This window comes from Vigna unguiculata, chromosome 3 (genome assembly GCF_037176805.1).
Source record: "Vigna unguiculata cultivar grain cowpea cultivar isolate G323 ecotype 2 chromosome 3, ASM3717680v1, whole genome shotgun sequence".
Taxonomy (NCBI): domain Eukaryota; kingdom Viridiplantae; phylum Streptophyta; class Magnoliopsida; order Fabales; family Fabaceae; genus Vigna; species Vigna unguiculata.
In genome coordinates this window covers 17,537,264-17,681,442 of record NC_140794.1, presented here as the reverse complement: position 1 = coordinate 17,681,442, position 144,179 = coordinate 17,537,264, and the positions used below count along the sequence as shown (strand labels likewise).

Below are 144,179 nucleotides of genomic sequence, written 5' to 3'. Positions count from 1 at the left end.
CCATCTTACTTGAACCAAGGATAACTATAATATTATTGAATCAACATCTAAAGAATTTATGCAAGATAAGAACCTAACAAAGAGTATGATTCTCAAGACATAAACTCTCATAAAACTTTAATTTCATTCAAATTCAATTGTGTTCTATACATTACAAAAACCCTATAGACTTAGAAAGCATGCTTAAGAAGTTTCTAATATATGAGTAAAAGAAACAAAGTGAACTAATTGAGATAAGCCTTTAATGATTGAAAATGAAGCTTATAATGGAGAAGAAAAGTTGCAACTTCTTCATTAATAAAATAGTTAATGTCATGCACTAGTATTTAAAATTAGTTTTTATATCTTTTTACTCTATTTATAAAAAAAAAACTAGATAATATTTTTTTTATAAAATATTCTCAATATATTTAACACAAAATTTATCTGTGTTTAGAAAAGATGTTGTGTTTCTAATCTTTTGTCTAAATTCTCAATTGTTTTCATTTAATGTCTTCTAGGCCCTTTGCATTTTATTTTCTCTTTTTATCATATTTACGATAAGGACATTTTAGGTCACTCTCCTCCTTTCTGACCTTCAAAATCTATTTGGAAAATTTCTTTTTCTTTTCGGCCTTATCAATTATAAAACTTAAGTAAATATCTATTTTTTGGTATTGGTATAAATGTTGAAAGATCTAAATTGATTTATCTTTCCCTTGATTTGAACACTAATTTGGTTGGGTAAATTAAAAGCATAAGAAGTACATGTTTATAACATCGTCTATTGTAAGGAAACATGCATGAATAAAATAAATGGTCCATGTGCATCTTAGATAACTGCGAATTATAAAAATATATTATTGCATCCTACTTTCCCAACAATCATATCTTGTATTCACATGATTAGATCTTATTATTTGTATCATGTAAAGCTTATTGCTTATTACGTTAATTTGTTTGTTTTGAATCCTTTTGATGCATATATTGCTGTTATTTATGTAACCGAACATGCTCCCCGATAGCTTTGTTGCCAAAGAAGCACTATAAAATATTGTCGTACAAATCATTGAATTATTTCTTAGGTCATGTTAAAAAAAAAAAAAAAACTAGTTTTTGAAGCTGAAGAAGTGAATTGTAATTGAAAGCTAGCTGAGTGTTGAAAGTAATTAAGTTAATTTTAAGCATTTAATGAAATTATCGAAGTAACTAATAAGTGTATAAGACAATTACTAAAAGAGAAAAAGGTGATGATACATGGACACCCTTATTTGTATTCTACACCCGTAAAACATTAATAAAACTCTGTTTTTATTTTAAAATATAAAATAGTTAAAAATAATTAAATACAAAAAATAAAAGTATTAGCTTTAATTAGGTGTCAAATATGTCCATCTTTTTATAAACTTTTAGTAGTTCAAAGTTAATTATAATATTACAATAAACATATGTTATATAATAAGTTTGTCACATAGTAAGTTTTTATTTATTTTTTTATAATTTTTTTTTACGACTTTGTCATCAATTTTGATGGAATTAGTTGTTTTTTTTTAACTTAGTTAAACTCATACTAATATGTTTGGATATTTTGTTTTACGTTCTTAAATTTTGAGTATTTTTGTTGAGTTAGTCTTTGATTGAAATTGGAGGGAAGTGAATTAAGGATAAAACCGAAGTATCCTAAAGTCCATCTAACCCTATCTAGACTATTGCTTACTGCACGCCCTCAAATTTCAAGCTGCACCCCCATGAAATATATGAAATGTCAAAAGTGAGCTTATGGATATTTTAATCTAAACCTGCCTTCGTCTTCTTCTCCAACTCACCCACTGTCACATTTGCGATGCAGGATGCCATTCATGCACTCACCATGGAGGTTGCCACAACACTATTACAAACTAAATGAAAGGATAAGCTAGAGTTTACCTTAATTGCGTGCATACACTAAAAATGCATGATAAATTAACTTTTTTTTTTTATTAAAGTATATTTACTAATTCCTTTTAATGCATCACCAGTATTAATTTAATAATAAAAATATTACTTTTTAATAGCTGCTTCGGGAAAATTCTTTACTTCGGTGAAAATTAGAAATACTTCCTTCTCAAAATTTTAGACTAATTTAATTTTTTATCTTTGAAAATGTGTGTATTTAGTCATTTTAATCAAATTTTATTAAATTTTTTTGACATTTTAAATGTATTTCATGATAATATTTGAGTTGTTTATATCGTTAAACTCATTTTCGTTTTTATGTTTATTTAAAAACGCGTTTAAAAAGTCAAATAAACCTAATAAAATTTGATTAAAATAATTAAATTCACCTATTTATTAAAAATAAAAGATTAAATTGATTTAAAATTAAAAAAAAACTAATTTTAAATTTCAGTAAAAATTAAAGAAAAAAAACATACTTAACCCAAAATTCTTTAACAATCCAGAAGCAAAAACATTCTGATATTAATACATGTCAGTTTGGAAGTTACAAAATTTAATTTCATTTACAGTGTGAAAAGCCTGAGTACTTCAAAAGTGAAAAAGTATCAGTCTACTGTATAGAATACAGGTCCAGAAAGTATTTCATTTTTTTTTTATTTTACTTTACTTTATTTTAGACGTGCCTCGGATCCCAAAATCAGCTCAGTAAAATAGAATTTGCATTCATTATATACAATAATCCCGCTACATCCATAAAGAATGTGGGATCTCCAAAATATTTTAGATGCCCTTTTCTTATATATATTTGAATGGGTTATGAAAAAAAAACAGTTTAAAAAAGAAATATAATTGTTTACTAAAAAGTTAATGTATGATAGAACTTATAATAAATAAATAACTAAAAATATAATTTATATTATAATATAATTAAAATTTTTAATAAATAAATAGTTTTGAACACATAATTCTGTTTTAGTTTTATTAAAAAAATTATATTGTAATACAAGACTTTTTTTCGGTTATTGACTATTTTGAAGATATATGTTTGGCTTTATTCTAAAAAATTTACATTTTCAATTGAATTTTTATTAACTTTTATTTATTTATTTAGTTTTTCATAATATTGAATTGAATATTTATCGTTTAATTATTTTTATTATTCACAAAATCTTGCATCTTTTAATAAAAAGACAAAAATAGGACCTAAAACTAAAACTTAATTAAACTGGTACCAATATATACCCTAAAGGTATCCAATGTTCTAAAAATTCATAGGTATGTAATACTAACTATCCAGATTTCATAACTTTTGTAGTGTGTAACAGAAGAATGTATGAATAAATAGAAGAAAAACAAAATTGTAGCATAAGAATATATACTTTAGAAGCCGCTAGAGTTGGCTTATGCCCAAAGTTTGTTCTTCATTCAAAATTCCAAAACCAAATGATCAAGCAATTCCCTCTTTTCTCAACTTTATGAAAAGGAAACTCTATAAGACTGAACCACAGCAGAACGACACGATGTGAGAACAACCAAAAAATTGTGTTATAAATTTACACCAACTTTCACTCACTCTCTCCTTCCATTATCTCCCAACATGAATTCATACGGTACCACAATTTTCGCACACTTATTTGGCCTTCTCGCTCTCATCCTCTTACTTGTTTGGTTGCTGCATTATCGTGAGGGCATTCAATATGATTCCGACGATCCATATCGCGTTTTCAATGTAACACTTTGTGTGTTTTTGTTCTTTCTTTAACCACAAAATTCACATTCTACTCTAAGTCTTCTTTTTTTTTTTCTTTTTCCATCTTGCAGGTTCATCCTTTCATGATGTTCTTCGGGTTCATTTTCCTTGTTGGTCAAGGTATCTTTCTCCTGCACCATGCCCTAATTTACCATATTTCATTTACTTTCACTACTTAAGGAATCTGTGTTGTTCAATGATCGATTGAGTTGGTGTGAAATTTGAGCAGCAATGCTTGCATATCAAACGGTGCCAGGAACGCATGAAACGCAGAAGATCGTTCACTTGACACTGCATCTGATTGCTATAATTCTCGGGATTGTTGGTTTGTGCGCCGTTTTTAAGTTCCATGATATGATGAACCTGGTAGACGTATACAGCCTCCATTCATGGATTGGCATTGGCACCTTTTGTTTGTTTGGCTTGCAGGTATATATACACCCTCTGTCATATCATATTTGTTATTTAATCTCACATCGTTCGTTTAGTATCGTGAAATGGTTCTCAACTTTTTCTTAACCAAGAAGAAAATTGTTAGCAAAATTTGATAATTGTGATATGTGATGACTTTGTGGGTGAAGTGGCTTTTGGGGTTGGGGTTCATGCTTCAAGGATCTGCACAATCAAGGGCTGCGATGGCTCCATGGCACGTAGCAGGTGGCAGAGCACTGTTTTTCATGGCAATTTGTGCTGCACTAACAGGGTTGATGGATAAGTACACTTCTATGAAATTAATGGCACACCAGAGAGAATCTCATTTGATCAACTTCACTGGTCTAGCAATTCTCTTGTTTGGAGTTTTTGTCGATATGGCTGTGGGTTTGGCTCGTTTTCCCTGAATTGCTTTGTTTCATTCACCATTTCTATTTTTGATTTTGTAATTCTGTTCTTCGATCTCTGCAAATGGCTTGTGTAATTTCTCTTGACGTGATTCTTGTGGAATATAATTTTACCGATTGAGGTGGTTTGGTTTCATGCTAAAATAGTATAGTGTTATGAATTGGTATAGCAGACAACATATTTCAAACAATGTTTTGTCTCAACATATTGGGTATACCTATGCGTTCTTAAAGAAGATGTCTGCAGTTAATCCATTTTCTTCTTAGTCACACTTTATATAATACAATGAAATAAGGACAAATATTTATTAAGTGATATTTGAAGTAAGTTTTAATCAATAATAAAATAATAAATACTCTATTGAAATCAGTGTGTCTCATACATACTCTAATAAATACTCTATTGACAAAAAAAATTAATTATTTATTATCACAAAAAATATTATTAAAAAACTATTGACCAATACAGGGACCAAACTAAACCATACATACAAAATACAAAAAATTCCTTCAACATAAACTAAAAACATATGTAGTTTATACCATTATGAAAAGAGCAGTGATACACGTACAACTTCATTTTATTTATAACTATACTAATTTGTTTTTTACTTTCTATCTTTCTCTTCTTATCACATCATATAACCTATAAACCTATCATTTTTACTCTCTCTCTCTCTCTCTCGGTGTATGTATATTAAGTATTGATGCACCTTTTGGTGTTCATGAATCAATTATAATAAATTTTAGGCTTAAATAGCAGTATGTTATTAGTTTTCGTTTGATTTTTTCAATGTGGTTCAATTTGGTCTTAATATTGGTAAAACTTTTTCAATTTGATCCTTTTCGCTAACACAGTTAAAATAGTTAACGGATGTGAAGAGTAACTGTCACGTGTCATTTTATGATTTTTTTGATTTTTCTTAATTTTTTTAAATTTTTTTTAATTTAAAAAAAATGTACACGTGTCAAGCCTATATCATGCCACATGTCATTTTTATGATTTTTTATTTTTTTTTAATTTTTAAATTTTTTTAATTAAAAAAATCCATGTGTCAAGCTAATATCATGTCACGTGTCAGAATTAGATTTTTATATTCAATTTGGTCCCAAATACTCGTTATTTGTTTTCAATTTGGTCCTAATTTTTTTTAATTTAATATTTTTGTTCCTCTCCAAAAGACAAAATATAAGTTGTATATAAATGTTATATGGATATTCTTATTAAAATACATATTTTTATTAAATATTTTTAATTTAAAATTAGAGTTATTTTAAAATTAAATATTTTTAACCTCTTAAAATTTTAAATTAATGGTGTTATTGCTTTTTTTCGTTTTAATTTTAAACTAACTCTAATTCTAAATTAAAAATATTTAACAAAAATATGCATTTTAATATATACAAATTAAATTTTGTCTCAATTTGGAGAGGAACAAAAATGTTAAATTTTAAAAAAAAAATAGGACCAAATTGAAAACAATTAACAAATATTAAGACCAAATTGAATATAAAAAACTGACTCTGACACGTGGCATGATATTAGCTTGACACGTGGATTTTTTTAAATTAAAAAAATTAAATTTAAAAAAAAAATTCAAAAAAAATTCAAAAAAATTAAAAAAATTAAAAAATTAAAAAAATTAAAAAAATTAAAAAAATTAAAATTCACAAAAATGACACGTGGCATGATATGGGCTTGACACGTGTACATTTTTTAAAAAATTAAAAAAATTAAAAAAAATTAAAAAGATATCAAAAAATATCACAAAATGACACGTAGCGGTTACTGTTCACATCCGTTAACTATTTTAACGGTATTAGCGAATTGGGCCAAATTGAAAAAAATTTACCAATATTAAGACCAAATTGAAAAAAAAAATCAACAGTAGGACCACATTGAAAAAACCGAATGAAAACTAGGACTAAAGTACTATTTAAGCCTAAATTTTATTTTCTAAATCCAAAGCCTTTATAACTCAAACTCAAAGCAATCCTATGATATAGTATCATACTATTTACAATTTTATCTTTTAATCCTAAAGAAGCCAACTTATCTATATTTTGATTTCTCTTCCTAAATATATGAGAACACTTAAATTACAATTTTTTTACATATCTCTTCATCTCCCTCTAAGAGAGTAAAGAACAATTTGAGAAACATCACAAAACTTACATAAGAGTACATAATCACTTTCCAACCAATCATGTCTACAACCAAATGTTCAATAGAAAAAATAACACTCATAATTTCATCACGTAAAGAATTTGGAAACTCTGAGTCCTTTGCACAACAACTTTGAGTCCTTCACCACAATACTAAGAGGAGAGGAAATACTTATGAAGCCCGGATACGGACACGGACACAGACACGGATACAGAGATACGGCTAAATTGAAAAACATAGGACACATGACACGATATGCATATGCATATTAGTTTCAAACTTTTAACTAACAAATTGTCAACTAACACAAAAATAACTCTAATTTATCAATCTAATATCCAAAAAAGTGAAAAGTAATGATCATATAATACTTTTTCCTTATTTTTATAATCATAATAGAAACTTATGTGATAAATTTACAAATTTATAGATTTTTTTGAAAAATCATTAAATTTGTGGTTATTAATATTGTGTTGGAGTTATGTCAAAATCATGTTAAAGACAAAAAATATCTTTTAAATTGAATATTTCATTAATACATGTGGTATGAATGTCAGTGTCCGATACATGTCAGACACGAGACGCACAATTGATTAGACGTGTACGGGCTTCATAGAGAAATACCCCCAACAACACCCATCTCCCATTTGAAGCATACAGGTTTCACACAAGGACGTAGTAAGAAGCTTCACGAGGGTACAACTCCAATATTCTCGTAATAACCACTTCCCCCCATCTCAAACCCATAATGAAGCCAACAACCATGGAGAAAAGCTCTGAACACACTAACACTAGGTTTAACAGACATTTTCTCAATAAGATGAGACGCATCTTCAAGGTTCACAGTGCATGCCAACATGTCAACCATACATGCATAGTGCTTCATGGAAGGAACAAAATTCAACTCCTCATAAGTCAAATTAAATAACCTAGACCATTTTCCAACCGTTCCCGAATGACTACAAGCCGCTGATATAGTTGTAAACATCGTGTCATTTGGCTCAATCTCTTATGAGAGATCTGGGGTTTGAAGGTCGCAATAAATGAATGAAAACAGAACGAAGAAACACAATTGAATGAATTTAAATAGATAAATTACACCATCCAGAATGTACCATTGATTCAAATATATTTGGGATTGTGTAATTTAGATATGTGATTTTGGATTTGAAGATATATTTTGAATTATACCATTTAAAATGTATACATTTTTAAAATGTATTTCAGATTATGCAGTTTATAACGTGTTTCAAAATATTTTATTAAGAATAAAATGGTCATTTCACCAAATTATCTATCTATATTGAGGTACAAAAAGAAAACATGGGTGCAGAAAGAAATTACCCGATCATAAGACAATTTCTTTGAATACCTTCACAACTCCAGTAGAGGAATAAGGGAAAAGGGTAAGGAAATTGTTATCATTTCGCACAAGCACCAATAACGAAATAACATCGCTAGGTCGATTACTCAATCTGAGGTATTGTCCCCTTTATAATTTGGAACAATTTTGTCTTCAAAAAGTAACTTGACCAATGGAAAGAGAGTGAGATTATTGGGTTTAATGGAATACCGTCCAATCTAGAATTATATATCAATATCTCAAATTCTATAATTTAAAATATATTTTTACATTTACAAATATATTTTTAATTATATAATCAAAAATATGTTTTTAGTTTATGTAATTTAAGAATGCATTCTAAACTGTTTAATTAAAATAATTTGTATTGTATAGTTTCAAATAAATTTTAATAAAATTATGTAATTCATAAATTTAAAATATATTTATAGATTTAAAAAGTGTATTTTAAATTATACCATCTCTAATAGAATTATGAATTATCCAATTTAAACGATATTATTAAATTTCAAAAATTATGTTAAACTGTACAAATTAAAATATATTTATAAATTGCATAATTTAAAAATTTAATAATAGATAATTTAGACTTTTTTTAATATCTGATAAAAGAAAGTATGCAGAAAGCAATGAGGTGAAGGAAACAAAAGAGCTCATAATGTTGTGGCTCCCATTCAATTCTGTTGTGGCTTTTGCTTTCTGCACCCCAATTATTTCTTTGCGCAGCTCCCAAAATTTTTTATTTTATTTTCAAATTATATTTCTGGATACCTTCTGGAATAAGTTTTCTAAAAATCTTTGAAATAAGATTAAATTTTAGAATAGGATTTCTTGAACGTATGAAATGTACTCTGAAACAAGCTTTATAGACTTTTCAAAACAAGCTTTTTGAACATATATAATACAGTTTAAAACAAGCTTTTCTGCATTTTGAAAAATCTTTCCGGAATGAGCTTTTCTGCATTCTCTCTTCTATTTCTTTCTTTATAGCGTTTTTTCTCTTTTCTTCTTAATCTGCAGTTGCAACAATGATGAAAGTGATAACGATGATAACAACAATTATATGATTTAGTGAGGAAGAATGTTTTAGTATTCTTTTTTTTAGTATGGGAGTGCTTTTAGGAATTCTGGGTATGCAGGAAGCAATAACTTCCAATAATTTCCTATCACAAATCAAAAAAAGAAACGTTGTTTAGTAATGTTTGACATTGGGCGTAACGACATCCAGTGTCTTATATATATATATAATTTTTATTTTTTTTTATTATAAATGTCGACATCCTTAATAAGCGGATTTGTAATGAAAAAAAATAAATTTAACGAGATCAAACATCAGATGTTAATATTTTTAGATGAAAAAAGAATACATAATACCGGATATTCACATTTGTTGTTAAAAAACTTGGGAATGTATTAGTTAGAGACAGTAAAAGTATAGTTACTTTTAACTTAGAGGTAAAGTGAAAATCTAAAATTTTTGTGAGATACAGGAAAATTGTTTGGAGGAGAAGCTCCCATTTAATTCATATTACAACTCCCAATGGACTCAAATCTAAACAATCCTTTATAGTAAGGGAGTTCTTCCTGTACTCTTTCTTCTTGCACCCCGCGTAAGTTATATTTCCATTTTACTCTTTATTAAAAAATTATCAAAAGTTCGAAAATCCTAATTTGACATTATCTTTTTCCTTCCTTGCATCGCGGATTCCCCTTCACACTTGATGAATTCAATTCAAGGAGTGCAAGAATAAAGGAAGAAAAAAGTATCATGCGAGACCCAAATTGAACCTCAATGAAGAGGTTAAATTTTCGGTCGAAGAAAGGTCAACAATGCAAGGAAAACATGTTTAAAAGAGCCATAAAAAGCATGTGCAAGTATGGAATGCAACTGCATATTTTCGCCAACTTCTAAAGATACCATTGAATTTCTTTTTGAATTTTGAATTTTCAAATCTCTCCATTTTTTGCTTTCAATTGTCAACCTACTCTTACTATGTTTTAGAAGTCACATTTACATGTTATTAGAGGTGAACTTAGATTAAATTTAGGTTAACAAATTTGTTTGCTAGGAAAAGCTTATAAAGAACCATAATCACCTTTTGCAAATAATTTTGGATACAAATAACAATTCTACATAGAAATTATCATGAAAATGAAGTTTTTTTCATCTTGTTCTTCAATTATCTTATAATTCTATTTCTATCTCATCTTCTTATTTTCTATCCACCATTTTCTCTATATTAAGCCATTCTTTAATTCACTTACAAGGTTATATGTTTATCTTGAATATAAATGTTCACACCAGATTTTTTTTTTTTCAAAAAGCACCGTTCACTACTTTTTTTACTTAAATAATATACTCTACTTTAAATTTACATGGATAGCACAATTTTTATTTTAGTTGGGAATTAGGTTCTCTGCGAGCCGAATTCCATCCTGCGATGTTTTATTTTATTTTTTCTATTTCAAGTTAGAATTCGTTTCCCAGGGACCCGAATTCTGAACTTGGTTTTTTATTTTTTTTTTCCGTCTTTTTTTAAATAAATTAGAATTAATGTTTTTTAAATTTTTTAATAAAATAGATATAAGATTTATTTTTTATTTTCTTTTTGTAAAAAATGTTACATTAAAGGTTAAATATATATTTAAAAAAAATAGATCTAGTATTGTGTTTTTAGTTATTTTAGGTATTATTTGAAAGAAAAAAATAATAAATAATATTTTTTTCTTTTTGAATTTGTTGATTTAAAAATAGATTTTGTTCTATGTAGTAAGTTATTTTATGTGCAATTTGAAAATATAATAGTCAATTTAATTTAATTTTTTTTATAATTTGTGTAATATTAATTATTTTTAATAGATGCTTATAAATATTGAAATTAAAATTATCTTTTAATTTTTTATAATTTTAAAAAATGTATATTATAAACTTTGAAATTTTGTAAAAAATACTTTAAAAATGATGGAAATAACTAAAATAATTTAAAAGCATTTCATTATTGTATTTTAAATAATTTTGTTATTTGTTTTTGGTTTATGTAAAATAAGTAATAATAATAGATAATAAAAAAAGATGTACCATTGAATTGAATCAAGTACAAAATTATTGAATATAATTAAAAGTACAACATAAACTAAGTGATTTGATGTGGATCATCTAAGTGTAGGGTTATTAGGACAATGATTTCTTGCGTATCCTTCAGTTCTATAATAGGAACACTTTTTTGATTGTCTTCCTTCCTTAATGTTCATCTCAGTCCTAATTCTACTTGATTTAGGACGACCCCTCTCGTTCCTTTTTGTGGCAGGATGAGGCCAAACCTGTAAGACCCGAGATGGGATGTTACAAAACATGTGCCCTTGGTATGGTGGCCAATATTCTTCATGTCTTAACTCGCCAAATAAATTGTCATATACTTTCATGATGACATCCAGCCTATAATGGGGACTTATGTAGATGCTGAAGTCGTGATGTGCATGCTTGCAAGCTACAATAACATGTGAACATGGTAGATGTATTTTTTTAAACTTTCCACAATCGCACCACCTTTCATCTAATCTGACTACAAATTTTCTTGCAGGACGTACTTCTCTGGGATTGACCATCTCTTCCACTCTGAATCTTGTGATATTTCTATCAAATTCAACGACGTGGTGCGTGTTTGACTTGGAGTCTGCGTCTTGTAGGAAGTTGGTCGCATATTTAGAGTACACATGACCAGCACTAACCATTGCATTTATTTGCCTACCTCTTTTTGTGAAGTATGTATTGCACCTGGTGTATGTAGCCAATACTATGGATGAAATTGGCAAATTCCTTGTCTTCTTTAAGACAAAATTTATTACTTCAGCCAGATTCGTTGTTACGTGACCCCACCTTCTTCCTTGATCATATGCAAGACACCACTGCTCCCTTGGAATTTGGTCTACCCAAGCTGCTGCTTCTGGGTTGTCTTCTCTAATGATGTTGTAGTAGTAGTTATAGCGTGACTCCGTCAATGCGTACGCTACAAATATAATTATAAGAAGAATTTATTTTCTAATAATGGGTGTGAAAAATTAACAGCCAAAAAAATGAAAAAGACAAATTTACATGTAATAACTTACCCATGTTGATGAGGTCCTTTTTCAGAGTTGTATTTTTGAATCTTTTTGTAAAATTTTGTGCAATGTGTCGAATACAAAACACTTGCACGCAGTTCCCTTTAGTCCAGTCACTACTGGGTCTGTTGAATGTTGCACTGATTGAATTGTGACGGTCTGAAATTAAGCATAAATTTTGTTGAGGCGTAACGTGTGTCCTTAGGTTTTTAAGGAAAAAAACCAAACTTCGGCAATTTCACCCTTTATTATAGCAAATGTAATGGGGAAAATGTTATTTCTCTTATCTTGTGCAACAACTACTAGAAGGGTGCCCCTATACCTTCCGTAAAGGAAGGTTTCATCCACTTGCACTATTGGTTTGCAAAATGGGAAGCCATCAATGCATGGTTTGAATGTCCAGAACACTCTTCGAAAGTGTTGTTGGTTTTCTAGGACCTCCTCCCCATTTGTAATTGGACTAGTTTTCAACTTGTATGCAAACTCAGACAAATAAGTTTGCATGGCTTGTAGTAGGCACGACAATCGGTTGTAAGACTGTTCCCAATTTTCGTACACATCTTCAATTGCCTGCTGTGTCGCCAACCATGCCTTTCTGTAGGTTGTGTTATATCCCATAGAGGTCTGAATGGAAGAAATTATTGTTGCAATTGATGTGGATGAGTCTGACTCCACCATTTGTCTTACATGTTGGGATATTATTCTTGAGCCTAGGTGCCTGTGGTTTTGTGTGTAAAATTGTTCTAAATGAATGACTAACATTTTCAATTATTGTTGTAGTTTATTTGGGTTCCTTATGAGGGTTTGGGCTCTATTATTGATGTTGAAGCATATCGGGACCAAGCAATATGGACGTCATGCACAACTTTAATTTGTTTTGCCATTGTGGAGTGGCACCAGTCAGATAGGGTGAAGTTAAAATTTTGGCTATTACAAGAGATCCCTGAAGAACCCAACAACCTTGATCATCTACATAAATTAGACATGAGGGGGAGACAAGATGAGAATTGGGTTACTAGACATGCGCAATGGATAGAGGTTTGGAATAACCGGCATGACCTAACGTTGAATGGATTACCGATGCTTGGGCCACTTCAACACACAATGGAGTACATGTCATGATACATTTCAAACTCATTTTTGTATTTGTCAGTTCCACAAATGTTAAATGATCCTAGAATGCATCGTGCATCGACATCAGCAAATGTCCCTCCACCACGACAAACTAGGCATGACTTCAACACTCCACCTCCACCACCAGGTATGGAGGGAACAAGGAATTCAATTTCTTCAAACTCGGAACTAGGCATACAAAGTATGTTTGCAACTTATGATGAAACACCACCTTCTGCACAACCCTGGTTGCGTACATATCCCCAAAGTCCAAATTTCTTAGAAGGATTGGATCAACCTCAACAAGACTCAGTTTACTACGTCCACAATCCATATACATAAGCACCATCATCTACTGCACATGATGATCATCAACCTGAGGAGGAACACGAACTACAACCTTCATACGTAGAAGAACCTATACCTGAAGTGCGTAAGAGGAACCCCACCAGAAATAGGCGTTGACCACGGTGTGGAATTAGACACCACTACGGTGATTAAAAGGACAAAGATGTAGTTTAATATTTTATTACATATGAAATAGGTCGTGTTTATGTGTTTGTAAGAGTTTACCGTGTTTAACAAAATTTCGAAGATCAGCAATGAAAAAACTTAATCATTCCAAATGCTTCATTGCTAAATAGCGAACAACAATTTCTTTAGATAAACTCAATAAGTTCAATGATCTTAAAGAACAATGTTAAAACATACAAAAAAAAAACTAAATAGGTACAAAGTTGTCACACTTCTCAACTTTCATGAAGTTAACATAAAAAGATATTATCGCCGTAGGGACCATCATTGAGTGCCATTGAATGGCATGTTGAAGATCTTCGTCATTCCTTACAAAAAGGAAGTCATCGAGGCCTTCCACAACAAATTCAAGAGGGAAATGGTATCACATATAGCTTATGATGATGCGCATATGGTTAAGAGTAACCTTATTTGGAAGTCTACTTAAGGAGAACCTTCCATCTTCAAAATCAATAGCAACATTAAAGGAATTATATGCATTCAACTCCTCAAATAAAACCATTTTTACTTGTTATACTAGAGCACTCCACAACTTTCAAACTAAGGAACCACAACCTTAAATAGAACTGATTATCTTCACCTGGATAGCGTGCCAAGAAAGATATTTACTCTCACCACTGTAAAAGCTGGCACATCTTTGAAATAAAGGGCCTCAATTGCACCTTCTAATTATGACAATACTTATCAACTTTATTGGGAGGTGCCAAAGCTAATTTATTATATTACTCTTCTAAAAGGCAATAGATACTTCAATTGGGATAACGTGTCAATTCAGAAATTTACTCTCACCACTGTAAAAGTTGCCGCATCTTTGAAATAAATGGCCTCACTTGCACCTTGTAATTATGACAAGACTTGTCAACTTTATTAGGAGGTGCCAAAGCTGATTTATTATATCACTATTGTAAAAGATGACAAATACTTTAATTAGGATAACGTGCCAATTAAGAAATTTAATTTGACCACTGTAAAAGCTGGCGCATATTTGAAATAAATGGCCTCACTTGCACCTTCTAATTATGACAAGAATTGTCAACTTTATTGGGATGTGCCAAGGCTGATATTTAATTCAGAAATTTATTCTCACCCTGCAATTTGGACAAGACTTGTCAATGCTATTAGGATAGTGTGCGAATAAAGATACATAATTTGACCACTTGAAAAGCTGACAAATATTTCAAAACATGGCCGTACACAGTGAATTCATTAATGGTATCACATGCAACCTGACACTATGATAAGATGTGTTCACTTTTTTGGGATACCAGGTCATGTCAGCCTTATTTGAATCCATAGCAAGACCAATAACTACTTGCCTTATAAATAGATTTTATATTTATTTATGTCAATTATGGTACTTGTAATGTCTTTCATTAAATAAACATAATTTCTATTGAATTATGCTTTATAAATTTCAATTAAAATACACAAATATTACTAAAACAAAATTTCAAGTTACAAGAAATCAAGAAAAATAATTAATTTCAACCAAATTTTTAGTCCTTTATTTATTAGGATATTTGAAAAATATAAATTCTAACTTTATATTTAAACGTAATACCTACTATAAATTCTAAAAAATAAATTTTACATTATTTATTTGTGTGAAAAAATAAAAATTTTATCAATAAAAATCTTATAAAGAAATCAAAGTATAAAAATATAAATAAAAAGTAAATTCGTATTTCCACCATATTTTTTAATTTTAAATATTTAATAAACATAAAAAAAATAATACAACACCATCTCAAACATTATACATTAATTGTTTTTACTTTAGTTACCTCTATTATAATTCATAATTTTTTTTCCAAAATCACCATTATAAAAAGAAAATTAATCAACAAAGTAAAAAAATTTAAATTAAATTGACTTTTATATTTTTAAATTGCACATAAAAAAACTTACTACACAATACAAAATCTATTTTTAAATCAACAAATTCAAAAAGAAAAAAAAATTTATTCTTTAAAATAATACCTAAAATAACTAATTCACAATACTAGATCTTTTTTAAAAAAAAATATATATTTAACCTTTAATGTAACATTTTGTACAAAAAGAAAACAAAAAATAACTCATATATATTTTATTAAAAAATTAAAAAAATATTAATTCTAATTTATTTAAAAAAATGAAAAAAAAAACAAGTTCAGAATTCGAGTCCCAAGAGACCGAATTCTTACTTGGAATAGAAAAAAAAAAAACATCACAGGTTGGGATTCCGCTCCCGGAGGACCGAATTCCCAACTAAAATAAAAATTGTGCTATCCATGTAAATTTAAAGCACATAATGATATTTAAGTAAAAAAAGTGGTGAAGAGTGTTTTCTAATTGATGTATGGAAACAAACTTTCTTAAAAGTCTTAAAAACTTAAGACGAATATTGTATCAAACACATTCAATTTTTTTTTCAAATATGATAAGTTTTGTGACTTGGTGGTCTTAGTAATAGAAGAGACATTTGCCGATAAACATGTGCTTATTTGGAAAGATCATCATAAGTAATTAAAGTGTGACGTTCACAGTATATAAAATAAAATATTCAGCTAAAGTTCCTCCTCTATATGAGGCGAGGTATTATAATGTAGCTAGAGAATCCGTTGTTTCAGCTACTATAATAGTGTATTCAATCACACCTCGATCTTGTAAGATAGTCACCACTTAAATCAAGAAGATGTTTTTTTACCAACATCTACATAAATACTATTAAAAGTCCTTGATAGAAGTATCTTGTACATATAAGAGTCGAATCTTAATTAAATATAACTAAGCATCCCATTAACTAACTTGTTCCACTTAATAAAAAAATAAAAATAAAAAACTAGTTCCACTAGGAAATAGAAGTATCTAACTTCTTAGTTGTTATTTCAATTTGAGATGGTATCAATCAAAGAGTATGATGATTACATTTCTCAAGCATGATATAAATTCGATTCTGCCTTATAATATCATAGAACTTGAAAGTGTGTAGACCTCATAAATAAAATAAACAGATAAGAATAAAAGGAAATCAGATTGGTTGGATTGGATGTCACTTACTGATATAAATGAAACTATGAATGTATTCAGATTCCCTTTCATTGTCACCTTAGTGAACTAGTTCCAATACTGAGAGCTGCAAAACACACCATAAACATAAACAGATGCATATTTTGGTGGAAGAAACCGCAATCAACGGTGACAAAATAAAAGAACCACATAACATAGCCAAAGTGCTTTTTAGCATTTTCCTCTCCTTTATGCTCCATCCACCGAGATTAACAAAACTAATCATGTCAACCTTTTCTCTCTCCTGCTTAGTGGAGGATATTTCTATAATAACACGCTTCACAACTTTCTTTTAATGAAATTACACGTATTCTTTATTATTAGCAGCAAAACTTTCTCATAATATGTAACACAGTTTTATGGGAAAATTTGGATTTAAGACTACTTATAGGACACCAATTTCTTAAAGGCAATGTTAAAATGAACAATGACATAAATCTATGTGCAACAATGGTATGTGATTAATACAAAATTTACAAGTTTTAGCCACACAAGTCTCGTACAAACAGTAACAGAAAGTGCAAAGCTTTTCACACATTTGTGCTCTCTCCATTAATGAAGGAAACAAGAACAAAGATTAAATAAACACCAAAAACTTGAATTTATCAATTGAAAGCCATCCATTCTGGGAACAACCAGAATACCAAGACAGGGAATATCAATAAGTTACACACATTTGAGCAGAATTCTGAGGAAGAAAAAACATCAAAAAGGGTATAAACTAAACCCATTGCTGCTTTGTTGCCTCCATTCTCCGCAACAAACCATCAATCTCTTCTTGCATTCTCTTTTTCATTTTATAGTAATCAAAATAGGAATTTTCCAAGACTTTGAGTTCATCCATTTTCTTCCTCTGTGTTTCCTCAGTCTCGTGCAAGCAGAGTTTGGAAAGCTTTTCAGCATACTCCTCTTCCATCTGGGCAGTCTTCGTCCTGATCATTCTCTGGAACCCTTCTGCCTCTCTTCTTGCTTCATCTGCCTTGGTTTGGAACATTCTGGCTTCTGCCTCCTTTATCCTCACAATGCTTCCCAAACTTTCAAGTCCACCTTTTCTTAATAAGGCCCCCAAATGGAAATCAGCCTCATTTTTCAGTTCACTCAACATGGAAGCTTTGAGGTCTTTCTGAACTACTTCCCTTGACATGGCATCAGGATGTGACCTAGAATAGCCCATCTCATACCCATAATTTGGTAATAGAGGGTTAGGTTTTGAAAGAGATGGTATATCCTTTGTAAGGTTAGTTTGAGAGGCTGCCAAATCCTTTGAAGAAACACCAGCAGAAGCAGGAAAATCTGGCATGCTATCTGCGTCTGTTTATCAGAAGAATCATCTGAGTTAGATATTATTGTAGTAATTTAATCTAAGCTAAATAAGGACATTTCATACGAGAATCACAGGGTCACATGTAATTTGATCTATTTCATCAAACACATTCAACAATGTCAAAGAGGTAAATGCAACAGTACCATAAAAGCAACTTATGTTTATAAACCACTGTCATTCCAATGAAGCTAATGACATTCCATTCTTTCACATCTCATTGAAGTACTTCAGTACCAAATGCAATGATAAGATGTAAATATTTCAACAGGAAGTGAAGAAGATGCCAAAATGCTTAAAACTAAGCATGTATGGTGTTTTAGGTATGGATGTTCAATGTAGCACATAATATATTATTCATTTCATGAAAATTGTGTATCAGAAGACAATAACCGGTTGGAGTTTAGTAAGTTCAGTGTTAAAAATAACATTCCTCCTCCTTTATTTATTCAATATATGATAAGAGAAACTTATTGAACTTCATCAAATGTAATATTAAGCTCAACAGACTTAAAGACTACAAGATGATTCCAATGATATATATAAATCATGGATTTGCTGGGATATCAAATGCTTGCAATATTGTTCTTAACATAGAGCTACACATAGGAAACAACAGCCCGGGATGGGAAGTAAATATCCAAATTGAATGGTGAAAGCGAATTGGATGTGGTAAATAAACAAGCCTGATTTGACTGATACAGAAATACTTTAAGCAGATACAAATCTAGCAGTTTTAAATCACTTTATAAATGACATTGAAATCCTCTATTTAGTGTGTTCTTGGATTAACATTTTTGTTTTAAGAGATACACATAATCAAAATTTTCAGCAGACAGATTTTGGGATATTTTTCTTTTATTTGGATTTAGGGTAAAATAATGATAACCAAGCTAGCTAGCTTATGTTTTAAAAACACTAACAAAGTTATGGTTCTCAATTCTCATTCTTAATGTCCAAAATCATTTCCAACTTGCCCTGAATTTTCACCCTCATCGTTGCCAGAAAACTGTGGTTGTCCTTCCTCATTTTTATTTTATTTTTCGGCCTTGGACAGGCAAAAACAGTAAGGAGTGTCATAATAATGTTTCGTAAGTAATTTGTAAGAGAGAATAATTTTTTAGTATCTCCTTTTTTATCAATCCGTGTATCTCTATCTGTCAGAAGCACAATAATTTTTATCAACAGTAATGCTTTACCTACACCACAGCATACACACTTAAACCTCCCTTATTCACAATCCCACCAAATCACAGAAAAGAACCACTGGTTCTTACTCATCTCCAATAAATAATGGTACTACAAGCAAACCATTCATATCATGTGAAAATGTCTTCATGCAACTACAACACTAGAATATACCCTATTAAGAGCTGAAAAGTTAACAGATGAAATGATTTTTTAACTCAATCCCATCAAACAGGATGGATTGATCATTTACTCCTCAGCGAGGCCAAGCAAATCATTATGCAGTCATAGTGCATCCATGGCACTTAAATACTGTATCTATGATTGTCCCCTTAGCACTTATTTAAGAAGCAATTTTTTTTTATCTCTAAATCCAAACAAATTTAAATATGAATACGAAAGACCCAAGTTCAGACGCTTACAGTTGAAAAATTGTACGATGTAATTGCAAGCGTCCAAAGGAGATACCATTTTAGTTTGAAGCTTTAATAGCAAGTCATCAGTTTTAACATGCAATTCCTTCCCTTTGCGATCTTCACTTGCCCTGAAGATCCTCCTTACACAGTCAAGCTCCTTCATCAAGGTTTCAAGACCCCAATCCTTTGCACAACACAGAAACACGTCTTTTACAAAACCAAACATTTCCGAGGCATGTCCACATCCGAGACAATGAAACTGAACCTCTGAGGTCCCTGAAGGCCCCTTCAAGCTAGGTCCAGGCTTGATAAGATTTCTCTGAATGCCACAGGTAGCATGGCACCAATGAGAACAAACATCACATCCTATCCAACTACAAGTGCTATTTGCACAATCAAAGTTCAAACAGACAGGACACATGCAAGAACTACAAAAGCCCTTATTTCCTGAACAAATCTTGCAGTCACAATCATCAACAGGAAGCAAACTCATGCAGGTTACATTCCTACACCTCTTATACAAGAAAATCTCTACCATCTCAGACAACTGAACTTTGCTAGATAGGAAGCTGGCAAGCCCCATCTTGAGAGCCACCAAAACCTCTAACTGTACTTTGTGGCACTTTGAAAGACTCTCCTTTGTTAGGTCAGATCTTCTATCAAGCCGGTTCTGAAGGCTTACCAGTTCCTCTTTCTTCTCAGGCTTCTCAATGAGATTCTTTAAGTATTCCTTAGTTGATGCTATGACATCATCAGTAAGCTCCTGAATTGTCAATGCCATGACAGTGATAGACTCTGAAACAATCTCCCTAACAATTCTCTCTGGTCTGGAATGTTTCCTTACCTTCCCATCATCCAAGCCATCCAAGATTCTCAGATTCTCAGAGTTCCTACCCCTTGAGTCCCCCGACTGAGCCTCAAGCCTTGGCCTGGCAGGCAACTCTGAAGGGAAAAAAGAATGGTTATCTGAACTAGTAGTTTTATACTGACTATTACCTTGCATAAAGGAACTAATACCAGCACCATGGCTGGTCAAAGCAACCCCATCTCCTATTGGCTTGAACCTACTGTGCACAGACCCATTGGTCCCCTCCCCACAGTTCCAAATTTGGTCATCTTTGCTCACAGAGTACTCAAAATTATCGGTTGAATTGCGGGTCAGTGAGCAGCTTGGGTTGTGGGAGAAGGGGTGGGAATAGGAGTAAGACAAAGAAGCTGCTGTGTAGTCATTGGAATATGAAGTGTGAGTAGTGGATGGCCTACAAGGTTTATTCCTAACTAGTTGATCACCATTTTGCAAGGCGTTTGAAGCTGTGAGGGAAAGAGCAACATCAGGCAAAGCAAGAGAGAGATTGAGGGTCTCCAGTTTTTGCTTCTTCTCCTTATTACTCTCCCTCTCAACAACTTCCTCAAGGGATCTCTTTGAAGAATCCTCTCGTGGCTCACTCAAGCTGAGGAAATCTCTTTCCACCCATTTCCCATCCTGATTTGAGTTCTCACAAACCACAACCTCTTTCCCTTTGTGGCTTATTCTCTCAAAGGAACTCAGCAAGCTTTTACCAGGATTCTCTTTCTCGGAAAAACTGAGTTTTGGGTTGTCACAAAGGTAGCTGAGGGTCAACTCTTGGAACCCCGAGCTCCCAACAACAACCTCGGTGGGTTTTGGACGAAGAACCCCATCAACACCTCCACCACCACCACCACCACAACCCACCTGTGAATCTCTCAGAAATAAAACACCTTTCTCATCTGGGTACTCCTTGTTTGCCCCAAAATAGTGTCTTGAAAGCTTGCTCCTAGAGTTCTCACCCTCCGATTCAGCAACACGATCTTTACTTCCAATCATGGCCAGAGGAATGAACGAGGGAAGGGAAGGTTTACGAGAAAGAGAAGATTCACGGGGCAATTCAGAAAATAAAGGGAGAATGAAAGTTTATTTTCTTTTTCTATTACTCAGCCAGCAACGGCAGGAATTTCATGTTTTTCTTGTAGTGTTCACACTGGGTTTAATAAAAGACGGCGATGCTTTTGCGCGTGTGGTAGATTACAGTCTTAACCCTTGAAAGCGGAGAGAATTACTCTCAGTTGGACCACTTTTTTTTTTTTTCTTCTTTTTTTTTTTACTGCAACTGTACTTTTCCTCTTACAGCAGAAGCACACACCTCTTATCTCACCACCATGCATGACCAATTCAACACACTTGCCTCTTCGACTTCGCATCACTTTCTTTTAAACGTATTTAATATATTCATAATGATTCCATAAAAGTTTCTCTTCTGAATGTTTTCAATTGAGCTATTGTTAATGAACTCTGATCTTCAATGTTTGAGTTTATTTATAATTAATAATGAATGATGAATAATGGAAAATAATGATCCAAATAATAATTCAGAATTTGGAACTCTTTTATTTAAAAACGAAAGAAAAGGATCTATAATTAAGGTTTAAAAAATAATTAATTAAAAACATTTGCTAGAAAAATAATTTTTTTAAAAATTTACAAAAATATATAATTTAAAAAATAAAAAAATACGTAGTCAAATTTTATTCACAAAATTATAATTTATAATTTTGAAATAAATTGTTTTATAAATTTATTGCATATGATATCAATTCTATCGTTTGGACGAGATATGCTCAGTTACGATCGTTATACTTTCAAGTCAAAAGTATCAACTACAAGTTTTCTTTACCTACCAATAAAAGTTCAAACCAATCTCTTCTGGTTTTCAAAATTTTATAGAAAGGAAAAAAAACATAACTTTTTATTTTCGTTCATTTAAATTAATAATATTTACTCATTAATTTGATTCTAATTTTTATTAATTTTATTTAATTTAGTTATTTTTATTAATGTAATTTAAATAATTAACAGATCGTGAATTATATTTGTCGATTCATGCTTTTTTATATTTTTTATGTCTTTTAATTTATGTTTTTTTTTAATTTTAAAATAATGATGTGTTAAGTCATAATTATATCGATGTTTTATATTTAATTTGACCTCTACATGTGTTATTTTTGTTCAATTTAGTTTTAATTATTTTTAAAATAAAAAAATTTATTCCTTTTTAAATTAAGATCAAATTTAATTTTTAAATAAATATTATATTAATATTTTATTGAGATTTGCATTTTTATTAAATATTTTTAATTTATGGTTAAAGTTGATTTGAAATTGAATAAAATTTTCAAAAGTTGAGAGTAACACCTTTAGTTTAAAATCGTAAGATGTTAAAAATCACATAATTTTTTAAATTTTAAGAGGTTAAAAAATGAAAGTAACCTTATTACTTGATATGATTTTTAATACTTTTTGTTTAGGGCTACAAATTAATTTAAAAATGTAACCTTAAACAAAAAAAATTCATAAAAATGTGAATTTTAATAAAAATATAAGTATAACATTTATATAAAAAATTAATTTGGTTTTAATTTGAAGAGGGACAAAATTGTTTTATTCTTTCCAAGATTAGAACTAAATTGAACAAAAATAACGAATATAGAAACCAAATTGAATATAACACAATGTAATATGTAACGTCCCATTTTAGTATCTCAAAACTAATAAAATAGGATGCTTCATTATAATATTCAAAACAGGTAATCTAGTGTATAAAGTATATTAGTATAGTCTTACAATAGAAAAGACTATGAAAATATATCATTTATGCACTTAAACTAAACAAAAAGAAGAAGAACCATATACAAAACTAACAAATCACTAAAACTCATCTAGACCTTCCACTACTCTAATTGATAGCTCATCATCCACTAGATGTGCCTCTACACCTACAACTTCATCTGCTCCCACCAAATAGGTGATCATCGCAAAAGAATAGACGAACAATACAGGAAAACACAAAACACATGTATTTATATTATGTCAAAAACCTACAAACATGGTATATGACATATCTATATCTATAATCACACAAAGTTGACACTAAATTCAATTATCCGGATACATGCACTTGACATCAGACTCACTAGTGTTGTGCACCTGTAGTGGTTCCCAAACTCTGCAGAGTTTGGCCTCAAGGGGTTATCACCCAACCACTTACAAGGTAAATCCCATTCGCACCTAAAACTTGATCGAATCCAGTGACTAAGACCTCTTTCGTCTATTCACGACATAATCTACTCTACTATACTTGAGTGTGAGTAGTTATTAGAGAAATGATACCTCCATATTGAATCCTCACGTCAATGCATACACTAAAATACTGCCACTTAGAATTTCTCCTTGAAATTCTTTCATCAACAACACAATTTGTGCTCATAACCATATATTTAATTGAATTTATAGTAATAAGGACTATAAAATCCAGTTTAAGTATACCCAGAACATCTAAAGTAACAAAAACAGGAAAATAGGGCAAATGGTGTTATACATAAAATACATCAAAATGGTGAAAATCATTTCTCTAACCATAGACTTCAAAACAAAGATTCCACCACTCAAAATGAAGACTCATGTGTTTAGAATCAGTTATCAAAATTTCAGCTAGATCTGACGGTTAACAAAGCGGGAATATTCATTTTACCAAAAGAACGTAGACCAAAAAATATAGGGTGGCACTCGACATTAGAAAAGTGGCACCCGATGCCCAGCCCTTGGAAAACAATGATTTCTAACACCTGACGGTCTAAAAGTGGCACCCGACGCACTATAATGGCGCCCGACACTCTATCAAAAACAACAATTTGGGAAAAAAATGATCCTATGCAATTGATTGATTAGGCACATTTCCTTTAGTGTTTTTGATTCCAAATGGTTTAGAGAGTTAAAGAAACTGATACCTAATCACTCAAAACACAAATTCAAACATTTCCCCTAAATCAAGACCAAACACAAATCAAATATCAAACAGTTCAATATACAACTCATCAATCCAACAAATCACGTCAAACAATTCAACATACAACTCATAAATTCAACAAATCACATTACAAATAACTATCAAGATTATCAGTTCACACCAAAATTTAACAGAAAACTAGCTTCCCCTACCTGACAAAGCGGTTCAATCAACCCAAACAGCTCAATAGACTCAAGGAACACCAAAACACCCTTAGCTCCACAAGATGCTCTATCTATACCTAAGAACAATACAAAACGATTAGGATCTACTGTTAGTATCACTAACCAACAAAGACTCATATTGATGATTAAAACATCACATGGAACCAAAACAGAGTCACATGCAAGCTAGAATAGAGAAGACGACCCATAAGAAAACGAGTAGAAGTTCAATTTACATGGTTAAAGAAACTGATCGGATAAAAAGGAAGAGCTTGTCAAGAAGATCACCCTAGCAGTCTTTGATCTTCAAACAAATAAATGAATAAAAGATGAAAACTTCTAGAGAGAAGTTAGAGAACTCTAGAAAAGTGATTTCTAGAGAGATAGTGTGTTTTAAAATAATGAAACTCGTTTATAACAAAATTATTTATATAAAATCTTTTTAATAGTAAAATAATCGAGTCTCACTATTTTTAAATCAGTATAACTTTTAAAACAATATTTTTTAGGGTTTTACATAATGACACGTGGAACAATGTTGGTTGAACAATGTTGGCTTAACATGTGATTTTTTATTAAATTAAAAAATAAAATAAAATAAAAATAAAAATAAAAGTAATATAAAAAAAAACGAAGTACAAAACGTGTGTTATTTTGGACTGTGATGTAATTACCAATTGTTCATGTTTACTCATTCACTTGTTGAGTTCGAAAGAAAATTAAAAGTGAATAGCGGCTTGCATGTTGATGTTTTTACTTATTTTTATTGTTTATTGTTTATTGTTTTTTTTTTGTTTTTTGTTTTTTATATGATGTTTAATTCTTTTTATCCAATGTAGTACTTAAAGTCACTAAACCATAGAGAAATATATTATATAGATGTGATTTGAATTCAATTTACATAAAGAATTAACACTATTTTTAAGTTAAAATTTTGAGATATTATTTTATGAATTTTTTTCTTATATAGTATTTAATCGGGTAATCTGTATTTATTTAGTGTGGAATTTAAGCTCACTATAATTCTTCTACGTATGTACTATATATGGTTGTATATATTTCTAACAATTTTTCCTCAAATTTTTTTAAATTGGAACACCTTTGTCTCTAATACTTAGCTTAGGAATGAAGTTGTATAGATGTAGGTGATTGTTTTTTCTTACAACGTTTAATACAAATAACTTTAAATTTTAAGATTTTTTACTTATTTTATACGGTATGAACCATCCCTAGATCAACCATGTATAAAGTTTTTGTAAGAGGAGATATTGATACTTTTGACATCAATAAGCAAGCCCAAAATAATATTATTCAACACAAAACCTTATCCAATGTAACTGTGGTTTCTTCTGATTTTACTCATTTTTTAACCATCGTGAAACTTTCAAGGTTGAATTCCTTACATTTATTGTAACTCTGAAATTTCAATCAGTGATTCATGATATTTTTTTATGAATCCGAGCGTGAAACGTGAAATGAATATGGTGATTACGTGAAGTCATTTCTTTCGCAAGAATTGTGGTTCTGTTGGGTACTTTTAACGTAAACAAATTTCTCGGGAACGCGAAACAACTCAATGCGATTACTTTGCTTGAAGCATTTCACGGCTTTCAGTGCCTTTGATATTCATTGTGGAGTCAATGTTGGATGACTCTCTTCTATCAATTTAGTAGACGCATTGTTGTTCGGTGGTTCGTGCATTTTATATTTGACTTTGAGCTGGCAATTTCAATTTAACTGATCGTAATTTCATTCGGTGCCATTAATTGAAGGTTCAACTTAATTTCTTTCAAAATAATTGTTTGATCGAAGCAGGTGCTATGCTTATTTGAAATTCGGGAATCCAAGCGCTTGTTCGGTGCAATCATTCAATTATTGGCAAGCGGTAGATTTGTGCAGCTGGATTGTTGAAGCTGCAGGCAAGGTGTTTGAACAATTGTTGCTGTAATTATCAGACAGCTGGGGCAGCAAGAGAGTTGTGGTTCATTCCGTGGCAATTGATTAGGAGCTGACATGCAAGTAACTTGATTCATTTGCGGTGCCTTTTAAATTTGAAAGCTGTATGATTTTGTCGGTGAAGTTAATCCAATTCGAGAGCTCATTCCACATTTTGATTACAACACTTTTGTGAAATCAGTGGCTTTTGTTTGAATAGCATTTCATCAAACATTTTGATACGCTGTATTAAACTTGATCTGTGACGCTGACAAATTTATTCATTGCCGTGTTGTTGGTTGGCAGCACAAATTATCAAACACTTAGGTGGCTTTTGGATACAAGATTTACGTGGCAATTTATAACGTAAAATTGCAAGCAAGAACGTCAATTCATTGTTCATTTGTTCTCAATTCTGCCGTTGATTAAAAGTAGAAGGAGCAGCTCTGGTTTAAATGAAATCTAGCATTTGCTAAAAGAGAATCTGCTGCAGTCATACAAATATTTGGAAGCAGGGGCAAGCGGTGAATGTTGTCGGTGCAATTTTTATAACCTTGTGCCACTGCAGTGCTGATTTGATTTATGTTGGTCTGGTTTAGAAACAAATTTCTACCTTTGATTTGACTCATTTATTAGTCTATTTAATTCTTAATTTTCTTGATTTTTAACTGTCAGACATACTAGTGCTAGATGGACAGATGTATCAATTTGACCATTGCTCATGGTTCAATCTTAACTCATATTTTATTAAGTCCCTTTTAAGGGACTTTCATACGAGAGAAAAAAAAAAGTTCGAGTTCTCAGAACTCTTATAAATGAGTTAGGGTCAAAATTAAGGTCGAAATGATATTAATATAGACACTCCTTGTTGAGAGTAATTTTACGGAATGAAATATTTACAAAGTAAATATTCCTTGCTGAAAATATGAACATGCCTATATTTTATTATTGTCGCGCTTTGTTATAACAAATAAAGTTATTGAAAGGTCATAGCGAAAACTCGTGCAATTTACGTCATAATTCTACGTAAAATTGTTAGTTAGTTTAACATGATAAGATATCTATTAAGATCGTTAAGACTTATGAGTGATTTTTTTTCCCTCTATTAGAGTTATAGTAAAAGTTGATGCACTCAACTTCTTATATAATACCTTCCGTCACTTGCAGACCTTCTACGTGACGCACATCACGGTTTTCAAAGTTTTCTCATTTTATTTTTTTCATATATATTTTAAAATTATATTTATATATTAGTATATTATATATATTAACTTTAGAAAAGTTATCTTAAAATTTTATAAGATTACGTGTAACCTTCGCTCTTTTTTTTTCTTTATCTTGAATTTATCTTTTTTCCACATCTTCTTTTTATCATAATTTTCAATTTTAATTTATCATTTTTTTCAAAATCAAATTACACTTTTATGAAATTGAAGAATTAAGAAATATTTTAAATTGATCAATTTTTTTTTATAATAGATTAATTTTTTATCTTTTCTTAAACTCTTTGTTTTTCTCTGTATATGATAAATTTGGTTACTAAATACATCCGATGATAATAAATATATCATTTTTTAAATAGGTGAGAGATAATAAAATTATATTAAAAAAATTATAATAAAAATAAAAGAATCAACTCTTTCTTCAAAAGAAATATTTATGATAAAAATAAAAAAATACATCTATGTCAATTAAATTTGGGAAATAATTTATATGTAAAAAGTCTAATTTCTCACTTCTGAAATTTTTTGTCCTTATAATGGGAATCCTTTCTAGTGATCACCAAAATTTAACATAAAAGGTGGTCTCCTTTGTCAAAAGTTTTTTGTTGAAATGTGCGAGTCAACTATTAATGACCTTGGTCTAACACTTTCTTCTACATGTTTTGCGTATTCTCATCATTCTTTTTTTTTTTTCACATTTTCTAATTGAGTTTTATAATTACTAAAAGTTGATGACCCATCGATCTCACTACTTATCAAATTTGAAGAGGATTCGTTTCTCGTCAAAACTATTAATTTATGCGGTCTAGAAAAAATCGTCACACCTTGTAGTACACTAAATATTGTTAGCAATTTTTGCCTCTTATCAAGTTGTTGAAGATCACAGCTTTTGAATTCTTCGAATTTAACACCACTGAAGAAATATTTCTGAGATTATAAAATGAAATAACAAAAAATAGGTCCACCTAGAAGTCTGCACTCAAGCCGATAAAAATATTATATATATAACCAACAAAAAGGTGTAAGAAATAGTTGTTTTGTTTATTCTCTTTATGACTTTAATTATTTTCTTGTAATCTTTCTCTCAAATAACATTTGAATATCTCTGATACGAATAAATACACTTTATTCATATACGGTTGTCATTACTGCCTCTGTTGCTGGTTAAAAAAAATGTTTTTTGTTGAAATATATGTTTTAAAAAATATAATAACTATTTAAGTTTTTAATATTAAAATAAAAGCAAATAATTATGTTTTGTAAAAGTTACAGGGTAAAATCACGTTTAATTTGAAAACAAAACCACCCTTGTGAGAATTATCTTTGTTCCATTGAATGTTTGATTCCTTTCACCACCTGTGCCATTTGAAGTCCACTAGAACATGAATGAAAATCTTCAACCACAAGGAGTCGACTTTGCCGAAAAATTAGTATTTTCTGCGCAAAGATCCGTGAAATAAAGTCCAACATTGCAAATTGGTTCTCTTATAATTTTTTATATCAAAGTTATGCTCAAGACGCTCCCTTTCAAATGACATGGACTTCACAAACAACTTTAACACGCGAAGTCAACATGGACGGAAAAAAAAATCTTTTGTGTTATATATATATATATATATATATATATATATATATATATATATATATATATATATATATATATATATATATATATATATATATATATGCTTGGACAACTTTTGAAGGTTATTTTTCCTTAAATATACTTTTCAAAGGTAGCGTTTATATGACTTAACTGATTCCTTATTTTGGAGGTAAAAAGCTATTACTATTATTAATCATCACTTTTTTAGATTCTATTCTTCTTTTTCCGCTGAATGTGAGTCCTCTTTAAACTATGATGTAATAGTTTTTAACGAGGTGGTGTGATAACATGGCCATGATCATACGTGTTTCTATTAAGATTGGAACTCCTGCATGCAAAATCCACCAACTATTGAATCACATTCATACTCATATTTCTATCAAACAGCACTTAGATGTTAAACATTTACTCCAGAATCATCAATAATGAGGTAAAGTACAGACGAGAAGAAGCCATTGATAATGTGAGATTAAATAAGGTAAAATGGCCATTGGAAATAAACATCTCACTGTACAGTGCACGCCTATTAATTAATATTTAACTTCGGAAGAGAATCAAATACTAAAAACTCTTAGAGAAGTGATGCATACACACATACATAAAACTCTGATAATTAAACCCCTCACAATGAAAATGAGTGGTTGAGAAATGTGATTGTAAAGCAATGGATGATGAGTCACTTCTTAGCCACTTATTTATTACTCTGTGAGGCCTTTGTTTGTGTATGTATCATTCTGAGGTCAATTCAAAGCTTCAATGTGAGATCAGGAGATGCAGAAGCTTGTGGTGGAGGAGGCACAATTGGAACAAGACTGGGATTTGAGCTCTGAACATGTCCTTCAGTAACACCAGCTCCCTGGTCTACCTGTCTGAAACTTCCAGGCCAAAACAATCCAACATCATCATCTTCCACGAAAACCAGTGATCCAAAATGGTTTCTCTCAAATCTTGCAGCGGCTCTCATATCAGGAGTTCTCAGTGAGGATGAGACGTGTCTTTGGTGCATTGCAGAATGAGCTTCAAGACCAAGAGACCTAAAAGGTGAACCATGAAGAGGTAGAGATGCCAAACTTGTGTACCTCTCAGTGAACATTCCCATTCTCAATGCACGCTTAGCCATTGTCCTCTCCCTTTTGTGAGCATTTTGATGGCCCCCTAATGCCTGCGAACTATAGAACTTCCTCCTGCAGTAGTTACAAGAAAAAACCCTGGGAGTTGCTGTTGCTGATGCTGAAGCAGGAGGTTCAGCTCCCACTTCACTGCTAGCATCACTAGAACCTTTCAACTCACTATCACTGGAATTGAAGTTGAGTGTCAAGTCAAGGGTAACAGAACCTGGATCAGTTTCATCCTTTGTGAGACAGGAGGAAGTGGTGGTGCTGCCCTTTGTAAGATCATAAGATGCTTCATGCAAGGATACATTCGATGCCACCTGGCTACTTCCTTCTGAATGATTTTCAGGTTCCAAGTTCAAGTTTGGAGTCATCATGTTGTATGGACCTGTTAAGAGTTAACTTTTTTCCCAGAAGGCACTTGGGTGGAACAAATCCGTTACTCAGCTTACCATGATACCATTGTCTGCATTTTATCAAACACATTATATGTAAGGTTCAGAGTTTTGTTTGTGTTTGCAAAATGGAAGATACAAAATTCTGGCATTAATATGAAGTGGCAATAATATGCAATCGAAGTAGAGCAAACCCTGCCAATCCAATCATATAACATATCTAGCCTCGCATCAACTGCATGGTCCTATACATAGGCAACTGCATGGTTTCTATTGTGTTTATCCATCGTGCGTGCAAAAAATATAACTACTCTAATCACCAAAGTAAAAATATCATTGCAGAAACATAAGAAGATATAGAGCAAGTGTTACTGATGATAATTATGTGGAATATTCCTTCCACAAAACAAAGGAAAATCAGATACATATTAAGATGCTTACACAGTCAACATAATGCGAGTGATGTTATTCAAGTGTTGCTAACAGAGTACAAAGTGTTATCATTGCTGAAATATAGAGCAATAACCCAAAAGTAACAGTTGGCATATGAATTTCATCAAGAGAAAACACAGTTCACACCACATGTAACAGTTCATTTACAGTAGTGCCACTTTAAAGAAAATATCTCCTCACCAGAAAAATAGTTACCAAATTTTCTTGTTGTCTAACATGCCTATTTTTGTCTTTCTTCATAGGGACCTATCATGAATGGTAGAAAGAGAATAATGCCCAAGAGATTAGAAATTCAAACCACAAAAAATTCCTACCAATGGATTTTTCAGTTATGCAGTTTCTCAAACAGTCCCTTAGAATCCATAACATTTGTCTAATGTAAAATACTATATTATAAACGAATATATTTCTCCATTATGACCAAGATGAAGAGAATACATATAAGAGTTAGGGAATGAATATTGAAAAAATAAGAGGACATAAGAATAAGTGATGTAGTAACATGTATAGAAGTAACAGAAACAAAATTTGGCCTTATTTCTCACACAAATATGATTTCTTCTTGTTGCAGAGACCCTATTTCTCAGACAGATTTCTAGAATTATGTTATGCATTGTCACGTTATCCACATACCATTCTGCTATGCCAATCTCTATTAGTTAGTTTATCACCCACTAACTCAAGGAATTGAAGCTACAACAAAAAAAATTTGGTTCTTCCCCTTAAAAACAGAGTCCTTAAATGAACTCAAGTGTTAATTGAGGCATCCATACCAAGGCAATGTAAGAAGACTATGCAAATTGAAGGACGTATGAAGAATCAGAGGGACTTTCTTCTTTCATATCTTTTAAGCTTTTCATAACAACAATTTAGCGAAAATGTTTTCAGATGAATGTGTACTAATGCAAGAATAAACACCCAAGAAGAATAACTAGACAGAAATAGATTTTTTTTGCTATCTTTTTATTTATTTATTTCGTACAACAATGGAAACATACGTTGGATACAAGATAAGACTTAAATACAAAATGTACCTTGTGGGTCCTTACGACAGGAGATTTGGTGCAAAATGTACCTCATGTTCCTTATCCCTTGATGATACTTAAATGAGCATTATTATGTTATGTATTTCATATCTTTTCTTTTACTTAGTAGAATCTAGTTCGTCTAATGATGTTTAGCACATTTTATTTTAAGTAAAATACTAGAATAAGACAACCTCGGTGGCTATTTAGTTGGTCATAGCACAGTTCATTCCCTTTCTTCAAGACACTGCAGATTCCCACTAAAGTTTTCTCTCATTGATGCTAATTCAAGCAGAAAAATAAGTGATTCTATGGTGCACTAATTTAAGCAAAAGTATAAAAGTAGCATTTTTTTGTTGTCGGTTGTTGTGACCTATAACAGTTGTTCCGATCAATAGTAAATTGTGGAATTGTCCTCCAATCATGAGTCTACAAGGTATTTACCATGCCAAATTTTACAGCTATTAATCCTTCATTTGCTGGCAAAAGCAAATGGTATTTTCAAATATACTGAGATGAAAAGGGTCATGTCAGAAATTTGGTGGAGTTGCAAAATTGTATTCTTTAAATCAGATAGGTTTAACAGAACACTCGAGAGGGTTATTAACATAAACTTGAGAAATCTAATAAACTCCAGAGATTAGCCAGATAATTCTATAATCAACTAATTAACCACCCAAAAGCAGTTCTAAAACATGGAAATCGAACAGGTAATTATCACCTTGAATGGTCATAGGAGAAAAGAAGATGAAGAACAGTAGGAATTAAGATTTTAAGAAAATCACTAAACAATAGAACACAAGAAAAGAAAAGAGAAGTTATTCACATAAACTCTGGTGCTTCTGCTTGAACTTTACAACATAGATCTAAAATTTTGATACTCAACTAGTAGGCATAATCCTTTTCTTTTCTCAGTAAACTGACAAAACTGTAATTACCCATCACAGAAATGGTTATCACATAAACCAGACACAAAACCCTCAACATTAGCATAAAAACTTTTCATTTCTTGCAAGCCAAAGTGGACCTTCATGAAAACACAATAGGAGAAAAGCAGCAGAGCAATCAAAGGAAAAGTGAAACGAAAGAAAGAGAGTGAAGAAGGAGAAAAAAAAAGCAGCAGAAGAATGGGTTAAAATGCAGGGAGGAATTAGAAGAAAGTGCATAACCAAAAACAAATCTTTTTTTTTTTTGAGTGATTAGATGGGTGAAAAAGAGGAACTTACATAAGAAACCATAGTACAGTACGAAAAATCCGCAGGCTCCTTCCCTCACATGCTGTTTCTAGGCACCTAGTTGTGAGTATGAGGAGTATGAGCAACAACCAACAATAGAGGGTACCATGTTTTTTAGCATGAAGCAGTGTAAAAGGGTGAGTGAATAATTAAAAGGAGAGATAGATAAGATGACAGACAGAGAAAAAGAGAGAAAGAAAAAGAGTTATGTTATGGGAAAGCAAATAAGAGAGAGAGATAACATAAAGACATGAACCACGTCTTTTGTCGAATTTGAGGTTGTATTTGCCACTGCTTAACTTTAACTGATAAGGGCTAATTATCAGTAAGTGTGAACGTGTCTGTGTCTGTCCCTCTGTCTCTCTGAGATGTTAAAAATGACCAAACCAAACATCATAGACAAGAAAAGCAATCACTACTTTACCTGCCAAGACCCACCAGCTAGAACTCAACCAGACGCATGCTTCTGCACAAAACGTGAAACAACTAATAAAATCAAAATGTGGCTAATAATTTTAGCTATGTTTTATCTTCATAAATTCTCATCATGGTCCCACTCACTGTGCTAGAGCATGAATAATAAATATGCATCGGTTTTTTTCGTTTATAATTCAAATAAAATAGAATTTCCTTAATGGTCGTTTTGCGTCCACTACAAAAAAGAAAGTGGTCCCCTTCTGTTCATATTTAACGTTAGCTTTATGTCTTTTGGTGATATAAATTTTTTTCTATTATTATATCTGATTCAACTATAGAGGATATTTTTCTTTACCATTGATTGACCCAGCCACCTTTGTCATATTCATTCATATGGACTCCCATAACTTCCCCATCTTTTCCAACCTGCACATTGCATCATGCTCTTTCTTTCTCTTTCCTTTTCTTTTCTCCTCTTTTCTCATTAGCCACTAAAACACCCCCGCACTTATCATTACCACCGTTTTATTTGTTTATAAAACTATAACATAATGGAGATGAGCTTATTATAGTTTTTCCTTGCACTACTAACCTAACTCAAAGATACGACATAATGATAGTTAAGGATTCGTTCGTTTAGAAATAATATGGTTACTATTTATATCACTTCCAGTAATTTCACATCGAAGTCAATATCCTTTCTTCTTTTATATTTTAAGATGTTTTTTAAAGACAAAACCGTGACAGAACACACACTCCAAAATAGACAATGTCTGGGATACATGGTGATTGACAATAATTCTATCATTAGACTCCCTTAAGTCCTCTATTGAGATGATTTGTCATTCTCCTTAGACTTCTACGGGAAGACTTAGGTTCTTACTACACTTAATAGTCTCACATTACAGACTGTTTAAAAACTCCTTGTATCCTCTGAGGCTAAATTTTGAGTTGCAGATATAGTGAATTGTTTGACTCATATCTCATTAGTGTTAAATTTAAAACTTTGAGTTTGATCTATATGATCCATGAACCGGCCTCAATCAACCTTAAAACAAGTCTCCTTTTATTACTCCACCAAATAAATGACTTAAAAACGTCTCAACCTAGAAAGTGACCACATAAAGTGGATCAGGGTCAAGATCAATTCTTTCACAACAAAAATTCAATTAAATCCTATAAATACTTTTTAAAATTAAATGTTTTTTTAAAATATTTTACATTGCAAATTGATCAATTAATATTTTAAATCAATTTTAAACTAATTTGACTAAGCTCGATGTGTGCTTCACTTGACGTGAGTTCAACTTGATTCAACTCGACATAATTAGTCCAATTTCGGTTAGCTTAACATGGGTCTTACTTGACTCGGGTGCGTCCAACTTGACTCAACCCAAAGTGTATTTGACCAAATTTGTTTAAGATTTACCTAACTTGACTTGGTCTAAGGTGAGCCTAACTTTATTCCACCTGCTAGTTGTTTGATTTGACTTAACATAATACGGTTTTGACTCAACTCGGTCCAATGTGGGCTCAATTCAAATCAACACGTCTTGGACACAATCAACTTTGGCTTAACTTAGACCCTACCTTAACTTGTGTCCAACCTACCCAACATATTTGACCTAAGCCTGACCCAACCCCACCCATCTTGACCAGGAACTGACCCAAACAAACTTAGTCTCTTCCTAAACCAATCCAACTTGACTCGATATGAGTCATCTTAGTCTGAATTGACTTGCCTGAAAATAGATTAAGTATAACCTAATTTTGTTCAAACTAAGTTTGGATTAGAATTGAACAAATGTTTTTCATTTGCATAAAAAAATTAGGTAATTTTTTTCTTTGCATTAAATATATTTTGGGTTAAATATAATTTTGGTCCCTTCAGTGAAAATTTGAATTAACTTTTCCTCGGAACTTTAGATCAATTTAGTCATTCATTTTTAGAAATACATGGATTTAAACTTTTTAACCAAATTTTGTTAAGTTTATTTGATGTTTTAAACGTGTTTTCTCAATTAATATCAAAGAAAAAATGTGTCAAACCGTGTGAACAAACTCAAATATATCATGAAATGCGTTTGAAATGTCAAATAAATTTAATAAAATTTGGTTAAAATAACTAAATTCACGCATTTCTAAACTTAAAAGTCTAAATTAGGTTAAAGTTTAAAAAAAAGGAACTAATTTCAATTTTCATAAAAAGTTAAAGGATTAAAAACATATTTAACTCATATATTTTTCGTTTGCAAACTAAGATAAAAAATTATTTTTGGTTCCTAAACTAAATATAGACCTATTATGGGTCTCTGTTTTATGAAATTCAAGTAAAATGTTATCTCCAGCAAGCTACACATGGGAGTTTTTATCCTGCAACAAAAACAGAGTCTCATAATGAACTATAATATAACCTCCACATATCATTTATTGGGAATAATATTCCACATTTCTTTCATAGCAAAGGAAAGAAACAAAATAGAGATATATTTAGGTTAAGGATAAAACACAATTCTTTAAAATAACTGGAGATGAAAATTGTAATTAACCTTCTAATTTTGTATTTCTATTCTAATTAAAGGGTTCATAGTTACATCAGTTAAAACATTCAAAGTGTCTTATCTTCACCTTCATCGAAATCCTTCTTTATATTTATCTTTGTGACTCCTCGGATTCTCCTCCTGTTCAATGTTCATTAAATTTTTTCATTTAATTCATGTTTTTGTCATGTTTTAAATAATTACTAAGTTATGAACTTTAACCTCCTCTTTTACTGTCTCATACTTCTAATATAGTGATATCCAAATATTAAATCTAACAACTAAATCGGCCTTTTTGCACTCACCGGTACTGAACCTGATGTCAAGTCGGCTTTTGACCTCGTTGATATTAGGGTTAACACTATAATTTCCAAATGGATTTTAAACTATAACGAATGTACTAGAAGATAGGAGTGCCGTGGCTAGAAGACTTTTATTGTGTTTTATTCCTAAGAACTTTTCTTAGACGAGGATTTACCCTTATAAGCGTTCTAAACGCTGACCCACGTAGATAATCTCTGACCTGGACTAAATTGCTATATCTATTGAATTTCCCTCTCTAAATTGTTCCTTCTAAAAGACTTCTAGTATGTTTTGGATATGTGTTTCGTGACATGTGACTTCCGGATTTCCAAAACCCATATACATAGTTTCTGTGTTTTTTTAATTGATCTGAAAATCAACAAAAACGCAAGTACTATCAAACATTTACTTCCTTATATACCAAACAAAATAAAACAGCTCAAATAACTGATACGTTTTTCTGTTAATTGATATAAAGATCAAATCTAGAAGACTTGATTTGTGTTTGTTTATAATTATAAAAAAATATTTTTCTAAATAGAAGTTTTTATTGTTTAGGTATAAATAATCTATAACCATTTTTTTTTCTGCAAAAAATAATTCATTTACTGATAAACACTTTTAAAGTAACATCATTGTCTTTCCTAAATATTACAATTGCAATGTTAATGCAATTAAATATATTTAGAAAAGTCAGCATTGTGATAGTCACATGTAAAGTAACTATCACCGATGAAGTCAATAATATTGTCATGTGTCATTGTTATCTCACATGTGTTATATTCAATTCAGTCTTAATTTTTGTTAGTTTTATTCAATTTTCGTACATTTTTAGTTAACTTTAGTGGATTTAGTCCCAATTTTGTTCCTTTACCAAATTTGATTTTTATATAAATGTTATACATTGTTTTTATTAAAATTCACATTTATATTAAATATTTCTTTCATTATTTTTATACCAAACTTAACTATACTTTTGGAAGGAAATTATTAGATTTATGTTAGATTTTTGCTACATGTAAAACATAGGGTTAGAGTTAGTTTAAAATTATAAGAAAAACTCTTCATTCTTTTTAAAATTAAAAGGACAACTTTACGTTATTTTTTAAAAGTTAGAAGGAAAATTCTTCATTATTTTTAAAATGATAAGTAAAGTTCTTCATTAGTTTTAAAATTAGAAGGAAAGTTCTTCATTACTTTTAAAATTACAAGGGGAGTTCTTCATTATTTTTAAAATTAGTAAGAAAATTTTTCATTATTTTTAATATTAGTAGAAAAATTCTTCATTATTTTTAAACCAACTCTAAACTTATTTTTTACATGTGGTAAACATCAAACATAAACCTATAATTTCTTTCCAATAATATAGTTATGATTGGTTTAAAAATAATGAAAGAAATATTTAACGTAAATTTAAATTTTAATAAAAAATTTAATATAAAAATTAAAGTTGATCAATTTGGAGAGAGACAAAATTGAGACAGAATTGAACAAAATTAACAAAAAATTGGACTAAATTAAACAAAATTGGGACTAAATTGAACAAAATTAACGAAAATTGAGACTGAATAGAATAATATAAGGCATGTGACACTAACACGTAGCAATGACACTGACTTGACACGTGACAATGACACTGACTTAATATGTGGCAGTAAAAAAATTCAAAAAGTTAAAAAAATTAAAAAATTTATGAAGTGACACACGACAATCACTTTTCACCTTCTGTTAACAATCTAAATGCTATCTTAAAAAAGGACCAAATTAACCACAATTTACAAAAACTATGACTTTTTTTTAACATTTTAAAAAAATGAGGCCCAAATTAAACAAAGTAGACGAAATTTGGGACAAATAATGTATTTAAGTTAAAGACTTTTTTCATCTGAACTTTCAAAGGAAGTAAGAAAAGCATATTGAAGATATTGAGAATATATTCAGATGAATATACATCAACGATCAAAATACACAACGTCATTATGAATACCAAGACCTAGATGAAAAGAAAGAGAATAAAAGTGAGAAAATAGAGAAATGGTGAAAGAATGGAGAACAACAAAAAATGTCAAATACTTAAAGAAGATTCAAAGGGAAAAGACATTATGAGCTTAGAGTCAAATCCAAATTGTTAAGTGATATTGAATTGAGTGATAAGCCATTGTAATATCCTTCACACTATACCCTATGATCTTTATTATACTCCCTTATTTGAGAGATTGTTATTTGTTATATCAATTGAGAGTTCCTGATTTTAGAGGGATATTGAGAAGGGTACCTGGAGAGGTTTATACTCGTTATAACTTGAAGAGGTTAATACTTGTTGTACTCTGAAAATGTTGATACTCATTATAATCTGAAGAGTTTGATACCCATTGTTACTTGGAGAGGTTGATACTCATACTAGTCAAAGGATTTGATTAGTGAAATATTTTAAGCAAGTTGTTTAAGAGATTGAACATGACTTCAACGTTTTGAGATGAACCCATATAGATATATATGTGTGCAATCTTTTTTCTCATGCTCTTATTTTGATTTGTTAATTACTATACAAAACATTTTAAAATATCTACAACTTTATTCATCCACATCTCTAGAACCACTTTGCACCAACAATAATTTCTTAAAATAGAAATTGTTGTATTAATAAATATGTTTTCAAATGAAGTTTTTACTTTGTGAATTTTAGGCCTACAAGAATAAAAGGACGATTTGAAATTAATAACAAGTTCTAACTTTACAAGAGAAGAAAATTATAATGTATGGTTGTCCTTATTTTGAGATTTTACTTTTATTCCTTTATTGCTTTCAAATAAATAAATAAATATATATATATATATATATATATATATATATATATATATATATATATAAAATGAGGAGAATGAGAAATGCAACATATACTTATTCATGTTGTGACGTTTTATGCTGTTTTATGCTTTATTCTCTTCCCTGTTTATTTCTATCATACCCTATAAGTGGGTTTATTAACGAGAAGAGAATAGAGAAAATTGAAATGCAATATGTTCTTCATGAAACACGCGTTTACAGAAAATGTAGTTTATTTCATGAGAGAGAAACAAAATTAACCTAATTATTATTAATTAATATATTTGAGACTAAATAAAAGGTTTAAATTAAAAGTCATTCTTTCTATTTAAAATTAAAATAACATATATAATTAAATTGATTGATTTATAAATAAAAAGTTATAAAAAATTAAAATTAGCGTATGTACTTGCTACAATTTTGTATTAGTTATTATCTACTTCAAATATTTTTTTCATACATTACAATAGGATAAGCAAATTTAACGACTTTATGTTATGAGCTACCAACTTTAAGCTAATTTTTAAATTTTCAACTATCTTCGCTGAGCGTAACTTAAATCGAATTACGAGGCTTAAAACATAACAATATCTTGAATTTAATACCAACATTTGAATGCATCAAAACCAACCTTGAATTGCATGGATTAAGTCATGTTACCCAAAATGAATAATGAATTTATATAAGGGATGGTGCAGCTCTCGTGAATGTAGACTTGAAATTCATTTGCAATGACCACAGTACAAGAACATTTAACGAGGTCATATTTGTGATGATCTCAGTGTACAAGATTTTGGACAAAATTAAGAAACATGATTCTTATGATTTGGTTACAAAACATGATTGCTTCTTTTCATGATTTTCAATTTAGCATTCTTCATCCCCAAAAGCAAGCCCCTTGCATAAATGCTTTATAAAATTCGCTATTATTCCTAAGCTTATTGCAACAAAAAATAAGTTAAAAAAATATAAAATGTGTCACATGCTACTTTTATAAATTTTGTAAAGCGTTTTAATTATTAAATTAAATATTTAATAACAATTAAAATCAATGGTGATAGAAAATATGATTATTATTATTATTATTGGATAATTTTTCACACATAAAATAGATGAGTTGACTTACGAATATAAAAGATAGAAATAGGTCGATGGAAAGAAAGACATAGGTAAGAAGTAGTGGAGTGTGAGAGGGAATAATTGAATCACTATCAACCTTTGTACCTTAACCATAACCTAAACCTTAATCTCAACCTCAATCTGTTGGTCTTCCCTTCTATCCATGTGCACTTTGACTTCACCAATATTGTTGTCCGATGTGTTTCTTTCGCACTAGTCCCTAACTTTGTGTTTTTCTTTTTCCTATGCCTTATTATGCCTCAAATATACAATAAGCCAATCATTACATCATTAAATAGATAGGTGTAATGGCCCCTACTAATTTCAAACAACTGAAAAATAGTGCATTTATTTTTTGTTATTATTGTTTTACTTTTATTACAAAAAATATAGGCTTCGTAGTCGATTACCATTTTTCTGTATCTCAAAAACATTAAAATACATATCATAATTAATTATATTCTACTTAAGGTCATTCATCATAATTTAGTAAAGAAAGTCTTTATTGACATGATTTTAAGTGTTTTGAGAGTTCTCGAAATGATAATTAATTACACTATTTTATTAAAAAAATTTAATTACCGATAAATTTTTATTGACAAAAATAAATTTGTTGGTAAACACAAACTTATCTATAGATTTTTAAATTTAAACTACTAACAAATACTTTTGTCGGTAGTAATCGATCTGTTAATAATATTCATTTCCCTACAAGAAAATTCTTAAGTATTGACAAATTTTAGTAAAAAATAATAATTAATCATCGTAGTAATTAATTTAGATACCACTTTATAAACTAAAAATTACTGGTAATTAAAATAGTTTCTAAATTGGTCACTAACATTAACTATAACAAGGTTTTGATTACCAAAGAAATTGAATTGGTAACCAAAACTTTGATAATTAATGTTAGTGATTAATTTAGAGACCAATTCATTATAATGATCAATTTAGAAACTATTTTAGTTACCAATAATTTTTAGTTTATATATTGGTATATAAATTTGTAACGTCCCATTTAATTTATACACGCAATTAAAGGAAACGCCACACATAAGATAGTATAACAACGCAGTCCCGGGGTTCTCAACATCACCCCTACAAAACTAGGCACACCACGATGCCAACAAAAGCAGGATAACGGTTTAACTAAAAGTTTACAATCTAATAACCACGAATACAGGGGTCATGGCCCTAAAAAAAGCATGAAGGAAAGAAGTATAAGATCCAGCCCAGATGGCTAAGTAGCGGAATCGCCATTCCCTTGTTGACCATGAGAACCTCGCCCATATGCTCCCATCAACCAAGTTGATGATCATCGTAAGGAAGAACAACCACATACAACACAACCATGCAACAAAATGGGTAAGCTAGAGCCAACAACATATTCATCATACAGTCAAATATATTTTCATCATCTCATATCCATATAACAACCAAACATGTTATGACTCTTCATTCAATACACTACGACTCAACTCGACTCATCCGGATACGTATAACTTGGTCGGATTCAGCGGATGCTTGCACTTGTGGTGGATACCTCTACCGACCCTAAGCTGCTCGATCATGAGCTATGTGTTACAAATGTTACGATGAATCAAATTTCTCTCACCACAAGGTTAGCCCTTAATGGATTTCAAGCCTCCTGCTACCCTCACCACAGGAGTCAGTCCGCTCTAGGTGAGACTAACTGGCTCCTCACAGTGTCAGGATGCAACCTTACCTTGAATCCTTACCTAGTTATACAGATGGGGCATCACCATGGACACCCACTAACAGGGGCCATGAGATTACGTCCCGACCACTGAAGCGTAGCCCCGGAGGTCTCACCTAGAGACCCCAAGGAATTACATGCTGACACGGACCAACATTCATAAAACAGCAGTAGGAGAACATCAAAATCATGTTTACAATTCCATACCCATCCATGAGATTTATTCCTCATACGCATCACATTTTGAATCCATACATCTGATCATCACCATCCCATGAGTCTAGGGTCTCATCTCATGTCAATACCATGTTCCTTTAGTTTCAAACCACATATTCATTTCACATGCCAAGTTTCCCCTAACACCCATCATTCATCATTTATGAATCATGTCACACATATATAGCAACCATTAGGCATATATCCATACACTTGTACATGCATCTCATCATGGCAGTCATACCCAAACAATTTCAATCATAAGTGAGTAAATACACAACCCACACCACACTGTCTCGCCCAAATCCCTCGCTCAGGCTGAAGGGTCTCGCTCAGGCGAGTCCCCTTCACCTAGGCGAGGGCTCAAAAAGAGCTTTAGGAAGCAATGCGGGATCTCGCTTAGGCGAGACCCCTCTCGCCTGGGCGAGATGCTCGCTCGCTCAAAATAAAAAGTGGGTCGCCTGGGCGACCACTCGCGTAAGCTGGTCTAGGCGAGCCCCTGTTTGTCTCACCTAGGCAAGACTGGCCCGCCTGAGCGAGATTAACAGGTCTCGCCACTGTTTCACCTGTAGCAGCCATGTTCTCCACCCAAACAATTCATGCAATATACTCTCACGCATCAGGACGAAATATCACACCATAAAATCAGCACCTAACTCATACACGGTTCAGAAGGATGACTCAAAACTAAAAACTCTAACTTCCCGTACCTGGAAGAGGGCTAACGGAGCTTCGACACGGGACCTCGGGGTGCACCAACTCAAGGATGGCTCACAGAACTGGCAGGACAGCGAAAAAGAACCAGGGAAACTGAGTCAACAGAGGCTTTTAACTGAAAATATGAAACAAGATAGCGAAAAGGGAATCAGTACGGCTGGGAGAGGCACTTACATGGAGTAGAAGTCCCTTTAGCTTACGTGACAGTCGAACGAAACCCTAGCGGAGGGGGTGACGGCAGCAGCTCAAGGCAAGGGCAAAGTTTTTCTGAAAATGGTAAGGTACGTTAAGTTTAGGGCAGACCTAAGGACTTTATACGTTGGGCCGGCCTTAGGCCCACTTACAAGGGCAGCCCACTAACTTTAGGGCAGAAATAAAATGGGGGTCGTACAAAATTAGTCACTATAATGACTAATTATTTTTTGTCATTAAAATTGGTCAATATTTAGGAATTTTCTCGTAGTGTTGGTAAGATTGATTGGTAAATTATAGTTTGCATTACCGATGGATATTTTTGCCGATAATGTATCTGATGATTTGTTTTGTTGGTAAACTCAAATTAATGATGAATTTTTGCTATTATGCAATTTTCTTATAGTGTTTTGTAATCAATTACACGCGTTTTCAACAATGAATAAAGAGCATATTTAATCATTTAGAAGAAAAGTGATATAGACCTCTCAACCTGCACCTAGAAATTGAGAAAAATGTTTTTTGAATTCTTCTAATGATCTAATAGAAAATGAAGAATTCAACAACAACAAAAAAACTATAACATATATTTTCATGTTTAGACATAGGATTGCACAAAATTGTAGGACTAATTTTAAGGAATTATGAACATGTAAAGGACTAAAAAAAGACTTTAAACATACCTGAAAGATTTAGAAAAATAAAGTAAGCAATGACAATGAAAGACAAATTCAAACTACACAAAAACATGCAATAGAATTCCTAGACATAACATTGATTCAAGGCAATTGGAACAAGAATTTGAACCAACTAAGAAGGAAACTAAACATGGATTAAGCAAGGAAATTAAACTAACCTAAACACCAAGGAAGCATGCCAAAAAAGAAGGAAATTTAAATAAGAAGGAAATGATAGAACTTTGATACCAAAATGATAGAAGGCTTTCCGAGGCTCCAATGCGATGAAATTTTTTTTTAAGAGAAACATAAAACTCTTCCCAAGTTTCAAGTGTGAAACTCGACACTAAACTCGACACTAAAGGCCCTCACTTTCAAGGAAGGATCCTTGGTAGTGAGCCTAACAAAAAAACTCTAAAATTAAGTGACTTCAAAGAACTAGAAAACTGACACACAATTCAAGGGATGTGGGACTAAAAGACTCAAGTGCAACTGAATAAAAAAGAACTCAATGCCTTCTCTTAGCAAGTCTCACATCTACAAAACTTGTTCTTTTTAAGCCTTTATAAGTGCTTTATCTTGGATGCTTTTTATGTAGTCGAGTGGGTGTGTACGGTGGTTGTGTATCAATTAGGATTTTGACTTCTCTAATGAAGAGGGCTAATGTGACTAAAATCACAAATCCTTCAACTGCACTATCAGTTTAGCGTCTCCTCTTGGAAATGTCCTACATCAAGCAAATCTTGCAAAGCTTTCGTGTTTATTAGCATAAGCCATTGTAGATGAGATGTGGCCTTGTGAGGAGTGCCCTTGGTTGTGTGGAGAGTAGTTTTTGTCGTAGCTGACCATATGATTTTGGATCATACCACTCAATCTAGATGAGACCCAATTATAAGCCCACTTATGTTTCTATAAATTTTACAAAGAGAAAAGTATACATATACAAGTGTCTACCTTTTTTAAATAATACTAAGAAAGAAAACTCTTATACATTTATTTACAAGGCTAAGAAGAAGGAAGAAAAATCCTTGTATTTTATTCAAATGTAGAGTCTTTCCTCATGAGGGTTCATCTTCTTTTATCTTCTTAATCAATGTTTTTGTGACTGAATGGTTTCCATTAAGAATTATCACTAAAGAAAATTATTTGAATTTGACATGAATCCTTATGTAAAAAATCCTTATATATAGACCTTGTACTCATGAACTCCTATACTACTAAGGTCTATCATATAAACCTCTTAAAAGTTGGAGTCTAAAAGTCTCTAATTACAAGAAATATAAGACCTAACATAAATAAGTAGAAAAAATTATATGATCCAAACAAAAAATAACAACAAAATAAATAAATAACTAAATTGTGTTCTAGCTTCAAATATCCTTTATGATCCCCCGAGAGGTTTCATCCATGATATCATCATTTTTAGAAGTATTTCAAATTGACCATGCACTTTGATCTTTTTTTTAGCCAACCTTTTGAACATTTTAAATGCAACTATATTTTCCTTCTTAGTTGTAATATTGTATTACATTTTCATACACTTTTTATTACACCTTTTATTAAATTTTTTTAGGTTACCATACTTTCTAATTAAACAATTAGATTTTTCTTATCAATGATGAATACTATATTTTGTTAATCAAATGCCTGTTCATTTAATTCTATAGTTTTAGTCTATTTTATTTTTATATATTTTTCAAAATAATAGACTATGTTAAGTAAAGACAATTGTCATATATTGAAATTGAAATTTCAATTCAAAATTTTAGTAGGTGATATGTTGGAATTCTATTTTGAATTACATAATAATTTCATTTGGATTTGATAAAATTGATTGGGAAGTGCTATATTCAAATTGCAATTCATAAGCATGTGGTATATATTGAATTGTGTTTCACTTTGGAATTTAAATTTCATTTGAAATTGAAATTGATTAGCAAGTGCTACATTGAAATTGGAATTTGATCTGCAATTTGGAAATGAAATACATCAAAGAAAAATTCCTTCTTGACCATCGTCAAGTTTAGGCTAGATGAATGCAAATACACCCTAAATCCAAAATAATATCTCATTTAACATAGTCTAGATCAAGACTAACTATCTTAAATTATTAATTTTATGAATCATAGGGTCAACCTAATAACAACGACTTTAGCATCATTTAAGCATGTGATGTAATGTTCAAGCTTATGTAAGACCATTTCCAACAATCTTCACTAAACAATTAACAAAACACAAAATGTGGAAGATATCAAATGTAAGAAAAAACTCCAATCCACTCTTACATGGACGTAATACCAATATTAAACACAACTTAGTATCGACTTAGTTATTTACATAAGATTATGATTGACCCTAAAATTAACTTTTATTTAACGATAAGATATTGAGTATTATTTATTTTAATTTGTGGTTTTTCTATTTATAGTCTAAAAGTTGAAAATTTTAATTTTTTTTCTAGTTTTGTATGAAAGAAATTGATTGTATGTAAATTATTTAATGAAAGTTATTTTATAAATGAGGAGGATCCTCATCCCCAACAACAAGCAACAGTTCCAAAACAATACATGAGGTGAAGATGAAGAAGAGATGAGCATGCGAATTAGTATTTGTTCCAACATATAATGGTTAAGTCCTTGCAAGATTATGAAATCAATCACGTTGTTTGTTCTCTATAACTACACGCCTTTTCATCGATCTTCTTTCATCTTTGAAAATATGATTGATGGTCTTCTTGGCTGCTTTTGATCAAACGTTAGTGGATGATGGAAAATGCACTACATTGCTTTCACCTTTCATTCTTCTCCACTATGTAAAATCCACTTTAGGGTTTGATATTGACCATGACAATTACAATAGTAACAATACTTATCATAGGATAAAATTGTTTCAATACATTCATTTTATTGGTATTGTACTTCAGTGGGTCTCTTTCTTCACAACTTTATCGTAGAATGTCCTTTTATTCAACAAAAAATGGATTTAACTATTCTCTATTATTATCTATCACATACAAGAGAATTCCACATTCACTTGCATTATTTTGAAAGCTTTTGTTAGGCAGCACGTATATATTCTAAAGCATCACACATTTTTATTCTTTAGGTATAATTTTTAAGAAAAATGTTGTTAACTTATAATTCTATAAAATGATATTTTAATTTGTATATAAAAAAAAGTAAAATATTATAAAATAACCAAGGTTTTAAAGTTGGAAAATTTTGAAAATAAAAAATGTTAAACGAGAGAAAGGGGACACATAGATTTTAGATTAGGTAGAGGAAAATAGGTTGATGAAGACAAGTTTTGTTAGTGGTGGAGACTGTAGTAGAGACGACTATACGTGAGATATGTCAAAATCTTTTGACACTAATTTTGAATCCCTTTTCCCGTGAAAACAACTCCACTGCCATAATTTGTTAGACCAAATATCAATATATATTAACGTAAGATAATAACTTATATAAAACTTTTTATTTATCTTAGTATCAAAACTATAATCCATCATTATTTTTAGTCTAAAGTAAGCTTATATAAAAACGATGAGTTAACATATATATATATATATATATATATATATATATATATATATATATATATAATATCATTAAAAAAACTTTTAGATAGTGACTAATTTTAGTGACTAATAATTATCAGTAATTATAGTGATTAATTTAGATATTAATTTACAAAACTAAAAATTATTAATTACTAAAATAGTAACTATTATAAATAAAAAATTATAATTAATTAGTAAATTAGTCTTTAAAATTAGCTATCATGATTTTGACTACCAAAAGAAATTATTCACTAAAAATTAGTTACCTAGGTTTTAGTTATCAAAATATATTACTTTTTAAATTAGTCTCTAATTAATTAATAACCAACTATAAATTTTTATTTAAAATAGTGAGCATTTTAATAATAAATAATTTTTAATTTTTTAAATTGATATCTAAATTGATGATTATAGTCACTAAATATTTTTTATTTTTAGAATTGGTTTCTAAGCGAAGATTTTTCTTAATGTATAATGTCCGAAAGAATAAAAGATTATTCCTCTTTATTTTTCTTAATATTTTAATTTATGTGTATTTAGGAATTTTTTCATATGATAAATCCAAGATGGAACTAAGTGATCCTATGAATAAAAAAGAATATTGTGATCATGGAAAGTGTGGCAGAACACACTTTGGTTTGACTCCAATACAGAACCTCCACTGTGATGAGTTGTGATAATTAGTATAAGTACAATAATTCAATCAAAATTAATATAGTATCCAATCCACAAAATTGAACATGCTCCTTCGTATTATTTTACCTTATATTTAAATTTAGAAAGATTTGATTAAGTGGATGAAGAGAATAAGATGCGAGGGCAAGAATAAGGGAGAAGAAAACAAATTGATAAAAAGAGATAAATCGACTTTACGAAGAATAAGTATTCCATCAATCAGAGAAGATTACAAGAGAGATGAAACATCAGAAAACGTAGTCTTTGACTTCTTATCGTCAGATTTAATCCTCATGCTAAATGGTACAGGGTAGAGATGGTAAATAAATCTGTCCTCGTGAATATTACCCTTAACAGAAAATCTCCGCATTAATTGGATATGTGTATGGGTATACGTATGGAAAATTCCCGACTTTTTAATTGGATATGGGATGGATATGAGGATGTACATACCCCCGCCATAATACCCGTTCTCGTTTAAATTATAAAAATATTCACAATTAATTAAGTAACCATATATATATATATATTATTTTTTTTTTCTTCTCATTATTTGGTTTGTCATGAAACTCTTTGCATCTCAATTATATTTTCCATCTTATCATAATTTTTATGTAATTATGTTAAAAAGATGTATGCCTATTATTTTTAATATTTTTATTTATTGTATATTTTCTTTTTATATGAGAATATTTAATACTCTCAATGTAAGTATTTAATAGCATAAACCTTTCGTTTACTAGGTAATATAAAAAAATCTTTTAATTATTATTATTAGTTTTTGTTTCATTTGAATAACTCTTTTGTTTAGTTAAAATATTCATTTTTTGTTATTTCTCAACCATTGAATATATATGTTGATATTTAAAAAGTTTTCTTAGATTTCTAAGATATTTTTCAACTTAAGATACCCTTAATTATACATTTATTTTCCTTTGTGAGATTTCTTTCAATAGTCTCTCAAATTGTTTCTAAACATTTGTTAATTTTTTAATATTTTTATTTGTTGTTTATTTTCATTATGTAGAATATTATTTCGATATATTTTATCTAATTATTTTTTATTTTCTAACTCATTATCAATCATACTGTAATTTTTTCACTATAATTGTATAAATAACTTTTATTTACTACGATATAAAAATTTATTGTAATTGTCATGAATATTTCTTTTATCACCATCCAACATAATTGAAGTTCAAAAGATACAAGATCTATGTTAAAATTTTATTATTATGATTACTATTTGTTCTTTGTATCATTTTGATCAAGTGATGTATTATAACTTTTATTAGTGTATAAAAAAGAGATTCATTAGAATTTAAAAGATTGAAGTAAACAAACATTTAAAACATATTTTAATTTGAATATTTTTTTCCTTTTATATTTTTTAAAAAATATTTTTAAATTTTATCAACTAGGTTTCATTAATGTTTGCAAATTTAATAAATGTGTTGGTTCTCATGAAATTTTATTTGGTATTATAATCTAAAATGTAAAAAATTATAATTTATTTTAAAGTATTTGATATCGAAGAAATAATCATCCTTCTAATATTGAATATTTGATAATATTATGTTTCCTTTACTATAATTTTTTTATTATTTTATAAAAATTAATTAAAATTAATATTGAAGTAATAAAAAAATGGATATGAATATGAGATTATATCCATTATCCGATAAAAATGAGGATGAGACAAAAGATTAATATCCATTGAGTTTGAATATAAAAATAAAAATAAAACTTGTGTCAGCCCGTCCGTTGTCATCTCTACACATAAGCATAAGGCAGTTATATACTCATTCACGGTAAACATTTATAAAAAGAACATGGGATTTTTTATTTATTTGAAGAGATATTCATTCAGTCGTTTTATCATCTTATCAAATATGATAGAAAGACTAATCATTGTCCCTTTAACGGTGACGTGATAATATTTTTAGAGTAAATTACACTCTTCATCTTTAATAGATCAGAACATTCTATTTTTCTCCGATCTCGTGTCTTCCCACTAGAGATTTAGTTTGACTTTTATCATTATCTATTTGATCTTTAATAGATCAGAACATTCTATATGTCTTGTTTTCAACTTTTCAAGTATCTTTTAATAATTATAAATTAAAATTATTTTACTTTTGGATTTTTAATTTATACAATATTTACTTACTGTTTTGAGTATATTTTTTTTTTGGTAATTATTTTTTTTTTATCATTCTAGTTATATTAGATTGTAAATTTTCATAACTTCAGAATGGATATATATTTTAGATATGGAGTCCTTTATTATTTCTGATGAAATTTAGAAGTTGAGAAATTTTGTAAAAACCCTTTCATTAGCTTTGTGTGCACTATTATCTTAAACTTTTGTAATTGATCTTGTAGACCACATTTTCAAAGTTCAAAGTTTGTATAAGGCTTAAATACGCTAAAAACAAGCATACAAAAATCATTGGCCAAAAAACAAAGATTTTGATTTTCTCCTTTTCTCTCTTTTCTGATTTTATCTTTTCATATTCTTTTGTTTTGTGTTTTTTTTTTCTTAACAATGAGGGACTAAATCTCTGAAAATCAATTTACATAATAAAGATCAAACAAGTGAAATTGACTTTTGCATCAATCTTTCTTTACTATGATTTTGTTATTCTTTTATCTAATTTCAGTGTTACTCTTTGTGATATCAAATTGTGTTTTTGAGATTAGAATTCAAATTAGGAATCAATTGAATCTTGATTTGCTAACTGAATAGGTTGAAATTGAGATTTAATTTGTATTATCAATTTAGTTGATTAATTTAATTGGTTAATTGTTTAAACTTGGATCTAAATCTTTACCTTGTGTTTGGATGAAGCATTTCAACAATGCTGAGAAATTGAAATGCATTATATTTGAATTGTTTGCAATTAATTCCCTTCATTTTCTAAATAACTTGTTTGGATAAAGAAATTTAAATATCTTACATTTCAATTTCTTGTTTGGATAAAATAATTGAATTTCTTGTGAGATAAAATTTCATTTTATCAATATTTATTTTAGGCTTAATTATGCTTTGAGTTCATGATAAATTTGAAAACGGGCCAGTCAGGTTTGTTAGGTCAACGAGTCCGTCTAGGTCATTGAGCATGCCCGACATGTCTGGGTCGTCAAGCCTACTTGGGCGGTGTGGGTTGTCGGGCTTGACCAACCTGTTTGAGTTATCAAGTTCGTCCGACCCATATGTGTCATCAAGTCACTCTGTTTGTCAGGGGTCGTCGGACTCGCCTGATCTGTCTGGATCGTCGGGCCCGCTCGACCCGTTTGTGTTGTCAGGTTGGTCTAATATGTCTGGATCGTCTAGCCAGCCCAACCTATCATGGTTGTCGAGTTTGTTGGGTCCGTTTGGGGTTGAGTCTAGAGTGTGAGGTTGAGTGAGAAGAATTTCAAATTTCACATTTTTTTAGGGTATTTGAATTTCTTCTAATTTAGCTAATTGAAATACTTCAAAAAAATGCATGCATTTTAAATGCTTTTTAATTTTTCTATCCAAACAAAGCATTTCATTGCAAAGAATTTCAAATACTCCAAATAAATGAATTACCCTCTTGAATTGCCTCATCCAAACACACTAGAGAACTATGATAAGAGGATTGTTTACTTCTTGAGTTTGTGAATTGATCTAATTTGATTTTCTTAATTTTTGCATTTGATTTATGTTTTGTTTTCTTCAATTTGGATTTAACTTTTCCAATCCCTAAACTACCAATTTAATTTGTACATGAAGAGTACATTAAATACAATTAGCATGTGTGCTTTGAGATTCGACCTAGGTTATATTGCAAAATTTAGAGAGCCTCAATATCTTTTATTTCATGAATAGTGAAAATCAATATACATATGACACCTCATTTCTATTAAGCTTGCAATGTTTTAAATTATATTTAAATTATGATTATTTTTATATTTAAAGTTTTTCGTATCCTACAAATATAACTATTTAATTAGAGAGATAATAGATGGAAATGGAATTTGGAGTGGAGGGGAACATGGTTTGTGATGTGGGTTCATCTTATAGTTTTAGATTGTAGGGTGTTTATGCTTATGAGATTAAGAAAGTCACAAGAAAGATTCCTAATGGATATGAAGATAATCCCTTAGGTTATAAGTGTGGGGGTTCACTTTACAAGAACTCAAATAGGAAGAATAAAGTATTCAATTAGAAAAATGAAATAAATACAAGAACAAGAAGATAAGCATAAATGGTGGGAACAATGGAGTATAAGAACATAAACTTAAAGTAACAAGAAGTAAAGGATGAAGAGATAAGAAAAAGATAAGGAGTAGGAAGGGGGCACGCCACTTAGGGGGATGGTCCAACCCAGAATGAGTGGTAGTTGTTGCCACTTGAACCAAGGTTCCAGAAAAGAGAAGCACACTTGTACGACCATTATAAGAAAAATTCTCAAAGTATTTAACCTTTTACAAGTGGTAGCGAGGTAGTGAGGTTCTCGTATATAGGCATGGGTATGTGTTAGCACTCCATTTTTCAGTATTTTTCCTTTCTAAAACTCTCTTTTTAGATTAAATAAATATTAGTTTGTCTTTAATTGATTAGTTTTTGTTGAGTGTTTAGAAAAATAGGGTTATTTATAAAAATGTGATAAAAAGGTTATTTTAGTAAAATAATTTAGTTTTGCCAGGATGCCTTTCAATTTTACTATGTTAGTTCTCTACCCTTTAGATAACTTTGTGTTATTACAGAAAAGTCCATGTTGGACCAGCCTTTGAGAAACCAAAACTATTTGACTAAAAGTGTGGTTGACCCATAATTAGCTTTGGTGAAAGGAGGCATAAGAAGCAAAAACATGCATCGTAACTCTGCACCACTGTAACGAACGAGCAAAATGGAGGATCTGTTACGCGAATCTAACATGCAAAATCAAACCCAAAAGGAAGCGCGAGCTGATGCGTGGATTCCATCCAAGGGAGTTGATTCGAGCTAATGCGTGATCAAGATGTTGAGAGAGATCGTGGCAGATCTGTGGTGAACGAACAAGGAGAAACCAAGGTTGATCCAAGGGCGTAATGAAAATGGATGCGAGATCCACGATTTAGGTTCAGATTCGGGTTGAGGAAGCAAGATGGGTTAGGTTTTATGCATTTCTGATTTGCATCTGTGAGGGGTTTAAAAGGGCAACTTTTAGGTTTTGTTAGGCGCCCTTAGTAGTGCGAGAACAAGAGAAATTTTGAGCTAGGGTTCAAGGTCCTTACGCGAGGGAGAGAGAGTGCACTATAAGAGGGTTTTCCATATTTGATGAGCATAAAGTGGGATTCAGATATTGAATTGTCCCTTAGTGTGTGAGTAGTTCAATTTGGTTGATCACGGGCACAAAGTGGCCGGGATTGCTAAGTGATCTCCCTTTCACCATTTTAATTTTTAGCATTTCTCTTAAACTCGTGTAACCCTCTTCTGATTTTGACAACAAAATACAATGTTCCTCTTAGCAAAAAGGATATCACCACTACCTTTTTAAAAGCTAAAGATTTTGATGGATACTTAAGCAAAAATACTACAAGATTAAGGAAAGCTCAAAACAAAGATATAGAGTATTTAGGGTATCACGTCACTCTGGATAAAAAGGAAGCATAAGAGGAATTTTAAGCCAAATCAACTCTCTTCGCAAGTAAAATCATTTTTTCACTCATATAATCAATTAAGGTTAAAACATAATTAAATTATGTTTCTACAATTTTTCAAAAATAAAAATATCTTTTGAATTGAAATTGTTTTTTAAAATCAAGTATTCTCGAACTATATCTTCTCCCTAAAAATCATCTTTTCTACAAAGAATAAAAATTGATTTTTTGAATTTATTTGGTTTTATTTTTGAATTAATTGAATTATTTTTTTAAAGAAAACTCAAGTAAAACTCTTTAAATAACCCAATTTGAGAACAAGAAAAAACACACCACACTACTTGATGGAGACACTCCGTCACGGGTTTCGCCGGACGTCCACTCCAAGGTTTATAGTTAAGAGTCTTTAATGAAAGACTTGATATATTTGATACATGGGAGATAATACTTATTTGTCAATCACGTGATCAATTATTTCCATAGATGTGGTCCATTTGTCAATCAATTTATAATTATTGCATAAATTTTGATATGGTAATCTCATATAATTGACAATAATTTATTACTGTTATTACTATGTGATGGGCATAGCTCTATAAACTTCACATGTGATTTGTGCTTTTGGTCATCAAATTTGCTATCTTCTACATTATATTATACCATCAAATTTTAGAAAGTAAGGATTTGAACTAAAAAACACATTAAAGGATTCTATCATAACCGTGACAATGACTAAATGTTAGTCCTTATTCTTTTTTCCGCAATAATTTTATCAATTTGATTAATCACAAAAGCCAAATCCATATTAAAAAAAATCAAAAAGAAAAGAAAGAAAAAAATTACAAAATTCGTTAAGTGAACTAGACTGTGAATCTCATAATTTTATGGGCTTCCTTGACCTAATACTCCATCCTAAACTAGTGTAGGGAGAAACTCTCCGAGACACAAGATCTCCTATGAAGAACTCTAAAAGTCTTTTCATTTATGCATACAAGTTTTGCTTCTCAAAGAGGTATTCTATATTTCATGTATTAACTTAATCTTCTTTGTAATCTATTATATAAACTCACATCTAATTCAAGATTTCTCCATCTACCAACACCAAGGTATTCTACATTTTTTGTCATAAAGAGCATATTGTGGTATCATACCAATCTATGATGCTCCGACACAACGTTTGGAGCACGCTTCCCACTCCCGAAGCGGACATGGACGCGGAGGCGAGGCGAACACCTACACAACACGGTGTCAGGAGCTTTTCCATAGGTTAGACACGACCCAGCTGTGCGACACGTGCAGGAGGACACCTCCTTGTATTTGGACACGGGAATCTGATACGCATTTTGGAAAAATATTTTTGAATCCAAAATTTTAGAGAAAAGATTGGTATTTCTCACAAAATAAAGGGAAACCCAAAAAATTTAAAATAAAAAAGGAAATCAGGATAAAAATAATCTTACATATCTTTTATTAAAATAAAATAAAATCAAGATGAAGAACAAAAATAAAATCAACAAGAACAAATTGTTCTATAAATTAGAGTAACATGAGACACTACAATCACAAGTAACAAAAAACAGAAGAAAGAATCGGGATTGAGAGCTCTTTAGTTGAGAGGAAACACAATTGGAAAACCTGTTGCAGTTGTAGAACGAAGGGAATGAGAAAGAACATCTGAAAAAGTGGAGAAAAGGTTATGAAAAAGTAACTTTATAAACTTTACTTTTTATAATTTAAATAAATATCCTTCATATTTTTTTATGTAAAAATAACTTACTGTAGTTTTTCTTATACGGTGTACATTTGCATTTGTGAATGATTTTTTTTATTAACATTGTTAGTATTTAATGTTTTATTGTATTTTATCATTTATTTATTATATTAAATTTAAAATTATGTAATTAATTGTATAATTGCACCTTAAATAGAACAATATATTTATTGTTGAAATTTATCAGATCAAATTAACTAGAAGAAAAATAACATTGTTTTCAAGCTTTTTATTGCTATGTTTTTTTTATTTAAAACACCTTTTTATATAATGTTAAGATATAAATTCAAATGAAAAAAACAAGTTTAAAGTAAAACGGAAATAAAAATAAATAGCAAAATATCAACGTGTTTATATTTAAATTTTTTTTATTTGAATTATATGTTTTTTAATATTTGTCCCATTTAAATTAAAATATTAGTTTTTTATAATAATATAATTATTGTTATATTGTATGTCCTTTTATTTGAATTATATAATTTCTTTTTAATTTGTGATATTATTACTTTTTATATTCAAATAAATTAATCTAATAGAAAATTTATTTTATTATAGGAAATTAAGATGAGTATACCTAGTCAAGCCATAAAAAAAGAAGATGAAACAAAACTTTGTGGAGATAAGTTATAAAGTTAAGAAAAGTTCCTAGTGGTGGAAATAATATGATTAAATGCAGTTTATATGATTTATCATTCAATGGATCTTATACTCAAGTAAGATCTCAATTGCTAAAAACTACGAGAGTAGGAGTTAGAATTTGTCCAAACGTGACTATGTTAAAACTTGTTGAGTTTAGAAGATTAGACAATGAAGCAACATTAAAAATAGAAAATTCAAAGACGAAAAAGGTCTCTCTACCCTCTGTATGTAATGAAGGAAAGCAGATGAATAACAGTGTTAATCCAAAACACATAGGTCCTTTAGAAGCTTCTTTCAATATTCAAGTTACAGATACTCTTGATTGTGAAATTGCAAGGATGTTTTATTCTTCAGGACTATCATTTCATCTAGCAAAAAATCCTCACTACAGGAGTGCATTTTCTTATGTTGCCAATACTTCTAAGTGGATATGTACCACCAACATATAATAAATTGAGAGGTCTTTTACTTTCAAAAGAAAGAAGTCACGTAGAAAATCTTCTACAACCCATAAGAGATTCATGGAATGATAAAGGTGTGATAATTGTTAGTGATGGGTGGACTAATCCTCAAAGAAAACCACTTATAAATTTATGGTTGTCAATGAGCGTGGTCCAATGTTTTTTAGGTCAATAGATTGATCTGGTGAGATAAAGGACAACGATTTTATTGGTAAACACATGAGAAATGCAATTATGGAGGTTGGACAAAAAAATGTGGTACAAATTATAACTGATAATGCATCTGTATGTAAGGTAGCAAGTATGCTTATAGAAGCAGAATTTCCTTCAATCCAATGGACTTCTTGTATAGTGCATACATTGAATCTTGCATTGAAAAATATTTGTGCAGCAAAACATTGTGAAAGAAATAGTGATACTTATGAATAATGTTCTTGGATCACACAAATTGTTGATGATGCTCCATTTATTAAAAAATTTATTATGAGTCACTCTATGAGATTGTCAATGTTCAATACCTTCAACTCATTGAAGTTGCTTTCTATTGCTTCAACAAGATTTGGTTCCACCATTATCATGCTCAAAAGGTTTCAACGTTTGAAGAAAGGACTCCAAGAGATGGTTATTAGTGATTATTGGTCTTCTTATAATGAGGACAATGTGAACAGTGCACAATTTCTGAAAGAAATTTTATTGACTGGTAATTGGTGGATGAAGGTTGATTACATACTTGCTTTTATTGTTCCTATTTATGATGTTCTCAGAAAAATAGATACAAATACGGCTACTCTTCACTTGGTATATGAAATATGGGAATCAATGATTGAAAATGTTAGAAAGATCATATACTAACATAAAAGGAAGACAGAAGTTGAAGATTCATCCTTTTTTGAGGTAGTAAATTCAATATTGATTGATCGTTTGACTAAGAGTAACACATCTCTTCATTGCCTTGCTCATTCTTTAAATCCAAGGTAATTATGTAGTTAAATTACTTTATGACTATATTTTATTAAAATTTATAATATTATGTTAATATATCTTTATGTATTTTTAATATTACAGATATTATAGTCCTAAATGGTTAAGTGAAGACTCACAAAGATGTGTTCATGTCAACACCCAATTTCGTCCGGCTAAATAAATAATAATAATTTGTTTTTTTTTTCAAAAAAAAAGGTAAAAAATATAAAATATAAAAAAATAAAAAAATAAAAAAGCTTTCTCTTTGGTTTTTTTTCCTTTGTCTAAATAATAATAATAATAGCATAATAATAATAATAAATAAATAAAAAGAAAAAATTTTGTTTAAATCTTCTATGTATTTTCTTTTGAGACTTTGTTTCTATTTTAGCCCAAAATACTCTGTACACCCACACCGTTTTTTCTTGTAACTAATGGCAGCCCAATTTTATTTTCGCACCTCCAGTCTATGCTTTGTCGTTTCTGCTCCAGATTAAGAAGTTAGTCTAATAATTAGAAATAGAATATGTTCTAATATTTAGAATTATTTACTCTGATTTTGTGCTCTGATTTTATGCCACCTCCTTTTCCAGATGAGGAAAATATTAATATGTTTCTCAAGAATATCTTTTTTGTAATTATAATTAATCTGTCCTGATCACGTTTGATTTTGTGCTCTGATTTTATGACACCTCTTTTTTCCAGATAGAGGAAGTAGTAATATAATTCAAAACAATATCTCTTTCACTAATTAGAATCAATTTTGCTGATCACGTTTGATTTTTTGCTTTGTGTTTTTCTATGATTTGATTCCCATATTGTAATAATATTAAGACCAGTTCTTGCCTTTTAAAACTTGTTGTAATTAAGGCAGACCTTTATTACGAGATTACATTAGATTTATAATGTTGTGTATATAAACCCATCAGAAAAAGAAGAAAAACGATTAATTTTTTCTCTCTCAAAAATTTCTAGAGACCTCTCTCACCCTAAGCACACATTCTCTTTTAACCCTCGCACATAAAAAATCCACTCACCTTCAATCGCCACCCCACGTGCTCCTTCAGTGGCGGAACTTGAACACAAATTTTAGGGGGCCCAAATTATATTTGTTATATATAAATTATTTTTTTAAATTAAAAAATTTCAGTTTTTTAGATTTTTTTTTATTCAAAACAAACACTCATGATAATAGAATCCAAACAATATGACAATAAATATATATGAAAGAGTAATATAAAATTTATCATCAACAATAATATATTAAAAAAGAGTTACCTTATATGTATTACCAAATTGGAAGACGTGACCACGTTCTAAAGCATTTTCAAATTCTTTATATGTAACTTTAGGAACCTTAGAGAGTTGTTTTTCGTTTTCTTTAAGTTTTGGATTCTCATAAAGTTTCTCAATTTTAGATAATGTAGATGCATTTTTTTCATCTTCATCACTACTCTTTCTCTTGAAAAAAAAAAGAATCAATTCTTCTACTCTTTGCCATAATTTTTTTAATATAAATTTGTCACCTCTCTGACCTATTTACAAAAAGATAAAATTATGAATATCCCAAATTAAATCTTAAAAGCAAGACTTAATATTTTAAGAAAACTAATAATTGATTAGCTTCCCTTACCTAGAGTACTAATCTTGCTCTCCATTACACAACTTCAAAGTCTAAAATAACTTTAGCTACATAAATAAGAGTTTGATAAACAATTAGAGCATGATTTTATGATCTCTAAGAGATTGAGATATGCCTAGAGTATAGAAAAGTCTCATATAAGAAGAAAATATATTGCTTCGAAAAAAAAAGGATAAAAAATGAATTTACTCAAAAGAAGAAATTGTTCGACCCAAAATGTTCCTTAACTTCTTAATCTTGCCGTAGTACAATTTGATTTTGAAAATAATAAAGAATTGATGGTAAAAATTGAGATGGAAATAAGAAAAGAAAAAGAGATGGAGACATAAAAAAGATAGAAGCCAAATGAAAAAATATAAAAAAATATAATAGAGAGAAAAAACGTGATTTTTAAATTTTAAAAAAACTTTTTCAAACTAAATTAATATAAATAAAGTAATAATATATAAATATATTTTTTCAAAATATATAAAAAATAAAATAAAATAAAAATCATTAAAATTAATATAAATATAATATAAATATATAAATATTATTTTTTTAAATATGTAAAAAATAAAGTCAAAAAAAATCAATGGCGGAGCCATGGCTCCCCTCTGTCATGTTTATGTTCCGCCAGTGTGCTCCTTAACGTTCCAACGCAACTATTGTAAGTACGATCTCCCGTTCATGTTCGCAAATTTTTTTATTGTGTTATGCAATATTTCTCGATATGTGTTTTTGATGTTGGTTGAATTTAATGTTTTCACTATGTCTTTTTTTATATGGAAAAAAACATTACTGTCATGCTTTTTTGGGTTCATTAGTTTTATAATTAATGTTTTGTTGATTGCTTTGGGTTGTGACATTGTATGAATATGTTGTGCCATATTTTTTTTTTCATGTTAAGGGTTGTAAAACTTTTTCATATTAAAATAATATGTTTAATCCTAAACGTTATTTCCTAATCTTTTATTTATTTATTTTTCTAATGTTTTCATAAATTGTGGATATATAATAGTCACATTTTGTTGGGTATCAATGTCTTATTTCGGAAGTTTTTTTAAAGGAAGTAATAACAAATAAATAATTTAAATACCCTTTTAACTTTTATAATGTATAAGTTCTCGTGTGACCGCTCGCGTCATCTTAGTACTTAATACCCTCTCTTTTCTATAAGATTACTAAAAAAAATACAAAATTTTCAAATATTAAAAAAAGTGATATCAACCTCTTCGAACAGATTGTTTTTTCAAATTTTTTTTTCATAAAGAACTACGTGACCCTAATTCTCCATTATGAATGGAGGTACGTAGGAACAAGGAGTAATCCTTGTCGGGCCCAAAAAACAAAAAAAAAAATTTTGTTTCCTTTGTTTTTCTTTGTCATCTTTATTTATTTTTATTTATTTATTTATTTTTATTAATTTATTAATTTATTTTATTTTATTTACTTATATTTATTTATTTATTTATTTATTTTATTTTTTTAAAATAAATATTTAAAGGAGACCACATCAATTTGTATTTTTATTAAAGGTACCGTCTTAGGATGGGCGTTGTAGGGTGCTAACACTTTCCCTACGCGTAATTAACCCCGTACCCCCAATCTCTTTTTTCGTAGACCTTGCTCCTTTTTTTGGTTTTCCATAGTTTCCTATAATAACTATGGTGGCGACTCCAAAATCTCTTTTTACAAATTTTATTTTTTGGTTCGTCATCCCGTCACGATTTCGGTTGTGACAGTCCCACATAAAGATTTGGAACTTACTCAAGAAAGGAAAAAATGTTTTAAGGGATAGTTTGATGATGCTGATGTGAGGAGAGAAGTGAATCTAGAGTTTGCAAACTTTTCAGGTAAATTGGGAGATTTTGCAGATGAGGACTCTTTAAGGGATAGAGGCAAAATGGATGCAAAGTCATGATGGATCTCATACACCAATACTTCAAAATATAGCTCTTAAGCTACTTGGACAAGCATGTCCTTCTTCTTGTTGTGAAAGAAATTGGAGCCCCTACTCTTTTATACATTATTTAAAAAGAAATAAGATGACACCTAAAAGGGCAGAAAATTTAGTATTTATCCATAGTAATCTTCATTTTCTTTCAAGAAACTCCTCAAAATCTATAACTATATATAAAGGGGATTCCCTCTTTTGTGTCCACATTTCATAATTCCAACTTTACCCTTTATAATTTAATTATTTATTAAATTTTTAAAAATTAGCGGTTACTTTTACAAGTTTTTATAAAATTATTTACTTATCTCCTTTTTCTTTTTTTCTCTTACTATTCATCAACAGTTATTTTTCTCTTATTTTCTCCGTACATTTTATTTTATTTTTTATAAATATACTTTTATTTTGTTTATTAAATTAATAACATTACAATATCATCAATTATTAATATAATTCAAAAAATGCGTACACACAGGCGCGATAGCGCCTGTGTTTACACTAGTATAAGGAAAAGGAAATTAGCCTATGAGATATTGCTAGGGATGACTTTTCATTGGATAACAATGAAATTCTTGATATTGCTAACCTATCTCTCGATGAATCAGAATTAGAAGTTATATTTTTTGATGAAAATTAACATATATAAGACTCATACATTATGATATTTTAAATATTTCTTTTATTTTTCTTATTATAAAATATAATTATTAGATTTTAATATATATATATATATATATATATATATCCATATTCATGTATGTATGGACATCATAGATATCAATAATCGTTTGATATAGTGGTTGTAAGTGATATCCTAAAGTCTTTTGTAACAATTCTCAAAGTTTAAAAGAACAGCGCGTTCTAAAGGTGGGACGACATAACTTGGACTGAAAAAAAAAAAAACATTAATCATTTCTTTACAACACACCAATGATCTTGGACAACTTCTTAACAAGTTTTACTACTTTTATATAATTCATTTCTTTCCCATATAAACTTTGGTAGTTTTAGTCTACACAAAACCCTTAGGACACATTTTGGGGAACACTCTATCACAAAGAGGAAGAAAAAATATGTGATTCGTTCTTTAACCCCTGAGATATCAAAACATGTCCCCATAAGCATAAAAGAATAGCAATAAAAAATATTATTGGGAGTAAACCTTGATAACAAAATGAATCAGCTCTATCATTCTATGTACACCAGCTAATGTAAATCATGGACTAGTCAACTATACTACAGTTTGGAAATTTGAATCAGGTGAAGGAGGAGGAGGTTCATTCTTGAGCAAAGCAGCATGATCTTCTGATATATCAAGCACCTCATGCTTGCTCTTATACTTCCCATCACTTCTTATATCCTCAAGTCTATCCAACACTTCTGCCATAGAGGGCCTCACATTGGAACTCTGCAAGCACTGAAACGCCAACTCAGCCACTGCATTGATCATTTTCCTCACCTTGAAATCCGACTCAAACCCTAAACTTGGATCCACAATCTCATGCAACGCACCACTTTGGATCTTCTTGATGGCCATGTTGGACAAGTGGATCTCGTGCCTACGCCTTGAGATATCAACCGCATGCATGGAAGATATGAGCTCAATCAGCACCACCCCGAAGCTATAAACATCACTCTTATCGGTGAGTTGGTAGTACTCGTGATACTCTGGATCCACATAACCAGGAGTTCCTTGTGGGGCGGTGGAAACGTGTGAGGCATGGATTGGGAAGGGGCGTGAGAGGCCAAAATCGGCTACTTTCACACTGAAGTGGTTGTCGAGGAGAATGTTGCTGGTTTTTACGTCTCTGTGGATGATATCAGAAGCGTGGAGATATACCAATGCACTAGCAGTTTCAATGGCAATGTTCATTCTTATGTGCCAAGGGAGTGTGCCAGGTTTTGCTCTTTGACCATGAAGATGATCAGCGACAGTTCCATTTGGAATGTATTCGTACACCAGAAGAAGTTCTCTGCTGTTGCGAGGAGTGCATCCATATAGAGACACAAGGTTCTGGTGGTGTAAGCCAGTTAAGATCTCCACTTCATTCACGAATTGCTCAACTTTCAAACTGTTCTCGTACATTCTCTTCACTGCAACTAATCGTCCATCCTGAAGTTTCCCTACACAATGCCAACACCAGATCCTTTAAGTGTTACATACTAATATTGCTTGTGTGACCAAGAACAAGATAAATTGTGAATGTCTCAGGGACAAAATTGATGCTTAGTGAATGCTTATAAGAAAGGGTGATGAGTTTTACCAAAATACACTTTTCCAAATCCTCCATCTCCTAGTTCTCTGTCAGGATTAAAGAAGTTTGTGGCCTCTTCAAGTTCACTATGGGTGAAGAAGTGGACTCCAAAGTATTTACTTCCCTTCTCAGAGTCTTCTAAAGAAGAACTACGTGAGACTCCTTTAGGATTATATAGTACAGAAGATGTTACTGCATGAAGATGATTCTTCTTTAGACGACCATAATATATGTAAAAGCCAAGGCCAACTACAATTCCACTCATCACAGCAGCAGCAACACCTACCCAGAATTCAAATTTTCAGTTAGTATAAATGTATTAATGAAATCTGTACAACATTGTGAATTTTCTTTCAAGGATAATGCAATATTTATTACCTATAACCAGCTTCCTTTGCCAGTTCCATGTATCGCCTGAGACAGTCATAGAAGACAAACAGGAGTGAGAACAGTTTATGGAAAATCATGAAAATTCAAGGAGGATATAGAAGAAAAATAACTAATTTTTGATGAGTTAGGTAATGAGTAAACTATATAAAAAGAGAATGATAAGCAACTTATCGTCAAAGTCAACAAACCAAAACAGTTTCACACTGAGTTGCACTATATAAAATCTGGATATTTAGATGGATAGGGAGAAAAGAAAAGAACCAAATTAAAGAATGGAATTTATAATTAGACCATTATTGACAAATTCAGAAGAAGATATAACATCACTTTAGAAATACGTTGTGAGCACCAAATTAACACCACAAAAAGACAAAAATAAACGTGAATAATAAATGTCGAAACACAACCTAATCATATTATTCTGTGTTCACAGAAAATTCTGAAGAATTAAGAGGAGGATTTCTGTGAAGCTTCCTAAACTAGAAGCAACATTATTTGCCACCCATAACCCACAAAAAAGAGTCAACAACTTTGAAGATTCATCAGCCACCTAAATCCTAATCATAGGTTCCTGTAACATCTTTGAACACCAGCAATATTTTCATCTAATTAGCTACAACAAAATTGTTCTCTGACTTGGTCAATGGTTATTTTTTACTGGGTTCCTAGTTCTACAGATTTCTAAACAGCCATTTCTACAGATTTCAATCACACAAACAAAATATATCTATTCCATATGCATGAAGGACACATGAATGAAGAGAATAAGAGAAGAGATAGAAGACATACTATTATGATCAGAGCAATTTAAACCTTCACTTCCATCGGGGCAGAAACATGAAAACTGAGACTCATCATTAGCCCCACATGTTCCATTAGTTAAAATGCATTCTAAGCACTGCTGAACTTGTGTCTCTGAAATAAGATGTATTTCAAACCCTTCACTCAAGGCTTTGTTGAGTCCTTGAATTCCCCCATCAGGGTCAAGTTCCTGTGCTACTTGCACTTCAATCCTAGCTCCATCACAGTCTTGGACTTTCTCAGTTGCAGGGTCCCCATAGAAAGCACTCTTGTTGCCATCATCCTTGCATTGAAAAGAGCGTGTGGTGTTTGAAATCAGGGAGTAGGGACAACCATAGTAGATGGTGATGTTCCTAACATTCGAGTAGCTAAAGAGATTTGAATCCACGGTGTTGTTGGTCACGGCCGAGGAAGAGCAATTATCATAGACAAGGCCCGTTCGAAGCATTTTCACGGTGTACTGAACTGGATCAAAGTGAAGAACTTGGAAAGTTTGTGAGCCAAGTTGAAGGGTGGAGTTTTGATTACCCTCACAGTTGAGCTTGAATTGGTGATTGCTGGAACAATAACTGGGTCTGCTCCCTCCCCAGAAAGGGTAGTAGATGGATATTTGTCCGCAGCTGAATGGCTTGCTACACTCTTCGTGTTTGTTCTCTTCTTGGGAACTGGTTGATGCCACCAAGACCAAGAACATTGATGCAAGGAATAAGAAGGTAATTGGAGCATTTTCATCATCATTCATTACCAAATTAGCCATAGAAGAAGCAGAGAAAATGAGAAATGAAAGAAGGGTATAGGTCTACGATATAAGTGATCAATGCCATGACGTTGTTCTTTTTTAATATTCACTTTATCGATTGACCTTCTGAATTTTCAATAGCAGCTGAATTGGACGATATTTGCGTTTCTTGTTCCAATCTTGGTCTTCCTTATGAACCTTCAACCTCGCCACCTCAACAACTATTACAAAACACGAGTACAACACTATTTTTTTCAAAATTTGAATACCAGGTGTTAAGATAAAACAAAATTTATAAAATATATTGATATTTTTTATTAATATAACCGTTATGATGATCACACGTTACAAAACCATATTTGAGATTATAATTAAAGATGTTCATACCCCCCAAAAGCTTGATTAGAAGTTTTATTATACCGTATCAAGAAACGCTCCATCATATTATATGGTGTGTTTTAAGTGTACTCAAACCAAAATTCACATATTTCAACAAATATGCAAATATTTCAAAGCTCTGTCTGAAGTATTGAATCACACATGTGATTACTTGACGTTGTTCTGAATAGTTTTATCAGATATTGACTTTTCAAATTAAGGAAATGGTGGGGTCTTGAATACCAATGTTTTAACTATTATTTTCTGAAGTTTGACATTTTATTTTAATATTAGTTCTTTAAATGCTGATATGGGCTGACAAGACAGATCTTAACTGCAATATATATATATATATGATATAAAACAACACATGATTGTGTGTGTGGTTTGACAAAGTCAAAGAAATAAATATATTAAAATGACAGTTACAGGATGTAGGCAATATTCATCGACTTTAGAAAAGGAATGAACCAAACCACCCGTAGCGTAGTTTAAAACAAGATTTGATGATTCACTTGTTAAACTTTCACAAATCAAATGAACAAAACGTAAAAGTTGAATATTCGTTAAAGGAATTTAAGTTCAAGTATTATTTTTACTCTATTGATCCATGTTTTAACTGGGTGTACATAATAAATAATATATTTTATCTTATTAATTTTATATAATTATTTTTTATTCATAACATTTTTACTATAAAATATATAAACAATAATATGTAAAATAATTATAATGTAAATGGAATCAACTAACAGATTAAATCAAATCATTTGCAACAAATTTCAACATAAAAGAGAATGGAATAAAAATTGTAAAATAACTTATTTTTACTCAAGTTATTATACCCTTTTATTATGTTTAATTTAGTGCGCAAATGACAATTCCAACAAATTCTATTAGGAAGGGTTATCTTGATTTTTAAAGATCCGTAAAAAGTTTAGATCTTTTTAAAATTTACATGTAAATACTTGGATGAAGATTAGGGATGGCAACGGGGCGGGGCGGGTACGGGTATCATGATCCCATCCTCATCCCCATAATAAAAATTCATCCCCATCCCCATCCCCAAACCCAACGGGTATACAACTTTTGACCCATCCCCATCCCCACCGGGTAACGGGTATTTTCTTATACCCATACCCATACCCATTTTTTTATTGTTCCATATATCAATTAAATATTTTTTATAAAAAAAATTTAAAAATCATACCAACGGAATCATGATACTATCAAAATATTCAATATTAAAATAACATACTCTTTTTGATTTTCATGATGTCAAATATTAAGAAAAATATTATAATAGTATAAATCTCAAATTAAAGTATCAAATAACAACTAAATAAAATTCAAATAATTATATAAAAGCTAAAAAATTACACATTACTAAAATTTTATAATAACCAAAATATTTATTAATTTTACAAATGATCAGTGGTTTCATTTGCATTCGATCCACCTACACATAGAAAAAAAATGAAAAATTAGATATGATATAATAATTGAAATTGAAAATTATAATTACTAGAATATAATGTACCTTCTTCATCAGATTCATTTTCACTCATGAGAACATCTTTTCCTTTTAATTTTTTAACACCTACAAACACCAAATGTAGAATATTAGATGAGAATTCACAAAAAATACTAACAAAAAATATTAATAAATTTGAGTAACTTACCTAGATGGTTTGAGTTCCATATCCAACTTCTTGTACACATCAAAGCCTCTATAGTAATATGATGAAGTCGACTACGGTGAGAAGTTAATATCTGACCACCAGTACTAAAAGCAGATTCAGAAGCTACAGTTGTTATTGGAATAGCTAAAACATCCCTTGCAATTGCTTGAAGGGTTGGAAACTTTAACCCATTTGTTTTCCACCATGATAGGATATCAAATTCTTGTGTAACCGGCAAATTATCTTCTTCCAAGTAATAATCCAACTCTGTTTTCATAACTGTAGTTCTAGATTTTTTCTTTTTTGCCATAAACTCTAAAAATTCATTCGCATCATTATCAACATCCTTTCCCAACTCCAATGATGTAGCTCTATAAGAAGAAGTTTCATTCTTTTTTGATTGATATTCCAAAACCAAATCATAGCACATTTGACGAATCCTACTAAGTTTCAGATCAAAATCATTACCATACAATTTATAAAAATAATATTCTAACATGTCCATCTTGTACCTTGGATCTAAAACTGAAGCAATTGCCAATATATCATGAATAACACTCCAGTAACTTTCAAATTTCTTTAACATTTGTATTGCCATATTTTGAATGGTTATCTCAGGAGATTTAACCCAATCATTTATTGCAATCTTGATCTCACAAATCTTTGGGAAAAAGATGTTGGCAGTTGGGTATTTGGAGCCAGAAATGATTTCTGTGATGTCATTAAATAATTTTATATGTATATATACTATATTATATTATATTATATTATATTATATTATATTTTATGTGTAAATATATTATTTATTTATATATATATTTTAGATTATTTAATAAATTATAAATAGTTTAGTAATTTAAGCGGGGACGGGTATTTGGGCGGGTATATATATATCCCCATCCCCATCCCCATCCCCAGTTGAAAATTTCGGGTATTACCCATACCCATACCCATACCCAGTCAAAGCGGGGATTCCCCGTCAAAACGGGGACGGGTTCGGGTGATACCCACAGGCACGGGTTTATTTGCCATCTCTAATGAAGATTTAAATTAAAATCTAAATATTTGAATTAAGTTCAAAATCCATAATCCATTTTTTTTAAATGAAATTTAAATTGATTTTTCTAAAACTTGTGTCGTAGGATCGATATGAACGAATTTGGCAGAATTTTGACCAAGACTGATTCGGCTAAATTACGGTTGAACCGACTTGACCAATTTTCAATTGGGGCTGACTCAGCCGAATTTTAGCATGGATTGACACAATCGAATTTTTTCGAATTTCGTTCTAGGCCGACTTGGCCTACTTGGGCCAGTCGAATTTTTGTCAAGGGCGACTTGGCTGAACTCAGCCAAATTTTGGCGAGGGGCTACTTGGCCAAATTTGAAAGAATTTTAGTTTAGGCTGACTCGACCGCATATGGCAAAATTTAGGTTGGGGTCGATGCGGCCAAATTTACGACAGGTCAACTCGGCCAAATTTCGGTCGAACAAACTCGACTGGATTCGGCCGAATTTCACTTTTTTCGTCTGTTTTGTATTAAGAAAAATTTTCACTTATGGACATTTGAAGTTATAAAAAGTATGCTTCTTATTTAATTCATTTTAGAATATGATATTCTTATAAACCAAGATTATTTTGGAATTATTTATGGATTTTTTTTCACAAAAATATCTTCATGTGGCGATGGAAAAATAATTTATCATTTTCTAGCATTTGAATTTGAGGTTATAAAAATATCTTATGTTTGATTCATTTTAAAATATGATATTCTTATAAACAAAGGTTATTTAGGAATTATTTATAGATAAATTTTTCACACTAATATTTCCATGGAACGACGGGAAAATAATTTCCTAAGTTAAAATAAAATTTCTTTTGAAAAATATATTATTTTACTTTTATTAATCTATTAGATATGATAATAAATTAAAAATTTTAATTAAAATAACACGTTACGTTTTGATTTCTCAAAAAATTGTGATAAATATTTTCAAAAATACTTTTCACCAGCTAAATCGATTTTACTCCTTTTCTAAATCACAATTATCCAAGATTCATGATTGTCGGACATAAAACATTTTTTCTCCTATCCAAATCTTCTTAAAATTTAATTTGTTTGTAAGTAAACAGTAAATAATTATTACAAGAAAATAGGATAAACAATTCTAGAAAAAAAAAATTTCCTACTTTTTAGTTTTTAACTTATTAAGAAAATATATAGAGTTAGTGTCCCAAAAGAAAGTGATTTTATTTAGAGACTACAAAAGAATTTAATTTTAACGGGATTTATTAGCAAAAGGTTATAAAATCTCCGGTAATTTATCTTTCTTAAACTTCTGCTAAGTATCAGATGTTTTCTATTGAACTGCAACCCTCCACATTTTTTCACAAACCCTCTTTTATCATTTTCCATATGTTCAAAAATTACTTTACCTCTTTCTTCTTTTTTTGCATACCCTAGTGTCTCACTTCAAACTTCATCTCTCAATCTCAGTAAAAACATTTCCTTTGCCTTATGCCAATTGCAGCTTCTGGTTTATCTTCATTTTCCTTTTGGTTTACTTAGTGGCATGGTAAATACTTTCAGTGTTCGTTTGATACCCGTTTTTAAAAATGTGTTAATTGAGTTCCAACTTTTGAAAAGATACCTCAATTAGGCCCTTCCGAGCAAAAAATTATTAACATCGTTAACGGTATTAATATTTAAAATGACTTGCAAATTTGTATTTATATTAAAATTTAGTGATAAAAGTCATGAATTAAGTTAATGGTCTCAGTGATGTACTTTTCCACATATGTGGTACTCTAAGATCGACTGCTTTCGAAAATTAAGAATATTGTAAAAATGTTAGGATTTAAGTTTGGGTCCTTCCCAACTAAAATGTTTGACTCAAATGGTTAATAGGACATTTTCAAATGCAAAGTTATAAAACTAGGTTAATGATTTTTTAGTTTTGATCATTACTTTTTCTTTGTACGTATTGTATTGGTAGTTCTTGATCATGGTAGTATTTCTCCCAAAAGTTTGCACATAGAATAAGGAAAAATATACATCGTCGTCTGTATTTGGATACTAGAATATAGAAGTTAAAAATAAGAAAACACCTAGGCTCTCAAACTATGGAAAAGAACTAACTTTCTGCTAGGATAATGCTTTTCTTCTACTATGTATATATAGATGACAAATTAGGATAAACTTTTGGAACTTATTTATCAAAATTTACATTTGAACATATGTTTGATGTAAGCTTGATTGTTTGAGTTATGTCCATTTTTCTTCTTCATCAAAGTTAGAAAATAAGAGTTATTTTTACTATTTTTGATTATTTTTATTAATTTTGTGTTCTAGAATAGGTTTGACATTACATGTCAATGAAATGAAGATAATGATGAATTTTGTTTTTATAAAATTATTTGAGAGACTCATAATTTAATTATGTTTTTTACACCGACAATATTTAAATCTTAATTAAATTAATATATGTTTTATATTATTATTTAAAATCTTATTAATTATTATTATTATCTTTTATGCATTATAGGCATCACATAAGTGTTCTAATAAAGAATAAATGATCAACATCGAGAACCACAATAGAAAAATATTAGTTAACTTTTCATTATGTCTAATTTTAAGATTAAGAACAATAATATTGTAATGACTTACTAATTTTAATTTTTACGCTTTATTATTTACATTATTTGATATTAAAATTGTAAATTTTGTTCTTTGCACATTTTGTGAATGTTATATATAAACTATTAATTTCAAAATTTTAAAATTGTTGCCTTTTATAATTTTTCATTTGTTTCAAGATTTATGTATTTTAAAAAAATAAAATAAACCGTTTGAAGCTATGAAAAAAATATTAAAAGTTGATTGTGGATATAAAAAGGGTTCTAATTCTAAACAGCTCGAAATACATAGAGTTTCATAACCCCAATAGTAATGGGGTTTTATAAATCCCAAGAAGTAAATGTGGTTATATCAATTCCATATAAGTAACTGGAGTTTCAAACCACAAGTAGTATCAGAGGTTTTAGGTATCATAAGTTTTAGACCATAGATTGCTACAAATCCGTATTAATGTATAGTCCTTTCAAGTGTTATTCCAGATATTGCTAAAAATCCGTATTAATTTATTATTGATGCTAACTTTCCCTCAGATATAAAAAAACCGCGAATAATGCTCTTAAGAGGAATTAAAATTCTAGAAACACTAAAAGTAACCTCGACTAAAAACAATAAAAAAATATATATATTTAAGAAACCTAAAAATAAATAAATTTTAACTAAATTATATTTTCTTTTACAAATATAATTTTATCTAAAATTTATATCATAATACACTATTTAATATTTTTTATTTGGATAAGTTTTAAATTTATAAATAAAAGAATTTTTTTAATTTAGTTAATAAAATAAATAATTGAATCAAATAATTCTTTTTATCTTTTAAATTAATTTTAAAGAATTATATAATATATATATATATATATATTAATATGTATTAATTTTTTTATTTTATACTTAATTATTTATAAAAAACTATGAATTATATATATATATATATACATATATATTAATATAGTGAAAATGTAAATAAATATGAGTTGAAGGGCATGTGTTTTTGTGATTACATATCATTTGTAAAATATAATTTATTATATGAAATAAAAAATAATGTAAACCTAACTAATATTTTCAATGAGGATAAACTTAAATAATTTATTTATATTTATATTGAGAGGTAGGTAGTATTCATCCATAGAGGTTGAGCCAAAGAAAAAAACACTAGTCAATGAAGAGTTAGCAGCAACGTAAGGTCATCAAGAGTGGCCCCACAGCTCACACGTGTCCAAATATTGCGATTATTTTAATTTATCGGCATTCAAATATTCAAGTGATGATAATATCGAAGACTCTTTCAGTCTCTTGCATAAAGTCCAACTAATTCAACTAATGCCCCCAAACTTTCAAAGAATTAGTTAAAAACCCCAGGAAAATGGAAAATGACAGAATCTCCACCAACCTTGCTATGCACTCGTTCCTCTCTCTGTTTTCGTTGTAAAGAGAGTGTGGTAGTTTTTCTTCTCTCTCTCGTCTTCTTCCCTTCCCTTTGCTTTCAGCCTTTCCTTTCCTTTCGACCTCTTTCTTTTCTTCGTCATCTATTTTCGATTCCGATTCGGTACTCTTTCTTCTCCCTTTCTTTGTTGTTCCTCTGCGATAACAAATTTTCTCATCCGATACTTTCCTCCGTTTTCTACGCGTGCAAACGGAGGATAACACAGTCCTGAAAACGATTGGAAAATGCTGGGAACTGCACTGCAATTTGGCGGGGTTCGCGGCGAGGATCGCTTTTACATTCCGGTGAAGGCTAGGAAGAACCAGAATCAGCGCAAACAAGGCCAGAGAGCCAAGAATGGCGAACATGAAAACGCCGATTTAACTTTGAAGAGCAAACTCGACGTCTCTGAGAATAGCAATAGCAATAGCAATAGCAATCTCAACCAATCATTGAATCCAACTCTTTCTCCGTCTGTAGAGTCTGTTAGTAATATCGATAGGTTCTTGCACTCTACGATGCCGTTAGTTCCGGCTCAGTATTTCTCCAAGGTTGATCTTAATTTCTCATTTCACTTTCTTAATTTCTCAATTCACTTTTATTATTTTCTTTTGAGATGTTGAGACAGTTGTTGCGAATGTTTTATGCTTAGTTATTCTCGGAATTCTAGTTATGTTTTTATGTGGTTTATTTGAAACTCAAATTTGATTGTGTTGTGGATGTAGACAACGATGAGAGGTTGGAAATTTTGCGATGTGGAGTATCAGTCTTACTTTTCCCTGAGTGATCTCTGGGAATCCTTTAAGGAGTGGAGTGCGTATGGAGCTGGAGTGCCTTTGGTCCTTGATCAAAGTGAATCTGTTGTTCAGTATTATGTTCCGTATTTGTCAGCTATTCAACTCTATGGTCAATCTGCTGAGAAGCCAAGTGCAAAGCCTAGGTATTACCATTTCACGTGCTAATAAGAATTGCTAACTTTAAGACAAGACTCACCATGGGAAACACGATTGAGTTATGGATGGATGCTGCTCTTTTACTTATCGCTCTGAGACTTGTTTGTTTATATTTATGTGTGTTTGTCTGTGTTTGTGCAATCAATTGATACAAGGTTATAAACTTTTATGTCACACGACCTCCTTTTTTCCCTTATGCTCAAATTTCGTATCTTCTGGTTCTGCATTACATCATGTAGCATCGGTGGATCAAAATCATTTTTATGCCTAAACACCGCATTATTGGACCTGGTTGTGCTCTTTCTGAGCACAATATAGAATGAAAATTGAAACAGCACATTATCTAGCTTAATACAAAATTTTAACGAGTGTTGAAAGTAAATATTACATTAAGCAATAAACATTGCATATAGAATAATTGGAAACCATTTCTTAGGTCTAATTATCAACCGTATAAGAAATAGGGAAACATGTGTATGCTTTTTAGGTTCCGGTTGAAAGGCAACAGTAAAAAATTGAGAAGTAAATGCGTTAGAAATACAAGTGTAGTTATCAGGCTTTGTAAAATGCTTCTCATTGATAGTGAAACTGCAGGGGTTCTTAATGTAGAATTGAGAAAGATGATGTCGTTTTCTGTTTGTAATAGTAAATTAGTTGGTTTTTACTCTGTTTTCCATCAAAATTTATTTATAACTATTCCTTTTTATAGAAGTAGTTGTTTGGTATCTGTAAAGAAAATGTTCAAATCTATTAGTTTATAGCCATTTGTTTCTGTGAAGTGTGATCCTTTTGATGCAATGGTGATAAGGTTTCTCCCTTGTTACTTGTTACGTGGAAATTGCATTGCCTTTTTATATAAACAATAGTAATTTACTTTGTTGTTTCATAACACTTTACTAATTTTCCCTTCTCTTCCAATGATTTTTAAAACAAATTTAATCACCAATTCTGATCCTGCCTCTTTCCCCTCCTTGTAAAGAGCAATGAATAACATTTTATTCATTATTCTTGATTTGCCTTGAGGGTTTAATTTATAGATCATGTTATTGAAGGCATAAAATGATATCGTTATAGGATTTTACTCACACAGAAAAACATAAATTCTACTTTAAACCATTTTTGAGGGGAAGCATTTGAAATGGTGCTTTAAAGCACTGATTTTGTTGAACTTACACTTCATGAACAGCTGTCGCGCTTTTACTTTTAGACTGTTTTGTTATAATCTGGACAAAATTGCTGAGGGTATGTATGTGGGCAGCATTTTTTTTAATAATCATTGATCCTGTACATTTTTATTCTCAAATTTTCAATTTATTACTCATGAGGACATCTTTTGCTAATATTATTTGATGTGTTCTTGTTGTGTTCACTTCCCTTCTTTTGAGTGAATTATTTGATGTCCAAGCTGTTAATGAAATGCAGGCTTTTTGCTGTAATGGAGTCATATTTGTATGTGGCATTTTGATGGGTTATAACACTAGGAAGTTACTTTTCAATTAGATTTGATAGCTTTAAGTGTGAAATTATTCACTACTCTAATCATTTATGGACGAGTTAATGTGTCAAGTGGTTTGAGAGTCATAGAACATTATTTCTGTTATTAATATGCTGTGTTTTTTCAGCATCTCCTGTTTTTGTTTTGTATTTTAATTATTTAGACATGGTTGGTTGCAAAATCAGGCTGTTTGCTGGATGAGTGAAATAAATGTTTGTGGGGGTGAGATAATTAGTGTTAGAGATCCCACATCGACTAAATATATGACTAAATTGTAGCATATAAGTGGATGAAAACTTCATCTTATCAAGTCGGTTTTGTAAGGTAAAGTTAGGTTTCAATTCCACATTCTTATTATGGTAGTAGAGTCATTCAAAATTTATTTTATTAAAGTTTGTTGGGTCTATCGTCTCACCAACAATCGGATTCCCCACTAGTTCCACGCTCTAAATGTTCAATCCTCAATGTGAAAGGGTGTGTTGGAGATCCCACATTGGCTAAAGATATGGCCAAATTATAATATATATAAGTGGGTCAAGTCTCACTTTACCAAACCAGTTTTGTAGGGTTGAGTTAAACTGATATTCCACTTTCTTAAGATGGCATTAGAGTCACTTAAATTTTATCATAGTCATGTTTGTTGGACCTATTATGTCACCCGCCATTGAGTTATTCCCTAGTCCCACACTCGAGATGTCAAGTCCTCGATGTTAGGGAATGTCCTACATTGACTAAAGATATAACCAAATTATAGTATATAAGTAGGTGCAAACCTCAACTTATCAAGCCATTTTGTGTGAGGTTGAGTTACACTTATATTTTACCGTCTTAATACAACTATTTGTCGGATGGAAGAGTGAATAAAATTTTGTGAAGGGTGAGATAATTAGAAACATAGTATTTAAGACTATGGAGTATGGAGAGTTGTGTTCTTTTTTATATGGTGTTTAATATGATTACTGGTATTGCCTCAAGGATATCTTTAAATTGAGCTTGGTAGAAGTGAAACCTTGATAAATGGAACAAATAAGTCCACTATCAATTGATTTTAACTTTTGATGGATTAATGAATCATTGTGGATCTCAATGTATTGGATATGTATTAAAGTTTTGTATTTATTCTCTCTCTTTTTGGCTACTGCTTCTTTTATGCAGTCAATCTAATAAAAAATTTAATTGACTTTTGCTGTTTTCATAATTTGTTATATAATTATAACTTACAAGTGCTATGGGAGTGTGCACTATTGTTATTTAGCTTGTAACTAATCAGATATGAATTTCTTAATTTCTTATGTCATTAGGTACACCAGTGAAGATAGTGATGGTGATTACTACAAAGATTCATGTAGTGATGGAAGTAGTGATAATGAATATGGAAAAAGGACCGAGTTTACAACACAAAGTAGTCAATATCTAACAGGTGGTGTCTCATTGCAAATGAATAGATTATCTATAAACAACAAACGTAGTGCAGTGCAAGAAGGATTTTCTAGTGATGATAGTGAAACTGGGAATCCTCAAGATGTCCTTTTTGAGTATTTGGAGCAACATCCTCCGTATAGCCGGGAACCATTGGCTGATAAGGCAATTACTGATCCGTAGTTAATGTGTGGCTTATTTACCCATAATCTGATCCGTGGACCTTATACTTTTTAATATTTTGACAGATACAAGATCTTGCACGCTATTATCCTGCCCTCAAGTCATTGAGAAGCTGTGACTTATTACCAGACAGTTGGATGTCTGTGGCCTGGTAATCTAATGTGTCATCACTTTTTTCCCATTCTTTATTTTTCAGAACATTAACTTCATCTAATTTCATAACTATTTTTTTCATCCATTTACATATTTTAATGGTATGTTCCAGGTATCCTATATATCGAATACCCACTGGTCCAACTTTAAAAGATTTAGATGGGTGCTTTCTAACATACCATAAACTCCATACACCCTTGACAGGTAATCATGGACCTTTAAGCCTATATTTGATCACTAAGTGTTGCTTATACATCACTAATGGTAGATTAAATGTACATGTGCGTTTTGAGTAAAAAGTCCCATTTTTGTTGAGACTGTGTCATCGTTTAAGTTCCTTAACAATGCAAAATGCCATGATTTAGTCTCTCAAAATGGTGCAAAATGTTATCATCTAAATTAGGACTTAATTACTCTCAGTTCTGTCTCAAATGAAGGATCAATTCGATGATACTTTACAGAATATTTGCAAAAACAAAACGGTTCTATTTTTGTCAACTAATATGAAAGATGGGTAACTGCTCCACTAGCATTTATTCAATGGACTGCATTCTTTCTTTTGGTTTTTTTTTTTTCACATCCCTTACAAGTACTTGCTCAGCAGTCAGCACAAATCATAACTGTAAATGCAATTTTTATTCTGCTTTATCCATGTGTTACAAAGCTCTTGAAAGAGAAATGAAAGTCTTCCAAAAGCTAACAAAGCACTTGAACAACAGTTAAGTGCATGTCTGGATTGGTGCAAAAGCATGCACTGTCACATTTTCATGTCCAAATGTACGTGTGATGCAAAGCTAGTATTATACGCGCTGAAATGATGCGCATCCATTTTTTCTGAACAACCAAACACATTAAATATCCATAAATAGAAGAACAGATCCTCCTACAAGTGTTTCCTCTTTCCTTACAAACTTTCAGATTGTGTGAATGATGTTTTCTCTCCTTATTTCCCCCCTATTTGCCTAACAGATAAACTAACCACTCTTCCCTCTTCAACAATCCCTAACTACTTTTGCTCTTCCTTTTTGTCCTTACTGAATGTGTATTTTTGAAATGAAATAGACACTCTAAATTTAAGATGGGTGACATATTGGTTACTTTGACAAACAAAGTATGGGCTGGGGTAGTTGAGAAAGAGATTGTTTATTAATCACAGTTCTTCTTATTAACAAGTTAGGTGGCTGTTCTCCCGTTTTTGGTCAAATCGTGTCAAAACCAATTTTAAAATGCCTAGGTTGCTTTAGAGTTTTTCAATACCATGTCATTGGTGTGGAAAATCCACCAGTTTTTGTTTGTAGCAAGGTCTACCGTGAAAAGCACTTCTTTTTTCATCCATAATCTCTTATTGGAGACCTTGTTTGAGGGGACTAAGTGCGGTACCACACAGAGTAATGACTTGTTTTCATAGGCTTCGATGCTTTGCACATTGCATTTTCGTCTTAGCATTCAAGTATATGGCTGATGTTTTATCTAAAATGTGATATGACAATGGTATTGGTTACTTATGCTAGTTCTTTCTTGTTTAGCTATTTCAAGCTAGCTTATAGCGTGTACTTATTTATGTAGAGTACCATAGTACATGTCCCTTTCTTTGAATATCATCTTTTGGGAAATTCTCGGTACGCATATTTATATGGAAATTGACTGCATTTATTTGCCAAGTGTGCAACTAAGAACAGAATAAGCACAAATCTGCAACTGACTTGCAACTAAATATTTTGTTTGCCTTCTAATGACGGATGATTTGATAGACAAGGAATGACACGGGGATTTCATTTTGCAATTTGAATTTGACTACCTCCACCACTACCATACCCTTTTCCTGCAGTCAGCTATATGGACCAACTGATGTCATCATACTTTACTGTATATCTTTTCTTTAGATAAAATATTACCTCTACATTCTTTATAATGGTTTCACCTTTAGTTTTTTTTTTTTTTTAAAAAAAGAAAACCCTCTTTCTACCTCTAGCAATAGGCTACCTTCCATCTGTTTTACACTTCTTAATGGGTCTCCTACAAATCTTCTCCAGACATCCCAAATCGCTTAAGGTGAACTACTGGAGTTTTCTGTACAATATTTATTACCTCAACTCCTCTATATTGCATCCATTCCCATTCTTATTTTTTCCAGTAAGTCTACTCACCCGAGGCAACATTCTCATCTCTGTCATGTGGAATTTATTCTCTCATCGGTTTTTTTATTGCCCAACACTCAATTCCATACTACATCACAGGACCTATAGCTGCATGGAATACTTTTCACTTAAGCTTGAGGGATACCTCTTAGTCATACATAACACTAGAGATGCTTTATTTCATCCAGCCTGCTTCAATCCTGTGGATTAGATCACCATCTATCTATATGTCATTTTTCTATGATGAGCGCAAGATACTTGTGCAATTTGTGATAATGGCCTCCAATTTTTCCTAAACTTACATTCCATTCTCCGTACAAAGTTTATTATAGATCCAAATATAAATAATTGGTTCGGATTTTAAATCCAAATTCTTCCTTTCTAAAAAAAACTCGTTTAAATGTTTATAAATAAGTTTGGTACCAATTTTGAAACTGGTAGTCTTTTCAGTATCAGTGTTATAACCAAAATCATTTAAAATTATTATATATTTTCCAAGAATATTATATTAGAATGAAAATGTTGGAACTTTTCATATTTCATTCATAAATTTTGCAATTAATTAATAATCTAAACCAAACCAGTTTTTTTTTTTTTTTTTTTTTTTATATTTGGTACACGCTCACTATATAGCTAGGTACAATATTTGATACAGTCGAGTGGTACGTCTTGAGTGTGAGTGCGCATCATTTCCTAATGAGAGCAAATGGTAATTACTTTGTTTATAAACATGATATCAATTACTGTGTTTTGGTAAAATTATAGAAGTATGTTTCCTAAACATGAAAATGTTTTTAGTTAGATTGGCTCTACAGCTTTCGTGTAAGTTTTTCTTATAGAAAGATAATGGAATACACTTATTAAATGTTGGAAAAAGAAAACATATAACGAAAGTATGAAATATTTTTATTTTTTATTTTTTATTATTGCACTAAATCAAAGAAATACAACACTAAGTACAATACTTAAATGATATACATATGTGTATATGCATAGTTACTTTTATTGGTATCTATGTTTTTATCTTCATATTGCTAATAATTATAAAATTGAACTAGGTAAAATACACCTGGAGGATATGTTCTCAAATCATGTTTGATATATGTTTTATTAAACATTATATAAACAAGTGCTGCTCATTCATCTATACAAAACGTTTCACACTAAATATCACTACTTTTTCATCATATCATATTGCCTATTATTAGGTTGAATAGAGTTTGATGTCCAATGAACATATATGTTATCCTTTATTTTAAATTATTTTGGATTTACGCTTAATGTTTTTAAAAGATGCTGGTTTTGAAATTGGTATCAAATCAAACCCTAAACTACCCAAACTATTTTATTTTATTAAATATGGATTTGGATCTATAAAAATCTAAACTAGTTTTCTTAGGAAAATATAAATTTGGATTTAATTCTAATTCATATTTTTTTTTATCTATAATGTATTGGATTAGTCCAGTAATAGAACATGTCTAATTTTATGGATTTTTTCCCAACCATAATACCAATTAGGACTATATTATATACAAAAGAGACTGTTAATTCTTAGATATACTCAGTAAGCAAATCCAAGACTCAGCAAGTCATAACAAGTTGAGCTGATGCAAATATATTGTTACAGGAAATTTGCTGTGACCCCACTCTGTGTTCTCACTTCTCACTTATTTTTTACCCCCTTGTATATATCTCTGATTACTTATGAACTCTTTATTCTCGAAGGCCTTCCAACACCTCTCTTCTATTCTATTGTATGGTTTTTCCTAATTAGTAAGTGACCACATAAAAGTCATTTTTATTCCTCTAATATTTTACCATCAATCATTGTGGCAACTATTATGCTTCCATCGTCCCTCTCCAGCATAAAGCAAACAGAATATTAGTATCGTTTGTTGTCTTGATCTCTTAATGCATGGTCATTTACCCTCAATTTGAAATTGACATATATGGAAAAGCAGAAGTTAATCCTTAATCTTATTGTGCAATAATACTTGCTGGTTGATGTTATTTCAACGTATAGCAAAAACAGTGCTTTGTCCCAGAAACATGAAATAGTCGCTGCTTGATCTCACTTTGGTGAAATGCTGACTAGTTTATTGTAAAAATTTTCTTTTTATTACACTTTGCAGGAAGTGGTTGTACTCATGCTCCAACACTTGTTTATCCCAGTGAGATCGATGCTGCACCAAAGATTTCTATACCTACTTTTGCAATGGCTTCCTATAAGTTAAAGGGGTCTATTTGGATGAAAAAGGGAGGTGGTGAGACTCAACAAGTGAGTTCCTTCTTGCAAGCTGCGGATAAATGGTTAAGGCTTGTTCAGGTTAATCACCCGGATTTTCAGTTCTTTAAATCACATGGCACCTATCATAGATGAACTGAATAAGAAGACTTGGCATTCCTGCTTTTGGCTAAAATTGAGCCTTAATTTCTGTTCATTGCTTAGTGCAAACTTGATAAAAAAACTATCCATCTGTAGAGGTTTTGATGGCGTGATGACTGCATAATTGTGGATTCTTGTGATATGCCTAAGCAGTACAAAAGATGAAGCCGATATCAAGCAATGAACTTAGAGGTTGCTTAAGTGAAAAAGAAAAAGAAAAGACGTTTTATACGAAGGAAAAACTCAGATAAGTGGAAGGTTCTAATGAAATGAGAGAGAAACTAGAATATGGCGAACTAGTTCGCAGGAAGGATGTATGGGATTAAGCCAAACTGTACAAGCCTTTTGGTCAATAGTGGTAGAGATCCCCTTAATTTCTAGAGATAAATATTTACAGATGTGATATAGAAGAAAATGGTTGAAATGCTAAGATTTTGCTGTGTTACGTGGCCCAATTTTGGCACTATATCTGATGATGAAGATGTTGTTCTGATGATGGAAGAGATGCTAGTGTAAGTGTACACTACTGTTTTAAAGTAAGTTTTAGACTTACGGTGTTTAATTGTTTGACTTACCACAGCTACTGGGCTAAACTTGTTCTTCTAGACTTAAAGATGTTCATAATTAGCTCGATATTGGTGGAATGCTCTGTAGAGAACGTGTGATATTAATCATGTAGGTATCAGTTTTCACACTGGTGAATATGAACTAGTTGTATTGTGAAACGGTATGAAAAATATTTTTCAGATTCCTTGCTTTAAAAGTGCGGAGTATTTGGTATAATAAATGATCAATTGGCCACACAGTTACATAGCACGCCTCATGCCATACCGAATTTGCTTCTATGTTGTAGAATTGTGCAAGGTGCATTAGAGTACAGCTTCAGGGAAGCAGAACTCGGTGAGGTGCATATGTAACTAGGTCAACCAAAAAGTATCATGTTTTAGATTGAAATTCTCCAACCATGGTTTTGGAGTATACAAATGCAAATAACTTTTTCTCAAATTGTAGAATGGGACTTTAAAACTCGAAACCGAACGTCTCATAGACTATTTACTACATACTGCACATTATACATTCCGGATCCGAACATTTTTTTACGGTTAAATATGTTTTTCATATCATTTAATTTGCCTATTTGATCTTTATAATTTTAGATAAGTGCAATAATGGTTCTTATTGATAGATAGCGTTAATGTTTCGTCTACATGGCTAATGATATTCCACTTTAGACTTGCACATATACACATAAGGTATAGGTATTTTGTTTGCAGCATGTAAGAAAATCCCCTTGAACCTTGTGTACTTTACGAGTAAATGTGTAAGTTAGTGGAAATCGTCAAGTCACAAGGCAAAATGTTAATGTTGGTCGTCAACAATTTAATCTGTTTTTTTATAACTGGTAGGACATAAATACATTAATTATGTGTTAAGGCTATGTTTGAATTAGTGAAAATGATGGATTGAAGTGAGATGTAATGATATTTTAATACTTTGTTAAGTTTGAATAAAATGGAATGATAAACAACGAATGAGTGAAATAATTCGATCGAATCTAAGTCTACTTTTAGAACCTTGCAAATTTTATCTCCCACCTATTTTCCCAATTTTGGAGATAGAATAACTTGATTAGGTGAAACAAAAAAAACAAAGTATCAAAATCACAGCTTAAATTATTGAAATCAACAGCGCAAAATTCAAGTCTAATTTCTAAAATTTGCTGTCTTTCCATGTCCATATCATATCATCATAATGTGCGATTCCTAGCTCTTATTTGGTGCAAGACATCTAAGAGTAGTTTCTTTTCCAGAATTAGGTGAGGAATCGATTACACATAGTTGTCGTGGATAGGTACTTACTAGCTGCTCATTCCGCACAAGAAATCTTCATGAATGGTTGTTATTGTAATATTTAACGCTAAGTTGTCACAGTTGCACATCTTATTATTCATGCACAAGCCCATCAGTGGTTATTCTTCATTTCTTACTCAATTCTCTAACCTTCTGACCAACTTGTCCATTTATGCTTTTCCAGATTCTTGTGTTGGCATAAGCATCTCTATCATCTGCGCATAATTTAATCAAGATGTCAATAATGAAGGTAGCATATACAAAAAGTCATTACATGTCACATAGGTACTATTAAGACTCCACCCCTCCACGTTCGAAACAACAAATTTGATTCATCCTATTGTCCAAAATAAAAACATTCGAAAAAACATTTTCTTCATTCTGGCCAGAATAATTGAGGTTAAATGTAGGCTTTGAAATTCTGAAAGCTAGTTCAGCCACAAGTTGGTTTTATGTCTCTAACATGCCTTGTCATGAAGAACACTTTTGTGCTTGTAAGGTGGAAATTCACTGAATTTGAAGAATATGACTAGCAAAGATCCTTAAAGTATTGTTATTAGGTGAAGAGTTGAAAGATTGGCTTCTAATCTTCAGTAAGTATTTTTCTTTCCAACAGAACATAAGGCTTGAACAGTTTCCTTCTAAGATGTAAATCATTCTTATCCTATGAATCTCACACCAGAGATCACCAAGCATATATTAGGAACTATGGTGGATTATCTAGAGTCATATTGTGCCAGAAATCACAACTTACTATGCAATGTTGTCCCAGTGAAGGAATCCACCATGTCCCCTAGCGTTTGAGAACTTGTAAGTGGCACCTGAAACTGTTCAGGAGAAATACTACGTGTCATCATCAGACTGGAAACATATCATTCAAACCAACATTTACAAGAAAACTTCAAATTTATTTGAAAATTAGGCAGACTGTACCTTCATAACCTTCAAGAACCGGATCATCTGATAGCAGAAGTGGTGTATCTAAGTCAATGAACCTACAAAAGAGTGTAGAATATTTAAATGCATCAATTAAATTAAACAGAAGGAAAATAAGATGAACCTATGTTCAGATAAACTTCTCTAAAACACTTGTAAAAGAAGATTCTATCATAAGTGAAAAACCAACTTACACAATTATGATTTAACTTAGAAAATTTTCAACTTATATTTCTCTAAAAGCTGATGTATATAGAAGTTTATGAATGAAAAAATGGGTTATACATACTTAAAGCATCCAAGGCCAGCAGCAAGTTGGCCAGCAAAACCCATAGCAAGTCTAGTCTCAACCATACCACCAATCATCAAATCTAATCCTGCTGCTTTTGCCTTTTCAATAATTTCAAGGGCACCCATAACCCCAACTTTGGCAAGCTTAATGTTAATGACATCTAAAACATTCCCTTCCACAATTTTGTAAATATCAACTATACTTCTGCAACTCTCATCAGCTGCAACAGATACACCATATCTCTCTCTTGCTATGTTACTCACATACCGAAGACCATCCCAATCATCTCTGTGAACTGGTTGCTCAAATAGAATAGGAGTCAACCCCATATCTGCAATACAATAAATAAATCTAAAATATTCAAACAAAGTTTCATTACTGTATTAGTGCATGTGTGCTACCATGTTCTCACAAGATATTTGGATGGACAAAAAACTTTAACTATGTAGTAGTTTTTAACCATGTAATTTCTCAAGAACTTCCACTGCCTCCTCAGAATTATACCCTTCATTAGCATCAAGAATAAACTGACACTCGGGGTGGGCAACACGTATAGCTTGAAGCACTTCTATATCTGCATTGAGATTCTTTCCCACCTTCAGCTTTAAAGTCTTAAACCCTTCTTTGTAGTACTTAGAAGCCAATTCAGCTGCTTCAGCTGGAGAAACAATTGGGATCTGCAAATATAAGAAGGATTAGATTTCCTTCTATCAGATAGTTCTTCTGAATAACTATTTTCATTACAAGCATTTTGTTTGAGATTGAAAAAGAACTTAACTGTTATGTCAGTGGTTATGGTATTAGAAGCCCCACCAAAAAGCCTCCACAATGGCACACGAATACTATTTGCAGCAGCATCAATTATTGCCATCTCCACCCCAGCCCTAACCTTTAATCACAGAAGGGAACCCCTTGAGTTAATCAAATGATTTTACTAACACATTGATTAGGAAAGTGAGCTTTGATTTTCCATGAAAACGTAACTGCTAGTTTCTTAAAATAAAATAAAAATAAAGATGGGGAAAAGAGGTTAAGTCCTATATCTATCAGTAAGGAAAGATCTTAATGGCAGATCTGATGTACAAGAATCCATGCATGCATGTAATGCAAGTCTACGTACACAACACCTCACTTATTTATGACTGCCATTACTCATCCTGGCAAATGAACCCTAATCAAGACGTGATATATTTTGCTGTTGCTACCTGTTTAAAGTTTTACATCTACTAGAGATAAATAAAAATTCAGAACATATATGCATATAGTGTTTGAATGTAATCACACTAAGAATCACACCCATGCCAAATCAAGCATGCCGTACAAGATTCTCAGTGATAGAAAGATCTAACATCTGGACTCTTTATTCTTTTTCCACTTTCCTCTCTTCACGGCAAGATATTATCATTCTTTCATAGTAAATATAAAAAGAGAATGCATTATTCTGGAAAGAGAGTGCGAGCGATTCAAAGAGGGGACTAAGAAAAGACTTTTTCCCTTCTTTCTCTTGAATAATGTTATAATATAGACTCTACAAAAGAAATAAGCAAAGAAAGATGTAACAAAATAGTTTCTTAAAATCAAGGAATGAAGAGAAATAGACCAGTGGTCCAAAATAAAAGTCACACAAGGGAAAGTTCAGGCAAATACAACCCCAATACGAAATTCAAATTTTCTAAAAATATGCTACTCTCCTTTCATGTCCTCAGCGATCAAGTAGAAAACTGAAACTGTTACTCAAAATTCAAGGAATTTGCCTGAAAAAGGTTCAAAGAGACCATTTTAAAAGCACAAAACGTGATAAAACCAATAGAGAGAGGATTAGAATGATTAACAACAAGAGAAGCAGAAGAGAAAGTTGAACACAGATTATTCTGACTCACTGAAGCAAATTGATGCCCAGGAAGAATAGCAGCAATCTCCCCAAGCATGGAACCCAAGGTTAGTGCAGGGCATCTCCTCAAGAAGGCACATGCCTCAGAAGCCTTGGCCATGGCGGTGGTTTGGTCCTCTGCAGTAACAAAAGGCAAAATCGGTGCCTCGCCCCACCCCACAGCACCATTGCTCAACTCAACTCTTATGGCCACGTTCTCCACCTTGTCCAGTCTAGAGGTAGCAATGGTAAAAGGAGCGATTAAGGGCACATTCAGTTGCCTATTCTCTGCTCTGTGCACATCAACAGTGAATGTTTCCAACAAATTTCTGAATCCGAAGGTGATGGGTGCTGCTGTAGGTGTAGCAGAAGCCATGATCTTTGCAGAAGGACCAGAATTTTTGGCAAAGCACTTGATGAGTGTGGAGGAATTGGAGTTCTTTGGGTTGTGGGACAGTGACTTCATCAAAGTTGAGTCCATTGGGTGTTGTATTATGCAACTTAGTGTTTGAGACATGTTGGATCTTACGATTGGCAGCATATGATTAGGTTGTGAAAAACCTCTCTTTTTGCAGCAACTTGTGATTATATGATATGCTCTGCTATGTTGGGAATTTCAATATTTAATTCTAACCGAGGTCATTTTTGCCTGCTGTGTTCTTCCTCTTGTTTTCTTCCTTCCATCACTACACCTTTATGCTCATTTTTTAAAGGTTGTCTTTTTAATAATTCGTGATTTGAACTATTAAAATAGTACCACGTTAAGTTCTATCAAACTAAAACAATGACCAAACAGAACTACTATACAACTTCAATTCGGGGCGTCAATCCTCTACGTTCGACCGTACTATTGCCAACTTTTTAGTATGACTTTTTCAACAAATTTATATTTATTAAGAAAACTAATGAATTTTAGGTGTAATAGGATTTTCTTTCTCGATTTTTGTTTAAATTATTCGACGTGGTCTCTCAATCTAACTTTCTTTTGTCTTAATATAGACTTATTTTTATTAAAAAGAATTAATATATTTCTTTCATTAAATTAATCTTAATATTTTGTGACAATGTGACACTACAAATAATATCTGACGGTATAAATAAAATATGTCATCTTAAATTCAATCACTTTAATGTCGTATCTTAACAATGTCAACATAAATTCAATAAAAAAATTACATTAATTTTCCTTCCTAAAACTTTCTTTTTAGTTTAAATAAATATTAGTTTGTCTTTAATTAATTAATTTTTGTTGATGGTTTAGAAAAATAGAGTTTTCATAAGAATATGATTAAAAGGTTAATTTTAAGAGTGTTTTAATTAATGCAATTAGTTTGACTTTTTTAGATCTCCCTTTTTAATAAAATTTTGTTTGTCAGGAAGTCCTTTATTTTTGCTAAATTGCATGTGAACCCTTAATCCAAATTTCTCTTATTTGGAGATTGGCCCCTAGGGAGTCATTTACTACTTGGACCAATTAAGAGGAAAAAGAGAGAGAGTGAAGGTTGTCATTGTTCTACACAATAGGGAGAGAGAATTCAGAGTGAATATTGTGCTATTGATTGAAGATAGGGGTTGAATTGAAGAGAGCTAAGGTAAGCCATTAGGAGTAAGGAAGAAGTCAAGAATATTCAACTTAAGCAAGGAAACCAAGTTAGGGGAGCTGGACTCCGTGGTTTATTTCATGTCTTTATTTTAGATGATGATTGAGTATTTAAGAGCATGAATTGTGATATTTCTGCAAAATTGCAAGTTTCAGGAATTTTTCTAGAAACTGTCTAGCGGGCCTTCAAAGTCGTCAGACGGCTAATACCATTTTCTATGCATTTTTGGATTCCCGAGAGGAACCACCTGGCAGCACGAATTGGGCTGCCAGGCGATGTGTGCTGTTCAACCCAGTTTTCTTGGTTTCTAGATAAAGAGCCTGGCGGTGATGAATATGTGTCAAGCGACACGAGCCAAACTGGTTTGATTTTAATGTTTTGAGCTTTCTGGGCTATTTTTGATCGGTGGAAAAGGTGTTTTAATCATAGATTGATTAAAAGAAAAGGGATTATGGTGAAGTTGTAGTGTGATGCGAAGGAAATTGATGAAAATGATAGATATGCATATTAGGGCTTGAACATTTGGAGTTTTGAGTATTGGAGTAAATTACGTAGGCAAAATTTAATGAAATTTTGTGTATTGGAAGTGAATTGAGTGGAAAATTTATAGACTCGTATGAGTTATTGGTGATTAAAAATTTGTGCAAGGTGCATGACCAAATCTGGAATTTGTCCAGAAAGTGATGCACTGCTTGGCGGCTCGTAGCTTGCCGCCAAGCGATAACGATGTTAGTGACTTTTGGTGGCTGGTGCAGTGTGGCTCGAGTTGAAAGGTGCACTCAGGAATTCAAGTGGAATAGAATAAGGGAAAAATATGTTAAAGTGGAATTATGGTACCTGGTATGATTTAAGACATGACAATAAAGCATGATGTTGTTTTAAGGGTTAAATGAATATAACTCTTGAGGTTACAACTTCAAGGTAAATATAGTGTAAATTCTGGTTTGGACAAGTTGTGAGGTGGATTTCTAGAAACTTGACTCTGTTCTTTGGCTGGGTCCAGATTATGATTTAATTAGGGACAAACGCTTAGGTAGTTATGTATGGAAAATTGGATATGTAGTTATTATTTTGGAATATGACTTGGAATTGTGATCTATCCAAGATGAACTAGCATGGAGTGAAAATAACTAGTAATCTGAGATGTAACCTGCTTGGTGATTGGTAATGGTTTAGTGGTCTTAGACAACATTCAGAATTCTCAAAAACCCATCAGCTCGTGCACTGGTGTGGCACCTAACGGTGGTGTTTGAACCGCCAGGCGACAACATTAATTCCAGAAGGTCATAAAGACGTGTTGCTCTTGGCTGTGAGGTTCGTCCCGCCAGACGACACCTGTAGATAGTGAAATCAGAGGCGCTTGGTGCCTGGCGGCATGTGTTCCCTGTCAAGCGGTCTGGAAGTGTATTTCGCCTGGCGACTCAAGAGCAACGCCAGACAATAATGCAGAGGAAGAGCTTATGTTTTGCTTGCTTTGGATATGCGTGGTCTACAAGGCTTGGGTGATATCTCGAAGGTCGGTTTGCTGGTGTTCTTTGAGTTGTGGCTCAGAATGTATCCCTTGAGTTGTGACTCGGGATAGGAGTTAAGCACGTGACATTCCTTGAGTTGTGGCTCAGAATGGTATTTCTTGAGTTGTGGCTCGGGATGGCAGATGAACACGAGAAACTCTTGAGTTGTGGCTCGAGTTGGCGAGTGTTGCCGATGTGAGTGTGCAAGTTGTGGCTCGTACGAATGGATCCAAATAGATTGCCCTCCTCAGTAACTAGCTGACAAGTTTGGTAGTCTTGAAACGTTACGAACTATGTTCATATTGGAAACTCCACCTAGCGTTACGGAGTATGGTCCGTAACAGGTTTCCCGCACATGCTCTACAAGTTGTGGCTTGTAGGTGTGGCAACAAGACATCTTGATATATTCGTCTAAAGACGTAGATCATGGATGACATGGTGGTGGCCATGTGATATGGAATCAAAAGATGAAATTCCTTTAATGTGTTTGTATATATATGTTTTGTATATATGTTTATTTAACTGTTAGCTCACCCTATCTGCTTGTGTTTGGCGATGATCGTGTACGCGGTACATGGGAATAGATGATGTTGTAGGTGGATCTGGTGAGGCATAGAGCCGGAGCGGGGGCTAGACTGGGAGAAGTTTTTACCATAGTTTATTATGTTTTTGAATAAATTGTAAACTTTTAAATTACCAGACTTTGATATTATAATGGAGTTTTATAATTATGGATTTAAGTTTATTTTACGATGAAATAAAGTTTTAAATTTCTCGCATTATTTTTTGGGAAATGAAATTATAATAAATGATGTTTATCCTTATTTCCTTATTTTAGTATTTAAATTCGTAAGATCCGGTCGGGATGTTACATCATCTATTTTAACAAATGTCTTAGAAGCCACTTTTGAGGGGAGTAAATAATGTAAGAAAAAACACTCTCATACAAGAGTATGAGATGTTTAGGATACAACTAAAGGAAATAATATATGATGCTCAAAAGAGATTTACTCATAAAGTAAATCATCTTCTTGCTATTGGAAAGAATTTTGACAAAGAAGAAACCAACAACAATGTTATGAAAAGTTTGAATATATAGTGGTAGCCAAAGTTTACTAATCTCAAAATCAAAAGATCTCACAATGATAAGCATGACCACCTTGTTTAATAAACTAAGGGAGCAAGAGAAAGAGCAAGGAAGACTTAAAGAAAAAGAATAAGTAGGAGAAACAAAGAATAATATAGCTTTTAAAGCTAACATAAAAAAAGGATGATGTGTGCATGGAAGAGAAGGGCATGAAAAATTCATATAGTGAGAATTTAAACTTGCTAGTGAAGAAATTTTCAAAATCTTTAAAGTACAATAGCTAAAATAAGAACAAATATGCCATGCTAAACAAGAGCTACAAAATTTAGGATAAAGGACAAATGTAAACATACTACTAGTGCAGTAAGCAAGGTCACATTAAACTTGATTACCTTATTTTGAAATTGAAACATAAACTTGAAACAAATAAGGAAGCAAATAATTATAGTAAAATGAAAGAGTTTATAATGCCTAAGAAGACAATGCCTCTAGTACAACTAGTAGTTCAAGTGGAAATGATAAAGAAGAGGCAAATATATGTCTAATGGTTGATGCAAAATCTTCAATAAAAAGTAGCGTGAGTAGTTTTAAATCTCAAACAAAAGAAAATTATTATCGACAACTTAATGCATTCAAAGAACTACATGAAGAAACAAAGAATCTATCTTATTTGAACAACAAACTTAAAAGAGAAAATAAATTGTCAGCATTAGATGTTGGAAATCCCATTAGACGGGTCTAAGATAGAATAGGTTTTGATGATAACAAGGTTAGACTAACTAGAACTATATCTTAGACAAAGCTCTTGACATAGAAAACGGTATGTCAAGCATTAGACTTCATTGGACATATGAACATAACCATTGGACAACCTAAGAATGTGTGCACATATTGCTTGTGAATATATGAATATATATATATATATATATATATATATATATATATATATATATATATATGTGTGTGTGTGTGTGTGTGTGTGTGTGTGTGTGTGTGTGTGTTTTGTTCAGTTAATATGTGTTGAATGGGTTTAAGCCAAACACTAGGGTAACAAAGAACATGTTAATGTTTGAAAGAAAGAAGCAAAAATATGAAAAACAAGACTAAGACGAACTCTGTTGAAATCATTGGGTAGACGAATGGAAGGCTGGATCAAACAACTAAGCCATTAGATGACTAAAGTTCTACGCAAGTGTCAAACGACTTGGGTTATGATGAATGTGTTAAACGTCACAAGACAGCAGGTCAAAATACAATGACCAGATGACTCAAACACTACAAGAGCATATTGTAGTATCAAACAATTGTTGTAACTAGATGAGTCAACCTAAAGTAATAAAGCACTAGATTTCTACAAGGGAGTACACGAGCCATAGCAAGTAAGTAGACAAGAAAAGGAAAAAAAAATATTAAACGAATCAAAGCGCTAGAACAAGCCAACATAATATATTAGACGAGTCACTTCTCCCGCCCTCAAATCTACGAATGTGAACACATCTTTCACCTATAAATCATTGGCCGTTATTTGCTCACCATAGTAATAAGATAGTCTCGACAAATTTGCATTGAAATACTAATTATATTTCTTTTAATATAATAATTGATTGTGTTAGGAAATAATTAATTATATAATCAATTATATTGGTAAAAATTTAGTTTCCTATGTTTAAAAATAATTGATTCTTTTAGGAATTAATCGATTATGCTAAGCATTTATATAAGTAAAAAACTCAATTTGTAAATAATTGATTATGTTGATTTAAAATGTTTCTTTAGGTTAGACATAGGACATGATAATCATTTATATATAAACATAATTAATTATATCAATCAATAATCCCAAAAACTCCTTTGAAAAGGAAGCTCTCTCATCCATTGAATTGATTTCATACTTTTGAGAAAGAGAACCTTGTTATTTTCTTAAAGAGATATTCCAAAAATGCCATGCATTATATCTTGTTTGAAAAATAAGTGTCCAAGATTAAAAAAAAAAGTGGTCATGCTATAAAATTTTCTATTATAGTTCTTCACATATCAAGTTATATCTTTTCTTTGTCTTGGAATTTGGATATGATATATATTTGCACTAGTGTTTGTCTGTAAATAAATAATTGAATATTTTTATTATATCAAGAAGATTTTTTTTTCTTGGTCTAGTTCCGTAGATTTTTTTGTAATTAAATATTATTAAAATTTAGAGAAAATCTGACTTAAATTTATTAAATTAAGTGGATGTAGATTAAGAAAAAAATTCAAACCCAGTATAAATAGTTCATTAAGATTTTCTTTTGTTTGTCTTCGTTATTTGTAAAGTCTACATTAAACTCTTTCTTGTATCATAGGTTTTTAAGACAAAAGTTTTTATTTCTCTGAAAATTTAAAAAAATTATCAATTAATTCACCTGATTGTGTTTTTAACCATTTTTGTTCACAAGTGCATTGTAAAAATTGACACTTGCAAAAGATAATATTTTAGAAAAGTATTCCGTTATATGCATTATGGATTTTTCTTTTCTTTGTTATTAGAATAGTCTTAGCAACCTTGCATATATGTGCAACTAATGTTAGATTACTGGATCTAACTCTAAGTATAAAATAAGTGGCTTTAATTAATTTATCATTTTAACTAAACTCAAATAATTATAAAGAAAAGTATAACTAAAATAATTTCCTTTATTAGTATAAATTTTAGTGTAGATAGACAATGATTATAGATGTTTAATTATAATTAAACACCAGACGTCAAAGATTCTGGTCCACCGTCATTGATGAGCAATGACATTAACTTTTGATTATTTCTTTACCTCCACTCCACATGCATATAATCAATCATCAATTATAAATTTTAATTTCACAGTGGTTGGTGTCTTTTGGCAATGCCAAAAGGGCACAGAATGAAAAGGGTTTAACGTCCCTCAAGGATAACATCCCGTCTACCTAATGCCCTTTCCTTTTCTTTTTCAGAAGATGGTGCAGAATTCATTAAACTAAAAAAAATTAAATTAAAAAGGTTACATAACTTTCGTATTGGATAAAAAAGTATTATGATGTTTTTGCTGTCAACATGCCTTAATTCATTTTAGAATAAAAATATCATAACAACATAAATTGAATAGAGGAGATCGTGCGTATTTGTGTTCATCTATATTTTTGTTTGCATTCGTTGTCTTTACGTGTGTTTATGTTTGCGTCTATGTGTGTTTGTATTTGTGTTTATATGTGTGTCTAAGAAATAAAATTTATCTCTTCTTAGTGTATCTCTATTGAAATTCCATCTAAAACATTCTCCTATATAATACATGATGTTATTGTTGAAAAATAACATAACAAACACACATGATAAGTTAGTATTCTTTAAAAATTATCATACATTCTTTCACATCCCATCTCATGGATATCATTCATTAATTCCATTTAAATAAATTGTATCACAACAACAACCTCAAGAGTCTAATATATATAATAAATATAATATATATATATATATATATATATATATATATATATATATATATATATATATATATATATATATTAGTCCAACTAGCTATCTCTCATGTTCAAAATAGTGACATATAATTATCACAAGCACATGACTCTACTTTTGATAGACTTGTACATTGAATTTGATTTAGAGATGTGCATCTGACATAACCTTCACTAAGTTGTCATACACAACAAAGCTACATTTTAGGAACTAAGTCTCCCTCATATGGCAGGATTAATTCCTCATGACCTATGAGATATAGTTCTTTTTCATATTACAAACTAGGTCATAGGAATCTCTATCAAGTCTCACCACCTAATATCTTACTCTTTGTGATTGTAACTCCAAATACTAATAGGGTCAGGATAATCTCTTTTCAAAATTTTCATCCAATACAAAACCTAACACCTCTCAACAAAATATTTCCTCCTTCAAACTAACAATGTCCAAAGCACAACACATATGATTCATATATTCTCATTCATACATGTATTTATTGCAATTTAGTTTCAAATACCATAATACATCACATATAGAAACATTTAATCTCAACAATGTGCAAAAACAGATCATGAAAAGTCAACAATTTTTAACATTAAAAGAATTTAAAACTTATTTTTCAAAGTTTTTGAAATACTCTCTAGCTTAGCCAAAGGCACTACTCATAGAATCGTCAAACGACCAACCTCTTGAAGTTTTTACCAAAACAACTCGTCCAACAAAAAATTGGCTCGCCCAAAGATCCAACCATTGGGACAAGCTCACCTAGCAAGACCTGACTCACTCAATGACCAATCCTCTCTAAACTCTAGCGTTTTTCACAAAATTAATTTTGTCCAACGAACCAAAACACTGGAAGTCCTTTTTAAAGACACGCCAAATGAGAAATGAAATTTCAACTCTTTGAATTTTAATTAAATAAATTTCGCTCAACGAGACTACATAATTCAGAAACCCAAACAGGCATTAATTTATCATATGGGCTCCAACTAGGTAGGAATATCTCTTTTTCTAACCAACGTTATATAATTTGTTTTGAAATAACATTTCAATGAACCAATTTGACTCAAATGATATATCAAAGTCATATTACTACTTATCTCACAAAAAACATTTTAATTCAAAACATCTCATTTTAACATTCAAACACATTACATACCAAAACACACAGATTATGTACATCAATTGTCAACTTTGGTGACCACGTTAACCCTACATTTAGATTTTCTAACCTAGAGTGTAATAAAAAACATACTAACTTCCCCTACCTAGATCGAACTTTTTGGCTTAAGATCAAACTTTAAGACCTCCAATTCTCACAATATCGCACCTTTAGACAAAGAACTCGTAGTCACATGGAAGCACCATCATTCCTATTCATGAAAAACTTCAAGAAAAGGGATAAAGATGAAATTACTCATATAAAAATTTTGATCAGATAGGATTGCTCTACTCTATGTTAGGATATCTATAGTGAACGTTGATCTTCAAAAGGATGAATATATTTTTCAAAATCTTAGAAATATATCAGAGAAAGAAAGGAGAGGAAAATTTAAAGAAAATATGGTCTTTTTAAAATGAAACTTGAATCAATTTTTTTATTTATAAACTTGGTATTTTAATAATATAAATATTTAAGCTTCATTTATAATAGACCACATTTAATCCTAATTGTGAAAACCTAGAAAATGGGTGCTAAGTTATAGAAGGTTTAATAAAATGGTATTCAAATATTTTATTAATAAAAAATAAGCTATAAACAGGTTCTTGTTATATAGAGTTCATATAGAAAACTTGTTCACCTCTCTAGAAAACCTCTCCTCTCAATCATTTGTGACTTCTTTCTAAGCTTTATCACTCATCTCTCATCTATTTTTTAATCAGAGACCACCTTTGAGCTCACGACAAAAAACCCTACTCATCCATCCGATTGGAATAGCAATTGGGAAGTTATTCCTTCACCCTTTCTCTAGAAATTCAATTTGGTCTTCCTGTAGCTCATTTTCTCCAAATTGGTTCTCTATATGTTTGTGATCTTAACAATAGGTTCATATCATTGATCAAAAATTATTTTTATATAGATTGAGTCATCTTCACTAGTGAACTGTAAAGGTAGAACTTTTAGAACCTTGTAGAAAAATCATATTTTGTGTTTGTCCTTATAAAATTGAGTTTTGTTGTTAATAAGAACTTCTCTAAGAGACCTTTGATTGACTAGATTTGTCACTTCTGGAGCTAAGAGATTGACATATTAAAACATTATGAAGTTTATTAAGTGGGGAATAGTTAAACAAGAGCCAATTTGGTTAATTAAAACTCAAAGGTGAAATTTTTGCTTCTAGTATATTGTCGAGGCGCCATTGTAGCATCTTCGGGTGCCACTTAGGTAATGGCCACTTCTGGACCCCCGAACACTCTCAAATCAATGTCTTCTTAGGGGTGTAGCAATTGGGCACCACTTACCCAACGTTGGGCACAACCCTATTTTCAGCCCTAAGCTATTCGGAAAAATTAGGATTCTCACTTCGTTAACTGTTAGATCGAGCTGAAATTTAAGAACTGGTCTTAGACACATTATTCTTCTTTTTTGCCGTTGGGATCTTTGATTAAAGGTATATGGGTAGAGTAATGCATCTCGCAATTTTGGTGTATTTAATGGAAACATGGTAATTGAATTTTATGCTAATGCAATAGAAAATAAATTATGTATTATTAATGATTCAATTGAATTGAATGATATATGATGAGTTTGGATGAACGTAGGAAACATATGTATGACATGGTGTGATAATTTTAGCTTTCTAAGAATATGATGTGTGAACGAGGTGAGAAGGTTGTATTTGCTTTTAAAGAGTTCTATTTTACTTTGGTTTATATGATTCATGTGGAATGAGAGAGTTGTTGACATGTGAAGCCAAGGTGGTTTGCTTCTTGAAGATTTGATGAAGACTTAATGAAGCTCTTTTGAACTATCTTGAAGCCATTACCATTAAAATGAAGCCTGCATTGATGAAGGAAAGGAGATTTGATGATATCCATGGTGATCAAGGCTGGAACGTGTTCTTTCCATGTAGTTACATCATTATGAAAGTGTATTTGTAGTTTGTAATTCATGTTGTAGACCTTATAGCATTAATTAGATGTAGTTTGGTCTTTATTGTGTTTTTAATCTGTTGAATGATTTTTTAACAGGTTAAAATGTCTCTTTTAGTCTGTTGAATGGTTTTTCAACAGGTTAAAAGGTTGGCTGCAGTAGTCTTGAACTGCAACAAATTCAACCAGTTGATTTAGTTTTTAATCGATTGATTTCACTTAAGTCAAGTGAAATCAATTGATTGATTTGAAAATCAACCTGTTGAGTTTCGTAACAGTTTGACTATAAAAGTTGTGATTTTCGAAAGAGAGGTTAGTTGATCATTTTAGAGCACGATTTTGTTCTGGAAACTTGTGGAAACTCTTTCCTTTGTGATCGTACGTGTTGCAGCTGTTGAAGATTGATCTTGGATAAATTCTTGGAGCTTTTGGCTTGGTTTGATGCTTGGAGAAAGTGGTTTGTGGTAGGATGAGTTGTGCTACCACTGAGGTTTGATCTTTCTCAAGCTTTGTGTGTGTGCCTGGTGGTTTTCCAGGTCTGCAAGAGGGTTCTTGCTATGCTGGTGTGATTCTTGTGTGATTCAAGAGTCTTTTGTGGTGTTTTTGCATATTTTGGAAGTGTAAGGGTGGATACTTTGTAAAACTTTTGAAATAGTGCAAAGTCAAGCTAAGGTTGCCTTGATAAACTGGATGTAGCTCAGGTTTGAGTGAACCAATATAAAAATCTCGTGGTGTCCTCTCTTCTCTAACCTTTCTCTCTTGCATTTTCATTTTAAAGTTTAAAGAACTTATGCTTTAATCATCTTTTTCATGTTCTTGCATGTTTTCATGGTATCTCCAGCATTGAACATGTTTGTACAATCATTTGGAACTAGTCTTGATCATTCTTGAGCATTGTTTCTGGTTTAAAATTCAAATTCGCATTTCTGCATTTTTCCCAGTATTTCAGTCGACTGTTTTTCTGTTTCAATCGATTGATTATACCAGAACAAAATGTGTTTAGTAAAATCAATCTGTTAACTCTATTTTTGATCGATTGGAAGTGTACAATTAAAGGTGATCGATTGGTGATCTATTTGATTCAATTAAAGGTGGTTTTTAACTTGCAAAGATAGCCTAAATTTTTAACTAGCCAATTCAACCCCCCCTTCTTGGCTTTTCAACCATTTCAAAACTAACAAGAGTTAGTGATCCCCAAGGTGAAGATGATAATGTATAATTGATGTTGAATCTATTGATGGAATGTCTTATATTAGGACTATTCTGACTCAGCTAAGTACTAGACTCACATAGAGAAAAATACTTGGAGTGAGAGTTGAAGGAGGTCATCATGTATGGATTTGGCTTATGGTTAAACCTACATATGGATGATTTACCTTGTTATACTAATTGGATTAAGGTATGACCATGGGATGGCGAGGAATGGCCCTGAAAAGTTGAGGATGGATATAACAAGTGTAGGGTCTTAGAGCCTAATCAATACATAGAGTCCTCTGAAGGTCTTGTTTATGGTATGATTTCTTTGAAAGAATATGAATATGTCATGTGAGATTATGTAATGGATTGAGTCAATGTTTGTTAAATGAAATGAAGTATGAACACAATTTTATGATAGATCTTTTATTATGGTCATAATGTTTTAATTTATTCAAATATATGTATAATCCTTTATTATGGTCATAATGTGTATCTCTATATGAATATATGTGTGATCATTTATTATAGCCATAATATTGAATTGTTTGTTGTTGTTGTTTGTAATTCTTTCCTAATGATCGCTTTTATGGAGTGAGCAAACAAGCCATCAGGTGATAAGATGTTAGATTGTAGGGAAAGAGGAAGAGATGGAGTATATGAGTTTTTGGTTTGATGTAGAATAACATTTTCTATTGTGTACTCTTATCCATTTATAACAACACTAAATTATGTAATGAACCAATTCATTTTTTGAAAATCTTGGATGTGGACTATAGGTACACATTTTGAATTTGTTATGTATGTCTTTTGTAATCATATGACAAGGTTTGCTCAAATACCTATATTATTTGCTCATATGAAGGGTTAACCTTTTGCTTAGAATAATAGATGTGAGCAGAGTTTTCAAGAGTTGAAGAAAAGGGTGACCAATTCACCAATTTTGGTGATTCCTAATACAAGTAAGCCTTGTGAGGTATAATGTGATGGTCACAATAGGGCTTAGGTTATGTGATAATGTAGGAGAAGAGGGTATTGTCCTATGTTTCAAGGTAGATGAAAGTTCATGAGAGGATCTACCACACTCATGATTTTGAGTTAGCAGTAGTAATGTTCACCTTGAAGATATGAATGAATTATCTCTATGGTGAACAATTTACTATGTTTAGTAATCATAAGTGCCCTAGGTACTAGTTTGATCAAAGAGAGTTAAATATGACATAGATGCGGTGGATGAATATTTTGAAAGATTATGAGTTTCAATTGATGTATCACCCAAAAAAAGCTAATATTGTGGCAGATGCTTTGAGTAGAAATGCAGTTTAAGTGTTAGCAATGATGATCAACGAGTTAGACTTAGTTGAGTAATTTAAATTTGAATATAGGAGTAGAGTTGCATGTTGATCACATTAGTTGTAGTCAGTTGACTATAACTAATAATTTCCTTAGGATGATAGAAAAGACAGTTCATAGATCCTAGCATGAAATGTACCACTGAGTTATTTGGTACAAATCAAGTTAAGAACTTTGTGATCGGAGTAGATAATGTTTTGAGGTTTAGAGGCAAGGTATGTGTGTCCATGGTCATCAAACACGTGAGTTAACTCGTTAACTTGTTCAGGTTTATGTTTTCACTTACCTTAGGCGAATTAACTCGGAAGCAAACTCGCTTTTGGAACAAACTCGAAAGAATCGATATGAACTCGGTGAACTCGGTTGAACTAGAAAGTCTGCAATCGAGTTGGAAAGTCAAGAGGGTTTCTTCCCTAAACCCAAAACGACTTTGTTTCTACTCGCATTAGAGTTAGGATTTGTGTTTGTAGTCTCGTTCGCAGTGTCTTTGTGGTCGCGTTCACAGTTGTTTGTGGGTGGTTGTGTTTTATAGTGGCGTTCGTGATCGATGTGAAGTGGTCGCGTTCTCCTTCCCGTCGTTATGGCTGCTCTCATTTCTTTTCGCATTGACCTTCCTGTGCATATGTTGTCGTTGCCTTCCTGCTGCTTAGGTAATGGAAAACAAAGTTTTATTGTAGGGATTTAACTACTACGCTAGGTTATTGAAGATGAAATTTGAATGTAGGGTTTCAGATGACCATTTGGGCCTCAAAGTATATGGGTCAAGTGTCAAATTTTAAAATTTGTGTTATATTAAATGTTATATATAATTAACAAATTATTATAGATCAATAATAGTTAAAAAAATTTATATATATATATATATAATTTGATAATAATAATAATATTTTAATAGAAAATATAAAAAATTAGTTATAATATTTTATAATTATAAATTATTATATTCTTTATAAATTTTTTAATATTTTTTTAATTTAAAGTAAATTCTTACGAGTTTACGATTTGAGTGTACGATCTGAATTTACTAAGTTCTCACAAGGTCATGTAAACTCTCAAGTTTAACGACCTTATGTGTGCCAACAAATAGTAAGTTGAAAAGGATGATTCTTGGTGAGGGGAATATGAGTCGTCTTAGTATGCATCAAAGCATGACTAAGATGTATTAGGACTTGAATGGGTGCTTTTGGTGGTCGTGTATAAAGAAAGAGGTGACTCAGTGTGTTGCAACTTGTTTAACATGTTAAAAGGATAAGGTGGAGCATAAGAGACCTAAGTTTTTGTTGCACTAGATGGATATGCCTGCGTGGAAGTGGGATAACATTGTTATGGACTTTGTTGTCCATTTGCCATGATTAGTAAGGGGTCACGATGTTATATGGGTAATAGTGAATCAGTTGACCAAGAGAATTCATTTCTTTCTTATGAATCTGAGAATGTCTATAATCAACTGACATAATTGTACATCAACAAGATGGTGAGAGTGCATGGATTACCCTCAAGTATAGTGTCAAACAAAGATCCCCAAATTCACATCCAGGTTTTGGTAGACATTACATAAGACTTTGTGGAGTAGGTTGAGGATGAGTTTTTCCTATCATCCTCAAATTGATGGACAATCTAAGAGGACAATGCAGACCCTAGAAGACTTGTTGAGAACATGTGCGTTGGATCATCTTGACGTATGGGATGAGTTGTTGTCCTTGGTGGAATTTACCTGCAACAACAATTATTATACTAGTATATGAATAACTCATTACGAAATGTTGTATCGTAGAAGCTATACAGAAGTACCTTATGTTGGTATGAAGATGCTAAGGAAGTTTTAGTGTGACCAAAGTTGTTGCAACAAATAATTGAGAAGGTTAGGCAAATCCAAGAATTGATGAGGCTCTCGCCGAGTAAGAGAAAATCTTATGCATATAAGAGGATGAGACCTCTAAAGTCTGACGTTGGAGTTCACATGTTCTTGAGAGTGACTCCTACCGCTAGTGTTGGTAAAGCTATCAGGTCCAAGAAGTTTTCTTTTACGTACATTGGGTCTTACTAGATTCTCAGAAGGATTGGTTTGGTGGCTTATGAGATTGTTTTACCTCTTTAGTTAGCAAAACATCACAGTCCTTATGTCTCAATTGAGGAAGTACATTCATGATCTTAGTCATGTGTTGGTAGTGGATGATGTACAAGTCAAATAAGACTTATCTTTTGAGGCTAGGCCAGTTAGAGTTGTGGATTATCAAATTAAGCAACTTAGAGGAAAAGAAATTTGTGACGCCCTGACTATTATGTAAATAGTTATTATTTGATAAAAGATGGAATAATTTTTTTTTACAATAAGATTTTTCTTGAGAGAACACTAATAACATAACTTCATATCCGTATATATATATATATATATATATATATATATGTGTGTGTGTGTGTGTGTGTGTGTGTGTGTGTGTGTGTGTGTGTGTGTCAATAGTTTACATCTTTGTAATTGTTCATGAAATATTACAAAAATATGTATTATGTATAATATTAAGAGTTCTACCACAAAATAAAAGATTATCTGCATTTTTAATATCTCTTAAAGGAGTGAGGTCTTTATAAGCCTTGAACATTAATCTAAATAAAATCAACAAACATTACAGACACTTAGGGCCTAGAGTTTGACCTACAGCCACAAGACTCAAATTCATCTTATCAGACATATGGATCCATATTCTACTTCTGATGATCCATTATGAACATCAAAAGTTATTTTGGAAAGTGATTAGGTAGTTAAGTATTTCTCATAAAACACTGGTACAATCATAATTATTTCTTTCTCGAGAATATTAGCCATTTATCGGCTCATAAAAGAGATATATACCACTACCTAACATTGACGATGACGATCAGGTATCAGATAGTCCCAAGTTTGGCCTATGAATATCCTAGTCCAACACGTTATTTTGAACTATCTAGATATTCACCTACTTGGTAAAACTTTCTTAGACCCCACCTTGGTCCTTGCCTTTCATCCCACAGTGTAACAAACTGCGACTTCCCAAATACAAACTCTCTGACATTGGTTTGATCTTAACTTATTGAAATCAGACTTAACTCTTTTTTAACTGACATACTCTTGGACATTTTCAAAAGTCATAAAATGTGATGACTATCAAATTATGTCATTATATAAACTATACACAAAAAATATAAAATGATAATAAATACACTTGTAATTTCCTTTTATCCAAGCTCACTAAATAAAATAATATTTTCTTTTACTTTATTTTTATATTTTTTGAATTATAAAATAATCATAAAATAAGAATCAAAACAAGAACTTTAAATAAATAATTAAATATAGATTAGAATGTTATAAACAAATATAATAACAAAAATATAAATTAAACAGGACCGTAACTGGAGATATATTAAATAAAAAAATAAATAAGACCAGTGTGTAACTGGAAATAAATTAAATGAAATAAATAAAAGGATCAGTCCACAACTGAAGATAAATTAAAAATAAAAATAAACATGACTAGTGCATAGCTAGAGATAAATTAAATAAAATAAATAAACAGAACCAGTACACAACTAGAGAGAAATTAAATAAAATAAAGAAACAAGACTAGTGCATAACTGGAGATAAATTAAATATAATAAATAAATATGAATAGTGCATAACTAGAAATAAATTAAATAAAATAAATAAACAAGACCAATACATAAGTAGAGATAAATTAAATAAAATAAAATAATAGGATCAGTGCATAACTGGAGAAAAATTAAATAAAATAAAAAAACTTGATCAACGCATAATTGGAGATAAATAAAAAAAATAGGACTAGTGCATAACTGAAGATAAATTAAATAAAATAAATAAACAGGATCAGTACATAATTGGAGATAAATTAAATAAAATAAAGAAATAGGACTCGTGCGTAAGTGGAGATAAATTAAATAAAATAAAGAAACATAATCGATGCATAACATGAGATAAATTAAATAAAATAAATAAACAAGATCAGTGCATAACTGAAGATAAATTAAATAAAATAAATAAACAGGACTAGTGCATAACTAGAGATAAATTAAATAAAATAAATAGACAGTACCAGTGCATAAATAAAGGTAAATTAAATAAATAAATAATTAAACAAAACTCGTGCGTAACTAGAGATAAATTAAATAAAATAAATAAATATGACTAGTACATAACTGGATATAGACTAAATAATATAAATATAAGAGGATAATAAATGAAAATAAGTTAAATGGAAGTAAATAGAATAATATATGATTCGGAATAAATAAAAGATTAATATAACACTTGTGATTTTATCAAGATTGATATAAAAACGTTTAACATCACTCCCCCCTTACCTTTGATGCTTGAAGGGGCACACTAGCAATATTTTAAGATAACTAAGATCTCTTTGAATCTTTTGTTCCAAACTTCTCACTCTTTTCTCTCTCTATATATTCTCTAGTTCTCTTTGTTCTTTCCTTCTTTCTTTCTCGCCTTTCTCACGTAACTTTTATCTCTTTTCCACATTCTCTCCCCATGTCACCTATATTTATAAGCCAAAGTGCAAGAATTCATACATGTGCATTAATTGCATGATTGCATTTACCTTAAATGCACATTATTCCTTCTTATCTCCTTGTCTTCTTTCTTCTTCTTTTTTTCTTTTTCTCTTTCACTCAATTCTTTTATAAGCAAACCATGTGCACACTTATGATAACATGTAATTAATGCAAAGATTCTCTTCATTAATTATAAGCAAACCATGTGCACACTTATGATAACATGTAATTAATGCAACGATTCTCTTCATTAATGAAGAGATAAGCCTTATATCTTTCTTTTTTTTCTTACCTAATCACTCTTCCCTCATTTCTTTTGCACTTTCCTATCACATTCACACATATTTACAAGTTAAAGTTTTAAGGAGTTTTCACATGTGCATTAAATGCATGTTTATTCCTTTCTTATCTCTTAGATTTAAGATTAGAAGATTCCTTTTTTTTTAACCTATATATATATATATATATATATATATATATATATATATATTATTGGTTTCATTTATTATTATTTTTATTTTACTTATTCTCAATGTTTTTTAAAAACTAATTAATTTCTTTCTCAATGTTCAAATTATATCTAGATATAATACAAAGCATTAGTAAAAATACAAAATTGTCTAACTCTTAATTTTAAAGTAAAGATAAAGTAAATAATATAATTTCTTAAAAGTAAGAATGTTACACAATTAGTATGATTAAAGTGTTGTGGGATGACAGATCAATCGATTCTACCCAAGAGTTAGAGAGGATATTAGAAAATCTTATCCCTTTTTTTCGTGGTAAGTTAATTCTTGAGTACAAAAGGTTCTCTTATTCGAGAATATAAGGACCTAGAAAATCTTTTAGAGTAGAAATAGTTTCTATAATTGACACTTAAAATCTAAAGTTATATATTAAATCAATTAATCAAGATTCATTTTATTAAACTACTATCTCTCTAGAAAGAAAACCATTTTCCTCTTTTGCACTCTCTCTAAGTTTCTGACTTGTCTATCTGCCTATTTGAAGATCAAAGTGTATCATAGGAATCCTTGTGAAAAGTAAATACATTTTCATCTGATCATAATCTCAATCAAAGTAAGTTCATCTTTTGTCTTTCTTTTGAATCTCTTTAGAAATTTGTTGCATGTGGGAGTTGTCTTAGGACTCAAGATGAAACTCTATTTGGTTAAGAATGTTAAGTGTGATCAAATCTTTTATCTGAGTTTTTTATGTGTAAATATTGTTTCCTGTGTGAGTAGGGGGCTCTAGAGGTAAAGGAGATTTTGTGTTAGTGACCTATAGTTTAGGTAAAGGAAGCTAGATTTTTAAAATTGATTGTATGATTTTTATTAAAACTTATTAGTTTAAATTTGATATATGTGATGAGATGATAGAAGTAGTATTATTGGTTGTGTTGTTGTGTTAAGTTGTTGTTTTATGATATGAATGGATACTTGTTTGTGATCAAGGAACCATATACGAAATAGGTATACCAATTTGGATTAAATGGACTCCTAAGACTGAATATGAACTAATAAATAATTATTTTTGGTATGGAAATGAGATAAAAACACTTTAGGAGTCATTTGTGCAAATTAGTATATTTTGTAAATTCATGTTTTATAAGAGCTCAATAGGCGACTCAAAACCACGATTAGCGAAATAAAAAATTTAAAATCCATTAGCCATAGCTCATTAGGCGGGCCTATTAAAAATAGGTTCCCAATGGCTTGGTTGTTGGACGAGCAAAGTTGTTGCTGGACGAAAAAATTATTTTGAAAATCCAATGGCTTAGGGTGGTATAATGTCATTGGGCGATGGCTAGGTTTGTTGGGCAAAAATGGAAAATTTTCACTCTAGCGAATGGGCAATTCCCTGCTGAGCTTTTAGGGAACTAGTTGTTGGGTGACCCAAAAATTTGTTGAGCAAGTGTACCTGAAGGAGGTATTCATTACTCGTTACGCAACTTAGAGAGCTTGTTTGGTGAGTTTTTGAGAAGGAAAATGAGTTCTTTTAAAAGAGGAAAGTGTGATAAGACAAGATATTGAATGTTTGTGTATGTGAAAATTATTATTTCCAAGGAGAAAATGCTTTGATGAGGCATTTAAGATGTGTATTGAATAGGAATTTCTAGACAAGATTATTCAAACTCTACTAGATATTTTAACTCATATAGATGAAAATATCTAGGTGGTAAGAGTCGATAGAGGTTCCTATAGTAGGATTTGGTGTGAAAGAGAACTAGTCTTGCATATTATAATGAATTAATCTTGTCATATGAGGAGGACTTAGGTCCTAATATTTTGGGTTGAGTAGAGTCTATTTCAAAATTTCCAAAATCTACTGAGTGTTCATATAAAAGATGCAAAATATTTGAGTCTAATTCAACGCACGAGTCTTTCGTAAGTAGTAATTTAGTGTAAGTTAAGTTATGTATATAATGGATTAATTGTTTCATATTATTTTAGATTGATATTCATGGTAACTTGTTGAAATTTTTGTTAGTTCTTAAATCTTTTAAATATTCTAGCTTGCCCACTTACAACACACAACCTTTAGGTCGAAGTATATACATCTCAAGCATGAGACTTGACATTAATGGGTGATCCAATAGTGGGTGGAACAATAGGACCAGCAAACAAGAAATCTTGTTAGGATATGCTTTAATAATGACTTTGATACAATGTTAAGAAGTGGACTTTAAACCTAACTTAACTCCCAAAATCGGTTTATAAGATAAGGTTCCACTTATATACTCTAAATTAACTTTATCTCTAATTGATGTGGGACTTTCAACATATTTGAATCAAGTTTAATCTAATTTTTATTTAACCTAATTAGGTTTATTTAGATTAAGTTGTATTAGATTTACTTATTCTATTTAACAACCCAATACAAACATGTAAGTAATTTTTTAAAAATAATTATTTATTAAGAAAACAACCTACAAATTAATATTTTCAATATTTCCTTGAAGGTAATGAAAATATTCACAATACATATATAAATAATATTCATATGATAAAATATAAAATTATTTTCTACAATAAAAAACTTACACAATAATATTTTTAATGTACATATTTTGTATATCGTATTTTACTTCTGTAAGTATAATTATTATTTTGTATAACCTCATTTACACTTTACAAATCACTCACCTAATAAGAACACAAAACACTGTAACAAACTGCCTACTAATCATCATTGTTAATTGTTTATTTATTTTTTAAAATATAGATACATGAAAATGCTTTTTTTCTTTAACATGTTTATTATATAATTTGATTGAACTAAATTCGATCAGATTTATCTGACTTAAAATTCATGAATTTATTATGAACTTAATTTTAATTAAAATTATGAACTTAATTTTTAATTAAAAAGAGCAGAAACCACTCCACCTAATCCAGTTACTGAAGCCAATTAAAAAAGTATAAGTTGCTTGGTTACATTCCTAGTTTCCACGTCCTTCAAACCCTAAAGTGACAATAGGGAACAATTGGGGAAATTTTATTTTACTAGAAACTTGAAAGTGACCATTGGGCTGCCATCATATGTGTAGGGAATTTCACATTTGTAGTTTTTTTTATTATTATTGAATGGGTATAATTCTTTTTTTAATTTATTCAAATGGGTAAACTTTAAAAAGTTACATAAATAGTAGAAAACTTAATTTTAATTTAATAATCAAAATATTCAAATATTGTATATTTTTTAAAAGTTTTACTCATTTCAGTAAATTTGAAAAACAATTACACTAATTTAATAAAAAAAACTCATATTTATGTCAAATTTTTATTTTTTAAAATATTTTATAGAAAATAAAAAAAATGCCTATAAATGATCTTTATATTTTGAAAGATAAAATTTAAAATTACTTTATTTCTAAATAATGTGAAAGTAATAATTGCACCATAGTACTCATTATTCATATAAATGGATATGCATTGTTATGATAATGTAGAAGTACAACCCAACCAACCTATGGTTCCCTAGATAATGAGTGAAGTAACAAAACCACTAAAATAAAATCAAACTCCAAAACCATTATGTCTATAAAAAATTACAAAACAAAACTTCAATCATTTCAAACTTCACCATCAAATTCCAAATCCAATTTTATGTGGCGCAAAGTAAAGTTAGCAACACAATCCTTGGCCCTACATAAATGTTCGGAATTGAAGAGTGATAACAAAACTAAAATAATAGATGTACTACGTTGTATTCATTCATAAAAAGTGGGAACAAAAAAACAATTCAAGACATTTCTGTCTATTTATTTATTTGCTTAAACCCAACAGAGAGTACATAAGTAATTGTATGAAAAATATTTCAGTTATTTGTGGAAGAATAAAAATTATACTCATTATGAAAAATATTTCGGTGTACTTTTTTTTTTTACTCTATCAACTAGTAAAAGTTATTTTGATCATGACTTTTAAAATAATAATCATAAAATTAGCAAACTTACGGTACATAATTAATTATGATTAAATGACGATATAAAAGATCTTCTTTTATTCTTAATGAACTAAAAATAAAAAGTATAGATATATTTATCGTTCCTGTTTCGTATCTGCGAGTGAAATATTCCTGGAGGTCCTATTTTTTTTTTTATTTCTATTGTAAAATAAACTATAAAAAGTAGTCCTGAATTCACATGCTCCAAACTAACATACCAGTAAGAAATATAAGCATAGAAGAAATAAATTTAAGAATAATTTATACTCTTTCGATTGATTTATCAAAAGTCAAGATGGCCGAGTTGGTCTAAGGCGCCAGTTTCAGGTACTGGTCCGAAAGGGCATGGGTTCGAATCCCATTCTTGACAATTTCATATTTTTGTTTTCTCATGCTTTAACTTTCATCCCAATTTTCAAGAAAATGGACAAAATTACTAAGGATGAGTTTATGTTTTTATTCTGGTGAATTGTATTTATTTTAGTGAATTATTTGATGGGGAAACTGTTAATGAATGACATGTTTGGGCCTAAATGCGTATTATGTGTATGTGGAATTTTGACTACGAGGGTTAGAAAGTGATCTCATACACATTTTATTTCAGGATGGATTAAGGTAAAATTGAGTCACTTTAAGAGTTCAAAATTTCGTAATCTAACTTAAACTATTATAGATTTACGAGTTAAACAGGTTGGATAATAAATAAATTACCGTAAACAAATTACTATTTGTGAAGAAGAGGTCGGTCTATCTTTTATTTGATTCAAACTTAGTTAACAAACAAGTAAAGGAAATTAAGTTTAATTTAATTAACGTTTAAAAAAGTTAAATTTTTCTTAATTGAATCGACTTGAAATGATGATGAAATGGATTAGTAAGTTGGTTTATTGGAATTTGACAGCTTGGAGGGAATATACTGAGCAGTATTTAATGTGTTAAGTGGTTGGAGCGTCACACCAAAAGACTTTTTGTTTGTGTGATTGGAATGGAACACTTACTTGAGTTATGCGCCATCAATTCTTTTCATTTCTAAATTATTTAGATGTGATTGGTTAAGAAAAGAAATAACAAAAAGATGACAGCTGAATAATCATTCATTTTATATCTCGATTATTGATCATTGTGCTTGTCTTTTTCACCCTTCTCATCGATCAAAAATCAAAATTCATAATCATTTCTTTGTCAGATAGGACACCGTAATTTCACACTACACTTTTTTTACTACATTTTACATTTTTTTTTCTTTCTTCTAAAATTATAAAAATTAATTTTTTGTTAAAATTATTTTACTCTTACTAAAATTTTCATGTTGATATTATTCCTTATCATTATTGATTTTCTTTTTTTTTAAATATAAATATTAATTTTTGTTAAAACTGAAGTGATCAAAATGTCAAATAACCTTTTTTTCTATCAAATATTCTAACTTCTATTAAATTTCTATAATTTTAGCTAGGTTTCTACCGTCAAACATTTATTAAATAACTTTTTATAAATATAAATAAAATAAAAATTTAATAATATCAAAATTTTTATATAGAAAGAAATTGTAAATTTTGTAATGATAAAAATTTGTGGTTATATAAATTTTAAAATAGAATATCAAATAAACTAAAAATATATTAATAATTTGAAATAAAGATATTAACAATAAATAACATATATAAAGTTATGTTGTGTTAGCTTTCATGAAGTAAACCCTAACTTAAGTGGATATATAAAAAGCGAAAGAAAACGTTCTGTTAGTGGTTCCTCCCTCCTCCCCCAACAGGTGAAATGAGAAGTGAAGTAATAGTTATATTTTTTTTTGGGTGTGGTGCTTTTGATTGAGGAAGAAATAGATAAACAAAAGGATTCATATCCTATTATACTACACATATGGCGAATGAATTGAAACAATCTAACTTTCAATTTTTAGGTGACCAATGAACCAAATTTGACATCGTAATTTTTGAATTGATGCGATAAATCGTTTTATTTGCAATTTAAAAGTTTGAATTAAAACTTGATTTTGAAGAATTTAACTTGATTACTGTAATTGAAAATTAAATGGATTTTATAATTGAATACACTAACACTGTAGAATATGATGCATATCTCAAAATTACGAAAATTCAAGCCGGTGGTGGCATCTCTCATATCTGCTGATTATTTGCTTTGAGTAAGCCCTACTCCCTTCAAAGGAAGAAAGTATAATCCTCTGCTGCTCAAGATTTTTGTCATCCTTTCCTAATCAATGCCAAGTTTCAATGAGAAAGTCCTTCATTACTTTAAATCTTCGATGAGAAAAACTTTGGAGTTTAATCCGCCATAACCATTTACTACTAAGAAAATGGTCATTTGCTCCGGTAAAATGTATTCAATGAACTAGAATGTTAGATAATACATTGCAGAAGCCCTTTCCAGAAAAAAAAAAAATAGAGGCGTCCAAAAATTATATAAGGTGTAAGAAGAATACCATTTTCTTTTAACAAGGATCAATTGTTTATTAATCATAATTCTGTCTATGATTGTCTGAGATAAATATTCTCTCTATTCTGTGGAAAAGCACGCTAGAATTGGTCGATGTATTGTGGTTAAAGGTACAAAATGGCACTAATCCTTCCTAGCTTCAATTTGAGGACATCCAGTCTTATCCATGATCAGTGTTCTCCTCAAAGGCATATCACTAGCATTCAAAAACTGATAGAAGTAAATATTATACGTTATTCATCAAGCACTACAAGGCAGAGAGCTTGTTTCCGCAACTGGAACCCATGATAAGACTCGAATTTAAAAAAATAAAGATAATGATCATGAAAGAAACTAAAATCTGGGAGCAATACAAAATTATGACAGGTGAATGTTCAAAAATTCATACACCAGACCTGAAAGCTTCAAGCAGTAACCTGATTAGATTCTCGCAACCTCATGCACTTCGCATGCAACCTCTCCATGAATGCTGGATTGGCACGGAGCCTCTCCTTTACATATGAAGCCCGGGCATCATCTACTAATTTATTAGCTTTTCCTGCCTCCTCAATGAGTGAGAGAAGTGTCCTTAAGCAGTCTTTTCTGTTTTCTTCTCGATGTTCATACCTTCAAAATACAGAAAAGAAAAATTTAAACACAATTGTGGCTGATTCAAGTGAACTAAGACCCATAACCAAGTCTGCAAGATCAAATAATACATGAATGAATGTTTACGAAGATAGGACTCTACCTCTCACTAGTTATTGTAAGCTCGTCTCTCCCTGGATGATAACGCTTTCCAACCAATTCTCTGAGACGGCGAAATTGGTATTTTGAAAGCCCTAGCTCCTTCACAGTAACAGAAAGTTTCACTTTCCTGTTCTTCGGGTGCCAGGCATCACCACCAGGAGCAAAGACTACCCGAGTTTGCCACCGCAAAATTGGACCTTCACCTGGTGGATCGTCCGAGTCCTTTTTCTTATCCGGCACAGTAGTATCATCAAACTGTGGGACCTCCTCTTTTTCCATTATCTTCATGTATTCTGCTACCATCTCATCCTCAAACTTCTTAAATTGTTCATAAGCTTCTTCGGGTTCAAGTTCTCCTCTTTCACACATGTCCCCTAGCTCATTAAATTTTATTTCCACCTTCTGCTTTATATCATCTATCATGACATTAAACCAAAGAAAATCAGCACAAATAAGCATACTCTAACCACTTCTAAACCTGACTATTCACGAACACATTTGAAGTTAAACATCTCAAATGCAAATAGAAATTCATGATCGTGAAAATTGTGCTGGAACTTGCAAAAACTGTCAAGCACAAAAACATAACAAGATAAATAGCATTCTAGTGAAATCTACAAATCTTTTAAAAGTGAACTTACTAGCCAACAACAAAGTAACAGTGAAGGGAGATACTTACCTATTGCATTCCCTTACATTCTTCTGTAACCTTAATTACTATTCACTACACAAGGGTATATCACTAAAAGTAACATGAAAAAAACTGAGACATGTGAACAAGCAACTGAGGTAAAAGGAGGAGATTCCCCCAACTTTGATTTAGATCAAATTTAAGCACAATTAGTTTAAGTGTTTTTGCCCAGTTTTCCTGTCCAAATTAGAGTTCACCTTGATAGACTATGTCAATCTTTAATGCAAACTTTCATTATAAGGATTAATAATTCAATTATGGTAGGAAAACACCATAATAAGCACATAAGAAACTATATTAAGGTTTTGTTCTTTTAGCTTATCATTATATATTTAATATACTTCATATTAATTTATAAGAAACTACATTAGATATTATTTCATTGCAATTTTATTAATTTAGTTACATAGAGCTTAGTATTTCAAAAAAGATAAATAAACAATAAATTTGTTTAAAGATTGCTTAAAATTTAAATATAAAACAGACAAAGTATTAAAAGTCAATGGTTTAAAATTCTAAATTGTCCCTGCGCATATATGTCCTTAAAAATTGCAACATTTGATATACTTCTTCTTAAGTAACTTATACTAATGTGTACCTATTTGTGTTCTTAAGTGAAGACTTATCTGTTGGGTGCTGGATCATTCCACATCTGACTAGAGCATCTTCCTTTATTTAAATCCCAAGGTCAGGATTTAATTGAGCACTTAAACTTTTACCTTTACCTAAATTTTTTACTATCGCCTTTAGATGTTGGGTTTAATGGTAGGGGAAGAAACTGGTAGTGTAGTTGTAATGAATCAGAATGTTGCCAAAGTGGGAAAGACATTTCAAAGAGCAAGCAAGATACATGGAACAAGAAGAGATAGTTGAGACTTTGAGTAAGCAAGCATATGAATGTGAGTGCTACCAGATTATACTACCAAGCATCCAGCTTAATTATACGGCAATGAGTGCTAAATGTTAACTTGCCTAATCCCATACTAGGTCTCAGCATTATTCAGAATGACAAAAAATAAGTGCAATGACATTGAGAATGGTGTACGGACCTGGGAGGAGTTTGTCCCAGCTGAGCATGTCCTCGAGAATCTCCTCGCACTCCTTGGTGTCCCTAAGAAAACCGTGCTTGATCCCATCCTCAACAATGTCGTCCCACTTTTTGTCATCCATGTTGAAGTATTCGTCCCGCACCATCCTCTTCATCACCTCATCCCTGGCGTTGTACAAATCGTCGATCTCTTCATCGGTTTCGTGCATGTCCTCGAAATCGGACTCGAAGTCCCCGTCTTCGACGTCGTCAAGGGGGCGACTGCTGAGCTCGTCCATCAGCTCGTCGTCAGTCTCCTCGTGCTTCCCGGACAGCTTCCGCTGCAGAATCGCCTCCATGATCGACGGCAGCATCTGCTCGTCACCCTTCATGTAGCCCTCAATCCGCCTCTTCAGCTCTGGCGACGCAAATCCAATGTGTCAAACGGCGCCGTTAGAATGCTACAATTGATGAGAACATAGGGAGAGATGCATACCTTTGTTGTCGACGTCGTCGGGGTTTTGGGGAACCGGCGGCGGTGGAGTTTCATTGGAGCAGAAAAGTTTTGGTCGCAGAAGAGTTGAAGCGGCGGGTGCAGGGGCGGAGTGAAGAAGGTTTCGTGTGAACAGAGTTGCATTTCTCAGAACAGTTCTTCTCATTGTTCTCTGTTTCTCTTTCTCACTCTAGGGTTTCTACGCCCTTTCACCTTACTTTCTCATTACTTCTCTCTTCATTTTTTTTTTTGGTTGAATCCTACGGTTCTGTTTACATCTTATTATTACCCTTTTAAGCATTAGAGATAATATCAAGGTAAAACATTAATGTAAAATTTTAAAAATTAATAATAAAAATGTCAAATAAATCAGATAGTAAATTAAATATATCTTAATTAACTATTTCAAATTATAAAAAAATGCTCTTACATTTGAAGTACTTGTCATTTCTCAAATCTCCCAAACCAATACATAAATTTAACCTTACAATAAAAAAAAAACATAAATTGCCCTCAAAATTCTCAAATTTCATGTTTCCCTCCTTAAAAGAATCAAATACGAAAAATTGCAAACACATGTTATTTTCAAGTTAAGAAGAATGATCAGAGATGCACTTACAATAGGTTAAAATATTATTTATTTTATTATAAATCATATACACACATTTATACGGAAATGATATTTAGACATATATTTTGAACTTATTTTTTACATAGCTGACGTGTCAATCATTTTTCTTATTTAAAAATTTATTTTATTTTATTTTAAAAAAATTGAAACATGTGTGGGAGAAGATGGGGAAGAGGTTCAACAGAGAGAACTCAGTTTTCTCATTTGGCAGAGAGAACTGCAACTTGAGAGAAGAGAGAAGCAATGTCTCGCGACGTCATCGAACAAAGAAGTAGGGTTTGAGGTTTGGGTTCTCAACGGAGATGGGTGGTGGTTCGTTTTGACTTTGTTCTTTGTTTCACTCTCACAATCGTCAATGATTCATTTTCGTTCAAAAATGCATACGTGATTGAAATGTTTGTGGTTAGTTGTTTTGTGGGTGAGTTGTAGGGTTTTTCCATTCTATCGTTGTTGTTGGTGTAGATATCATTTAGGATTTAGGTTTTTTTTGAGTTGAAGATGACGACACTAGAACCACTCTTAACGGGAAAAAATATGACAGCAGGAGTCACACAATGTGGGAATTTATGTGCAAATAGGTGGGGAGTTGCATTGGAGTTTTTGTACAAATACTGAACAGTTCTACAAGTATGAGACATCCTGTTCAATGTACCTAATATGAACCATAAAATGACATTGAAGTCCTCATGAAAGAACTAAATATGAGACAACAACTTTAATGTACCTAATGTCAACCACAAAAATCACATTGCAATCCTCATGAAGAACAGAAAGCTTCATTGGACCCAATCTTAACGAAAAAAAATATAACAGTAAAAGTCACACACATGTGGGGAACTATGTGCAAATAAGTGGGGAGTTACGTTGAGTTTTTTGTACAAATATTGGACAACATGTTCAATGTTCCTAATATGGACCACAAAAATGACATTGCAGTCTACATGAAAAACAAAAAAGTCGGGTTGACCCAGTCTTAACGAAAAAAATATGACAGAGGGAATCATAAACATTAGGGGAACCATGTGCAAAGAAGTGGAGAGTTGCGTTGGGATTTTAATACAAATACTAGACAATTATGTAAGTATGAGACGACATGTTCAATATATATAATATGAACCAAAAAAGGTTACATTGCAGTCTTCATGAAGAAAAATAAGAATCCGTTGAATCCAATCTTAATGAAAAAAAAAAATGACAGCAGGAATCACACACATGTGGGGAACCATATGCAAAAAAGTGGGAAGTTACATTGGAGATTTTGTTCAAATACTGGATAATTATGTAATTATGAGACAATATGTTCAATGTATTTAATATGGATGACAAAAATGACATTGCAGTCCACATGAAGAAAAAAAATCTGTTGGACCCAGTCTTAACAAAATAAAATGACAACAGGAGTCACACACACATGGGGAGCCATGTGCAAATAAGTGGGGAGTTACGTTAAGTTTTTGGTACAAATATAGAATTGTCCAGTATTTGTACCAAATATACAAATATACAAATTTTGGACAATTCTATATTTGTACCAAAAACTTAACGCAATTCCCCACTTATTTGCACATGGCTCCCCATGTGTGTGTGACTCCTACTGTCATTTTATTTTGTTAAGATTGGGTCCAACAGATTTTTTTTTTCATGTGGACTACAATGTCATTTTTGTCATCCATATTAACTACATTGAACATATTGTCTCATAATTACATAATTATCCAGTATTTGTACAAAATCTCCAATGTAACTCCCCACTTATTTGCACATAGTTCCCCACATGTGTGTGACTTCTGCTGTTATATATATTTTTTCGTTAAGATTGGGTCCAATGAAGCTTTTTGTTCTTCATGAGGATAACAATGTGATTTTTGTGGTTGACATTAGGTATATTGAAGTTGTTGTCTCATATTTACATGATCGTCTAGTATTTGTACAAAAACCTCAACGCATCTCCCTACTTATTTGCACATGGCTCCCCACATGTCAGTGACTCCCGTTGTCATATTTTTTCATTAAGATTGGGTCTAACAGACTTTTTAGTTCTTCATGAGGACTTCAATGTCATTGTATGGTTCATATTAGGTACATTGAATATGATGTCTCATACTTGCAGAACTGTCCAGTACTTGTACAAAAACTCCAACACAACTCCCCACGTATTTGCACATAGATCCCCACATTGTGTGACTCCTGCTGTCATATTTTTTCCCGTTAAGAGTGATTTTAGTGTCGTCATCTTCAACTCAAAAAAAACCTAAATCTTAAATGATATCTACACCAACAACAACGATAGAATGGAAAAACCCTACAACTCACCCACAAAACAACCAACCACAAACATTTCAATCACATATGCATTTTTGAACGAAAATGAATCATTGGCGATTGTGAGAGTGAAACAAAGAACAAAGTCAAAACGAACCACCACCCATCTCCGTTGAGAACCCAAACCTCAAACCCTACTTCTCTGTTCGATGATGTCGCGAGGCATTGTTTCTCTCTTCTCTCAAGTTGCAGTTCTCTCTGCCAAATGAGAAAACTATGAGTTCTCTCTGTTGAACCTCTTCCCCATCTTCTCCCACACGTGTTTCAATTTAAAAATAAAATAAAATAAATTTTTAAATAAGGAAAATGATTGACACGTTAGCTATGTCAAAAGTAAGTTCAAAATATGTCTAAATATCATTTCCGATATATATATATATATATATATATATATATATATATATATATATTTTGTAAGTTTATTATTATTTTTTTATAATAATTTTTATAGATTGAGTGTGTATTTTGTGTAACTTTGTGAATTTTAACTTATTAATAGATATGTAATTATTTTTCATCATGTTATGTGTTTTTTTAAGTGTTTATGTACTTTGAATAAAGATGATTGTTTCTTCATCAATCTATCCAACATTTTTCACTATAAATTTTAATTATTCAAACTTCATTCTACAAAACACCACTATTTTTCTAATATATATTTTATATACCTTCAAAGATTCATATATCACTTTAAATCTTGAGATGTCCTCTAGTGACCCTAGTAGTCAGAAGAACATAACATATCATTCATTTTTTAGTTTAGAATAAGTTTCTTTTTATTCTTTTTTTTAGTTGACTTATATCGAGTAGTTTACTTGTCTAAAATTGTGTTATATGTGGAATTTTATAAGTAAAGATAAATATGTATTAGTTTAAGGTCATAATGATATCTTGAGTTTGATTATCATAGTTCTTTTTTAAGTAGCTTTGAAATTGGTATGTTAAATGTGGTACTAGTTTGAGTTTTTGAGAGAAAATACATGTGTATTTTTGTGAAATCTTTTTCGGAGCAATTAAGAGGCAAACATAACCTACAAACAGAGAATAAATGTTCATAGGTGCATACCTACCATTTCATTGTACACTTTTTAATTCTGCATATTTTATTGAGAAGGGATCGTGATTTTTACAATAGTTAGATTATACTCATATTCAACATTTTCTGAGAGATTAGACATTGATTTTAACATCAATTCACATTTTAATCTTATAACTTATCAGAAAGGACAAAAAAGAATATTTCAACAACACATTGATTTATTATGGAATTCTTTCAACACTTTTCATTAGAGAAAATTCTATTTGAATAGTTTAAGATTATTACAAGTATTTGAAGCCCAACTTTCTAAACAAAACTCAACAACAAGGAGACATGGTTCTTTTCCTAAAATTGTAATTCGTCCACAATCTGCAATAACATGTCAAATAAGTCGTACGTTAAACAAACATATGAGAATGAGAATTTCATACAATAGGTGAGTGTGCGCAATAATATGAGAAAGAATATATAGTCCATTGAAAAAAATTATAGGATAAAATTATACTCTTTTTAAGAAAATTATGCCCTTATTTTGTTCAATAAATTCAAAAAAATACTCGATCCTATAAAATGCCTTTGCTTTGCAACTTGAGTTCATTAGATTTTGGGTTGCATGATTCAGGTCATCCTTCTTGTGCATCCTGTCCAAAAACAGTAATTGCCTTTGGAAATTATTATATGAATATGCATACATTACAAAGCTAAACATGTGACCTTGGAAACACATCATATAATAATCATAAAGTATATCGTCTTCATTATTTGTTAATACATGGGCTATATAACAGATAAGAAGAAACGCCCACAACACCACAAGTAAACAAACCACGACTAATGCTAAAGAATAAATCTTAATCATTTCGATTGTACTTTGATTCATCGGCTAAACAAGCTTCATAGCTTCCCACTGACACAACAATCAGGATAGGCCACTGTTGGAGGATTTTACCCTCAGCCTCATCACCAAAACAACATTCAGAACATCCTTTATAGTACAATTCACGCGTCTTGCGAGCAATTTGAATAGTCCTTCTGAGCATGGCTTCAATCTCTTCATCAGTATAGCCTTTGTCTTTAAAACCTTGAATGATGGCCAATACACAAATAACTACCTCAAGTTCAGCATTAACAACAAACAACAAACAACAAACAACAAAGAAATATGACACTGTTAAACCAATTCACTTGATAAGATGTTGTGATTATAATGTCAAGGCCATTTTCCAGGTAATCAAGGTGCACCTGCTCCATTTAGTAACTCAATCATTACCTCAATTTGAAATTGGAAAAAGAAAAAAAAACAATATCGTTTAACTAAGCTAAGAAAGTTAACATTGACATAATTGTTTAACATTAATAAAAGAACAAATAAAATAAAAATAAGGTCCTTGAGATTGACATAAATGAATAAGCATTATGATAATATGAAATATCATAAATTTATTCATATAAACACTATAAACACTCGTTAAAAATAATAATCATAGTAATATAAACACATAGCACTTTGATATTTAAAAAACACACAACACCATTTTTTAATGTTCAAAAATACTAATTGAATATGGTAAGTCTTTTAAAATATTTTGAAATGCCAACTAAATGCAATCCCCTAATGTATAGTAGGGACATTTATTGAGGTTCTTCCCATGGTTTAGTTTTCATACAACAAACTTATCTTGTGCAAGATAGGTATGGATTATTATAGAAGACCCATATATAAACCCTTTCAATTTGAGAGGGCTCAAGTATAAGACATACATAGACAGTTGAGAAAACTTGAAGAGCAAATGAAGGAATCAATGACAAACTGAGGAACATGGATATGAGGAAATAGAATAAATTAATGTTCAATGATACAAGAATAGATGACCCAATTTTAGTGGAGGGATTAAGAGCAAACAAACTAACCTAAACACAATGAACCCATTCCTTGGAAAGCTGGAAAAGTATTAAACAAATGAATTTCAATAAACTTTGAATCAGGATGAATTAACATTGCATTAGAAAGCTAAAAACCAATGGATAACAAATAGGATAGTAAAACTTAGTATTATCACTTCAAAGTTATTGCCCTGATGGAAATCATAATGCTCAATGATGATGCAAATGGGATATGACAAGAATTGGAGAATCTATAAAGGCTAGCTCACTAAAAATGCAATTGCTAATGTGCAAAAAATTTGAATGCCTTGTTATTCCTTTAAACATTTAGTGTGGATCTTTCCTCTTATAAAGGAATTTCTCTTTCTCATTCTACTGAATCAATGACTCTACTTTCTCTAATATTTTCTCTTTTTAGGAGGATTTATAATAAGCACTAATATACATGTTCTCCTTTATAGTAATGTACTTTTTTTCGTTGAAAAATATATTAAGGTGACTGCAAATGCTGTTATAAGTTTATTGATCTTTTCTGCAATGGCATCTACCATTAGCAGACTCCAATTTTATAAGGCTATAGAAGGTATACTTAGAGAGCTCCTTCTAAAACTACTACCTTACAGTTCACAAATTTTGTTATTGAAATTAGTATAAGTTGTAAAGCTACAAACTTGGAAGTTTGAATAAAACAACAAATTAGTTGTGCAAATCAATATTTGGAGGGGGTCGAAAATAATCTGATATTGATAGGAAACATATAACCCTTTAGCAATACTTGGATATTTAACTACTCCAATTCATTGATTGATTGTCACTTGTAAAGCAAAACAACTTTCAAGTTATACGTCAAAATTATCCCAAACTACAAATTTAGCATCAATACATTCCAAATACACAAAATAACAACTAAATAGTCTCAAGTTCTTGATAGATATTCAAGGAACAATAAAACAAACCATGCTCACTCAAACGTTACTATTTTTTGAACAATTCAGAATAGTTTTACTAAAATGAACAAAGAAAGCAATAGGCAATATACAATGGGAAATCAATTATAAAAAGATCATGACATTGTTAAAAAGATGAAGCATCATTAGCTAATTTGGATTCTATAACAAAAACTAATCAAAATTTTCAAAAGTTGAATCATGGGTTCTAAACATCAAATTTTTCCAAACTCTGTCTTTTTCTCCAAAAATTAACAGTCAAAAGAATTTAATCTCCATGCAACTTCACTAAAATCTAGTATAGCTTCTAATGTAAGCTTTTGCTTTCTTCCGACTCACCTTGCTACATATAATTGTTAGGTAGCTAGAATGTTAATTTCAATTAGCTATCAAACTTTGGTTCTTCAAGATCTTGAAATTATGCATTATACAGGTATGAATCTCAACCAACTTGTCCTCCCACAAACCTAAACCTTCCTTTTCTCACCATTGTAGGTATCATATCACCCTAACACAATAACAATCACAACAACAATTTAAATTCAACACAAATTTTCCACATTTCATCAAACATGCACAACAATACAATTCATTTACCTTCTGATCCAAAACAATTAACTTCATGTGACGATTGACATCACGGTTGAACAAACCACGTGTCTTTTATTCTAACAGTTAGTTTTAATGTTTCTTTCTTCTCATCGATATCCTTGATCATATTAAATTTCTTGGTCATTTTGTGACAACTAATGTAACATAGAAATAAAAAGATTTCAATATAATATTTTAGTATTTAGGGTTTTTAAAAATAAAAGATTTTACCTTGCGACGAACCTAACGACCTCAGAAGCTCAAAACAACTTCAAAACTTAATAAACAATAACATTAACCAAGAACCACAAATAAAAAATATAACATAAAGAAAGAAGAAACTAAACCATAGAACAATGACTATAATAAAATACAAATACCATTGAAGACGCAGAACCCACCTTATGATTAAAAACACATAACCCACCTTATAATTAAAATTGCAGAACCAATGAAAACTTCAAAATTTCTGGAGAACTAAACAAAGACAACACTTGAAGAAACACTTATGCATAGAAACATCCATCAAGTCAATCACCTACACTTATCCCTCCATCCTAGAACTGGAAAAACTAAAATGACAATAACCTCAAACAATTGCTTTTATTTAAACAGAGAAAACAATGGACAAAATTGTAAACTCATAAGCACAAATAAAGAAGACGGGAAAGAAATTCAAAAGAAAGGTAATTTTACAACAAAACCTTTAAAAGAAACAAGTGTCAATCATTTCACTTGAGTTATTTTGAATAAAATCGATGGGAGATTGTTATCATATATTTTAGATACTATGACATGTTTATTGTAATGTAAATTTATCTAAAATTGATTTTTCTTATATCTTGTTATCCTGACCCACCAAATGTCAAGGAAGGAATAATGTTTTATTTTATTTTCTAGTTGATTGATATTTTCAATTATATATTATTTAATTCTTCTTTAGTTATCTAGCATTCGGCTTAAGTTTTGTTTCCCCTTACTTTTCTTACTTTTCTTAGCTGTATTTAGGAAATTAATTTTACGAGTGCTACAAACTTTTTGTTGCTTAATCATCATAAAAGAAAACAAGTGATCTTGAACCTTTCAAATACAATTACTATACAACCTTGATTTTTTAAAGATAAAAAGAGTTAATTCTAAATTATAATTATATATGTTCAATTAAATAATTATGATTACAATTTATCCTATTTTAATCATTAAATATTTATACGTATATAATTTGAAAAATTTTACTCTTGAAAAAATTCATTAGTTATGAAACCTAAATTTAGATTTAAAAATCACCTCAATATTTTTTATATCAAATTGTGAGAGTTTTGTTTTGTTGTTTTGTTTTCAAGCTAAGTGTACTCTTTGTATTGGACAATAGTTTTTTCAATTTTAAATTGGATAATATATCTATATATATATATATAAATATATATATATATATATATATATATATATATATATATATATATATATATATATATTATAGATATTTGGACGGGTATTTGGGTAGAGATATATATATTCTCATTCTCATCCCCGTTTAAAATTTTCGGATATTATTTATATCCATATTCATATCTAGTCAATGTGAATATTTCAAAACGGAAACGAATACCTACAAACATGAATTTATTTGTCATCTCTAATCAAGAAAACTCTTGATATAAGAGATCTATAAACCTATGATGCACCCACTTCAAGCTCATTTGAATCTAAAATATTTTCACCAATAAATCATGAATTAACTAACAATAGAACGTACTATATCATTAAAAAAAAATCATAAGATAATAAGTTTGTAAGTTTTTCTCACTTACTCAATTAAAACATTTTACAATATGTTGCTCCAACTTACAATTAAACTCCAACAAATTATTGAATTACTACTCCTCGTTGTTCTTACACCTTATTCTCTTTTTTCTTAACCTTTTCAACCCTGTTCAAGTCTCTATTTTTGCAGTATTTATGAACTCCGAAATAATTGTTTTATTTTATTTTCCATTCCTCTTCTATCATTTACAGACCGTAGAATCACTATCGAGGAGCAAATCCAATATACTTAAGATACCAGGAAGCTTAGTAGCTATGAAGAGATTTAAGTCACTCTGTTGGTGCTTCACGGGAAAAAAAAGAAACTCGTTTGTAAAATGACAGAACTTGTAAAACAAAACCATTAGGTATAAGGAAAAAGACAAAATTTGGTGTTTACAATTGATATATATGCATATGACAAAAATTATTGAAAAGGTACATTCAACCTACAACTGTGAACAGATTTCTCATAGGAGATTCAAATCTGGGTAACAACAAAGTGTGAATAGATCCCTCTCAGGAGATCAGAAATCTGGGTACGTAACAATGAGGCGTAATCATTTGTAATGCCAAGTGGCAATAAAGAACTCAACACCAACCAAACCATTTTGTTGGAGCATGGAAAATGAGAATACTTAACTTCTTCCCATTTCTCACTTGTAAACATTAATTAAAGAATAAGAATTCACTAGGCATTCCTAGCCTATCTAACCCCTCCCACTATGTACATTCTACTCAGTTTTCACACCAGATATACTTACATTACAAAAAGAATAACACCATAGTAGATAAAAACAAATACAATGAGCCTAACCCTCCCGCATTGGACGTTTACCTTTGGGGTCTGTTTCAACTGTGGCAGAGCTGGTCCCAGTGGCACTGTTAGTGACAGTGGTATAATTACTTGAATCAAAAGTGTGTGAATCGGAGGCACCTGAGGTACCCAATGTGGAAGACAATGCAGAGTGTCTTCGAGGTCTTCTGTATCTTGAACCAGGCACCCCTGGTCTCGATGGTTCCTGCATCTGGCCTGGTTTCCTTGACAACATCACCACCACACGCCTCATCGTGGGACGTAGCTGTGGATCACCTTGAGTGCATAACAAACCCATTTGAATGCACATTGCTACCTCTTCATCTACCATTGTACCTGCTAACGTTGGATCCACAATTTCTAAGCTCTTCCCTTTCTTGTACATCTTGTATGCCTATTATAACCACAAAAACAAACCACTCTCCATCAATTCTAAATGCAACTTGCTTATGTGGGTATGCGGTAATGGTGATGTAGGTTGTAGGTGTTGGTGGGGAGAGTTAATTTTGTGAAGACTCAAAAGATATACAATTCATGACCACCGTTGCTATTAATTAATCGGTTGATCAAAGAAAAAGTCCTCAGAACTTGCTGAAATGTCAACGAGAACAAGAAAATGCTATATATAATTGGTGATGGGGTCATAATAGTAAAGTGATGGAAGTAAAGAATAATCTTAATAAAGAGTGTTACCCAATCAAGCATGTTCTGGGCGTCCACATCCAAATTGAAAGAGGAGTTTCTGTGGCCGGTGATCAACTCCAGTACCAAAACTCCATAACTAAATACATCTGCCTTCACTGATAAATTTCCATGCATAACATATTCTGGAGCCATGTATCCACTGAACAATTCCCACGTACGAGTAATTAGTTAAGAGTAAAAAACTATAAGCCACAAACAAACGATCACAACTGGTCAAAACACTTGACTTGACTAGTCAGTCATATCATCAAACACATGCAATGCAAGACGTGCCGTAACTAATACGCCAGTTTCTTAATCTGTTGATTTGATATATGAGGAGATCCTATGGGTTGATGGCAAAAGGAGAAACAAGGTAGAAAACATTTTCACATATATTTTAGTGATAAAAATGTAAAAGTCATATTATGAGCGCTGAAAACGTAATGTTTAATGTTGTTTACTTTTAAAACTATATAAGATTTCATCAAACATTAATATTATAAAATATTACTTATAAAATTGACGCTGTAGAATTTATTACTCAAAATATTATATAAAGTGCATGATGACCGTTTAATGTTAACTTGACCTGACGATTCAAATGAAACTGTTTAGCAAAATGAAAAAAAAAATACATGAATTCATTCAAATTCGAAGAAGATTTTGATGAAATTTCAGATTCATTAATTAGTTATATTAGTTGATAATGTTTGATAAAATAAATACTTCTGTACATTATGCAAAAGAGAACATTAGTAACGGTGCCCGAATTTTTATCATGTCATTTTATTTTATATAGTTAAAAGTTAATTATTATTGTTATTATTATTATTAATACGTAAAATTATTATGTGTATATTAATTTATATTTTTAAACATCTCTATTTATATACTTTATTTGTTGTTGTTTTGTTTAAATTTAATATATTATTTTAAATATTTAAATTTAAGCTAACAAAATTTTGAAGTCATCAATAGCAAGAGAACAAATGAGAACTTAGAAGGTATAAAAAAAAAAAAAAAAGCGGTTCGAGGGAATCAGTCTTTCAACTTCCTTGGAATGGAAGAATATCATACAAAATAAATAAATAAATTGATTTATATAATTAAAGGGTATATTGGAAATAAAAAAACGTAAAAAGAAAATGAACTCATTTTGTTTTGTTTATAGTTATAAATATTAATTTAACCTCATCTTCAATTATTTTTTCTTATTATTCTCAGGTTGTAGCAATTTGTATATTGTTAACTTGCACGTTTAATTCTTTAATTTACTTATGTTAACTCGAAACACTAATTTTTATGCCATTTTAAATATAATTAAATTTATCATTTTTATGAAATAGTTACTTTTCCTCATCATAAATGTATGACCGAACCTAAAATTGAATCATTCAAACTTTTGAGCTGGATCCTTGGCAAAAGTAATTATTATTATTAAAGTTACGTAAGAGTGTGAAGTTTCATGGATGAATTATGATAATCTTGAATTACTAAAATCGTCGAAGAAAATAACCTCGGAAAACAAAGTATCTTTAATAAAATATACTACATGATACCAAAAAACGTGGAAATGATCCAAACTAGTGTGTATGCGAAGAAGAAGTATTAAATTTTGTTTTGCTTTACTCCCACGGTCCACATGCGATTATTTAAGCAGAAACATATTCAAAATTTGGTAGAAATCTTTTGAAAAAAATAAAATAAAAAACGATAGGCAAAGGCAAGGCTTACTTGGTTCCAGCCACACGTGTGTTGACTTGGGTCTGATCTTCAGGGAAGAGACGCGCCATGCCGAAATCTGCAATCTTGGGCGTCCATTTGTCATCAAGCAAGATATTACTGGCCTTGATGTCACGATGGATGATGCAATTGTGTGAGTCTTCGTGTAGATAAAGTAACCCCTTTGCCACGCCTGTGATTATGCCCAACCTACGTTTCCAATCCAACTTCTCTCTCTTTTGTGATTCTGCATCCATTTCAACTTACCACTGTTATAAAAATAACAAAACAACATCAACATCAACAAACACACAACCTCCTTAATTCCCCAATCAACATTTTATTATGTTTGGTGGGATTAGTGACAACCACAACAAAAAAATCTACAAAACAACACTTCCTTTCCATACACTATCCTTCCTAGAAGCTCGATGCCTAATCCAAACTTCAATGTTCCTCTGCTAACAACTCCCAACAACTGCTGCTACTTTTCATTCATTAACATTCAAAAGGTAAACAAAATCCTAGGGATGCTTCATGCAACAAAAAGTCCTCATGCCATGTCATAGCTTAGATAACATGAATGAAAGAGTTTCATGGTAAACATTCTATTAACTCCTTCAAACTTATCCTATGAATCAAACAAATGAATACGGAAAAGTCAAGGTCTCTTCTAGAGTTTCTTTGGGCACACAAAGTTTCTTCAGACTGGATTACTAAATTCAAATCCGTTTTTGTTTTTTGTAAATAGTGTATAACATAAACGACAAGGAAAATAAGGAAGTGATGATTTGATGAATGATGAAGGAGCGAGTGGGCATTGAAGAAGCACTCACTGAAAAGAAACTTGTCTAGGCTTTCATGAGCAACATACTCATAAACAAGTAGCTTTTCGTTCCCGTGGACACAATAACCCACCAAATTCACCACATTCCGATGCTGCACACGAGCCAATAACTTGGCCTCGTTCATGAACTCTTTTTTCCCTTGATTTGAACTCTGTGATAACTTCTTCACAGCAATCTCTCTTCCATCATTCAGCTTCCCCTGCAAACAACCCAAAAACCCAAATTCCACTAATCACAAACACGTAAGATACAGTAGTGAGCATTTTTATTTTTGAGAATTTTCACAAAAGGGAAAAGCCAAATACTAGAAAAACATTGAATCCAGAACTAGGTTTGATTGAATTTCACACTAGAACGAACCAATTAAAAGCTGATTATGATTATACCTTGTAGACAGGGCCAAAACCTCCCTCGCCTAGCTTGTGAATATTACTAAAATTCTTGGTGACAGCAGCCAAGGTTTCGTAGGCAAAAATCTTCTGCTCTTGCGCAGCCATTCTCTGTATATCAGCTTCATCGTTTCCCTCTTACCAAACACAGAGTAGAAACAGAATTCTAGTAAAATCAGACAATTCGTCTACCAGAAAATTAAACGGTTTAAATGGAAGAGGATAGAGGATAGAGAGGATTTACCTTTACTGGAACCGAATTTGAAGTGTTTAACAAAACTGTGAAAAAAACAGCGAGTGTGAGACTTGTCCTTGTCCCTGTCCATGCGGTGTGCAATGAGAATGTCTATGATTCCAGATTTGAAGAGATGCCCATCAATCGAAAACAGGAACACGAAAAAAGAGGAAGTATCAATTGAAAGTTGTGATCTTTTCGGGAAAATGAAAAATGGGTTCGTGGGGAAAATAGAGTTGGAAGAGAAACTTGAGCTTTTTTGGCACAGAACAACAAATAAACAATGGAAAAAGAAGAGAGACGCGTGTTGCACTTGTTGAACTCTCGATTGACTCTGTTGCAGTCTGAATTTTATTTTTTCTTGAATAAATTCTAAAAAAAAAAATTCCTCCAACAATATTGATGATACTAGATCTATTTGGTGGTTATAAAAGGAAATCTGGTCCTGTACGCGATTTCCTAACACGACTGTTTTAAATATTTTTGTCGCTTTTCCTGCTGGAAATACACTATGCGAAGCCAATTTGGAGTCTTCTTTTATTTAATAGATTTAAAATGGAAATTTTCCAAATTAAATTTATTACGTAAGAAATACTTTTTTAAGATTATTTAAAAATACGTATAATTAATATCGATATAAAATACTAAATTAGTGAATAAAAATATTTTTAAGAAAATTTAAACATTATTAATGTTAGAAATTAATTTTAGTAATTAAAAAAAAATGTTGACATAAAATAATAAATTTTAATGTAATAATTTAAAATATGAATAGTATTAATACTTAAATTCTAAGAGATAAATAAGTGTATTTGAATCACCTTAAAGTATCACAATTAGAGGATGCCAATAAAAAGTCATGACCCTCTAAGAAATCTCCGACAAACGGTGACTCTTAAGCACAACCTTCATGATACTTTTTGGATACTTATATAAGGAAAACAACACAAGGTAAGAAAAAAAGAAGTCTTGAGACACTTTATCAATTTTACCCAAGCGTGCTAAAAAGTGCCAAAGACCTTAAGTGCGTGAATAATAAGTTAAATACAAAGAGATTGAATTGTAAATCCTTCATGAAAAGTATGAAGTTTTTCTAAGAAAAATAAAGTGTATATTCTGTATTCACTCTAGAAATTGTGAACCTTTTATTTAAATAACAATTTATTATTATATAACCTAGAAAGACTTTGTATACTTGGATTATAAATGCATCATATAATCACTCCTAAACTCATGAATAATTTAGTGGATTTAAAATATTAAAAAACTAGTTTCTAATTAATTATTTAGACCTTTAGTAACCAAAACCTAGGTAATTAATGTTAGTGACCAATTTAGATATCAATTCATAAGAGAAACTATTTTAGTGACCAATTTAGAAACCAATTATATTTTTTTTAAAACTAGTTTAGTTACCAATAATTTTTAGTTTATAAATTAGTATCTAAACATGTCACTATAGTGACTAATTATATTAGGTCACTAAATTTAATCATTATTTGAGATTTTTCTTGCAGTGTGATAAAAGAAAAAATATAGTGGTGTCCAACTTGATTTGCAATATCAAATAGATATAATGTGGTAAATGCATCTTCAAAGGTTTATTGGAGAATTATCTTTTTGAGTTTATTTAAACAAAAATTTGTTAAAATTTATTATTATTTTTGTGAGAATTAAGTGTTAAAAACAGTTAAATATAAAAGTATAATTATGCTTCCTTTGATAGACAATAACTTAATGTACAACAAATTATGAAAGACACAAGTGTTTGTCAAATTAACCATATAATATTTTGCAATCTATGTATACATTTGATAGAGTGCAAATGTTCTCAGATGATAAAATACATAGAAGTAAATTAGCATCTATTAAAATGAAAACCGCAAAAGGTTATTCTATATTGCGGGGAATGTTTCCTTCTTTCGTTAAAAAAAGGAGAATCATTATATAAATGACAAGTTACATAAAAAAGATCCCTTAAACAAAAATTTAAAGTTGTTTTTCTTTGCCAAATTTCTAAACAAAGCATTGTCAACTCCAAAAAAATTGTAAACTTTGTACTACACTACAATTTAAAATGAATCAAGGAAATGCACACTAACAAGAAGAACGTAAGTACATCCAACTATTAGAATGTTGATAAAATGAAGAAAGAACATTTATTACTAAATGAATTGTATTAAATGTATTAATTATTATCAAGTTGAAGTTGTGCTAGAAAAGATTCTACACTGACTCATTTCTTCAAGAGTCTATGTGAAATCATTCAAGAATAATTGAAGCACACCAACTTGAGTGACATCTTTGATGTCAAGCAATATAGTTCGAAGTTGTTGTAGAAGTACTTGAGTAAATTTTATAATGTTAAGATACAGTGTCTTCACTCTCTATACTCGATCCTAGGGTTGTTAGACCACTTCACTCATTGAACAATTGTCTCATCATATGTTTAATATACAAAGACATATTAGATTAGACAATTTATTATTATAAAATCTTGACCATTATGTAAAATTTAAGATACTACTCACATAAATCCAATATTTAGGACTTACAAACTATAACTAACAAAAAAAAGTGTCATATTTAATGATATGTCATCTCACAAAATTACCTTAAATTTAAAAACCAAGTTGTAAGTTAATATAGTTTCTTGTTCTACGATATCTATTAATATTATAACGAGTTATTCATAGCCACTTTAAAGCTTATAAAAGAAGATTAAGATCACCATTTATACACACATCCAATTAAGCAATATTATTGCAACAATGTGTTCAAAAAACACCAAATCTCAAAAGGTTATTAGAATAAAAAAAAGAATCATAGCATTTGATTTCTTTAAAAGATAATCAATTTATTGTTTCCTTTGCCTCAAAAGTCAATAGAAAACAAGATGATCATGCGTTCGTGTACATAAAATTCTTTACGATTTTAACATGCACGTGAAAGCAAAGAGATCATGAATCATGATCATTCCAACTCACGAGCCGCTAGATAAGAGTCCTCGTATTTTTAGTTCAGATGGACTAAATAGTGATAAATTGACCATATATTTTGTACCTTAACTTTATAAAACACAACATTCAACAATACAAAATAACTTTGTCCACCAAAATTGGAACAAATGCACTCACGTGTTTTTTTTTTTTTTTTTTCATATGATACTATAACTCGTTTCAAGTTCCCTCTTTATTTCATATGTGAACCCATACTCTATAGTTTGACATTTTTGCAGGGGTTTACATACATGGCTATGCGTGTTTTCTTAACTACTGAAGTGAACTCTACATAAACATTTGTGTTCTTTGTTCTTAATTTAGTAAACTTATTTTAATCAGGTTTGAAATAATTTTACTGATTTTACTAATTTTTAATTACTCTCTAATTTAAAAGTATAGACTAATTTAGAATCAAGAATAATAATTATTAAAATATTGATAACTAATGATGGAAATTTTTATATTCCAATTTACCAAATCAATTATAATAATTTTTATTAATAATAGAGATTATTAAATATTAATATTTTTTAGTTTATAAAATTGTATTTAATTTAGCTAATATTAATTATTTTAATCTCTAAAATGTAATAATTATTTAACAATTTTATTGTAATGTGTATTCGATTTTTCGTTCAAGAGGTCCAACTAATGTTCATTTCAAACCTGAATTTCTTATCAGTAAACAATTTATTGAAGTATGAACCGATTAACATCAAACATCATTTCATTTAGATGTATATGAAAATGCAAACATTCACTGTACAGTCAACTGGTACAATCTGATTTTTAAAACTATGATCTATAATTAATGGTTTAGACTCTGAGAGAAGGTAGTTTGTTAGCTATTCATAACATTTTTAAGGGTAAAATATTTTTTAGTCCATTAACTTTAACTGAAAATTGATATTAGTCTATTTTTGAAACTTTAACTCAATTTTGTCTACAATTTTTAGATGTACGTGACTTTAGTCATTCTAACCAAATTTTGTTAAATTTATTTAATGTTTCAAACACGTTTCATGGTAATATTTGAGTTAATATTAAAGCGAAAATGTGTCAAACAGTGTAAACAACTCAACTATTACATTAAAATGTGTTTGAAACTTAAATAAACTTAACAAAGTTTGATTAAAATGACTAAATCCACACATTTATACAGAAGAAATACTAAATTAGTTAAAAATTTCAAAAATAGACTAATTTTAATTTTTACTGAAAATGAAGGAACCAAAAATATATTTAATCATATTTTTAATAACCTTTGAAAATTATTTCAGATACATAGAGAAAAGAAAATAATTAATTTAGAGATAGATTTTGTTGAGATGGCTTCAAAGAAAATTAATTTGAGAAGTTAATCGTTATAATAACAAATTTAGAAATTAATTTATAAACTAAAAAGTTATTGAAATTCAAAATAATCTTTATTATTAATAAAAAATTATAATTAGTTCGTGAATTAAAGTTTAAATTGATTTTGAATGTCTATAATTTTGAATTTATAAATTGATACGTAGAATAATCATTCTAATAATTAATTATTTTTATTTTTAAAATTAATTTTTATTTAATAATTTTCTTATAATGTCATTGTTTTGTATTTTTCAAATCTATATAAATATTGTTTATTTCTTTAATATATATTTACGTAATAATTAATTTAAGGTACTTTAAGTAAATATTCTTTAATTTTTTCTCCCTATGTTGTTATTTTGGCCTTTATGCAACTCCTATTAGATTACGAAAACATAAAAATAAACCCTACATTTAATTGAGCCTACTACTTCAAGCAAAAAACTCTACATTTAATTGAGTAGTTCCCAAGAACTCATGAGTAAAGTGTGGGAGTGTATCTTGTGTTCCTTGATTGGCCATTTGGGAACACTAAATATTTAGGATCTCGTCTTTCAATTATAAAGTACATAAAATTTTCTCTGGGGGCGAAGAGAAAGGAACAAAAAATTTTATACCTACCTGCTTACAAATAAGTCAGTCATAACCATTTTATGTAAAATTTGTCACTTACTTTTTCTAAAATAATATTCATAATTTGATCTCTTCGTCGAATTATAATATTACAGGTCTTAATAGCTTCATGACATTATTCTTGACCTAAGATATAATTAATTATATTATTTTAATAAATTGATTAATAAAATATAATCAATCTAAAACATTTAATTACTCTTAATCTATTTCAAAAAGAATTTAGATTTTTTATTGGATTTTCTTTTATGTTATTTTTCTATATCTTTAAAACAAGTTGATGATCACTAATTTTAAAATTAAACAAATATATTAAAAACTATTTAAAATACTAACATAATGTATTTTTAGTGTGGAAAGCGAAAAAAACTCAATAGATAATGTAGACTCTTTCAAAAGTCAATGAAACTCTAATGTTTTAGCAAATCTGTTATACCACCCGTATAATACCCTAACCTTTAGTAAAAGTTAATCTTTAGTAGAAGGAATAGAAATTTCATTCCAAGTTTTTTTTTAGGGCTCCAACTATGAGTAAGGTGGTCATAAGTAGAATAACTAAACACTGTATATAAATATTTTCTCAAAAATAAAAACAGTGAATATAAACATAGTTTCTAAATAATATTCCAACCTTTTAAAATTAACATAAAACTTCATCCCTCAAACTTAAATTTGCAGAGAGTAAATCAAAATAGGGAGGGGATATGCAAAAGATTTTAGAGTTTGGGCTTCTCTTTTCACGGACAAACAAGACAAAAGACAATTTCTTTCTACACATGCCTTTCTATGGATATAAAATTTTCCATTTTAGCTCTTGTGCAATTCGATTTTTTCTTCAAACATTTAATGTAACTAAGACTTTTTTATTTTAATTTTTAGATTAAAAGATTTAGAAGTTATTTTTAACTTTCAAAAATAACTTTAAAAATAAAAAAGAATTAAAAAAAATAGTTTTCGAGTTACATGGGAACAATATGAAAAATAGTATGAAGTTGCAAGAAGAATTTGCCGACAAAAAAGGACACATTTATGTGAAAATGCATTTGGTTTGGAATTACCCTAAAAGATTAGGGTAACCTAAAGAGCATTCCCATTCCTCAAAATTGCAATTTTCTCTTCCTTCGTCTTTCACTTTGATTTCGCTACCAATCATGATAACCTGCTCATCAGTGGAAAACAAGCTCTGCTGAATTATATTTCCCTTCTCTTATGTTATACCAAATAAAAGATTTTTTTTTTTTCATTAGCTTTTTTCGTTTTTAAATTATTTTATTTTAAAATAGTAAATTAACTATTAAATCATTTTTATATTTTGACGAAAGGAAATATACATCATAATGTCTGTTTATTTGTACGATTAAAATTTTTAAGCTTAGGATTTAGAGCAAAAGATGAGAAGTTTAAAAGTACTAGTTATCGTATCTCTTTTCTCTTTTCTTTTTTTCATGTCAATATCATTTTTTAATGACTATTAATTATTATATTTCTTAATGACTATTAATTAAATTTGATAATCTAATGATAATATTTGTATATTAAACATATAATTTTTAATGATATTAAGAAATTACTGTTCAATAAAATTTAAAGTGTATTTACATTGTGAACATTCAAAATTTTTCCAAATAATTAGTAAAACTGCTATATGGAAAAAATAATTAATTTAAAAATAGAGAAAACTAAAATATATTAAGATAAAAAGAATAATACAAAAGGAAGATGACCAAAATCAACAACTTAAGAGAAATATTATTCTAAAACATTTGAAATAAAAGAAAATTGTACACAGGTCACATGTTGTAATAATTATTTCGTAAAATTAATTAACTACATTATATTGTGATATCAATTTTATTTATTATATTTAAAATTGTAATTATTATCGTATCACTTAGATTTACTACTTCATTACACTAATAATAATATCTACAACAATATAACCCAATTTTTATGATATTTATTATTTTATTTTTATATTATTATCATTATCAATTATAAGTATAATTATAATTATTATTATTATCAACTATAACTTGGGAAAACAAAAATAATCGCACCAGTGGGTATCTGAGGATAAAATCTACTACGGGTAGAAGTTGGCGAGTATTTTAATAACCGTTTATAAACGGGCTGGGTGTGGGTATCATACTACCCGTACGCGCGGGTACTTGTTACCCGCAAAAAATTAAAATTAAAATTGAAATTTAATTTATATTTTATTAAGTTAAATTTAATTAAAATTAAAAATATATTTTATTAGCTTAAATTTAATTTTAGTTTTTATAATTTTATTTAAAAAAATTATAAAGTATATATATTTTTTAAATATTCGTGGGTATGCGGATATTCATGGGTACCCGCGAATTTTAAAAATATTCGCGGATATTTTTTAAGTGAGTACCCAGCTGGTAACGGGCGGGTAATGAATGATTTTTTTTTGTGGGTGGGATTGCGAGTAGGTACTATCTGTACCCGACTCGACCCGTTGTCATCCCTAACCTTATATATAATTATAATAATTGTTATTATTATCATTATTATTATTAACTATAATTAGTGTTATCATTATTGTTATCAACTATCGTTATTATGATCATTATTACTATCAATTATAAGTATTATTATCATTATTATTAACTATAATTAATTTTAATATTATATTATTATTATTATTACTACTACTATTATTATTATCAAGAACTATAATTATTATATCAATTATTATTATTATTATTGTTTTTATTATCATGGTCACATTTTAATTTTACTTACTATGTATGTTCATGTTTCAATTTTTCTCTTTTTTATTTGTTTTGTTGTCCATTTATTTTTATATTTGAACAATTATTTTAATTAAAAGAAATAGTTACTAAATTTAGTAAAATAATAAAAATAAAAATAATTTTTTTATTATAAATAATTATTTAAATTTAACATATAATAATTAAGATGTTAAAATTGAAAAAACAAAAAAGGACACCAAAGATGTTTATCTCTTTATATGTGTAGTTGTATTATTATTATTATTATTATTATTTATCATTACGCAATATTATTATAGTGGTATTATTATTATTAGTATTATTATTATTATTGTTGTTATTATTATTATTATTATTATTATTATTGTAGTTAGACACACATTTTACTCTTATTTACTTGAACTTTTATTTGTTTTGTTATTCATTTTATCTCTATATCTGTGTAATTATTTGAATTAAACAAATAGTTACTAAAATTAGTAAAATGATAAAACTAAAAAATAATTTTTTATTATGAAGAATTATTTAAATTTAACAATTATTATTATTATTATTAATATTATTATTATTATTATTACCACTACGAGATATTATTATAATGATATTATTATTATTAATTAGTTAGAGACACCTCTTAATGTTATTTACTATGACTACGATCCTATTTCAATTACTTGTCCTTTCTATTTGTTTTGTTGTTGATGTATATTTATATATAATTATAGATTATTATCATTAACATTAGCCTTAGTATTAACATTGACATCAATAATTATGGCATAAAAATTATTATTATTATCATTAGTTTGTTGTTATTGATATCATTATTATTTTTATTATTATTATTATTACGACCCATAGTGGTGTTATTATTAGAAGTGTTTTTTTTATAATTATAAAAAACATTATTATACTAAATATTTTTGCTAAATAGATTTTTAATCATTTAAAATTTAATAATTTATATTAATATTATTATTAGTAATTTTAAAGGTTAAATAAATATAATAACAATTATATTATTATTCTAAAAAGATTCGAAATAAAAAAAAAATTTGTGTGTGCACGCACTATTATAATTATTTTTTAAAATTAATTAATTGTCACGATATTGTAATTATTTTATGATATTTTATCATATCATAAAAAATTATCTTATGGATGGTTCCTAAACTCTTTCGGTGCACTTAAATAAACCAAAATTTCTAATTTAGACTTGCTAGCTAGAGTTTCTAATGCATTTATTTTACCTAGATCGTTTATGGTCTAATAAGGCGTACAAATTTGATTTCACTGAATGATTTGATTTAAAGCTCAATTAATCCCATTTGGATAAATCTCACTTAAAACACTAAATTTAAACTAAATTATTCTACAAGGAAGTAAGATTAAGTGTTCCAAATGTGAGAAAATATACTTAGTCCGTATAATGGTTGTAGGCTGATGAATGCATTGTAGAATGCAAATTGCGTTTTTACAATTCTCCTTGAATGTTGTTGTTTATAAGAAAGGTGAGTTCTATAGGTATAAAAAGTGCATGTCGAAAGATGCAACATTTTGAGTCCCTAACTCTCTATTGGATTATTCAATGATTGATAGAACTCATGATTATTGTGTAATATTGTGAAATAATTCATTTGTACCTTGAATGGAACATGATACAACCTAATTTAGGGAAACATTGATTGTAAATATATTGAACTTCATGTTGTTGGATGTTTTATTATAAACTTGTATTTGATTGTGGAAGATAAATGGTAATAACTTTGCCTTTTTAAAGGGATTCAAGAAAAGTGGGTGACTATTTTTTAAAGAAAATGTTTCCAAAATTGATTTAGTGCGTTTTGGAAAATAAAATTCAAAATGATGGGTGTGAGAAAAATTTGATGAGATGCAAGAAGAATCGACTTTTGTAATAAGTTTTGATTCATTTGATATAAAAGTTATTTCTTTTTACTTTATTAAAGGAATTCTCTCTAGGTATTTGTAAATATTTTGCATGTATATATATATATATATATATATATATATATATATATATATATTTAAAACATGTTTAAAATATATTATGCATTACACAAATTCTTTGTTCAGTAGTTTATAGTACATTGAATAATCTCTTTTCAAAATGTTACAAGTTTTTCATGCATATTGTTGTTGTCAAAATTATTTTAACAATTATGTGTATAACTAAAAATAAACGTTAAAACTTTATAAATAAAAAATTGAAAATTGACTTAATATAAGATTTACTTTTACACTTTTACGTATACATTTATTTAATTTGTATTTTATTTGGATAGAAAAAAAAAATTAAAAAATGTGCTCTTTTATAAAAGCATCTTAATTCTGACATGAAAAAGTAAATACATTATTATATGTTTAAATATTTAGTAAGAGAAATTTTTTATTCCAACTATATTGTTTTAATCAAAATTTCATAAAAAAAAATATTATTTAGATAAATATTATAAATAATATTTATTAGAAAAAAATTATCAGAAATCAGGCTACTGAAAGAAAAAAAAATCACCAAATGAGTCCCTGGCCTAGATATTTATTCAAACACCCTGTATGCAACCAAAGAAGAAAAATTCAGACATCAGCAAATTGAGAATATTTAAAAGGTTAAAATGGAACCTTTAAATCATCACCCAAACCCCACATATAAATTAACAACCAAACCAATACACTTTTCAACATGCTTCGCCAATACAAAATTAGTTGCCCTCCTTCTCCTTCTAACCAAAATATTAATGTAAATGTGGTTGCGTTGAAAGTGACATAACTTAAATACAATGGAATCACAAATATTAAAATCAGTTTTAAAATCAAAGATTAAAACTAGATTAAATTAACTACAAACGATAAACATGATTCTAGAAATTATTGAAAATGACGACCATATATTTCACCTTCCATTTCTTTCCCAAACATATCTCACATGCATCACACATGCATCAGTAATAACAATCTTACACAAACACATGTGTTCGTAAAATTATTAGATTCTTATTTTTTCAATAATGTTATTTCTCCACGAAGAGAGATGAAATGATTATAAAATTATATAAATATAAAAAATTATTGGGAGAATAATATTATTCCTCCATTTTATTATTAAAATTTGAAAGAAAAAAAAATAAGACATGGATAGTAAGGTATGTCTTTGAATTATTTAGTCCAGTGGTCTTTTCCAAGTTACCAGACCCGGAAAATTGGATTTTTGTGATTTTTAAATGTTTATATATATATATATGTATATATATTTATATTTATGTTAATTGTTAATTTTTGTTAATAGACGAACCAACGATCTTTTTCTTTATTTTCTTTCATCTCTAAAGCACCTCATAACTCCATTTGTTAACTTACTAATATATTTTAGGTTTAAATACATTTTTCGTCTTCATTTTTGTAGTGTTTGTTGCGGATGATCCTTATTTTTATCAAATGTTTAAAATGATCCTCATTTTCGTACTGTTTGTTGTGGATGATCCTCATTTTTACCAAATGTTTAAAATGGTCCTCATTTTCGCAATTCGTGTTTAATTTAGTCATTTTCTATGACGTCATTTAAATCAATAACGAATAACACTGTACAGGTGACACTGTTTGTATTACATTGTATTTGGGTATATTACGTGTACTGTACAGGTGAATTATTAACGTTAACTCTTCAATCTGGGGCAAAAATTTTCCAATTAGGTCGCGCTGCAATTAGGGATTGACGAGTACAGGCGATTTCTTCATCTCTGAGTTTCTTCATCTTTGATTTGCAAGGAAGCAGCAATTGGAAGTGACGATTTGTTCGTTTGATTTCAATTTTCCAGTTAATCATCATCGACGAGGTAAGTGCTTTGCTACAACAACATTGCACGAATTGCTACAACACTATTGCCTCCAACGATTACAATCAGAGATAAAGGAAGAAGATTAGACTGTGACATGGGATTGTAGGAAGAAGAAGATTGCAACAACACAAATTGGGAATGGAGGAAGAAGATTGCAACAACTGACCAACTGCCCAACATTTCATTTTCAAAATCTTAGCTCACCTATTTATCCCCAAATATCTAATTACTACACTTGTACAGTACACGTAATACAACCCAGTACAATGTAATACAAACAGTGCCACTTGTACAGTATTCCGTTACTGATTTAAACGGCGTCACAGAAAAAGACTAAATTAAACACGAATTGCGAAAATGATGACCATTTTAAACATTTGGTAAAAATGAGGACCATCCGCAACAAACAATACGAAAATGATGACCATTTTAAACATTTGGTAAAAATGAGGACCATCCATAACAAATATTACAAAAATGAGGACGAAAAAGGTATTTAAGTCTATATTTTAATTAGTTGCATAGTTTTCGGCCTAATCAAACAAGAAGTTGCATTTTGCTTAAAGTTGAATCAAATATTCGAAGTGAAAGCAGGGCAAGGTTTGTATCTGATGTTATTTCCAAGCAGTATAAACAAACACTCACTTTTTTTTTTATATAATTACAAATGAATACATGATGTAGTATACAAGTGACTCAGATTTCCCCCCTCAGAAATAAACAAACTCAAAGGATGCAAGAATGCAAAAGAGAAGAGAAGAGAGAGGCCAGTGACCCCAATCTTGACTCTAAGCAACAAAAATGAAAGAAATGACAAAAGTAGTGGCCCTAATTCTGTCTGTCTATATGAAACTAAGTGCTATTTTACCTGGCACTGGAATCTTTTTTAGATCACTCCAGCTTTGCAAGCCAGGTCCATGCTCACAAAATACAACTCACTACCCTACACACACATATGCTCATCATTCTCCTTTTCCCACAAAAGGTCATGATGGACACAACCCACCAAAAATTTGGGCTTACTTCCACAAAACAAACTCCTCCAGGATTCTCCCCTCTCCATCAGGGAATTCCCTCTCAACTTTTTTCTTCAAATTTCACTGTTGCTTTCATTCTTCTCCTCTCCTACGTATGTACACCACACTGGTGCTCATGCATGCTTCATTTCCACCTTCTCCATTAACTCCAATCTAACCAATCTGCATCATCATACATAACTGCATAAATATATCGAAGTCTCATACAAACCAGAGATAAGACTAATATATATAGACCAGAGATAAGGTTAATATATATACATGTTGAAGTTGAGTTAAGTTTAAAATTCTTTCCTTAACATATATTTACCTGGTTGAGTTTGTACGGTTCTTACACGGCAAGATCTCCAATGTTCCTCACCCTGAGTTCAACATTCCTCAGATCACGAAGATGTTGTAGAATTTCTTGGAGAAGGTCTAACCCTTTGTCCCCTTTTCTCAAGGAGCTGATACAATGCTTTAGAAACTCTCTGTCTGCCTCCAGCACCTGTAGTCTCTCGTAAACATTGTCCACTTCCTCTTCTAAACCAACCTTTTTCTTCACCATGTTAATCTTTTCAACTGAATTATTCTGCAAGTGGGGCAAATCTAACTCGTCTCCACTCAACTCCACATCTTCTGCTTCTGAACTCATTGCATCAAAAAGTGGGAGAAGCCTCTTCGCTTTTGCAACCATGAGTTTCCTCCCTTGATGATGCTTTCCATTTATTTCCTTTGCATGTCCATTAGCAAATCCATTTACCTGTCCTTCGTGATCACCATCATGATGGTATCCATTCCCATTCTCTTCGCAAAGTTCTACTGATTTAGCATCATCATCTGACCGGTGATCTTCCTCATAATTCAATATAACTAGCTTTTCTTCCAGTACCTTGAGCTGTTCTAGAATTTGTAGCCTTTCTTCCTCAAAGTTTGCCAATGATTCCTCCAAATATAAGACCGCATCTACTGGGGTGTTCTGGTTGCTGCATTCTTGATGACTGTAAAACCCGTTTTCTTCCTTTGCTTCCTGATTCAAGTCAATGGACAATCCATCACTATCTTCAGCATTGCTACAAGAGGGAGAAGAAGTTCTGCTTCTCATGCTACCATCTCTTCTTGACATCACCATCTTTTCTCTTACCTCATATTCATGAACCTTTTTTCTATATATTTCAAGCTCCTTTTCTAGCTCTTGCTTCTCTTTCTCCCTCTTCGTCATGAGCTCATTCAATAGTTGCAAAGCCTCCTGGTCATACTCAGATTGCTCTTCCATCATTCTCTGATACTGCAAGGCTTCCATCTGCATTGCTGCTTTCTCTTCCTGAAGCCTATTTATCATCGCCATTGTTTGATTCGCCGCTATAGCAGATGCACTTCTCTCTTCTTCTAGTTCTGCATACAGAGTGCTCAAAGCTTTCCTCTCAGATTTCAATGCTGCTTTTAACTTTTCCATGGTTACCTCTCCACATTCCATGTCACTCACAACACTTCCATCCAATGACTCTTCTGTTCCTGATTCTTTCCTCTCAAGAAGAAGCAATTTCTTGTGTAGCTGATGTAGACTCTCCACAGAAGTGGGTGTGTCAGGAATTTTTTCTTCCTCATTCTCGTTAAGCTCCAACAGAGATGGCAAATGGTTACTTACTGTTGGCATTCTCACTTCGATTGACATGATTTTAAATTCTACAAACTCTTCACCTTTGTCCTCACCTAGTTATAAATTGCAATTAAAGAAGCTGGATTATTATAGAGTTTTAAAAATGAACTTCATCGAAAGGGAAGATAAGAAGTTGAGGCTCACCACTTTCATCTCGGAGATTAAATCTGACAGTGCTGGTAGATGGATCTTCTTGTGTTTGTTGATTTGTATCCAAAAGAACATCCTGGCTTTGATACTCATCCACTTGCTCTTGTTCAGGAATTTCAGTCCCTATTGAGACTTCTGCTTCATATTCCTCACCTTGCATTTCTGATTCATCTTCAGATGCTGCAGGAATTGACAAGGCATCAGAGATAATTGCATTTAGAAAATCAAGAAAAAGAAAAAAGGTATAACAACCGAAAGGTGTTATCAAGGAGGAAAATAATTAGAACCTAGAGAAGCATCTGAACATTGTTCGGCATCTCTTGTTTCTGTGTTTGCTTCAATGTTCACATCCTTGGTCAAGTCATCAGCAATCTGAAAAAAACTCACATCTCCACAATTCTGCTCCAAATTTTCTTGTTCTACTTGTGACAACACTGAGGACTGTCCTCTGGTGATTAACTGGACCGATTCAGCCCCGTTTTCCTTGAAGACATTTTCATTCTCCTGAAATGAAAATTCTGCCACAATATCCCCAGAAATGTGCCAATTCTCAACAACCGGTTCAGCTTCTGCATCAGCACTCTTATCAAAGTCCAGAATAAAGTCTTCACCTCCCTCCTTATACCTGCTGTGAGCCCTATTTTCTGTAGCGGGGGAATCAACCAATTCAACCGGAATCAATCTGCAATCATCACCGTGAATGAAAAATTCCAGATGTTTGGGTGGAGTCTCCACAGTTATCTCTCTGGTACAATCAACTTGGGCAGTGGATTTCTCACAACCTTGATCATCGTTCTCAGTCTTACCGGTATTCAAACTTTCCTCTTCAATTGATTCTTTCCCTTTCTCCACAGCCAAATCCAACTTGCAAATTTCATCACAAAGAATATCCACGCTAGCATCACATACAGAACAATCACAACTCTTCTCTGCCTCCTCGTCTTTTCTATCCAAACCCTGATCAACCGTAAACACCGTGTGGCTTCCCTTGTTTTCTTCGTTCCCCTGTCCATCCTCATGATGATCAAGCACAATATCCGATCTGGTCTGATCTTCGTCAATCTCTACACCAACCCCGCGTTCTGTCACCAAATTCGGCTTCTGGTCGTACTCCAAAACATTGAGAGAAGGCTTGATCAAAATGCAAGGAGGGTAGAATCTGTTGTCCAAGTTGACGCCACAGCAAGAACACCTCATAGCCTCTTCCACCTTCTCAATTGCCTTGTCACCGGCATCAGCACCCTCATCCTGAATCACACCTATCTGCTTCATCCATGGAAACAAACGAAAACTCCGAGAATAATCTGGTTGGGATGAGGAGGAGCAATCCTCGCACAT

At 30.7% G+C, this 144,179-nt stretch overlaps 10 protein-coding genes, 1 long non-coding RNA gene and 1 other non-coding gene across 20 annotated transcripts in view; 4 read left to right on the top strand and 8 right to left on the bottom strand.

Moving 5' to 3' along the window:
- Window positions 1-3,428: 3,428 nt before the first annotated feature.
- On the top strand, window positions 3,429-4,642 carry LOC114178893 (Cytochrome b561/ferric reductase transmembrane protein family). Its single transcript, XM_028065036.2, has 4 exons — window positions 3,429-3,646; window positions 3,739-3,787; window positions 3,897-4,096; window positions 4,249-4,642. Exons 1-4 carry the CDS (start codon window positions 3,515-3,517, stop codon window positions 4,504-4,506), a joined length of 639 nt encoding a protein of 212 aa, XP_027920837.1. The 5' UTR covers window positions 3,429-3,514; the 3' UTR covers window positions 4,507-4,642.
- Window positions 4,643-11,189: 6,547 nt separating this feature from the next.
- On the bottom strand, window positions 11,190-12,815 carry LOC146887539 (uncharacterized). The gene is made up of 3 exons (XM_085670271.1): window positions 12,361-12,815; window positions 12,144-12,277; window positions 11,190-12,043 (listed from the first exon to the last, which is right to left on the bottom strand). The coding sequence occupies exons 1-3, from the start codon at window positions 12,813-12,815 to the stop codon at window positions 11,190-11,192; spliced, it is 1,443 nt and encodes a 480-aa protein (XP_085526397.1).
- Window positions 12,816-17,412: 4,597 nt separating this feature from the next.
- LOC114177406 (protein OBERON 3) lies at window positions 17,413-21,755 on the bottom strand. Of its 2 annotated transcripts, none has more exons than XM_028062732.2 (2): window positions 19,767-21,752; window positions 17,413-18,146 (listed from the first exon to the last, which is right to left on the bottom strand). In XM_028062732.2, the coding sequence occupies exons 1-2, from the start codon at window positions 21,604-21,606 to the stop codon at window positions 17,557-17,559; spliced, it is 2,430 nt and encodes an 809-aa protein (XP_027918533.2). In that variant the 5' UTR covers window positions 21,607-21,752; the 3' UTR covers window positions 17,413-17,556. The 2 variants fall into 2 exon arrangements, with proteins under 2 accessions (XP_027918533.2, XP_027918534.2); XM_028062733.2 differs by having other exon boundaries at window positions 17,675-18,146; window positions 19,813-21,755.
- A 4,225-nt stretch (window positions 21,756-25,980) lies between these two features.
- LOC146887538 (uncharacterized) lies at window positions 25,981-27,043 on the top strand. The gene is made up of 2 exons (XR_014993719.1): window positions 25,981-26,477; window positions 26,602-27,043. It is a non-coding gene; the product is annotated as an uncharacterized LOC146887538 (long non-coding RNA).
- Window positions 27,044-30,014: 2,971 nt separating this feature from the next.
- On the bottom strand, window positions 30,015-34,249 carry LOC114177693 (zinc finger protein 4-like). Of its 4 annotated transcripts, none has more exons than XM_028063157.2 (3): window positions 34,195-34,249; window positions 33,762-33,827; window positions 30,015-31,128 (listed from the first exon to the last, which is right to left on the bottom strand). In XM_028063157.2, exon 3 carries the CDS (start codon window positions 31,037-31,039, stop codon window positions 30,296-30,298), a length of 744 nt encoding a protein of 247 aa, XP_027918958.1. In that variant the 5' UTR covers window positions 31,040-31,128; window positions 33,762-33,827; window positions 34,195-34,249; the 3' UTR covers window positions 30,015-30,295. The 4 variants fall into 4 exon arrangements, with proteins under 4 accessions (XP_027918958.1, XP_027918957.1, XP_085527424.1 ...); XM_028063156.2 differs by lacking the exon at window positions 34,195-34,249 and adding an exon at window positions 31,691-31,756 and having other exon boundaries at window positions 33,762-34,020; XM_085671298.1 differs by lacking the exon at window positions 34,195-34,249 and adding an exon at window positions 31,706-31,756 and having other exon boundaries at window positions 33,762-34,020.
- Window positions 34,250-62,810: 28,561 nt separating this feature from the next.
- Window positions 62,811-66,128, bottom strand: LOC114176545 (LEAF RUST 10 DISEASE-RESISTANCE LOCUS RECEPTOR-LIKE PROTEIN KINASE-like 1.4). The gene is made up of 4 exons (XM_028061617.2): window positions 65,188-66,128; window positions 64,387-64,422; window positions 64,018-64,290; window positions 62,811-63,877 (listed from the first exon to the last, which is right to left on the bottom strand). The coding sequence occupies exons 1-4, from the start codon at window positions 65,954-65,956 to the stop codon at window positions 62,985-62,987; spliced, it is 1,971 nt and encodes a 656-aa protein (XP_027917418.2). The 5' UTR covers window positions 65,957-66,128; the 3' UTR covers window positions 62,811-62,984.
- Window positions 66,129-73,079: 6,951 nt separating this feature from the next.
- On the top strand, window positions 73,080-82,435 carry LOC114178595 (uncharacterized). Its single transcript, XM_028064597.2, has 6 exons — window positions 73,080-73,619; window positions 73,794-74,008; window positions 76,818-77,100; window positions 77,184-77,269; window positions 77,384-77,475; window positions 81,545-82,435. Exons 1-6 carry the CDS (start codon window positions 73,314-73,316, stop codon window positions 81,790-81,792), a joined length of 1,230 nt encoding a protein of 409 aa, XP_027920398.1. The 5' UTR covers window positions 73,080-73,313; the 3' UTR covers window positions 81,793-82,435.
- Window positions 82,436-83,451: 1,016 nt separating this feature from the next.
- CYP77A5P (cytochrome P450, family 77, subfamily A, polypeptide 5) lies at window positions 83,452-87,439 on the bottom strand. Of its 2 annotated transcripts, XM_028064595.2 has the most exons (7): window positions 86,757-87,438; window positions 85,655-85,765; window positions 85,337-85,553; window positions 84,874-85,207; window positions 84,582-84,643; window positions 84,403-84,475; window positions 83,452-83,863 (listed from the first exon to the last, which is right to left on the bottom strand). In XM_028064595.2, coding segments are annotated over exons 1-7 (1,329 nt in total). In that variant the 5' UTR covers window positions 87,288-87,438; the 3' UTR covers window positions 83,452-83,862. The 2 variants fall into 2 exon arrangements, with proteins under 2 accessions (XP_027920396.1, XP_027920397.1); XM_028064596.2 differs by lacking the exon at window positions 83,452-83,863 and having other exon boundaries at window positions 84,402-84,475; window positions 86,757-87,439.
- Window positions 87,440-109,370: 21,931 nt separating this feature from the next.
- On the top strand, window positions 109,371-109,451 carry TRNAL-CAG (transfer RNA leucine (anticodon CAG)). Its single transcript has one exon. It is a non-coding gene; the product is annotated as a tRNA-Leu (tRNA).
- A 2,090-nt stretch (window positions 109,452-111,541) lies between these two features.
- LOC114179868 (uncharacterized) lies at window positions 111,542-114,767 on the bottom strand. 3 transcript variants are annotated; one of them, XM_028066351.2, is made up of 5 exons: window positions 114,497-114,767; window positions 114,023-114,418; window positions 112,284-112,698; window positions 111,949-112,159; window positions 111,542-111,763 (listed from the first exon to the last, which is right to left on the bottom strand). In XM_028066351.2, the coding sequence occupies exons 1-4, from the start codon at window positions 114,657-114,659 to the stop codon at window positions 111,958-111,960; spliced, it is 1,176 nt and encodes a 391-aa protein (XP_027922152.2). In that variant the 5' UTR covers window positions 114,660-114,767; the 3' UTR covers window positions 111,542-111,763; window positions 111,949-111,957. The 3 variants fall into 3 exon arrangements, with proteins under 3 accessions (XP_027922152.2, XP_027922151.2, XP_027922150.2); XM_028066350.2 differs by having other exon boundaries at window positions 111,542-111,749; XM_028066349.2 differs by lacking the exon at window positions 111,542-111,763 and having other exon boundaries at window positions 111,765-112,159.
- A 9,314-nt stretch (window positions 114,768-124,081) lies between these two features.
- On the bottom strand, window positions 124,082-128,810 carry LOC114179895 (Protein kinase superfamily protein). 2 transcript variants are annotated; one of them, XM_028066383.2, is made up of 6 exons: window positions 128,418-128,810; window positions 128,171-128,310; window positions 127,773-127,983; window positions 126,949-127,183; window positions 125,221-125,371; window positions 124,082-124,921 (listed from the first exon to the last, which is right to left on the bottom strand). In XM_028066383.2, the coding sequence occupies exons 1-6, from the start codon at window positions 128,497-128,499 to the stop codon at window positions 124,523-124,525; spliced, it is 1,218 nt and encodes a 405-aa protein (XP_027922184.1). In that variant the 5' UTR covers window positions 128,500-128,810; the 3' UTR covers window positions 124,082-124,522. The 2 variants fall into 2 exon arrangements, with proteins under 2 accessions (XP_027922184.1, XP_027922185.1); XM_028066384.2 differs by having other exon boundaries at window positions 128,171-128,339; window positions 128,418-128,809.
- An 11,835-nt stretch (window positions 128,811-140,645) lies between these two features.
- The window catches only part of LOC114176075 (myosin-binding protein (Protein of unknown function, DUF593)), a 4,126-nt gene continuing 592 nt past the window's right edge, over window positions 140,646-144,179 (bottom strand). Inside the window, exons 1-4 of the mRNA XM_028060985.2 lie at window positions 143,129-144,179; window positions 142,836-143,021; window positions 141,363-142,744; window positions 140,646-141,214 (exon numbers count right to left, since the gene is read on the bottom strand). The exon at window positions 143,129-144,179 is cut by the window's right edge and continues 592 nt beyond it. Coding sequence (XP_027916786.1) covers window positions 141,384-142,744; window positions 142,836-143,021; window positions 143,129-144,179 — 2,598 coding nt within the window. The 3' untranslated portion in view covers window positions 140,646-141,214; window positions 141,363-141,383. The remainder of the gene's footprint in view (window positions 141,215-141,362; window positions 142,745-142,835; window positions 143,022-143,128) is intronic.

Excerpts from the sequence above, each read along its gene's own strand:
- LOC114177693 (XM_028063157.2), bottom strand. The coding sequence starts at position 31,039 with ATGATGACTCCAAACTTGAACTTGGAACCTGAAAATCATTCAGAAGGA.
- LOC114176545 (XM_028061617.2), bottom strand. The coding sequence starts at position 65,956 with ATGGCTAATTTGGTAATGAATGATGATGAAAATGCTCCAATTACCTTC. Across the intron at positions 64,291-64,386 it reads GCAAAGGAAGCTGGTTATAG|GTGTTGCTGCTGCTGTGATG; the intron begins GTAATAAATATT and ends AATTCTGGGTAG. Across the intron at positions 63,878-64,017 it reads ATTTGGAAAAGTGTATTTTG|GGAAACTTCAGGATGGACGA; the intron begins GTAAAACTCATC and ends GGCATTGTGTAG.
- LOC114179895 (XM_028066383.2), bottom strand. The coding sequence starts at position 128,499 with ATGGACAGGGACAAGGACAAGTCTCACACTCGCTGTTTTTTTCACAGT. Across the intron at positions 127,984-128,170 it reads GTTTTGGCCCTGTCTACAAG|GGGAAGCTGAATGATGGAAG; the intron begins GTATAATCATAA and ends GGTTGTTTGCAG. Across the intron at positions 124,922-125,220 it reads CCCAGAACATGCTTGATTGG|GCATACAAGATGTACAAGAA; the intron begins GTAACACTCTTT and ends TGGTTATAATAG.
- LOC114177406 (XM_028062732.2), bottom strand. The coding sequence starts at position 21,606 with ATGATTGGAAGTAAAGATCGTGTTGCTGAATCGGAGGGTGAGAACTCT. Across the intron at positions 18,147-19,766 it reads CATCGTACAATTTTTCAACT|ACGCAGATAGCATGCCAGAT; the intron begins GTAAGCGTCTGA and ends TCTGATAAACAG.
- LOC114178893 (XM_028065036.2), top strand. The coding sequence starts at position 3,515 with ATGAATTCATACGGTACCACAATTTTCGCACACTTATTTGGCCTTCTC. Across the intron at positions 3,647-3,738 it reads ATCCATATCGCGTTTTCAAT|GTTCATCCTTTCATGATGTT; the intron begins GTAACACTTTGT and ends TCCATCTTGCAG. Across the intron at positions 4,097-4,248 it reads TTTGTTTGTTTGGCTTGCAG|TGGCTTTTGGGGTTGGGGTT; the intron begins GTATATATACAC and ends TTGTGGGTGAAG.
- LOC114178595 (XM_028064597.2), top strand. The coding sequence starts at position 73,314 with ATGCTGGGAACTGCACTGCAATTTGGCGGGGTTCGCGGCGAGGATCGC. Across the intron at positions 73,620-73,793 it reads CGGCTCAGTATTTCTCCAAG|ACAACGATGAGAGGTTGGAA; the intron begins GTTGATCTTAAT and ends TTGTGGATGTAG. Across the intron at positions 77,101-77,183 it reads GGGAACCATTGGCTGATAAG|ATACAAGATCTTGCACGCTA; the intron begins GCAATTACTGAT and ends ATATTTTGACAG.
- CYP77A5P (XM_028064596.2), bottom strand. The coding sequence starts at position 87,287 with ATGCTGCCAATCGTAAGATCCAACATGTCTCAAACACTAAGTTGCATA. Across the intron at positions 85,766-86,756 it reads CTGGGCATCAATTTGCTTCA|GTTAGGGCTGGGGTGGAGAT; the intron begins GTGAGTCAGAAT and ends CTGTGATTAAAG. Across the intron at positions 84,476-84,581 it reads GGTTCTTGAAGGTTATGAAG|TTTCAGGTGCCACTTACAAG; the intron begins GTACAGTCTGCC and ends TCTCCTGAACAG.
- LOC146887539 (XM_085670271.1), bottom strand. The coding sequence starts at position 12,815 with ATGGTGGAGTCAGACTCATCCACATCAATTGCAACAATAATTTCTTCC. Across the intron at positions 12,278-12,360 it reads GGTGAAATTGCCGAAGTTTG|TGCAACATTCAACAGACCCA; the intron begins GTTTTTTTCCTT and ends CAATTCAATCAG. Across the intron at positions 12,044-12,143 it reads AAAGGACCTCATCAACATGG|CGTACGCATTGACGGAGTCA; the intron begins GTAAGTTATTAC and ends TTATATTTGTAG.
- LOC114179868 (XM_028066351.2), bottom strand. The coding sequence starts at position 114,659 with ATGAGAAGAACTGTTCTGAGAAATGCAACTCTGTTCACACGAAACCTT. Across the intron at positions 112,699-114,022 it reads CTGGGACAAACTCCTCCCAG|ATGATATAAAGCAGAAGGTG; the intron begins GTCCGTACACCA and ends ATGTCATGATAG. Across the intron at positions 112,160-112,283 it reads CTTACAATAACTAGTGAGAG|GTATGAACATCGAGAAGAAA; the intron begins GTAGAGTCCTAT and ends TGTATTTTGAAG.